At 31.4% G+C, this 144,179-nt stretch overlaps 15 protein-coding genes and 1 long non-coding RNA gene across 17 annotated transcripts; 7 read left to right on the forward strand and 9 right to left on the reverse strand.

Annotated features, from left to right (window-relative positions):
• Nucleotides 1-12,984: 12,984 nt before the first annotated feature.
• LOC108457979 (squalene monooxygenase SE1-like) lies at nucleotides 12,985-17,717 on the forward strand. Its single transcript, XM_017757204.2, has 8 exons — nucleotides 12,985-13,434; nucleotides 14,720-14,831; nucleotides 14,935-15,109; nucleotides 15,784-15,952; nucleotides 16,275-16,493; nucleotides 16,580-16,858; nucleotides 16,945-17,223; nucleotides 17,334-17,717. Exons 1-8 carry the CDS (start codon nucleotides 13,189-13,191, stop codon nucleotides 17,460-17,462), a joined length of 1,608 nt encoding a protein of 535 aa, XP_017612693.1. The 5' UTR covers nucleotides 12,985-13,188; the 3' UTR covers nucleotides 17,463-17,717.
• A 546-nt stretch (nucleotides 17,718-18,263) lies between these two features.
• LOC108458057 (protein trichome birefringence-like 13) lies at nucleotides 18,264-21,803 on the forward strand. Its single transcript, XM_017757296.2, has 6 exons — nucleotides 18,264-19,023; nucleotides 19,101-19,278; nucleotides 19,392-19,532; nucleotides 21,092-21,212; nucleotides 21,299-21,433; nucleotides 21,524-21,803. The coding sequence occupies exons 1-6, from the start codon at nucleotides 18,609-18,611 to the stop codon at nucleotides 21,779-21,781; spliced, it is 1,248 nt and encodes a 415-aa protein (XP_017612785.1). The 5' UTR covers nucleotides 18,264-18,608; the 3' UTR covers nucleotides 21,782-21,803.
• A 2,118-nt stretch (nucleotides 21,804-23,921) lies between these two features.
• LOC108458671 (agamous-like MADS-box protein AGL61) lies at nucleotides 23,922-24,626 on the reverse strand. The gene has a single exon (XM_017758077.1). The coding sequence runs from the start codon at nucleotides 24,624-24,626 to the stop codon at nucleotides 23,922-23,924; it is 705 nt and encodes a 234-aa protein (XP_017613566.1).
• Nucleotides 24,627-28,828: 4,202 nt separating this feature from the next.
• LOC128291665 (uncharacterized) lies at nucleotides 28,829-29,563 on the reverse strand. Its single transcript, XR_008281482.1, has 2 exons — nucleotides 29,429-29,563; nucleotides 28,829-29,134 (listed from the first exon to the last, which is right to left on the reverse strand). It is a non-coding gene; the product is annotated as an uncharacterized LOC128291665 (long non-coding RNA).
• Nucleotides 29,564-42,256: 12,693 nt separating this feature from the next.
• LOC108460879 (probable E3 ubiquitin-protein ligase ARI2) lies at nucleotides 42,257-45,965 on the forward strand. The gene is made up of 7 exons (XM_017760570.2): nucleotides 42,257-42,746; nucleotides 43,327-43,359; nucleotides 43,464-43,746; nucleotides 43,935-44,415; nucleotides 44,615-45,163; nucleotides 45,243-45,412; nucleotides 45,501-45,965. Exons 1-7 carry the CDS (start codon nucleotides 42,624-42,626, stop codon nucleotides 45,635-45,637), a joined length of 1,776 nt encoding a protein of 591 aa, XP_017616059.1. The 5' UTR covers nucleotides 42,257-42,623; the 3' UTR covers nucleotides 45,638-45,965.
• A 1,403-nt stretch (nucleotides 45,966-47,368) lies between these two features.
• LOC108460882 (uncharacterized) lies at nucleotides 47,369-50,748 on the forward strand. The gene is made up of 8 exons (XM_017760571.2): nucleotides 47,369-47,623; nucleotides 47,717-47,807; nucleotides 47,871-48,556; nucleotides 48,634-48,733; nucleotides 48,818-48,877; nucleotides 48,961-49,047; nucleotides 49,138-49,266; nucleotides 50,166-50,748. The coding sequence occupies exons 1-8, from the start codon at nucleotides 47,559-47,561 to the stop codon at nucleotides 50,466-50,468; spliced, it is 1,521 nt and encodes a 506-aa protein (XP_017616060.2). The 5' UTR covers nucleotides 47,369-47,558; the 3' UTR covers nucleotides 50,469-50,748.
• Nucleotides 50,749-51,675: 927 nt separating this feature from the next.
• Nucleotides 51,676-53,081, forward strand: LOC108459623 (non-symbiotic hemoglobin 1). Its single transcript, XM_017759025.2, has 4 exons — nucleotides 51,676-51,915; nucleotides 52,270-52,384; nucleotides 52,480-52,596; nucleotides 52,698-53,081. Exons 1-4 carry the CDS (start codon nucleotides 51,803-51,805, stop codon nucleotides 52,842-52,844), a joined length of 492 nt encoding a protein of 163 aa, XP_017614514.1. The 5' UTR covers nucleotides 51,676-51,802; the 3' UTR covers nucleotides 52,845-53,081.
• A 2,741-nt stretch (nucleotides 53,082-55,822) lies between these two features.
• LOC108458351 (mitochondrial import receptor subunit TOM6 homolog) lies at nucleotides 55,823-57,577 on the reverse strand. Its single transcript, XM_017757706.2, has 2 exons — nucleotides 57,240-57,577; nucleotides 55,823-56,091 (listed from the first exon to the last, which is right to left on the reverse strand). Exon 1 carries the CDS (start codon nucleotides 57,426-57,428, stop codon nucleotides 57,264-57,266), a length of 165 nt encoding a protein of 54 aa, XP_017613195.1. The 5' UTR covers nucleotides 57,429-57,577; the 3' UTR covers nucleotides 55,823-56,091; nucleotides 57,240-57,263.
• A 1,307-nt stretch (nucleotides 57,578-58,884) lies between these two features.
• LOC108459390 (mitochondrial import receptor subunit TOM6 homolog) lies at nucleotides 58,885-60,835 on the reverse strand. Of its 2 annotated transcripts, none has more exons than XM_017758751.2 (2): nucleotides 60,506-60,835; nucleotides 58,885-59,202 (listed from the first exon to the last, which is right to left on the reverse strand). In XM_017758751.2, the coding sequence occupies exon 1, from the start codon at nucleotides 60,691-60,693 to the stop codon at nucleotides 60,529-60,531; it is 165 nt and encodes a 54-aa protein (XP_017614240.1). In that variant the 5' UTR covers nucleotides 60,694-60,835; the 3' UTR covers nucleotides 58,885-59,202; nucleotides 60,506-60,528. The 2 variants fall into 2 exon arrangements, with proteins under 2 accessions (XP_017614240.1, XP_017614239.1); XM_017758750.2 differs by having other exon boundaries at nucleotides 58,885-59,205; nucleotides 60,506-60,826.
• Nucleotides 60,836-61,535: 700 nt separating this feature from the next.
• On the reverse strand, nucleotides 61,536-64,393 carry LOC108459527 (cold-regulated 413 plasma membrane protein 2-like). The gene is made up of 4 exons (XM_053026614.1): nucleotides 64,110-64,393; nucleotides 62,981-63,088; nucleotides 62,829-62,899; nucleotides 61,536-61,943 (listed from the first exon to the last, which is right to left on the reverse strand). Exons 1-4 carry the CDS (start codon nucleotides 64,274-64,276, stop codon nucleotides 61,690-61,692), a joined length of 600 nt encoding a protein of 199 aa, XP_052882574.1. The 5' UTR covers nucleotides 64,277-64,393; the 3' UTR covers nucleotides 61,536-61,689.
• A 16,463-nt stretch (nucleotides 64,394-80,856) lies between these two features.
• On the forward strand, nucleotides 80,857-82,691 carry LOC108459470 (protein JINGUBANG-like). Its single transcript, XM_017758843.2, has one exon. It carries the CDS (start codon nucleotides 80,968-80,970, stop codon nucleotides 82,315-82,317), a length of 1,350 nt encoding a protein of 449 aa, XP_017614332.1. The 5' UTR covers nucleotides 80,857-80,967; the 3' UTR covers nucleotides 82,318-82,691.
• Nucleotides 82,692-86,230: 3,539 nt separating this feature from the next.
• On the forward strand, nucleotides 86,231-90,208 carry LOC108457819 (extra-large guanine nucleotide-binding protein 1-like). The gene is made up of 8 exons (XM_017756974.2): nucleotides 86,231-87,701; nucleotides 87,790-87,927; nucleotides 88,026-88,130; nucleotides 88,212-88,376; nucleotides 88,499-88,676; nucleotides 88,871-89,112; nucleotides 89,228-89,388; nucleotides 89,485-90,208. The coding sequence occupies exons 1-8, from the start codon at nucleotides 86,733-86,735 to the stop codon at nucleotides 90,071-90,073; spliced, it is 2,547 nt and encodes an 848-aa protein (XP_017612463.1). The 5' UTR covers nucleotides 86,231-86,732; the 3' UTR covers nucleotides 90,074-90,208.
• LOC108457820 (xanthotoxin 5-hydroxylase CYP82C4-like) lies at nucleotides 90,137-92,159 on the reverse strand. The gene is made up of 2 exons (XM_017756976.2): nucleotides 90,974-92,159; nucleotides 90,137-90,900 (listed from the first exon to the last, which is right to left on the reverse strand). The coding sequence occupies exons 1-2, from the start codon at nucleotides 91,997-91,999 to the stop codon at nucleotides 90,277-90,279; spliced, it is 1,650 nt and encodes a 549-aa protein (XP_017612465.1). The 5' UTR covers nucleotides 92,000-92,159; the 3' UTR covers nucleotides 90,137-90,276.
• Nucleotides 92,160-93,291: 1,132 nt separating this feature from the next.
• LOC108458670 (xanthotoxin 5-hydroxylase CYP82C4-like) lies at nucleotides 93,292-96,655 on the reverse strand. The gene is made up of 3 exons (XM_053026616.1): nucleotides 96,463-96,655; nucleotides 94,264-95,212; nucleotides 93,292-94,188 (listed from the first exon to the last, which is right to left on the reverse strand). The coding sequence occupies exons 2-3, from the start codon at nucleotides 94,333-94,335 to the stop codon at nucleotides 93,568-93,570; spliced, it is 693 nt and encodes a 230-aa protein (XP_052882576.1). The 5' UTR covers nucleotides 94,336-95,212; nucleotides 96,463-96,655; the 3' UTR covers nucleotides 93,292-93,567.
• On the reverse strand, nucleotides 94,420-95,181 carry LOC128279241 (cytochrome P450 CYP82H23-like). The gene has a single exon (XM_053026820.1). It carries the CDS (start codon nucleotides 95,179-95,181, stop codon nucleotides 94,420-94,422), a length of 762 nt encoding a protein of 253 aa, XP_052882780.1.
• A 14,097-nt stretch (nucleotides 96,656-110,752) lies between the features above and the next one.
• LOC108459819 (uncharacterized) lies at nucleotides 110,753-114,787 on the reverse strand. The gene is made up of 2 exons (XM_017759220.2): nucleotides 114,523-114,787; nucleotides 110,753-112,062 (listed from the first exon to the last, which is right to left on the reverse strand). Exon 2 carries the CDS (start codon nucleotides 112,059-112,061, stop codon nucleotides 111,060-111,062), a length of 1,002 nt encoding a protein of 333 aa, XP_017614709.1. The 5' UTR covers nucleotide 112,062; nucleotides 114,523-114,787; the 3' UTR covers nucleotides 110,753-111,059.
• Between the last annotated feature and the right edge of the window lie 29,392 nt (nucleotides 114,788-144,179).

Here is a 144,179-nt window from a genome sequence, read left to right on the forward strand (position 1 = left end):
TGAAAGTATTTTCCAAAATTAATCACTTTTCCTAAAAATCGGTTTCCTAGAAATATCCATGACGTTAAGGTGTGGCAATGGCGGTATGCATGTCTAGGATTGGATCCGAATGGAGCTTGGTACTTAGCGATCCGATGGACTCACCACCTCTTTTCCGGTTTCCTACCTGGTGCACAGCTTCCATTCACTTTAACCCATAATGAAATTATCTTTTGAACATCAAGTACGATTTTCTAGACTTAGAATGAAAATTTTTTTTTTTACGTTTTTGATGTGGCATGCCAGATCCGGCCATAACTTCTCGGCCGGGTTTGGGGTGCTACATGTGCATTATCCCTAAATGGGAGATTTGCTAGATTACTCATTCTCCTTTGCAACTCTATTCGACCAGGCCCCATTTTTTGTTTTCTTTTGTTTTTTTTTTAATTTAGCTCTTAGATTTCGTTTGGGTTACATCTGGGTCCTTCGAAACACTGCGCATAAAAGGCTAGGAATATTTTCCAGCTAGTCCCTCGTTGTTTTAGCGTGATTCATTTCGATCCTTGATGGCCTTCTTTTCATTATTTACAATATGAATCCTCTTCCTTACATGTATCTCATTTTAGCTCAAATTCTAACTTTTTAATTTATCCCTTAAAGTTCATTTCTTTTTTTTTTATTTTCGGTTCCTTGACCATTTAATCTTGTTTATTTTTCATTTTTTATTATTTTCAATATTCTGGTTTTATTTTTATTTTCTTTAGTATTTTATTTACTTGCTCTTTTAAATTCAACCCTTATATTTTATTTTATTTTTATATTTATTAATTTACCTATATTTTACGCCTTAGACTTCATTTTTTATGTTAATTCAAATTCTTTTAGTTTCCATTTTGTTTTTTTTTATTTTTATTTCACCATTGTTTTGTACTATTCTTTTGCCTTTATTTTTACATTCATGGCTTATTACAACTGCTCATTGTATTATTACTATTAATATCCTTATCACGTTGTCATTTTTGCTCCATCAATATTATTTTTATTTTGTCTTATTTGTTCTATTTATTTTATTTTCTGTTTATAATTTCAAACTAAATTGTTTTATTTATTATCTTGTTCATCTACTTATTTCTTTATTCCTTTAACTTTTATACTAAAAAGTTCATTTATTTATGTTTTTAGATGCTCTTTGATTTTACTATTATTATTATTATTATTATTATTATTATTATTATTATTATTATTATTATTATTATTTCATGTATACACATTTAAATATTATATCATACCCCATATTATGCATACATATTAACATTATACATATATGTATTTTTTATAAATATTATATTTATATATTTTTATATATTATATATTGTGTACATGCTTTGAGTATTATCATGTGTTCATTTTGATATATGTATATATCTATGTAATATCATTAATATCTTTTTATTTTTTTTAGCATGTATATACTATGTAAATATTTCAAAGATTGCATTTTTATTATGTATATATTTTTTAATGCGGTACATTTTTATATTACGTGTATATATCTTTTAATATTGCATTTTATTGTTATGCATATACCTTAATACTGCATCATTTATACATTATTATTTCTCATACTATCTTATGTTCATGTTTTTTTTAAACTATGCCATGTATATACAAGTACTATATATCTATTTATATAGTTATTAATAGTTGTTTTTTATGATTATTTCTAATATGTATGTATTGTGTATTTACCTCTAATACTATATATATTGTATATTCTTACCATTATCTTTGCTATATTTATTATTATTATTAATCTTTATTATTTGACATATTATTGTTATCACTTTTTCTTTCTTACTATCATTGCATTATTACTATTATTAATTATTATTATTATTATTATTATTATTATTATTGTTGTTGTTGTTGTTGTTGTTGTTGTTGTTGTTATTATTATTATTTTTATCATTGTTTGTGTTATTTATTTATTTACATATATATCATTTACTTAAGTTTTATTTTACTTTTCGTTATATTTGATCTGTGATTATTTCGCGTGTTAGCTAATTTTTGTTATTCTTGTCTCTTATTTTATTTTATATTAATGCATTTATTATGCTCATGTATATTATCCCGTTTTTTATTTTATTTCGATTTACAAATATCACTTTATGATTTCTAATTCTCTAAATCTAATTCAAGTTAAATTAGTGTATTCCAAGCTGGTTTATAATTATTCGTTTAAAAATTCTTTAAAACGGAGACGATGTTCGATGTTTAGCAATTCGGGGAATCGTGCCCTATCATGCTGGGTTGTAATTTCTTGTTTGCCCAAAATAATCGGATGTCTCTTTAGAATTTCGTTCATGTTTTCTAAAAAATTTTTAAAACGAAGGAAATGTTTGACGTTCGGCAATTCGGGGAAACGTGCCCTATCGTGCTGGGTTGCAATTTCTCGTTTATGCAAAATAATCGAATATCCCTTTAAATTTCATTCACGTTTTCCAAAGCGAGACAATGTTCAATGTTTGGAAATTCGAAGAATCGTGCCCTACCGTGTTGGGTTTCGATTCTCTCGTTGGACTAAATAATTGGGCATCCTTTTGCGGTTTTCAACATATAAATTTTTGAAGTCAAAATTCATCATGTTTTCGAGGGCTTAAAGGATCATGTCCTATCGTGTTGGATGTGATGCTATATTCCTCTTAGGCAATAGAATTTTGATGACTAACTTGAGTTACTCAAATGTTATCAAAAAGGAATCACATTTCAAAAGCATTTTTTAAAACTTAGACATAAGGACAGTACTTAATCGATTTGGTATCAATTTTGGACGTAATGAGGGTGCTAATCCTTCCTCACACGTAACCGAATCCCGAACCTTTTTTCTCAAAATTTCGTAGACCAAAATCATTGTTTTAGTAAACCAAAATGTTTTATTAAAACAACCCAAATTTCTAGGTGATCCGATCACACTTAAACAAGAAAAGATTGATGGTGACTCCATTTTCACTTTTTGAAAAGTCGATCCATCATTTTTAAATAAAAAAAATGAAAAAATGGTTTCGATAGTGAGCATAAGAAGTGAAAGGAGCGAAATAAGGGCCAAATTTGGACAAAAAAAGTTGTTTTTTGGATCCAGACAGCCTGAGCATTTTTCACACGAGCTGGGCACATGCCCATGTGCCAGCCCGTGTCGATATCGCTCCCTGTTTCCCAAACACACAGAAAAACCCAATTTTTAGGCTTTCTGAGCATTCTAAAGTCTATAAATACCTACTAGAAGAGGACCTAATGGGGCGCGCAGAGAAGAACGAAGAAAAGACTCGAAGAACGCCACTAGATTCATTTCAGAAGCGGATCTTCTTCAAGATTAAAGATCTTCATTTAATTTCTTTAGAAGTTTTATTGGGTTTCTTTATGTCTTGTTGTTTTCCTAACTTTGAGATGATGTTATTCCAGATTATGAACAAAATTCCCTAGATACCAAAGGAAGATGAAACCTATATGAATCTCATTATTTGATTTCTAAATTACATGATAAATACTTGATTCTTGGTCTCAATTATGTATGTTTATTTCATGTTTTAATATTTTCAGAATATTAATTCATGCTTAATGTGCTTATTTCAGTGGAGCAAAAGTCCCTATTTAAGAGTAGATCTGGTATAATTAAGTGGAGTTGCATGCAATCCTAGAAATAGGACGACATAAATCTACTGGATTAGAGCCAAATCTAATAGTAGATTCCATAGATCGAGCTAATGCGACAATAGGGGTTTTAAATTAGAAAGAGATTTCAATTAATCAACCTAGAGTTAGTTGTTTTTACTCTCAAAAGAGATATTAACATAATTTAGGAATTTCTACGGATCAAGGCGCAAGTGAATAAATCGTTTAATTCAGATTCAGAATAATAAGTGAAGTCTAGGTGGATTTTTTCCTGGGTATTGCCTATCTCATTGGTTTTATTTGATTATTTTTCCTAATTCATTCTCTGTTGCGTTCTTAATAATTAGTTTAGTTAATTTTAGATTAAAAACAATTCCTTCAATTTATCGACTAGATAATAGAAAAATAATAAGTACTAGTACTTTTAGTCCTCGTGGATACGATATTCCTGACTCACCATAGCTATACTATTATTCGATAGGTGCGCTTATCTTTGTTGTAATTTTAGTTAGTTTAGTGACCATCATTAATTCGTGCTATGGATTCTCCTATTATATTTGACTATAACCCGATAGATTTATGTTGAGAATAAGGTATTGATGAAAATAGGAATCTAAATCAGGCAAAATAGGAAGAGCTTGATGAAAAGGCTTTGTCAGCTGTAGCGACGTAAAAAAAATTATTGGTTTGGGGTCGCTAATTGTGACGATTTAGTTAAAGTTTGAAAAACTGAAGTTTGATTTTGAAGTAAACAGGGAGTCGCCACCGATCCTTTTTCCTAGGTGTGATCAAACACCTATTAGATCTCTTATTAAAACAAATAAAGGCTGAGTTTAGGTCTACGTTAAAATCCAGAGAAAAATTTGGGTTCGGGAGTCGGTTACGCGCGAGGAAGGTATTAGCACCCTCGCGACGCCCAAAATTGGTATCTTATAAACAAGTGTTGTCTTAATTTTCAAAATACGAGTTCAATGTAAGATTTAATCGTGATCCGATTGAAAAGATGAGAAATTTTAGTTTTTCGATTTTTTAGAAAGGAAGTTCCATCTTTAACACGAGCCGACAAATTTCATCCAACATAGCGATGAAATCTATGGCTTAATGTTAAATCGGTACATTGCCTCATTTATTAAAATTAATTAGAAAACAAGAACATGATTTTCGAAGTAATGCAAAGCAATATTGATAAAAATAAATAAATGAAAGAATATATTGAAGCAAATAATAAATGTGATAATAATTTTAAAAATGATAAAAAAAATGCGATATTAAACGTAATAATAGTATCAAACACGAAATAAAAACAATGAATATATATAAACATATAATAATAAATGAAGTAACGTAAACATAATATTAAAAATACTAATGGTGCTATATATATATATATATATATATATATTAAAGTATGTGTAATGATAAGAGTGAAAAGTGTATACATAGTAATACTAAAATACATACGTAATATATACCTACATAATATATAAAATGAACATATGCAAGATACATTATAAATACTAATAACATAAAATTATATACATTAACAATACTACACAAATATATACATATATTTTAAAACAAATACTTAGTAATATTAGAATAAAATAATAAGTAGAAGGATATATGAAAATAATACTATTTATAAAATATATATATATATATATATGCATAATAAAATACGTATACTAATATTAATAATAAATATACTAGGAATAAAAATAAATAAAATAATAGTATATATATGATGTGGTATTAAAAGAGATATATATATGTAATATTATTCAAGAAGATATGAAAATAAAATATACAAATAATATGGCATTAGATGTATATATATAACATATATAAAAATGCAATATTTAAAGATACATACACACAATATATATAAAATGTTAAAATATTTATATAGTATATACATATTAAAAATAATGCTAAAAGACAACTCTTAATATTAATACATGACTACATACATATATATTAAAGATATACACACAAAATAGAACACATACTAACATTGATAAGAACATATACAAGAACTAGTATAAAAGCGTATAAGTAATAATACTAAAGATATATACATATAAAAAGTATTCACTATATTAACAATGATAATAATAATAATGGTTTTAAAATACAAAAAATAATAAAATATAATAAAAATAATGAAGTAATTAAAAACCATACTATATATATATATAATAAAATAAAGTAATAAAAGATAATACTATATATATACATGTACGTAATATATGTATATTAGAAATAATAATAGGAGTTATAATAATAATATAAATATCATATACGTAAAAATAATAATAATAACAATAGATAACGTAATAATAAAAATGAATGACAAAATTAATTATTAAAATGTCAAAATGATAGAAAGGATTGAATCGATAACAAAATAGAAAGTTCGGGATAGATTTTAAAATATAAAACAAAAGAGGAGTGCTTATTTGAACACGCACAGAACCATGGGGGATCAAAAGCACAATATTTCAGATTATTAAAACGCTGCGCAATAGGGGGGCTAATTTGAAAAACACAAAAAATTATGGGGTCAAATTAAAAACAAATAAAAATCTGATTGTCGAAGTTTGGAAAAGTGGAAGGGCTAAAAGTACAATTAGACCCTTCTGCAAAAACACGGGGATCCTTGGAGCGGGTCGGGTCAATGCGCGGGTCGGCGCCTAAATGACGCCGTTTTGGGGTATTTTACACTTGAATTAAACGATGTCGTTTTGTAATGTTATAAAAGCAAAATTTTTTACAAAAATTCCATTTTTTTGTGTTTCTAAAAAAAAACAGTTTGAGAGCTCTCCCCCCCCTCAGCCTTTGCGATTTCAAGTGAGGTTCCGGCGTCCTCCTTCGCCGCTAAAAAAATCTATTTTTTTTTGTTTGTTTCTATTTTATATATATATATTTATGGTAGATTTAAAAATGTATGCTATGTATCCCAAAAAAACAGATTTAAAATAATAAAATCACCTTTATTCACGAATCTGATTCTGTTTCGATGTTCAAATGCCTTGATTTGCTGCTTTCGTATTTGTGAAATTATTGTTTCTAATTTTGGTAGTCGAAATCTAATGTTTTCATTCCCCTTAAACTGCTTTACATTCGGCTCTTTATAGCCCATATTTTTATAAGCTTTTTTTTTCTCTGCCATTTCTGTCTCTTCTCTTTACTGTCTTGCAGGTGTAGAGGGTGGTGGATGTGATGGGGCGGTGCTGCAGTGGGCAGGTGGCTGGTGGCTGGTGGCCAGTGGAGTGGTTGGGTGGGGAGGCTAATTCGGCGCCGAATGCTAGGGTTAGGTGTTTTCTGTTTTGGGTTTGAGGTTTCAAGTGGGTTTGGGTAATTGGGCTTTGTAAGTTGGGTTAGTGGGTTAGTTTGTTTGTAATGGGTATTGGGCTTGATGGGTTAAGGTTGTAAACGGGCCTTTTGTAATGGTAGGCTAAAATTGGCCTACAACATCTGCAATTCAGTTGTGCCTCGCAAATAGGGTATTGCAGAACGTATTGATGAAAGAAAACCTCATCCGCCTTGTGGAAAAGGTTAGAAACTCTTTATGCGACTAAGTCTCTGACTAACCGTTTAGTGTTAAAACAACGTTTATTTATGTTTCTCATGAATGAAGGTAAGTTTCTTAGAGATTACATTAGTCAATTTATTACTTTTTTGATTGATTTAAAAAATGTTGAGGTTAAGATTGACGATGAAGATCAAGCTATACTATTATTGTGTTTTTTACCCTCTTTATACAAGTCTTTCAAGGGGACCTTGATTTATGGCAAAGACAAACTTTCGTTTGAAAATGTGAAGGGTCCTTTGTTGAGTAAAGACAAACTTGATAATAAGTTTGGTTCGGATAATAAGGCAGACAGGCAAGCTTCATTTTTGGTAGCATCAAAAAAGTGAGACAAAAGTTGTCACTACTATAAGAAGTTAGGTCACATCAAAGTAGATTGTTATAAAGCAAAATAAAATAGTTGTTGAGAGTAATAAGGAAGATGTAGCTGGTGCTAATTTGGCCAATGAAAGTGGTGATGATTTCTTGTCAGTGTCAACAAGCGATAGCTTCGTGCTTACGTCCAAGTGGATCCTAGATTTGGGATGTTCTTTCCACATGTGTCCCAATAGAGAATAGTTCTTCATATACAATTTAGTTGAAGGTGGAGTTGTGCACATGGGAAACAATTCATCCAGTAAGGTAATTGGTATTGATACTGTTAAAATTAAGATGCACGATAAGATGATTAGGACACTCTTAGATGTCAGGTTAGTACCTATTTTACGAAAGAATCTCATCTCATTGAGTATTTTAGACTCGAAAGGTTGCAAAATCAACATCGAGTCAAGCGGCATTAAGGTGTCTCGTATGCTCTCGTTTTGTTAAAAAGTAAAAGGACCGGCAGTCTTTATATTCTGGAAGGTTCTACAGTGATCGATGAAACCGGACATCTCTCATTCATTACGGAGTCAAAGTCAACTCATTTGGGGCGAAGACAACTTGGTCATAGGAGGGAAAATTATATGACCATTTCGTTGAAGAGAGATTCTCTTTTGGATGAAAGTTCTGAAAAATTAGGGCTTTTGAAAAATTAGGGCAGTGTGTTTATGAAAATCAGACCCGAGTTAGTTTTGATTTGGCAGTGCACAAGTCGAAGGCTAAAAGTCTTTCAGCTTCTAAGCACATATTTGACTCAGTTAATTCCCTGCATAGTTTAAGATAGGCCTGTGGCGGACTTTGGCAAAGATGGCATTGTGGAAATACAAGTCAATATGGAGATTTGTTAAGTATGCCTCATATTTCAGTCAAATTTGAGAAATAATCTTTATTTGTTTCAGTCGAACTTTGATTAGTCTAGATTATTTTTTTTTTATTTGACCTACGAATTTAGCCTATAAATAGCCTCTCTTACAACTTTAGAAAATACACTCATAAAAGATTAGAACTCATAACACTTTTGGAGAATTTTGTGCTTATGTGGGTTCTTTGTTTTCGAGATTCGAGGTTTAATTTTTATCTCCATCTTTTGTACTCTTTTTTATTTTGTCATTATAGTAAAATTATTTTTACCCATGGTTTTTTATCATCTTTGGGGGTTTCCATGTTAAATTTCAGTGTTCAATTTCTTAATTTCCTCCGCTATTTTTTACTTGTTCATTACTTAATCGGGTTGATCCTCAACAAAAGCTTATACAAATAAAACTTTGTTGAAGATTAGATAAAAAATCCAAGACAATTACCTTTCTTGTTAAACCACTAGCATTTCTTCTAATCACTGCACAAATATGGGGAAGCAACCACTCTAGTTGTAGTGGTTGTTGTTGCAACATGAAAGTTGGGATGATTTGCACGTCGTTTAAAAATGGTGTATAAAAGACTAATGCATTTTGGCACAACTTTAGCGTATATCCTAAAGCCCCATTTCTCTTGTGATGGAGAGGGCTTTTCTAGATGAGGGGGTGCTTTTATATGGGTGACTTGAGCAGAAGCCTCCATCTAGATTTCACACAAACTTACAATTGAGTAAACAAAGTTGAATCCGTGACACATTACGAGCTTAAGTTTATTCTTCGATAGAAATTTTTTAGCTAACTAAATAGTAAAAGCAGCAGTAAGTATTTCTAAAAGGATTTTTTATCTTTGATTAATCATCACCAAAGATTACTGTAAATGCCCAAATTTGCCAGGCCCACTAAATAAAAAAAAACCAAAAATAAAAATAATAAATAATAAATAATAAATCCATTAAAGTCCAAAGTCCATTTACAAGGCCTAAAAGCCCAAAATTTACAAACCCAAATAATACAAAACCCTAAAGCCCAAATGGCCCACAACCTAAACTATTTCCAGTAAAACAAAAAAACCTAGCTGCCGCTGCTCTTGTGTCGCTCGAGGAACCTCATCCCGAGGCCTGACGCCCCTGCCGTCATTGCACCAAAACAGCAAAGGTAGCCCTTCTATCCTCTCAATTGATAGCGCGACGGTACCTACAAAAAGAACAAAAAATGACAACAACAACAAAGGAATAGCGCAGCAGAAACAGTAGAAACATTAGAAAAATTAAAATCTAATGTATTATTCGGCTATAAAAGCCAAATCCACCATGTATTCTAAAAAAAAGAACACGAAATTGAATACAAAAAAAGAGAGAAAATTGAATACAAAGGATACAGATTCAAAAAGATGATTTTTTTTTTGTTTTTAATCTTTTATTTTTTATAAAAAATAAGAAATAAGATAAAAATTTACCTAGGATATTTCGTCTCCCTCCGTCATTGGAGGCCCTTTCCAGTGTCGAGAACCTAGAACCTATTAAGGTTCAGCGCAACGGTTTTGAGGGATATCGGAAGTTTTTAGTGTTTTTTACTTTTTTTGAAATAGAGGGGTCAAAAAGGGGTCTAAAACTATTTTTTGGGGGTTCTCCGACCATCGTGTATGACGGCACCATCGCCGATGACCAGTGACTGCCACAGTGGCCGATGTCCGGAGCCATAGCCGAATTCTGGGCTTTGCCCAGAGAGAAATAGAAAGAATAAACTTTTATTTTCTAAAGCATGGAACAAATGATTTTTTTCTCAAAATTTTTGCTTAAATAGCCTAATGAAACAACGCCGTTTCACTCAGCCCCCCAAACGCCCAAAACGGCGTTGTTTGGGGGGCTGACCTGATTACCCGACCCAATAACCTCAGGATCCACATGTTTTTGTGACTAGAGTATAATTGAAACCCTAGTCCTTCAACTTTTTAGGCGGTTTCCAATCCTGTCCTATTTTTTTCTTTTTTTAAATTTTACCATTTAATTTTGTCTTTTTCCATTTTGGTCCATTTTGAAACAGGATAATTTCCCATTTAATCCCTATTTCTTTTCACGCATTTTATTTTGATCCTTATTTCTGTTTTATTAGTTTTTATTTACAATTTATACTCCCTAATTTTATTCTAATTTCAATTTAATCCTTAGTTTACTTAACTTCAATCCCTTTTACAAGCTGTTTTATTTTATTATTTACTTATTTATTTATTTAATTTTGAGTCTTTCATAAATTTTTTATTTTTTATTATTCATTTATTTATTTATTATTGCAATTTTAGCTTTTCATGAGATTTATTTATTTTATTTTATTATTATTTGTTCATTTATTATTGAAATTTTAGCCTTTCATGAATCTTTTTATTTTTACTTATTTACTTATTTTTATAATTTATACCCTTAATTTCATTTTAATTCCAATTGACTCCTTTATTTATTTAATTTCAACTTTTCATTTTTATTATTTTATTATTTATTTGACCTTTATTTTATTTTCATAATGTTTGATTCCATCTTATTACACATTATTATTATTATTATTATTATTTATGTTAATATTATAATTATTGTTATTATTATTAAATTGTTATTTTTATTTAGTTATTCTATCATCATTATAGTCCATTATCATTATAGTCCATTATCATTATTTACTAGCATAATATTTTCGTTTTAATGATTTATCCATTTGTTATGTCATCTTTTTTATTCGTTATTTTATATTGTGCTAATACTTGTGCTAAGTGTTACATTCAAACATATTTGTCCGTTTTTACACCATACCCGAATAAACTAAAATATTAATTTAAGTGTCACGTTAACTTTTGCACGATGCATAAAAGAAATTTTAAAAATTAAGGCTATGTTTCGTATTTCGGGATTTGAGAAGTCGTACCCTGACTTACAGGGTTTCGATTTTCTTGTTGAACCTAGATGATCGAATATCCTTTTAAAATTAAGATACGTGAGATTTAATATAAAAAAATAAAAGGCAAGCTTATTTTTGAGAATTCGAGACGTCGCGTCCTAACTTACGGGATGTAATCTTTTGTTATCTCGAGATAAGAAAACCTTTTACATATGTTTTGATCTATTTAAGGGATTTTACTAAAAATATATATACATTAATACAGAGAGGGATTATATTTTAAATTCTTCAAATTTTCAATTTTCGACACTAAGACATCAAGTAATCAACTAGGTACCAATTTTGGGCGTTATGAGTGTGCTAATCCTTCCTCTTACGTAACTGACTCCCAAACTCGTTTTCTGAATTTTTGTAGACTGAAAAACATTGTTTTAATAAATTAAACATTTTATTAAAAAGATCAAGTTTTGAGGTAATCCGACCACACTTCGTATAAAAAGGATTGGTGACGACTCTCATTTTTATTTTCAAAATAAAAAAGTCGATTTCAAAAAATAGTTTCGACAATGATGATCACCTTTAAAACCGATATGGAAAATTTTCTCATGTGCTCCAAGCTTACACTCTCCATGTGCGAATTGCAGAACGCCCCACATTTAGTACTGGTTGCTTCTTAAGTTTAGGGCCTTGCCCCTTTTTACTCCCACAAAATAAATAATTTAATTTGTCTTTTTTCCCTCTTTTTTTTTCTTTTTGCAATAATAATGCATCCTTTTTTTCCATAACGTGTGGTGGATGTACTTCAGTCATCAATCATAGTTTTTTTTAAAAGGAATGTTTTCTTCATTTCATTAACCATTTAGAGCATAAGCAATTAGAACTTCAAGGAAAAAAAAAAAAAGGGTATTCTTCCATCCACATAACATCATCACTGTATTGCAAAAATTCCTTAGATTTCATACTTGCCAATGCTTCTGTATTTTTCCGAAATTAAATTGTAATGCACCAAAAGAAATCGTCTATCACTACTTTTAGTTAAATTTAAATGACATACGAAAGGACACAAAAATTAATTGCCTATATAAATATATTACTTTTGTAGAGGTTATTTTTATTATCTATATTTATGGTATATATAGTATAATGTTGGCGTAAACTCGAGTTAAGCAACGAATAAAAATAAATAGAGAAAAATCACATACAAATTTTTATGTGAAAAAAATTCCTTTTAAGAGGATAAAAAATTACAGATAAAAAAAACTTCACTAAAATGATAAATAACCGAATAGGAGTACAAGATAGAGAAAAAAAGACAAACTTGAACCCAAAAATACAAAGTTATTCTAAAATTCCCACAAAACTCTTTCTTAATTATGTTTTTAAATTGATCTCTCTAGTGTTGTTAAAAGTCATATTTATATGTTGAAACTCGTGTGAAAATATAACTAAAATATCCTCAAAATAATTAGAGCTAAACTAGAAAAAGATAGCGGAGTTTAACTAGAAGATGAAACTCGGTTTAGTAGAGAACACGTCGCCACATCGTGACCCTCATCAAAATGTTGTCTCTTCCTCATCCTGACATTAATCCTATTTCATCTAAAATGCGAGACACAGTCCACATATAATAATACAAATATCATATTTAAGATTTTATGAGGTATAGATGAGAGGGCTCACAATAATTTAAAATGTTTGATATGTATTGTCAACATGATTAAATATTATGCACATATTGAAATATCTTATTTGTCAATTGTGGTGATTATTAGATGCCATTGCACGCTTTTCTTCTATAAATGATGTTCTTCTTGATTTTTCCTTCCATACATTGTTCTTAAATCAATGGCTGAGCAGTACATGGTTGGAGTAATTGGAGGTGTTATAGCCTCTCTTTTGGGGTTTGTTTTCTTGTACTGCAATTCCCTAATCAGATTTGGGGGACAGAGGAAGCTAAACAGAGTAGCTTCAATGGAGTTTCCAAAGAAAAACAGTGTAAACAAAACTGGAAGTGAGGGTGTTGGCACTGCGGATATTATCATAGTCGGCGCCGGTGTTGCCGGTGCTGCTCTTGCCTATTCTCTTGGAAAGGTCTCATAATTTCTCCTTTTTTCTTTATTTTGTTCTACCATAGTTTAATCATCTTATTTTCCTCTTCTAGCATATAACAATTACTATTCTTTTAGTAAAATTATCATGGAGGTTCTTAGTAAATTTCTTGTACTAGGATCAGATTACATTTTATTTCTTTTACTCAAAAAATGGGTAAATTAGTTCTTGTATGTTAGATTAAATAGAAAATTGGTATTAACTGTTAAAAATTTCATTCATTTCTACTGTTAAAAATTAGTGCAGCTGATGGTATAACCAGACAATTACACATAGTGTATCATGTGTACCTCATGCTAACTTGTAGGGATCGATTTTAAATTGTAGAGATGGATAGAATTTTTAACTGAGAACCAGTTTGCTTTTTAATATAATGGGACTAATTTACTATTTTTTAAGTAGAGTAACAAAATGCAATCCAATTCTTAGTACAATGGCCTCTATGATACTTTTATCAAATTTTTTTAAAAAGAACAATTGCTAATTAAGTTCGTATTTTATTATTATTGGTTGAAGTGTTATATGGTAAGATAATATTTCGACAACTTAATTTAAATTCACATGGATTTGTGTTGATTTTTATAATAAATTCAAATTTTAATTTGATGGTAAAATGAAATAATCAATGTTGTTTGAAATTTGATTTAGAGTATTGGCTTGAACCAAATTTTATAATTTTGATATTTTTATTTTAATAATTTATTTGATTTAAATAAAATGAGCGAATTAAATCAAAATTAATGATTTAATCAGTTTAATTGCCGATCCGATTCAAAAATAATAACTAAAATATATATTTGACTCTTTTTAATTGATAACTGTGTAAAACCAATTAATAGTTAAAAAATATAAAATCTATTTTAACAGTCCAATTTGATTTTATTTAATATAAATGCATATAAATATCTGAATTATTGTCATGTATACTGCCAGTGAAATTAAAAAAAATCATAAGCAAGTTAAAAAGATTTTGTATGTCCTTTATTCAAATATATGCTCAAAGTAGTTATAGTGTAGAATCAAGCTTGTAAAAAGACTGGGAAAATACACAATAAGAAAGAATCTGAATAAAAAACATATATGGTATACGCTCATGATAGAATTAGAAATTTATATGTCGCAATTACACAAGATAAAACTCAAACTTAGGTGCTCAAGAACACAAAGTTTTTGCGCTAAGCAATAATGCCAAGATTTCATTGGCTTTCAAATTTGGATTTCAATATGATACCATATGTAACAATTCTTAACAACTTACATGTTACAGGATGGACGTCGAGTACGAGTGATAGAAAGGGACTTAAATGCGCCTAATAGAATGGCTGGTGAAAGTCTAATACCAGGGGGCTACTTAAAGTTAATTGAATTAGGCCTCGTGGGTAAACAAGAAAAGTCATGGATTTAAATAGTAGATGTAATATAATGTTATAATGTTATTTCTTTATAAAATTACTTATTTTACTTTGAGTGTTGGTTCTATAGATTGTGTAGATGATATTGATGCGCAACGACTTTTGGGTTATACTCTATACAAGGATGGAAAGGAGGCTCACGTATCTTTTCCTTTAGAAAAGTTTCAATCTCATGTTGCAGGAAGAACATTTCATAATGGTCGTTTCGTTCAAAGCTTGCGGAAAAAAGTTGCATCTCTTCACAAGTACTTTCTCTCCCTCATCTCAATCATTCTTCAATATCAACATAAGATGCCAGAACATTTTATCTTAAAGGATTTAAGTGATTTCTAGTTTGTTTTAACTCATTGCTTCTGTTTAGACCTGTCAATTGAGCTAGTCGAGTCGATTTTGGATCAAGTCAATCTAGATCGAGTCATTCGAGTTCTACAATTTTTTGCGTAAATTCGATTTTAGAGAACTTAGATTCAAGTCATTTCAGGTTTGAGTTAAATTCTGGCTTGGATTAGACCGTTTCAAGTTTGGATTTGATTCCTTTCGAGTTTAGGTCAATAGGGCTTGAAGCTCGAGTTTTTAAGGTCAGCTCATGATAGGTTCATGTCATTTTAGATTATAGTCACCTCGATTTTTTATATTTTCAACTTACTTGTTTGGATCATTTTGGGTTTGAATGGTCAATTTATGTTAGAGTAAAATGAGGTTGGGTTTAGAGGGATTCATGTTGTTGACCATTTATAGTCAAATCAAGCCAAGTTTAGGCTTGAATTGATCAAGTTATATTTTAGGCTTAAGTTAACATTGACAAGTTTACTTCTATTTGTATTAACTTGTTACAACAATTTATTAGAAAGAGTACATTTGAAATTATACTTTTTCTTTAGAAGATCCAATTTGATGCTTTGATGTTATGATAATGTAGCGTAAGTTTAGAACAAGGGACAGTTACATCTCTGATTGAAGAAAATGGTATTGTCAAAGGAGTGCAGTACAAAAGTGAGAGTGGTCAAGTGTTGACAGCTTACGCTTCTCTCACAATTATATGCGATGGTTGTTTCTCAAATTTGAGACGCTCTCTTTGCTCTCCTAAGGTGAAACTGCTTAGGAATTCTTGTTAAATTTGTTCAATTATGGTTTTCGTCTCTCTGTTATGCTAAAATTTTATATTTAATCATTCTACTTTATTTTATTTAATTTAAATCCATTTATTTTTATAATGTTATTGTATGTCCAAAATTGATAATATTATTAGTTGCTTTTTATTACAAATGATACCTACAAATAACATTGATAGATCATTTTTTTTCCAAATTAAAGCAAAGAGATTAAATTTTAATTTTAGGATAATAGAGGGACTAAATCCTAAATTCTATGCTTTGAGAAAATATATAAAGGTCTTCATTATTTTTGCAGGTTGATATACCCTCTTATTTTGTTGGTTTTATACTGACGAACTGTAACCTACCAATTAAAAATTATGGAGCTATTATAGTAGCACACCCTTCACCAATCGTATTCTCTCCCATTAGCAGCACTGAAATTCGTTGCATGGTGAATGTTCCTAGTGAACAGGTACCTTCAGTTTCCAATGGTGAAATGGCATGTTACTTGAAAACTCAGGTGGCTCCCAAGGTATATTTAGATCTTTCTTTTATTCATTCATTAGGGGAATTTGGCTTAATTTATGGACTAACTGTATGGCTTATAATACGCTTCAGGTTCTTCCTGAATTGTACGATTCCTTTATATCTGCAATAAAGAAGAAGGGTAACATAAGAATATCGCCGAATAAAATCATGGCTGCTGCTCCACACCTGACTCCTGGTGCGCTTTTGTTTGGAGATGCACTCAACATGCGGCACGCTATAACCGGAGGGGGAATGACTGTTGCTCTGTCTGATGTTGTAATACTTAGGGATCTTATAAGACCCTTGCATGATCTATCCGACGCATTCACCGTTTCCAAATATCTCGAATCTTTTTATACTCTGAGGAAGGTATTGTGGTTTGATGTTTTATATGCATTTTGAAAGTGAATGGCAATGATGAAAAAGGTATAATTTTGCCCTTTAACTACATGCAGCCAATGTCATCTACAATAAATATACTGGCTAATGTCCTACAGAAGGTATTCAGTGCCTCGTCCAATCCTGCAATGGAGAATCTGCAGCACACCTTTTTGGGGTATTTGAGACTTGGAGGGATGTTTTCATATGGAGCATCCGCTATGCTCTGTGGTTTATGCCCTCGTCCATTAAGCTTAGCCTTTCATTTCTTATTCATTGCAATGTATGGCGTTGGCCGGTTGTTACTTCCATTTCCTTCTCCCAAACGCTTGTGGGATGGGGCTAAATTGCTTTGGGTCAGCATCTTTACCAAACATTTTTATATTAACATGATATAAATATATAAGATCTTAAATATAATTATGATATAGAATCATATTAATAAAAATATTTTCATGTTTTTCAGGTGGCATCAAGTATTCTTCTCCCCTACATATACTCTGAAGGAATCAGACAAATGTTTTTCCCTCTAACTGTGCCAGCATATTATAGAACTCCCCCTAAAAAAAGTCCCGAAAAAAGCTTCATGCATTAATTAGCATTTGTTGGAACAATTCTATGTTCTTAACAAAATCTCATATGTGTTACTATCATTCTTAAGTATGCTGGATAATCTTTCGTATGTGTGATGTTTAAAATGGTAAATAAATGAGTTAGCTTTTGCATGACTGAAACTCTAGCTATAATGTGTTTAGGTGCTTTGTTGGTGCAGTCCATGTTGAAGGTGAATTTGTAGCACTTTTATAAGAGATTTATTTTCAATAAATTTATATTGCCCAGCAAACAAAAATGAGTTACCTTTCTAAAGTCTTTTTTATCTTCCTAAATAGGAAAAAAATCATAATTAATATTTGTTGAAAAGTATGAAACTGGTAATTTGATGTCAGAACAAGTAGACACAAAATCAGCGAAAAACAGTTTTTATATTTAATGTGTTGATAATTTATTGAATATTTATTTGAGTTATTCTGATTATAAAGATCATATTATTTGGGAAATATTATTTTGATAATTGAATTGAGTCGAAATTTACCTAGATAATCCAAAATATTTTATCTTCAAAGTATAAAGCTGAAGAAAATTATTTTAGGTCTTTTCGAATTATTTATTTGAATTATTTTCTGTTTGATCATTTTAAAGTTAATTGAGGTTAAAGTTAACAGGGGTTCATGTCAATGCCTTTTTATAGTCAAATCAAGTTGAGTTTAAGTTCTAATTGATAAGTTAGATTTTAAGTATAGGGACTAAAGTTGATAAATGAAAGTGTTGAAGATAAATCCATAACTTTTTTACAAAGTGCAGGGACATTGATGCTTCTTACTGGAACCGAAACACTCTGGCTTCTGCACCCATTAAACCCAAATTCAGAAAAGTAAAATATAAGGACTTGTTGAATTGAAATGATAAAAGAAAGAGAATTGGTTTTTTTTTTTTCTCAGCAACCAAACAAGCTGAGGAATTTGAAAGGAAAGTGAAAAAGATATAAGCTTGAATTGAAACTAGTATTTGGCTTTTGAGTCAAAGCAGTCAAATGAAATTACTCAAATTCACCCTGTGGCACGTCATATAACACCCATTACTCTGTTTTTTACCTTCAAGTTAGATCTCGCATATGTTTTTTTCCCTTGGGGTTATCCGCTTAGCTCATTTAAGCAGTGTTTAATGGTTAACAAAGACCTCCATGGCAGCAACAAAGAAGCTTTCATCTCTTTTCCCTTTGTTGTCTCTCATTTGCTTCATCTCTTTCTTTCTTCTTCTCTCTATTTCCAGAAAAGCCTCCATTTCCTCTTCCACAACTCATCCCCAATTCCTCCGTTTTAAACCCATCGACGCCAATCCCACCATCCGATCAGCCCCATCTGCAACCGGCGATTCTTCATGCGATTACTCCGATGGGTCATGGGTTTACGACCCAAATGCGGGATTTGATCGATACGACAGTAGCTGCAAGGAGATATTCAAAGGATGGAATTGCATTTTGAACAACAAATCCAACGGTAGAGACATCATTAATTGGCGATGGAAGCCTCGTAACTGTGATCTCCCACCGTTCGATCCCCTCCAGTTTCTTCACACTTACAGAGATACCAACATTGGTACTTCCCCCATCTCTCTGTCTCAAAGTTAGTTAATTTAAAGCAAATTAGGCCTTAATCAATATTCAACAGTGCAGGGTTTATTGGTGATTCCTTAAACAGAAACATGTTTGTATCTTTGTTTTGTACTTTGAAACGTGTGTCCAATGATGTGAAGAAATGGCGTCCTGCTGGAGCTGATCGTGGCTTTACTTTCCTTCACTATAATCTCACCATTGCTTATCATAGAACTAATCTTTTGGCACGCTATGGTAGGTAAGCTGCTTTGAATCATTTAGATAAACTCCAATTTATAAACTCCAATTTAGTTTCTTTTTGTTTGTATTTCATGGTAGGAACTGTATTGTTGTTGATTGTGTTTAATGCAGATGGTCAGCTAATGGAAATGGTGGTAAGGTAGAAGCTCTTGGATATAAAGAAGGTTATAGAGTTGATGTTGATGTTCCAGAAAGCACATGGGAAAAGGCTCCAAGCTTCCATGATATACTAATCTTTAACACAGGACACTGGTTAGCCTTTTTCCCACTTCCATTAAAATGTTGTAGATCTTTTGGTGCCAATAATATTATGGTAGCATTCCTTTTTGTACTATTTTGTTGTTTTTAGCATTTGGATCCGGTTTTCATGGTAGATGAAAATGACCAGAAGTGGATTTTAATGACACGAAAACAAACTGTCAAAGTTGGACGCAGTTTTCAAATTATGTGCAAATATCAAAGCTTTTTGGCTCAAGCTGTGTAACTTGTGGTTATGTTATAATATTATGTTGGTTGATTCTTTTGTTGCCAATAGTATGGTAGAATTCCTTTACGTTCTTGTTTGTTGTTCCTAAGCTGTTTTCTAGCATTTATATCCTATTTTCATGTTGAATGAAAATGACCAAAAGTTGATTTTAATGCTGGTTTTTGAGTTATATGCAATCATCAAAGCTTTTTGACTGAAGCTATGTAAGTTGAGGTTGTTTTATAATATTATGTTGATTGCTTGTTGAGGTCTTTTGGTGCCAATAGTTATATGCGATCATCAAAGCTTTTTGGCTCAAGCTGTGGGACTTGTGGTTGTTTGTTGAGAGATTCTTGGTGCCAATAGTATGGTAGTACACCTTTATGTTCTTGTTTGTTGTTCCCAAGTTGGTTTTTTGCATTTCAATCCTATTTTCATGTTGAATGAAAACAACCAAAAGTGTATCTCAACGACATGACAAATTGCCATGGTTAGATGTGGTTTTCAAGTTTTATGCAATCATCAAAGCTTTTTTGGCTCAAGCTGTGTAACTTGAGGTTGTCTTATAATATTATGTTTGTTGTTTGCTGAGATCCTTTGGTGCCAATAGCATGGTAGCGCATACATGCCTTTATGTTCTTGTTTGTTGTTCCTAAGTTGTTTTTTACAATTTTGATCCTATTTTATGTTCAATGAAAACGACCAAAAGTTTGTTTTAATGTGGTTTTTAAGTTATAAGCAATCCTCAAAGCTTTTTGGCTTGATCTGTGTAATTTGTGGTTGTTTTTTAATATTATGTTGATTGCTAGTTGAGGTATTTTGGTGCCAATAGTATGTTTTTTAGCATTTCGATCCTATTTTCATGTTGAATGAAAACGACCAGAAGTGTTTCTCAACAACATAACAAATTGCCATGGTTGGATGTGTTTTTCAAGTTATATGCACTTATCAAAGCTTTGTGGCTCAAGCTGTGTAATTTGTGGTTGTTTTGTAATATTTTGTTGGTTGTTTGTTGAGATCTTTTGGTGCCAATAGCCTGGTAGCATGCATGCCTTTATGTTCTTATTTTTTGTTCCTAAGTTGTTTTCTAGCATTTCGATCCTATTTCCATGTTGAATGAAATGACCAAAAGTGGATTTTAATGACATGACAAATTGCCGTTGTTGGATGTGGTTTTCGAGTTATATGCAACTATCAAAGCTTTTTGTCTCAAGCTATCTAACTTGTGCTATATATTTATGTTGGTCCCTGGCCACAATTTCTTGTTATTCTAGTCCATATATTTCCGTTGTTGTAATTATAGATTTCCTGACATAGATTAACCATTTTGATTGTTCTTTAATAGGTGGTGGGCTCCTTCGAAATTTGACCCAGTTAAGTCACCCATGCTTTTCTTTGAAAAGGGTCTACCTGTAATCCCTCCCATACCTCCTGATCTTGGCTTGGATAAGGTTTTAAATCACATGGTATGTTATTGCAAATGGTGTTTGCTACTATTGTTTTTACAACACTCAGCTTACCTTCTTAGTTCTTACTGATCATCAATCGGCAGATACGGTTTGTGGAGAAAACCATGCGAGCGGATGCTATTAAATTGTTTCGCACGCAATCACCAAGGCATTTTGAAGGTGGTGATTGGGACCAAGGTGGTTCTTGTAAGCGGTTACAGCCTTTGTTACCCGAACAAGTTAGTATCTTTCATTTGGCCAAAAAATTGTTCATCTGTTGGTTTGTGTCCACTCCGGACCAAGGCTGAATTGATTATGTCCGTTTTCAGGTGGAAGATCTCTTCTCGTTGAAAAACAATGGGACGAATGTGGAGACAAGGCTTGTAAATCAGCACATATACAACGCCCTCAAGGGGTCTAACGTCCACATCTTAGATATTACCCGCTTGAGTGAGTTCAGAGCTGATGCTCACCCTTCCACAGCCGGAGGAAAGAAACATGATGACTGCATGCATTGGTGCTTGCCGGGAGTTACAGATACATGGAATGACCTGTTTGTAACACATTTAAACAGTCTTAAAATTTGAAACTGATTATATTATTACTAAACATATTTTTGTTCGGTACATTTTGGGTTAGGATCAGTTTGGAATTCAAGTTTGAGTCATCTCGGATTCAGGTTTGAGTCATTAGGACTGTACAAATGCCAAAGAACTTATGTTTATCTACCAAATAGTCCCAATCCAAAAAACATGTGTACCCAACTCATCTGATTCGTTGTTATTACAACAAACAACCTAAATCGACAGCACCCCCAACCAAATCCATATTAGACAACAAATTTTAGAGTTGGCTGCGTCAGCTCTTTCCTTGGCTTTTTTATAGAAAAGCCGACAAGCATCCATGATTAGAATCCGTAGCCGTAGCCAATGCCACAAAAGCAGCTGCATCCTCCCTGCATGTCACGTGGTGCAACCCTACTTATTTCCGGTTTGGGCTGTTGCTGGTTTTTTGTGATTGAATAAAAGGAATTGTTGGCATTTGGTGAGGGAAGTTTCTTGAGCTTGATCTTACAATAACATGGACAAGTAGAAGAAAGTGAGGACCTTGAAATTTCAGGGCCGAATGGACCCATTGTTTTTTCCTTTTCTTTTTCCTAGTTTTGGTGGGAGAGTTTAGCTTCCAATATCAACTTGTGAGTTATAACTGTTCATTGTCCAGGTTACTGTCTAAGTTCATCCGAAATTTGAAAGTATTTAAATAAAAATATTAAATTCAAAAAATGGACTTTGTGCAAAGACAATAATGGATTGGGCAATGGGAGTTGATTGTTAAGCCATCATCATACACGTAAAACAATGAAGATGACAAGATGTTTCTATGCTACACCTTTGTCGTTTACAGAGCACTTTCGTCTCTTTCTTCTTTCAGATTCGGTTTTTGTGACAGTCTTCATGTGAGGATTCATTATTTTTTTTGCTCTAAGACCATGTCATAGAGCTCTCAGCACACCACACGTATTGTTTGATATATTTGATTGTTACAATATCAATGTGCCTTGGAATAGTGGGTTGTCGACCAACCCCACAACTCATCTGGTTTATAACTCTGACCACACAAGGTATCGGTTCGAGCCGAAACTCAACTCTTAATCTAGTGGTATTGGATGAATTTTTCATAGGTTTGAATCATAATTGTGATGTGTAATTTAGAAAATCGAGTTAAAAGTGTGTAAATTAATTGTAAAATTACCTAAAATAATAATAATTTTATCATGAATCAAAATTTATAAAAAAAAACATAAAATAAAAATTGAAAACCAAGATGATAGTAATCTAATTGATTAAGTTTACTAAGAAAGCAAATAATATTTTCATTTGCCGATTCAGTCTTAGTTCTATTGGTATAGACATGATGTAGGAGGACGTATGTGCGCTAAAACACATTATCTTTCTATTTATAGGTTGAGGAAGGGCTATAGGTAGTTCTAGGCATTGTGTCAAAAAAAAACAGATATGATCGGAACCTGTAATGTGATTGTTCAAAACAAATATTTTCACTGATAAGTTATTTTTTTTCTTTTGTGTGATTTAGATAGTAAAACTTTAAATTGTTTCCAAATAAAATAATTTTATTATTATATTTGAAAAAGGAAAATACATCACTAAAAATAAGGACTGATTTTTGTATCAATATATTGACATTAAATCTTTTGTGCATCTAGAAATTTCTTAAGAAATATAAGAAAAAACAATACAAAGCGTATAAAATTTCTTTTATTTAATGCAAAATCACTTTTAAGATTCTCTTAAATATATTATTGAGCAATATTAATACCGAAATTATCAACTTTATGATAAAAATATGAATAAATAAATAAAATTATATAAAACTATGCGTGGGTTTGGATGAACGATTGGATGCGTGCATTAGGTACTGTACATTTAGTTTACTTTTTGACTCATGCTATAATATCTAGCCTTACAATAACCGTTACTTTTACATTAATCGCAGGTAAACCCGCCACCAATCTAAACCCACCCTATATAAACAAAGATGTAAAGCTACAATAATGCAGTTAAAGGTATAAAAAAAACTAGTTTTCATTTATATATGATCATATATATAGATCTATATTGTTCATAAAATAATTAAAAACTAAGCAGATTAATTTTATAACGTAAAATAATAGCCATAGACATACCTTCAATGATGAATAGAGAATATTTAATAATCTAAGTCATGACCATGACCAAAATTAAAACCTTCAACACCTAGATTGAAATCCCCGTACCCTCCGGTGTCTCCGACGGCAAAGCCACTGTTTTGGACGGCAAAATTGTTGCCCATACCATCAGGATTAGCCACCGTCATGGCAGTCGACATGGCAAAAACATCTTCCATCAATACACTAGCCCTATTAGCCACATTATTCCTTAACTCCTCCAAGGCTTTAGCATAAGCTTCAAGTTCCTCAATTCCCATATTATTATCAATAGGGTCATCCCACCAAAACAGTCCCTTCATTTTTCTCTCTTCGTTTTCCTTTTGGATCTCTTTGCTTCGCTTTTTTTCTTCCTCAAGTTTCTCCAATGTCTCCCGGATCTCCTCGTTGAACTCTTCGAGACATGGAGACATCATCAAACCATCATCATGGTTAGGGTTTTTGCTAAGGTAACGCTCCAATATCGTGTCGATATCGGGGTGACCAAAGCAAAACGGTTTTCCTTTGGGAGAGAACACGATGATGCCGATGTTGCAACCGCATAAAATGCAAAGCTCGATCGCTTTCTTGAACAAACCAGTGCGGCGCTTGGAGAAAGTCACTTGGCGACTGCTTTCATTTTCAAGTTTCTTTATCGGAATCTTCTGGCGACCCCTCGTTGCCTTAGTGGTGGTGTTGCTGCTTCTGGTTTGATTTAGAGATGCCATTGTTATATCCTATGTACGTCTTAGAAAAAAATGGTATTCTTCTAAAGGGAAGAAAATTTATAAGATTATATCCAAATTAAAGCAATTATATATATGGTAAGTTGAATTTTTAGGAGAATTGATCCAAATTTTCAACTTAGTATTAAATAATATCCTAAAATTATTATCTCAATATTCTCTTTTCAAACTATAATTAAGGTTAACAATATTAATTAGTATAATGATCATATTTTGTTCACTTTTTTCTTCTTTAAATGTTACTCAAAAATATCAAATTAATTTTTACTTAGGGTGGGTTTAGATGTGTGTGGTGCGTTTAGCTTAATTTTTGTCTCATGCTACGTACAGTATCTATTTTCACCGTCACCGTTATTTTTGCACTAAGCACATATAAATACACTGCACATCCAAACTCACCATTAATGTATAATTTTGAAATTTAACTCTTTCTTACACATAGCACTAGTTAATGAAGATAAATAATTACACAATCCCAATTTTTTTCCTATAAAAAGAATAATTCATTGCCTAGCTATTGGTAATTAAAATCAATGCTTAATTAAGCCTTGATTTAATTAAATCAATTCTATATTAAGGCTTGATTTAATTATCTAATTATCATATTTATTCAAAAGATGCTTTGATAAAGCTAGTAAAGATTATCTATGATTGTCGTGTAATAGGAAATAATTAGAGTTTCCTTGTGTATCCTTTGAAACCATAAATTATAGAAGAAAATCTTGATATTCATTAAATTTTATTAAATTAAATAACCTATAAAAATTAAATTAAATTAAATATGATAATGTCCAAGCCCTACCTGGATTGTTTGAGAGTGCAGCCGCGCAGGGTGCAAGGCTGAAAGGAGCCCAAAAAAATAATTTTCAGCCTTTAATGTGGGAAAAAATTGCAGACTAAAATAAATTAATTAAATGCTTAGGATTTTCTATTTTTTACCATAAATGTTTCATCTCTTAAGGCCAAACAATTTTCAGCTTTTATTGTATTATTTATATATATTTTTAAAAGGGGTCCAATTTATTATTTCACCTAGGACCTCAAAAATATCAAAACGGACCGATAATATCTTTGTAAAATAAAAAAAATTTATTATCACCAAAAAGAAATATACTTCCTTCTACGCCAAAAATATACTTTCTTGCAATTACAAATAATTTTAATTTTTTAGATGTGTTTGACTAGTTAAGAATAATTATAATTTAATTTTTATATTATTTTTATAAATGTACAATGTAATTAGATAATTAGATAATTAAAATAAAAACTTGAAAGTCATCATGATTAATTACCCACTTAATTCTCTCGATCCTCAACCCCTTATAAAATGTAAGTAATTACGGTGTTTCAATTATACTCTGTAATACCCCATACCCGTACCTGAGACCGGGATAGGATACGAGGCATTACCAAGATTTTCAGAATAATTTCAATTAATTTATATTATTTAGTATTCATTTTCATGTTTCATGTAACATCCTTTTCAAATATTCAATTCAAACATCATATAAAATACGATACAATATTTAAATTGTCATATTTACATGCTCATTCAAGATATACGAACCTACCTGACTAAATTGCAGAAATACCAAGATTTAGGGGCATATTGGTAATTTACTATTTTTCCAAATTTCACCCAATCTTAAATTGATAATTTCATTCAATTTATTAATTTAGATAATAAAACAATTCATTCCCTTCAATTTAGTCATCTTTGACATTTTTACAAAATTGCCCCCTAAAGTTTTACTTTTATTCAATTTAGTCCATGAGCTTAAAACATGCAAATTAGCCATGCTAACTGAATATTCATATATATTTTCCTCCTCTTCCTCTCCATTCCACATCCTTAATGTACATATCATGCTTACAAGTAACGTTATCAATAATTTCACTATTGACTTATATGTATATTCAAAGCTATCCATCTGTGTCATAGTCACTAAATTATTTATATCTGGAGCTATGGAACTCCAAATTAAGATCTGCTAATTTTTCCTGAAACTAGACTCATATATATTCTTACCATAAAATTTTAAGAATTTTTGGTTTAGCCAATAAGTACAGTTTATTCTTTAAATTTTCCCCTGATCTGCTATCTAACAGTTCTGACCCTTCTTCACTAAAAATTAATTATCTCCTCGTATAGAATTCGAGTGATGTTTCCATTTATTTCTATTGAAAATAGACTCATTAAGGATTCTAAACATATAAATTTAAGCCCCTAATTATTTTTATCCAATTTTTAATTATTTTCCAAAGTTAGAATAGGGGAACCCAAAATCATTCTGACCTTGTCTCACAAAAGTTATTGTATCTCATGATTTACAATTTCATTGCTTACATAATTTCTTTTATAAGAAACTAGACTCAATAAGCTTTAATTTCATCTTTTATTCATCCTCTAATTAGATTTATACAATTTTTGGTGATTTTTCAAAGTTAAACTACTGCTGCTGCCCAAAACAGTTTTAGTGCAAAATGTTGACTTCCATTTTACCCCAAATTTCACAATTCATACAATTCAGTCCTTGCTCAATTAACCCCTCAATTAAGATAATTTTCTAAATTAATACTTTTTCTAGACATTATAAGTCATTTCATAACTATTGAAATTCAGAATTTCCACATGAAACTCTAACTTCAAACTATTTTACAATTAGGTCCCAAACATTCACTTTCTATTCAATTCTTTCAATAAAATCAGAATATAAACAATTTAAAGCTCTAATTCCATGCTAAATCATCATATAATTCCAGCACTCATCCATAATAACTTCAAAAATTAGACATGGAATCAAAAACTAATGAAATAGTAAGTTGGACGCAATTGTAAAAGTCCAAAAACATAAAAATTTCAAGGAGAAAGCAAGAATTAAACTTACATGAAGCTAGAGTATGAAAACCAGCTTGAACCCTCCTCCATGGCTGTTTTTCATCTGATTAATATGAAGATAAATGAAGAGAATTCTAGATATTCCAGTTTAGTCCCATTTTTATTTAGCCAATTTTGGCAATTTTCCAATTTTGCCCTTGTTTCACCCATTTCCTGATTTTTCTCAGCTATTGCCACCCAAAATATCTCCTTTGGGCTTATTTGCACTTTAGGTCCTTCCTCATTTGACAATTGAGCTATTTAATCCTTTTAGCAACTTTTACACCCTTTTCAATTTAGTCCTTTTTATTTAATTAACCACCCAAACGTCAAAATTTTCTGACTAAATTTTATTACTACCTCACCAACACTCCATAAATATTTCTAAAAATATTTATGGCTCGATTTATGAAGTCGAGGTCTCGATACCTCATTGCACCCAATTTACCTAATTAATTCTTTTAAATCACTAAATTCACTAATTCAAAAATGCTTTTATATTCACATTTGACTCATAGGTATTAATTTATTAAATTTTTAACTCACCCGTCAGATTTGGTGATCTCAAATCTCTATTCCCGATACCACTGAAAATTAGGCTGTTACATACCCAATACAATGAAACCCATTAATTATAATGGATACTGAATCATGCTACACATGCATAATTACAACCAATTATACCTATATTCAATTATTAATTATAATAAGTTTTTTTCCAAATGTAATATATTTACAAAGAGGATTAAGGGTCAAGAAATACCCCCACAAAGGACTAGAAGGAATAGAAGGAATCTGTCTCCCACAAAGGACTGCACTCTATATGGGGATATTTAAGAAACAGTCATTCATACCTGCGTGATTGCTCAAAAAGTAATACCCCCAATTTATTTTTCTTACTTCTTTAATTTAGATCTTTTGGATTGGGTAATTACCAACTTGAATGGCGGTTTTGGGGGAAATGATGCCCATGTAGGACTCTTTGCTGTTTTGTGTTGGCTATTGTGGAAGAATAGGAATAAATTTATTTTTCAACAAGTTTCAAACAAGCCTGATGAGATTGTAAGCAGGGCTAAATGCTTTGTCTCTAATATCCATGAATCACTAATAAGTTCAGGGTCATTGGGAGTTAATCAAGGTATCAGGGTGAAATGGCATCCGCCAAGTAGTGGATGGGTTAAGATTAATGTTGATGGATCTTCTAATATGAATGGACACTATCTAATGGTGGGTGGTGTGGTGTGAGATTCTACTGGCAAATGGTTGGAAGGATTCAAGAAATGCATTGGGAGAGGCTCTGCTCTAAAGTCTGAATTATGGGCTATTTTAATTGGTCTTAAAGTGGTTCAACTACAAAATTGTTACAGGCCAATTTTGGCCCAAACCAAATTAACCCAACAACCCAATACAATCCCACCCAATTACATCAACCCAACAATAACCCAAATCCCAAACCTAATTCCTAACAGCCCAAACACTAAAACCCAAAATCAGAAAAAAAAACCCTAAATCTAACCCTAACCCCCCTAGCCGCCAACGTCTCATTGCACCATCTTCTGACACCACCCACCGCCACCTGCTCCACCGCCTAAGTCCCTATCACCACTTGCATCTGCTAAAGGAAAGAGAAGATAGTAAATATAAAATATGAAACAAGTTGTAATGGCTATAAAAAAAGCCAAATCTAAAACCATTATAAAGAGATTTCAGCAATATATTGAAGAATACAAAAGCATTAGATTAAAAGAAAACAGTAATTCAAAAGCATCAATTAGAGAAATACAAAAGCAAGATCGGAAGAAAATAGGTGATTTTCATTTTTTTTTTTTCATATTTCGAATCTTTTTTTTTTCATCTTCTCATTTTTTTCATTCATATATAGATAAATAACAGAAAAAAAAATTACCTTTTTCGGCCACCGTGCACGGTGGTCGGCGGCGGCGGCGGGCGACGGTCCGGCGACCTGACGGTGACCGGCCCTGTGGCCGGAAATCGCCTCACCTCTCTCCCTCTCTCTCTTTTTTTTTTTCTTTCAAATGTTGCAAATGAATTTTTTTTGGAAAAATTTGGCCTTATATAGCCTCCCAAAACGACGTCGTTTTGGGGGCTGCCTTTTAACTCCAAAACGACGTCGTTTTGATGCGACCCAGTCCGACCCGACCCATACCCGCTTAGGATCCGCGTGTTTTTGACGGAAGGGCTAATTGCACTTTTAGCCCTTCTACTTTTTTATAGCTTTATAATTCAATTTTTTGTATTTTTAATTTTGCCCAGATATTTTGTTTTTGTTTCATTTTGGTCCCTCTACTGCTGTGAATTTTAGGCCGAATGGTTTATTGCCCGATCTAGTACCTCTTATTTGTTTGCACGTGCAATTTAGTCCTTTCCCCTTTATTTCCTTTTAAATTTGCCCCAAAACTTTGTTATTAGTTCAATTTTAGTCCTTTCTTATTTATTTTTGTTTCTTTATTAAGTATTGTTATTATTATTATTTCTAATATTATTAATATTATCAATACTATTATTTTTTATGCCAGTGTATGATTTCATTATATATGCATACGTATATATTTTTACATATGGTATTATTTTTAGTTATTTTAATTTCATATTGTTATTATTAGTATTATAATATTATATTCATTATTAATATTAGTATATATTTTATTATATATGTCTATATATACTTTTTATATAGTATTATCGTTTCTATTATTATATTTATTATTTTCACTATTATTATTTTTTATCATTGTTATACGTATATACATATAGATGTTTTAAGTACTTATTATAAATAGATTAATTTCTTACTATACTATTATGTATATTATTTTTACTCATTTTTATTTATTTGTCTATTATTTTAAATACTCTTATATTATGTATATTATTTTTTAAATAGTATATTTTTATATATTATGTTTATATTTTATATCCTATTATTCATATATTTTATTATATTATATATATATATTATTAATAACTACATTATGTATGTATTTTTAACTCTATATTACGTACATACTTTTGATATCATTATACGTATACATCTTTAATATATATAGGTATATATTTATATAATATTATTAATAGGTACTTTTAACATTATTATTTCCAATATGTAAATGTTATGAAGATATTTTAATATCATATTATGTATACATTTTTATATTGTACTTTTTATATATATCATGTATATATTCGAATACTATATTATTTTTTTATATTATCTCATGTATATATTTTTTAATAACTGTATTATATATATATATTTTTAATACCGTATTATGTACATGTTATTATTATATCTATTTTTACCTCTATTGTATTTATTATTAATATTAGTATATATTTTATTATACGTGTATATAATATACTTTTTATATATATCATTATATTTATACTTATTATTTACACTATTGTTGCTTATTATTTTATTTTAATATTATTATGTATACATATATCTTTTGTACATCCTTATACTTACTTTATTATTCCTTGATCATCACCATTACCATTATTATTAGTATAATTATTATTCTTTTCATCATTATCAACATATATATATATATATGTATATATATATTTTATGTATATATTGTTATTTTCTATTATTATAAATGCATTATTTTTCTTATTATATTAGTAGTACATTATTTTTATTTTCATGTAAATATTGTTATTGTTGTTTTAATATTCTTAGTTTTTAATATTTTTATTATCAATTGCATCATTGTTTACATTATTTATGAATTCTTATTATAATAATGTTTTACTCATACTTTTTAATTAATTTCAACAAATAAGGCAACGTATCGATTTAACATTAAGTCGTCTATTTCATTGCTATGTTGGGTGAATATTAATCGGCTCGTGTTAAAAACGGAACATCCTTATCAAAAGAAACTAAAAAACTTGAAATTTTTCGTGTTTTAATCGGATCAGATTAAATGTTGTATTGAACTCGCATTTTTGAAAATTAAGACAACACATGTTTAATAAAGATACCAATTCTGGGCGTCGCGAGGGTGCTAATACCTTCCTCATGCGTAACCGACTCTCGAACCCTATTTTTTCTCTGGCTTTTAATGTAGACCTAAACTCGGCCTTCTTTTTGTTTAAAAAATAAATTTATTAGGTGTCCGATCACATCTAGAAAAAAGATCGGTGGCGACTCCCTTTTTTAATAAAATCGAAAGTCGGTTTTCAAATTTTCAATAAATCGTCTCAATTAGCAACCGAAAACAAAAAAAAAATTTACGTCGCTAAAGTTCAACTACAAAACTATAGTAAGATTTTTGTTGAGAGTGACTGCTTGGATGCTATTGAGATGATATTGGGAAATTCTGTGAATACTCCTTTGATGACACTTATACGACAGATTATGGAAGCTAAGAGGCAGTTACAAGAAGTTAAATTCCAGTTTGTTCCAAGGGGGGGTAATAAGGTGACAGATTGACTACCTAAATCATGCTCAAATAATGATGTTGAACTCACACTTCTTGAATTCCCTAGCTTTCCTATTAGAAAAATTTTGTTAGAAGATAAATTTGATACATCACATGTAAGAAGTACTTGATTTAAAGGCAATCGATTAAAACTCGTTACCTAAAAAAAAAAAAAAGGTCAAGGGAGAGTTTAAGACTACATCTGCCACCTTTAGTAAAACTCGTTACCTACCCTGAAAGCCCTATCAATTAAAACGAATAAAAATTTAATCCAATTTAATTTAATCATAAAAGCCAACAATTTGACCCTATCCAATTCGAATTTGAACTAATCCAAATCTAAAATTACTAAAATTGGAAACCACTTGCACCCATTATCATCTAAACTTGAAGTAAACAAGTTCCAAATGATCTGGCAAAAAACCCATCACCTAAATAAAAACAAAAAATATATATTATATTATAAGCATAAACATATATTTATATTTGGGATGGTTATGACAAAAATCTTATATTATAAATCTTAAAAACTATATTATAAAAATAATTCGTGTATTTTATAATGTTATAAAAATATTATATTATTTAAATCCTAAAAGTTTCTAAAGTTACTGACGAAAAAGTTTACTACAAAAATAATTTACACGTTATAAAAGTGTTATAATATATTTATTTATAAAAATTTATTTTCAAGAATTATGAATAAAACTTATTCATATGTCCATGTTATATATTACGTAAATAATATACTTATTCATAAAAATGTTATATATTTTTATCATAACTTATTTAAAATATATATATCTTTATAAAGTCGTGGCAAAAATTATATTTATCATACCAAATATGCTATAGAACAATTGGATAAAATTGCATATGAAGTTTATTTTTTATTATTTTTATTAGTAATCGTATTATCAACTACTTTTTAGATCGACATAATACATATGTGTAATGACCTAATTTTTAAGTGGTGTCGGAAACAGTGATTCGAGATCACTACATCCGACGAGTAAGTTTGAAAATTTAGTAAATTAATATTTATGAGTCAAGTGTGACATTAGAAATATTCTTGAATTAGTGAATTTTGTGAATTAAAAGAATTTATTAGGTCAAATGGGTTGAAAATGAGGTATCGAGACCTCGAATTCATAAACCAAGCCATAAATATTTTTAAAAATTTTTATGGAGTGTTATTGATATAGTATTAAAGTTTTGTTAGAAAAATTTTAACATTTTGATAGTTAATTAATTAAAAAGGACTAAATTGTAAAAGGTGCAAAACTTACAAAAGTGATTAAATAGCTTAAGTGTCTAATAAGGAAGGAGTCAAAAGTAAATTAGACCCAAATCATTTGGGCTGGACGGTATGGGTATAGAAATGGACAAGAAAGCAATGTGAACTAAGGACAAAATGGTAATTTGGTTAAAATTAAATATAAAACAAAGACTAAATTGAACAATCTAGAGATCTCTTCATAATTCATCAGCCAAAACACCTTAGGAGGTCAGAAACAAGCTGGTTTTTCATATTTTTGCACCATGTGAGTTCAATTTTTTGCTTTTTCTTTGAAATTTTTATGTTTTTGTGACTTTTACAAGTAGGTCCAACTATTGATTTCATTAGTTTTTTATTCTATGGATGAAATTGAAAGTTTTCATGGATAATTTTTGTATGTTTAAGAGGAATTATCATGGATTTGAAGCTTTTAATTCATTATAAGATGATTTTATTAAGTGATTTTAATTGAAATTATTTTAGGATCTAATCGTGAAAAGTTATAAATTAGGGTTTAATATTTAAATTTATGAATATAAAAGGTTGTGTAATAGCTTAAAGTAACTATATAAAGTGTTGATTAATAAAATTTAACTCAATTGATGGGTTAATTAGCAGGGACTAAATTGAAAAAATTATACATTTTAGGGTAGAAGTGTAATTTTAAAAATTGAAGGGCATAGATTGTGAAGTGAACTAGAATTGAATTAAATGCTAATTAATGGAAAATTTTATATTATAGATCGAGAATCCGAAGATAAACGAGGAAAAGAGAAAATTTCCAATTAGTCCTAGAATTTCTACAACTTTCATAAATTAGCTTAAGTAAGTTCATATGGCTGAATTTTTATATTAATTTTATGATGTATACAATATTTATAATTTGTATTTTTACTTTTGAATTGTGATAATTGTAATGTTGTGAAAATCGAATTGAAAGTTCAAATTAAGTGAAACGCAGGATTGAGTACATTCATTCAGTGATCAGTGATGAATTGACGGTTAAGACCATGGTTAAACCATGGCAAAGTGTGACGTGTAAGACCGTAACAGAGCTATGGCATAGTCTGAAAGACCATAACTGGGTTATGGCACTGTGAAAGTGAACGTAAGACCATGATTAAATCATGGCAGTTATATATGTGTGTAAGTGTAAGACCTTAGCTAGGCTATGGCAATGTGATTAAGTGTGTGATCATGGCAAAGCCACAGTAAAATGTGTGCAAAACCAAAGTGGAATGTGGCATCAAGCTAATGAAGTACTCAATTCCGTAAAACGTTCCCTAATTTGACAAGTAATGGTAAGTGTCACTTGAAATCAAGTGTTGAGATTTAGTTAGTTATTGATATTGAGCTCAATCCAGTGAATTCATCATTTGAAATTGTATATGACAGGAAACTTTAGCGAAAAACTTGTTATTGAATTGTTAATGTAATTCGGTAAGATTTAAGTTTTAAATTTATGAGCTTACTAAGCTTTCATAAGCTTACTTCTATGTGTTAATGTTCTGTGTAAATTGACGCAAGTTTAGAGGATCGGATCAACATATCGGAATACACTATACAGATTTTACTGGTAGATTTTATAGTACAACTTTTGGTTTATATGGCATGTATAGGATTGAATGAAAAGAAAATGATATTGTAATATGGTCTTGAATGGCTCACACACATATGTGTTAGTATATATATATTTATATATATATATATATGTTAAATAGAATTTAAAAGTAAACAATGAATGAGATTATATGGTAAATTTATGCAAATGAATTGTGTTAAAAAATATAGGTCTAAAGCTTGTATTAAAACTTGTGTTAGCTGCTTGATTATTGTATTTTGGTATATGAAAGTATCATATGCAGGTTTATTGTGTAAATGGTGAGAAAAGTGGTCTTAAAATGGCCTATTTTCGTCCACACGGGCGTGTGTCTAGACACACGGCCTGGCATATGGGCATGTGATTTGGCCGTATGTCCCCTGCACCTTAAAAATAAGAAACAGAATGCTCAGAATTGAGCACACGAGCAGAGACACGGGTGTGTTACTTGGCCGTGTAAAAACTGCACCTAATTTATGAAAATTAAATTAACCACATGGCCTAATACACGGGCGTGTGACTTGGCGTATGACCTAAATTTCTTCATGCCTTATAAGTCAGAGAGTTACACGGGTTAAGAACACGGTCGTGTGAGCCACACGGCCTAATCACACGGGCGTGTGGGCATTGTATATAAGGAAAATTTTGTAAATTTGCAAAAAATTCTTAGTGTTTCCGTTTTAGTCCCAAATCATTTCTACTGTTCATATTGGGCTTCGAGGGTCCATTTAAGGGACTATATGATTATTATTGAATGTGAATTGTAACTTTGGCTCGACTTATCTGTAAACCCCGATAATACTCTATAACCCTGTTCCAGCGACGGATACGGGTTAAAGGTGCTACAATATGATGATTTGATTTTAATTTTTGTTACTTGTTTAGAAATATAAATTATGTACTATCAAACATAGAATTATAATCACTAGCTAAATACGTAGATAATTACAAGAGAATGTAATTACTACCTAATAATTGTACTTTAATTTAATTACTTTATATTGTCCAAACAAACCTTTTAAAAATGTTAAGCGACTCTTGTTTATTTAAATCAATGCTTAAGTAAATATTAATTAAATATAAATCTAATTTTCAAAATTATCTATACATTAACAAATAAGAATATTAAATGAAGAAAATCGATATAACGAAAAACATAGGTTTGAATCTAGGAGACAATATTGTTGGAAGGGACAACCTCAAACCCCAAATATAGATAGCAAAACAGATATGCATAATATAAAAAATATTGTAAAATAAATTTGCATTTTTAAAGGCTTATTTTCTCAAACTAATGAGAGCCTTGAATATGAAAAATTAAAAGCATAGTGTGAACAGAATAATATAACGGTTAGGGTTTTTGCTAAGGTAACGGTCGGGTGATCGAAGCAAAATGGTTTTCCTTTAGGGGAGAATAGGATGATGCCAATATTCACACCGCTTACAACGCAAACCGCGCTCACTTTCTTCAACAAGCAATTGCAATGCTTCAAGAAAGTTACTTGCAGACTATTTTTATTTTCGAATTTGTTTATTTGAATTTTGCCTCTCGATGATGATGGGTCGAGTCACCTGTAAAGTCATCCAAAATGGAAGAGTTTGGACAAAATTTGATACCTGAAAAAATATGTTTGGGTATAATTTAAGGCACATTCTTTATATAAATGGGGTCCTGGGCAAAACTTTTTTGCCTAAGCTTGGTCAAGCCTGACTCAAATATATTATGTTATAAAAAAATATTGTATTAATTTACTAACCAATAATAATTAAACACATTACCCAAAACCTAAAAAGAAAACTTACCTAACTAAATAATTCAACCCAAAATATAAAATTTTAAAATTATATTTAATATAATAAAATATTTATTATATTTATTTTTTAATAAAATAAAATATTTATTATATTTATCGTAGTGTTTTTAGTATAAATATTTTTAGTGAATTTTAATGTGTTGGAAAACTTTTAAATTAGTGTTTTTAGTGGATTTAGTGTACTATATATTTTTAAAATATATTTTAAATAAAATAATTTAAAAATCGAATATGGGGTGTCGATTAGACCTGGATATATCGTTATCAAATTGAACTGAGCTTAGGCAAAAAGTAAGTCCATTTTTCGATCCAAGCCAAATCTAGACTCAAAAAATTGATCTAAATACCTTACAGCCCAACCTAAATCCAACTCAATCCATTACCATCTCAATTTAGTGATAGTGTGGCTTCTTTTGATTTGATTTAGAGGTGTCATCATTATTTATAATAAGAAAATTTATATGATTATGCTTTGACTATTTTTTAAGTTGAATTTTTAATATTAAATAATATTCATAAAATTATTACATTAATATTCTCTTGTAAGGTTAATCAGATATTATTAACAATGTACTAAACAATCATTTAATATTTCATTTGTAAGAAAATCAAAATTTATATCACATTACACACTTTATAAATTTGAATATTTTTTTAAACATAGCACTGTTAAGAGAAAATTACATAATCGCAAAATTTTTCTATTATAAAAAATTAATTAATTTCCTACCTATTGCTTATTTAAACCCATGCTTAATTAAGTCCTTGTAAGGATTGTGTGTGTTAGGAAATAATTAAACTTACCTTGTTTGTTTATTTTAGTAGCTCATAATTATGTATTCTTTGAAATCAGATGAAAATTCCTTATATTTATTAAAATTTATTAGAATAACTTATAAAAATTAAAATAAAATAATGATAATATCTTAATTTGCTTGTAAAATGGTAAGAGTATCAAAGAGGCCTTTATATTAAGAGTTAAATTATATTTTGCTCTCTTTCTATTCAAAAAATGGGTAAATTAATCATATGCGTTAGAAGAAAGAGCAAATTATTAAAAATTGGTATGGCAAATAGAACAACCCGAAGGAACACATGACATGCCATGTGCCTCTCATAGTAACATATAGAAGCTAGTTTTTAACAATAGAAATGAATGAATTTTTGAATAGAATGACCAATTTGTTATTTGATCTAACGCACAATGACTAATTTACTCTCTTTTTTTGTAGAAAGGGCAAAATGCAATCCAACTAATAGTATAAGGGCCTTCATAATACTTTTACCCTTGTAAAGTAAAAATTTTTAACCACACACCATAGAGTAATTGTAAGAAAGTATAATTACAATGAATTTTATTTCTCTATGGTACTGTTTGGAAAACCATCTAGTAATTATTTGTAATTATACAGATGTGACATATTTGAATAATTATTATAAATAGTAAATTTCACTCAATTAAGTGTAATAAGAGCATTCCAATTTTACTTGAACTTGAAATAATTTAAACAAGTAATCTAACATTAGGTAATTGGATAATCATATGCGAATCACTTGAGCTTAGGTCCGTTTATCTATTCTATTAATAAAATCTCTAATTAAGTGGGTGTCAAGAGTCAACCAGACTCCAACTCAATTAAGAAAATTACAAAATTGTCATTTCATATTTAAAATAAGTTATATCATTCGAGAGTATTTTAGTCTTTTTTAAAAAAATAAAAATGTACATTCGATGAGATTTGAACCCATGTTAATTACATTTGGAAAACATTAAATTTACCATTCAATTAAGGTTTTATTTTGATTTATTTATACATTTTAATTTTATTATGTATACTTTATTAATTTCAAACCATACATTTCATTATTTATTGTGTGATATTTTTAAACACGAATCTATGTTTCAAATATGTAGTTTTCATATGCGTACATGTGTGATAAAGTTTTTAGTATGAATTATTTCTCTGTTATATAGTTTGTCGGCTTTGTATTATTTTTTTATATCTCATGTGATATTTTATTATCCAAAAGTGTAAATGAAATATTGTGTTCATAAGTTATTCGAATTATTTTTGAAAAATAATTTAGTTCAATTTGGTGATTGTCAAGTTTAAGACGGAGTAATTTGAGCCATTGAATCATTCAATTACAAGTATTTTATTGCTTGATTGAATAGGTCAAACCTTTTTATAATTAGAATTAAAAATTATTCAATTCGAACTCAAAGTCAAGCAAAAACAATCGAAACAATTTGATCTATTTGAATTTTTTCTCAAATCAAGCTTAACTTTTAAAAATAAAACTTGATTGAGTTCAAAATAAGTTTTAATCCTTAAATTTCAAATTAAGCATAAGCTCAATTTAATTTGATTACCTAATAATTACACGTTCATTTAATTATTCTATGTTGTTCGATTAAACTTTTTAAAAATTTTAGGCAACTCTTGTTTATTTAAATCCATGCTTAATTAAATATAAATCTAATTTCCGTAACTATCTATATCCTTACATAAAAGTTATCCCAAAACCATAAATCTAATTTTCAAAATTATCTATACATTAACAAATATTAATCTTAAATTAAGAAAATTCATATAAGGAAAAAACGTAGATTCGAATTTTTGAGATAATATTGTTGGAAGGGATAACCCCAAACATACATAATATAAAAAAGATTTTAAAACAAATTTGCATTTTTAAAGACTATTTTCTCAAACTAAAGAGAACCTTGAATAAAGAAAACTGAAAGCATAGTGTGAACAAAATAATGTAACGGTTAGGGTTTTTGCTAAGGTAACGGTCAGGTGATAGAAGCAAAACGATTTTCCTTTAGGGGAGATTTGGATGATGTCAATATTCACACCGCTTACAATTGAAACCTCGCTCACTTTCTTCAACAAACCATTGCAACGTTTCGAGAAAGTTACTTGCCGACTGTTTTCATTTTTGAATTTGTTTATTTGAATTTCACCCCATGATGTTGATGAACCGAGTAACCTGTTTAGGTTGGAAAGTCATCCGACAGTGGCGGAGCCAAGGGGGGCTGGTAGGGACCCTAGCCCTCCCTAAAATGGAAAATTTTCCATTTAAACCATTTATAATTTATTAAATTTTAAATTAGTAATGGTAAAATTGTAGTTTCCCTCCCAAAAGTAATAAAAATTTGATTGAATCTTTTAACAATTATAAAGATATAAATTATTAAAATGATGAAATTTATATTTTTACTAATGTATAAATATACAATTTAATTATGATCCCAAAAAAAATTTTTTTTGGCTCCACCACTGTCATCTGAAAATGGGAGGGTTTGGATAAAAGTTGGAGCCTAAAAAATAGAGTTGGATAAAATTTAGACTTGTTTTTATATGAATTGGGTCTTGGGCAAAACTTTTTTCTTGAGCTTAGTCCGGCCCGGCTTGAATATATTATGTTATAAAAAATATTATATATATATATATATATTAATTCACTAACCCAATAATAATTAAATACATTACCCAAAACTTAAAAAAAATTACCTAACTAAATAATCCAACTCAAAATATAAAATTTTAAAAATTTATTTAATAAAATATTTATTATATTTATTTGTGTTTTTAATACAATAAAACATTGATTATATATTATGGTAGTGTTTTTTAGTATAATATTTTAATAAAATTTTAATGTATTAGAAAACTTTTAATTTAGCATTTTTAGTGAATTTTAGTGTACTATATTTTTTTAAAATTATTTTTAAATAAAAATAATTTAAAAAATCAAATATGAGCAGTCAAGTTAGGCCTAGATTTATTTTTATTAAATTGGGTCGAGCTTAGGAAAAAAATAAATCTACTTTTCAATTCGAGTCAAACCTGAACTCAAAAAATTGATCTGAATAGTTTATAGCCTAACGCGAACCCAACTCAACTCATAAACACGTTACTTCTTTGGGTTTAATTTAAGGGTAAGAAAATTTATTTAAGATTATGCTTTGCCTCTTTTTTTTTTTTTTTAAGTTGAATTTTTAGTGTTAAATAATATTCATAAAATTATTACATTAATATTCTCTTGTAAGGTTAATAATATACATTAACAATGTACTAAATAATCCATTTAATATTTCATTTATAAAAAAATCAAAATCTATATCACATTACACATTTTATAAATTTGAAATTTAATTATTTTTAAACATGGCACTAATAATTTAAGAGAAAATTACATAATCCCCAAATTTTTTCCTTAGAAAAAAATTAATTAATTGCCTACCTATTGCTTATTTAAACCCATGCTTAATTAAGTCCTTGCAAGGATTTTGTGTATTAGGAAATAATTAAAGTTTCCTTCTTTGTTTATTTTAGTAGCTCATAATTATGTATCCTTTGAAACTAGATGGAAATTCTTGATATTTATTAAATTTTATTAGAATAACTTATAAAAATTAAAATAAAATAATGACAATATCTTAATTTACTTGTAAAATGGTAAAAATATTAGGACGCCTTTATATTAAGAGTTAAATTGTATTTTTTCTATTTCTAGTAAAAAATAGATAAATTAATCATATGCATTAGAACAAATAGCAATTTATTAAAATTGATGATTGTCGAGTTAATTTTGAAAAATAATTTAGTTTAGTTTGATGATTGTCGAGTTTAAGATGGAGTAATTTGAGTCATTGAATCATTCAATTACAAGTATTTAATTGTTTGATTGAATAGTTTAAACCCTTTTATAATTAGTATTAAAAAATTTCAATTCGAACTCAAATTCAAGCAAAAATAATCGAACTTGGTTGAGTTGAAACTAAGTTTTAATCCTCAAATTTCAAGTCAAGCATAAGCTCAATTTAATTTGATTACTTCGTTAATTTTAACTATTATTTTGTTCTTATTGTATTTATTATATTTATTAATTTTATTTTTAAAAAATAATTTTATTATAAATTTTGATCATATATGCTATTTTTGACATAATGTCTAGAACTATCGATAGCCCATTCTAACTCATAAATAAGAGAATAATACGTTTCAATACACTCGAACACATATCCTCCTGTATTGACAACAATACCCATGCCAATTGAGATAATATTCAAATCGACTTATCTTGGGATAAGTCGTGGACTTGCCTAAATTATTTTAATTTTTCATTAAAATATATTTTAATTATCAACCAATTAAATCTCAACTTAATTATAATTAGGATCGCAATTCAAATTAAAAAATGCCTAACAAACTTTTAAAAATTAAACCTTTCCTAATTTTCTTTTACCAAAATTTTTAATTATTTTAATTATTTTTAAGTGTCTAAAAAATTATATATTTTTATTTTTATATTCATTTTATTATCTATATTTGAGATTCACGATTGTCACTTCTAATATTATATTTTCTCTTGTACAAGAATTTTCCTTTTCTTTGTATTTTTATGATTCATTTTCGAAATTTATGTTTGTCCATTTTCAACAATGTGGTCTTTAAAATTTAAATTTACATTCTCTCTTTAATAGGATAATATGACTTAATATTGTACCCAACAAGCTCACTTCTCCATATTCTTTATTATATATTAAAAAAAATGGAAAAAAGCGAAACGACAGCGTTTTATACTTCCAAAGTGTGCATTTATGCCAAAGCATCTTCTTCACCACCTCAATTTTTTCTTCTCTCTAGAAAAAAAGTCATTAAATTGGTTGTTTTTATTATAAACTTCGTTTTCCAATCCTTTCGCCTCCTTCTCTTACACTCTTTTTTCGATTCAATAGTTAAATTTATAGCTGGAAAAGAGAATCGATTCAAATTTTTCAACAAATTCATGGTTTTTACATAAAATTTCCTTTAAAGTTCTCTCTTTTTCCCCTTTTTACCCCCTTTTCTTTTTCTGTGTTTTGAGATATTATAACAAGAACAATAATAATTTATCATAGTAGAGATAAAATTTGGGTTCGTGTTTGATTGATCGATCTGTCGATGGAGGATTGTGCGAGCAGCGATGAAGATTACTACGATTCTTCCGATCGAGATTCCCTCGACGGTCTCGAGAATGAGGATTCCGATTTACAGTGGGCCCCTTCAAGGGGTCCCACTACCAAGGTCAATTCTTTTTCTTCCATTTCCCCCTTTCTAGTATTTTTTTCGGAATTCAATTTCTTGTTTCAATTGTCATTGATTCATGGATTCTTGGTTTTGGGTCTTTTTTTGGTCTTTCGATTGCGTAAAAGGATGGGTTTTTGGGTGTATTGTGGATTACTTGGAAATGATGTTGAAAGAATCTTTGTTAATTGCTCAATTTATTGGGTTGTGGATTTTGAGAAGATAGGGCAATTTGAAGGAGCTTTTAGAATTTTGATTTTTTTGTGGGGATTCAGTTTTTGCATGCTCATTAGGGAGTTCTTTAATTTTACAGGCAGAGGAGCTGCTGATCGTCGAATTTGATCGATTCTTTTTCCCCCTATATGATGTGTATAACCTCTTGCTTATGTTGTGTGTTTTGTTATACTATATAGCATCATGTATATTGAAAATTAAGCTTTAATCTTGATGGGAAAAACCATAAAGAAGAAAAGGTTACATAATTTTCTATGAAGTCTTATATTCATCTTTGCTTTTGGCTCCTATTTGTGCATGATTCTTAGAATGGACTTGTGTTGTAACCCTTTCTGGTATTATGCAGGTTATTACTAAGGAATCACTTTTAGCTGCTCAGGTAAGAATTTATTCCTTTCCCTTTTCCGGGTTTTCCGTGCTCGTGCGTTTTATTTTATAGGATTTACGGTTACTGAATTGATTGTTTTGGTATTTTTTTGGCAGAGGGAGGATTTACGGAGAGTAATGGAGATGCTATCTCTTAGGGAGTACCATGCTCGGACTCTACTAATTCATTACCGGTGGGATGTTGAGAAATTGCTTGCCGTACTTGTGGAGAAGGGAAAAGCGGACTTGTTCTCTGAAGCAGGTGTTTCTGTTGTTGAGAGTGAGGATACAGTGACACCACTGTCATCTTCATCTACAGCAATGTGTGACATATGCATAGAGGAGTTACCTGGTGCTAAGATGACGAAAATGGACTGCGGCCATGCCTTTTGCAATGACTGTAAGCATCCTCCTCAATCTGCAGCTTCTTCTTGAAGCATGCATTTGTATCACGTCCCCACATAACATCAGCATGCGAACAATATTGAGAAACTAGACATCGATAATGTGTGCTTAAAGTAATTGAAGTTGTAACAGCTTGCACATTTGAGTCTATTGAGTTGATTTATTTCTCTTTTCTTTTTCCAGGTTGGACAGAACATTTTGTTGTGAAGATAAATGAGGGTCAAAGTAAGCGCATAAGGTGCATGGCACATAAGTGCAATGCTATTTGTGATGAAGCTGTTGTTAGAAATCTAGTTGGTAAAAGGCATCCTGATCTAGCGGAGAAATTTGATCGTTTTCTTCTCGAGTCATACATTGAAGATAATAGGATGGTTAAATGGTGCCCTAGTACTCCTCATTGTGGAAATGCAATACGTGTTGAGGATGATGAATTTTGTGAGGTAGAGTGTTCTTGTGGTGTACAGTTTTGTTTCAGTTGCTTATCAGAAGCACACTCGCCATGTTCATGCATGATGTGGGAACTTTGGATGAAGAAGTGCCGAGATGAATCAGAAACAGTCAATTGGATCACTGTTCATACAAAGCCTTGTCCGAAGTGCCACAAACCTGTGGAGAAGAATGGTGGGTGTAATCTGGTGAGCTGTATCTGCGGACAAGCATTTTGGTAAGGATTTCCTTCTATGTTAATTACAGTTTGCCAAGTTCATAATGTGGTGACAATTAGTTCTCTAGATTTAAGTGTTCCATTCTTTAACAAGAGCATAAGTGACTTTTTTCCTCTTCCCTGTGTTAATTGATTTATAATTATATTATTTGGCTTGTTTACATGATTTATACATTTCTCTCTTTTCCAAATAATGCAGTTGGCTGTGTGGTGGTGCTACTGGACGGGACCATACTTGGTCAAGAATTGCTGGTCACAGCTGTGGTCGCTACATAGAAGATCGTGAGAAAAAGACTGAACGAGCAAAACGAGATCTTTATCGGTATATGCACTATCATAACCGTTATAAAGCTCATACAGATTCCTTTAAGCTTGAGAGTAAACTCAAGGAGACTATACTGGAGAAGGTATCAATTTCGGAAGAAAGGGAATCCAGACTTAGAGATTTCAGCTGGGTAACTAATGGACTCTGTAGACTTTTCAGATCAAGGCGTGTTCTTTCATATTCATACCCATTTGCCTTCTACATGTTTGGAGAAGAACTATTCAAGGATGAGATGACAAATGAGGAAAGGGAAATAAAACAGCATCTATTTGAGGATCAGCAGCAGCAACTTGAGGCAAATGTTGAGAAACTTTCTAAGTTTTTGGAAGAGCCCTTTGATCAATATACTGATGATAAAGTTATGGAGATACGAATGCAAGTAATCAATCTTTCTGTGATCATTGATTCCCTTTGTAAGAAAATGTAAGTACAGTAATTAGTTATTACATATGAACAGTTTATGAGAGTGTTCTAAATTCACTTCCGAGGCTATTGCTTGCAGGTATGAGTGCATTGAGAATGATTTGCTGGGTTCTCTCCAACGAAATACCCATAATATCGCTCCATACAAATCCAAGGGCATTGAGAAAGCATCAGAGCTTGCTGTCTGTTGGAATGGTAAAGCCAGTACTACTACTGGTAAATGCCATCCCTCAGATTGTGGCACTAGCGGTAAGTGCACTTCACTCTTTGGAGATCAGCATATGCACAAACACACACTTGCATGCTTTAAAGATTTTACTAACACATTGAAATTTAGGCAAACGTGACCGATCTTTCAGCTTTGGGACTTCAGACGACAAAGGTTGCCCATCACCAAAGCAACCTAAGAAGGAAAGTTATGGAGGTGGTTTCTTTGATCTCAACTTGCCAGCAGAAGTTCTTGACAGGAATTGATCTCTAAGTAGGCTTTTTTTTCTAGATAAGTACATATGTACATATCTAACTAGAAAGACCCTCATTTTATCTAAAATGGGAGTTGATAATTTATGGATTGAGCAGAGAACCGCTTAAATGCTTTTACTTCCCCTGCTTAGCATCTTTTTGTCCCCCCATTTTGTACTTCCTTTCTATTTTAGATAGTCTGGAAGATGAATCATGGATGTCCATAGGTTCTTTTGTCTTTCAGAGGTTGTGTGAACTGAAAATCCATTTAATGTACAGAAGCCTTGGGCTTTTGAATATTTGAGTAATTTTCTCAACCCGAGATTTGAGATGTTCCAAAGTTTCCTCCTTTATTTACCATGCTTATGGAAAGATATTGATAATGTGCATCACCCATATATGATCATATAAAGTAAGTAGAGAAAAACTTGCCATATCTTTGACTATTATGTGAAAGGGATTGTGTCATAGGTAACTGGTTGAATGTCTGATATGCAAAATTTCTATAGCTTTTGAAAGTTCTTTAATGAGGAGGCCCATATAGAGTCAAACAACTTGCATGAAAAAGGTTAATGGTTAGGTTGGTTGAAAGAAATAGCATGGAAACATTACTGATTTAAAATTGTCATGGGTGAAATTCAGGTTTGAGGTTTGAGTTTTACTAGTTGAGTTATCGTGGGTTTTAATCATTTCATGTTCAAGTCATTTCGAATACTACTATTTCCAAGTGTGAATTTGGGTTAATTGAATTGAGTTTATGAATTCTCTTATTTCCAAGTGTGAATTTAGGTTAATTGAACTGAGTTTATGAATTCTCCTATTTCCAAGTGTGAATTTGGGTTAATTGAACTGAGTTTTTTCACATTATAATTAGACAAGATTTGATATAATTTTAATCCCTTTTAAGACATAGGACATCTTCTAATCCCTCATTTTCCTCCATTTTCAGACTTTTGATCTAAAATTTTGCAACTAAATCAAATATGTGGTAATAAACCATTAAAAGTTTTTAATTATCAATTACCCAAGAGTCAATTTTTCCTAATTTTTCTCCATTTGTAGCATTGTATCCGAAGAAAACAAAAGGCAACAAACTTTTCTGAAAGAATTGGAAAAAAAATAAAAAGCAATACCCTTTAATGGATTGAATTCTAATCCCCTCCCCCCCTTCCTCAAAGGGATTAAATTCCCACCAAAGCAGTCATTTCATATAAAAAAACATTGATATAATGTGTTTATTCTTTGACCTTCAACTTTCAGCCCTTTTGAGGTCTAGTTTCTTTTTCCTTTTAAGTGCTGACTCCCTTTTGGTTACTTTAAATGAAATGACAAATCACCCTAATTTCAGTTTTACGAGTAATTTTTATATATTTGGACATATAATCCAAACATATATCATACATTAGTGTCAAGAAATGATTTTGCATGCGTTCATGCACTAATTATTACTTTTTTTTTTCTGTCATGAATCCATTAAAAACTCGTATAATTTTTGCATGCACAAAGCATTTTTTGGTGGAGACAAATCAAAGTGGATCCCCCTTAGCTTGAATGGTGTGGCACAACACAACAACAAAACTGGTTCACTTCTTTTAATGCAAATATGAAATAAAGGTGTCACCATTCCAAAAAGCTATCTTCAAAGGTGGTAAAAATAGACACCCCTTTTTAGCCTTTTAGCCACACCTAATTAATGCATATAGCTCTTCTACCTATGTAAACTGCTACTAGTTAAATGTTATGTTTTCCATATATCTTCTTAGGTTAATTTGTTTCTATGAGTAGTCTCATTCCATTAGATTGTTTTCTTGTGTACCTTTCTATAAACAGGTTTATATATATATATATATATATGTACACACTATATTCTGTCAATATCTGATGGTGCATTTAATGCTGTTTCGGTGAATTTAAAATTACCATTAATGTTACCATGCTTCACTTGAATATGCAAATGGAGTTCATGGAAGAAGCAACAACACACAAGCGCTCTAGCAGGTATCTTCGATGTTCTTAAAGCCGGATAACTCCATTTTCAGCTTGTAATAATGATTGGTATATATATATATATATATATATTTGTTGGACCAGTTTCCCATTTCATAACACAATAAAGAGCCATGTTGATGCAAACAAGGATCAAATTTTCAACCCCAAAGTTCAACATTCATTAAAGCAAGAGGTAAAATCTGCCATATATATGTATGTATATATGCAAAGCTCAGTCACAATTTTTTTACTGCAGATTCTACAGCTTGAGGAACAATTGCAGGACCAATTTGTGGTTAGGCATGTATTAGAGAAGGCATTAAGTCCTAGGCCTTTTACCTATGATGTAGCAGTTGATGAGTTTCATTCATGTAAATTCCAGGCTGCTAAAGAACTAATCAAGGATATTGCAGTGTTAGAATTGGAAATAGCTTACTTAGAGAAGTATCTCCTTTCATTGTACCGTAAAATGTTCGATCGGCGATTCTCTTGTTTAAACATCATAGAGGAGAATCCAGAATCAACTTCGGTGGCACATGATATTAAGGAATGCAAAAATGATGTTTGGGGAATTGAGACATTGTTAGATTCCGGTATTTATCGGAGTCATTCTTCGCTCTCTCGGCAATCGGCGTATACCATTGCTTCACACAAAACCGGTGTTTCCCATCATATTCCCGAAGCACCAAACCGGCTTTCCGAGGAGATGATCAAGACTGTTTCAAACATATATTTCGAACTTGCAGACCCACCATTGAATAACCATGATTGCTTTTCTTCTCCTATTTCATATCCATCATCAGTTAATGATACATGGAGCAGCCCACAATGTTTCCATATTGATAACAACAGGGGACCTTACTGCAAAATGGTTAAGGTTCAAGGGGTTTATAGAGACAGCAACAAGTTACAGGACATTGAACATAAGTTGCAATATTACAGGTCACCCTTCTTAACAAATCATATCTTTTTTTGTTTGTTTTTAATTTAATTGAAACATATAATTCATTGTTTTACAGGTCACTTGTTTATCAGCTTGAAGAAATCGATGTTAGAACGATGAAACATGAAGAAAAGCTAGCTTTCTGGATTAATGTACACAATTCTCTGGTGATGCATGTAATGTTTCTCAATCTTCATTACATTTTAATGTTTCAAACAAGACCCTTGTTAAAAAATGGGTTCTGCTTTGTTCATTTACAGGCATATTTGGTGTATGGCATTCCCAAGAACAGTACCAAGAGGTTCTCCTTATTACTCAAGGTGAAAACCGAACTTTTTCTAATTACTTTTAACACAAAAAAGATCGTGTAATGGAATCATGGATGATGATGATGATGAACCAGGCAGCATATAATGTTGGGGGCTACACCATGAGCATAGAAACAATACAGGGTTCTATTCTGGGATGTAAGTTGCAGAGACCAGGACAGGTGAAATCAGTTTCCTTTGAATTTTATCAACCGATTCTTATTTTGATTGGAACTGATACAAGTTTTTTTGACATTTTGATCTGTTTGTAGTGGCTATGGTTTTTGTTTGCTTTGAAGACGAAATTTAAAGTTGGTGATCCTCGAAGAAACTATGCAATTGAATCCCCAGAACCTCTTCTTCATTTTGCACTTTGTTTGGGGAGTTCTTCGGATCCTGCGGTATACTCTTTGCTCTGAATTGTGATTTACATTATAATGCTTTCTATGCATGGCAGAAAATTAAGTTTTAGGCATTTTAATTCTGAACCAAAACCGAAAATTCTATCCAATTAACTCGATTAAAATGATGAAAATTCAAAATGATGACAAAAACTCAAGATGAGATGAATTTTAGTATTTAAGCCTAAATAACATTACTTGAAATAACTTAGAATTTGAAAATTCAACCAATAAACTTCAACATCCCCAACCTTGAAATAACCTAATAAAGACCCCCAGAATTTTAAAATCATAATTAACCCGACTTAGATTAACCTAATATAAAGCCAACTTGACTCATCTATAGACTTGGATATCCTAATATCTGCCTATGCTCGATGGTGCGTCCAAAATTAGAGAGAGATTAGATAGAAATATTAGGTTAGAAAAATGGACTTAAGATAAAAAATTAAACACGTTTAAAATATAGGTCGAGCTAGTGCTCAACCATTCAATGCTTGAGCGTAACCCGACACGTTTTTTAAGTTTGTAATATATTGTATTATATATATAATGTAATTTATAAAACAAAAATTAAATGTATAATAGTATATAGTATTATAATGAAAACATTAAAAATTATTAAGTTGAATATATATAAAATTTTTATAAATGTAAAACAAATATAAAATTATTGAGTATTAAATTAAAAACAATATAAATATTTTTGAAAAAATTAAAAAATAGATGTGTAAGTGGATAGATTTAACTAAATTTTAAATTCATATTTCAAGTTCGGTTAAACTTGAGGAAAGATAAAGTACATTAATATAATGGTAAGCTCAATTCAAACCCGGGCCATAAACAACTCTAGTTGTACAATTCTTTTAAATTAATTCTCAAATTTTATCACCATCTAGGTTCGAATATACACACCCAAGGAAGTGTTCCAGGAGCTAGAAGTTGCAAAAGAAGAGTACATACAGGCAAATTTTAGTGTCAACAAAGAAGAAAAAATCGAGTTACCAAAGATTATGGACTATTTTGCAAAAGATTCAGATGTTTGCTTAGCTGGTTTATTGCAGATGCTTCACCAATTTATGCCTCAGCCATTGAAGAAGAACCTTCAGCTATCTTGCAATAGGAAAAATGGGAAATGCATTGAGTGGATCCCTCATAACTTTGCATTTCAATACTTATTTTCAAAAGAATTATCATACTGATTCGGGTCAAGTAGTAAGAAATTCAATATAAATGTTATTTAGAATACAAATTAATCCGATATGAGAAATGAAAACTATAAGCCAATTTACTACTTTTATAAAACGTAATTCGATAGAGTAATTTTTTCTAATTCATTTAATATCAACAATATACAATTTATTAGAACGTGAGACGCTTTTTTTTATTTTGAACTTAAATAATTTTTATGTTTATATAGATACATAGAGTTATTTGTTTTACTCAATAATTTTACGATAAATTATATGGTATTTTTCTTAATTGGATGTGCATTTTGAAATTTGCTTGGTAACACGACTTGATGCTCCTTAAGCAAAGTCTCAAATTCGAGTCCTGTATATAAAAAAATAGTGTTGGGAGAGCTTCGGCTCTAACTCGACCCGTTCATAAGTTGGGTTATCCACTAAAACTCGAAAGCTAACCCAAAATATTAAAAAACTTGACAAGAAGTACAAAGCCTAAAAAATGAGCTTGGATAAAAAAAAAACGAGATCCTTTTAATATATGTCGAACTTGAGCTTCAACATTTAAAACCTAAGCCGAGCTTAGCCTGTTTTAACTTTTATAATATATGTTTGTTTTATTTTTATATATATTATGTAATTTATGGTATATTACATAATTTTAAATATATAACAATATAATACTATGTAAAAATTAAAAAATATGTTAAATTGTCTAAATTTAAAAATCATCTAAAATATTAAATATTAAATTAAAAATAATATATATACTTAAAAAAAGCTTAGATTAATTATTTACAATGCGCGAATCAGACTTAGATAAACATAATGTGTACTGATATCATACATAAACTCAATTAAAACCAGACCCAACCCATAAACACATTTGCCCATATCATATGATCCGTCAGTTGGATTTCAAGCTATAAAAAAAAGTCCTCCATGTCTTTAGAATGAGGTTTATTTTCGTACTTTCTGTCGGCTGGGACGTAAAGATGAGGAGAGGTCAACCCAACCTACGCCAGACCACATAATTTGTCAACATTTTTTATTAATTCCCATAGAAGAAAATTTCAAATTCACAACTCTTATCTAATTGGTCAAAGCCATCAATGTCAGGGCATTCAAAAAAGCTACCAAAAACAATGTTCTGTAAGCCAAGGCAAGCCCCTGGTTTTGAAACGTGGTGACTGATCGTATAATATAATCGATCAACAAAAAACATGGCTCCCCAATGCTTTGAAGAGTTAAGTTTATCACCACAGCATCTACTATATAAACATGGTGCAACTTTACAACTCTACAAATCAATCACCTACTGCAATTAAAATCCCAGAATTACTTAAACAACAATGGCTACCTATGAAGGTAAAGTTTTCACTGAAGAACAAGAAGCTTTGGTGGTGAAGTCATGGACTGTAATGAAGAAGAACGCAGCTGAATTGGGTCTTAAATTCTTCTTGAAGTAAGCTATTTTTGTTTCCTGTTTATCTGGTAAAAGTAGGAGGAAAGTTTGTGATTATCAGATTGCATTTTGTATCTTTTACTTAAAAACTAGATAAATTAGTCTCTTTTGTTAAATATATCATCTATTAAATTGACGTGATTGACGGAATAATTAGTTTCTAATAGAAAATGTATGGAATTTTTAACATAAGAACTATCGTACAATGACTAATTTATCTATTTTTTTAGTAGAAGGAAACAAAATGCAATTTGACTATTGTTACTATAGCCACCATGAACTTTTACCCTATATATATATACACGTATATGTATTGCCTTGTTTTTAATTAGGATTTTGATTGAATGGGGGCAGGATATTTGAGATTGCACCATCAGCCAAGAAACTATTCTCATTCTTGAGAGACTCCAATGTTCCATTGGAGCAAAACACAAAGCTGAAGCCCCATGCCATGTCTGTCTTTGTCATGGTAAGTAATAAAAACAGACACCATCTCTTTTACCATATTGAAATTTATCATTGGTATGTTCATGTTTATGAACAAGTTGAACATCCTTGTCGCAGACATGTGAATCTGCAGTTCAACTGCGTAAAGCAGGCAAAGTTACAGTGAGGGAATCAAATTTGAAGAAATTAGGAGCTACCCATTTTAAGTATGGGGTAGTTGATGAACATTTTGAGGTATGAATATATATATTTATATATATATATATATATATATATATATATCAGCAGCATCAATGTTCCAAGGGACAAGGACTAATAAATGTGTGTTTTTGCAGGTAACAAAATTTGCTCTTTTGGAGACCATAAAAGAAGCAGTACCAGATATGTGGTCAGATGAGATGAAGAATGCATGGGGTGAAGCCTATGATCGTTTGGTTGCAGCCATTAAAATAGAAATGAAGGCATGCTCACAAGCTGCATGATTTCACAAGTTCCCTACATTATTGCTTGTTAATTTTGGGTCCAATAAGATTGAAAGTTTTCAATCATTTAAACATGTAATGTAACATAGCTATTGCTCATCACTACTATTTTTTCCCCTAGTTTGTTTGCTCCTGTTCTTTTTGTCCCCTTGTATCTTCATAAATAATTGGTAACGTAACATACTTTGTACTCTTCAAATTTTTAAAATTTAGTCCTTTAACTTTTATTTTCAAGAATTTAGTTTTTCCACGTGTTCGTTAATTTGAGTATATGATGTTTTAATATTCGAAACTAGAAGCTAAATTCCTAAAATTAAAAGCAGAGGGACTAAATATAAAAAATCTGAAAAGTACAGAGCGTAGGGGCATAATTAGGCCTAATCAGAAAATGACAATATGAGCTCTCTTTCTTGGCTCCTACTTGAAGACACTTTCACATGAAATGCCCTGAAAGCTTCTAACACCACCCTCTTCTAATCATAATCAAATTCATATTATATGATATTTTATACATATATACATATCATAGTAGATTTTTATAATAAGGGTCCCCTTGAATCCACCCTGTACTTGCTCTCATGGCTTCTTTTGCGATAGAATCAAGTGGACTTAGGCACTCAAAGAAGAAGACTTCAAAGCCTTGTAATGATCCTATACTTTTTGAATCCTTTCTTTAATCATCCACATGTCACATGTAACATACTGGAATTAAGCTTTGTCCAAATATGATGTATCTGCAGCTGTTTCTGAATGTAGAGAAACAGTTTTAGCACCCAAAATGCTGCAAACAATATTCATCTAAAGTGGAGTTCATATAAACCAACTACCAATTTTATACTATATAATAGAACAGTTGAATCATAATTGAATAAAAGCATTGCACAAGTGAGCTTTTTAAAAATGCATAAAAAATGAAAATACAGAGGATATACAGCACATTTGCTTCTGCAAGATAAGGTTGCCATATAATAATAAATATGGAATGGAATAATTGCAGTAAACATCTCCAAATTATGAATTAGATTTAAACTCCCAAACATTCTAACTATTGATCAAATAGATCTTTCCCTTTTAGCTTGGGCATGGTTGTTCCACTGGATTGGACTAGGAATCAACCGGCATACACCGGAGCAAAGAAACGGTTGAATCAATTTTATAATTTTTATGAATTTTTAATATTTATTTAATTGAAACCGAATTGGCAGTCAAATCAAATATCAATGGCCTAACTAGTTCAATCACCGTTCCGATTCCAAAAATCATAAATCAAGGCATCAAATGCCATGTTGGATCTGACATGGAGGATTGCTAAAAAATGTAAATCAAATTCAATATCTATCTTGTATACAAAATGTTTAAAAAATAAAAATCCTCTTAAATTTTAATTGAAGTTTGGAACCAATTTAGAAGTTGAATTATAGTTTAAGGACTCCATGTAAAATTAACCCTCTATATAAAAAAAAATTTGACACCATGGTTTTATGCGCAACCATATAAATGAACTTCAATTTTGTGCAATTTTATACATACAATTTTAATTTGATCCAATTCTTGTAAATTATTAACATAATACATCATTTTATGTTTATATATGATGATAAATAATTATATTTAGCTAATATAAAAATAAATTGATGTACTAATTTCTTTAAATGTATATGATTAAATCAAAATTAAAATTTTAAATATATATTTGAATTACAATTCGAGTTTCGTGTGTATAATTGCACCGAATTAAAATTCATGTATCCAATTGCACGTTAAATCAAAATTCATGTGTAATTTTGAGATTTATCCCAATTTTTAATATAATCTTCTCTTCCATTTCCAAAGCTTTAAACAAAGACTCTAGCTAGCATGAAACAATGGCTTGTGAGAAAATTTAAAAAAATATTTCTAGGGTCTAGAACACAACATTTCGGTTGCCAGACCTCACAGGGTATTTGAACCCACTGCCAACTTTACAACTTCTTTTGTATGAGAATGGTGAAAATTTTTGTGAAGAGTAAGCTCTGTTCAAAAGAGAGATATATTCACTAGCCTTAATGGCAAGTGAACACAATTCTTGAAGAGAAAGTGTAGCTTCAGATTTAGACAGTGGCAGGAGGAAATAAATCTGATCCAGTTGGAGTAGTTCATCTCCGGGCACATGAGGCAATGGCGAGTTTATGTACATTAACTCTGAGTTGCAAAGGAAACAGCTCGGATTCTGAGAGAGAATAAGGCTGGCTTTAACAGGTTGCCTCAGTTCTTGAAGCTTTCCATCTGGATGTATGATTTTGGTCGTCGGGTGCGGCCACCTCAAGGTTCCGACCTTTTTCATCGAGTATTGAGAAGAAGCACAAATACCCATCCTTTTTCAAGAGAATAAAACAGAGCTTTGAAGATAAGAGAGTGGCTAAGACTGGAATGGAGGAAAAGGATGTGGCATTGAGCTTTATATAGAAAACAAAAAGCAATGGCAAAGATGCTCTAAGACCAATAGTATCTTACATTTTTTTTTAGCAACAAAAAGTTGAATTTGTTTTTATATTATAAAATTCTAGAAATGCATTAAATATGTGATTTGTGGCTGCTAAATAAAGCGAGGATAGATATGGTCAACGATAGCGTCAATAGGCAAAGGTTCTTTCAAGTCTTTTTATTAATTATTGTATTTGATACCATTGCTTTTCTAACTAGTTAACCGTCTTGTCCTAAAATAATGTAGTTTGAAGGTTAAAATAGCTTTATTGACTCCTTAATTAGTGGAAAATGATGTCATCGTCCCTCCTCCTTGAAGAAAACAAGACATCTCCCTTGTTAGGCATAACGGTAAAGCCTATTTTTAGAGGCTCTTTTTAAGCATATGAAAGAACTTAAATATACTTTTTGAATATATGAAAATAGTCATATAACTAACAAGTCTTAGGAAGGACAGTCACGAACTTTAAAAGGTTTAGTCTCATGGACTATAAAATGGACGGAGATTACCTACATTCCAACAAAAAAATAGCCTTGTATTCAGAGAATGTGTTCAATGAACCCGAAAGAACCAGTGATATAACTCTCCAAATCCAAATTCCAACATATAACCAGAAGAATGCATATTCAATTACATGACTAGTTTTATTCCAATAAAGGGACTAACAAGCAAGCACATAAACAACCTAATATGATTATGCATCGAGTTCATACTAAAGCAGAAAAGGAACCTGGAACTTGCAAACTCTTTTCGTTCCAATTCCTTTCTCTTCTTGTCGATCAACTGCAACATGTAAGGAGGCAAAATCAGCAACAACCAATACAAAACAAAATTGCTAGTAAAGTGAAAGGACACACGCTAAGGGATAAAATAATGACTTTATCAATGATCCATCATCTAAAAGATAACTCAACTGTGGCTATTAAATATAGACTGAACCACTGTGGAATGGCAAAAGACTTGTGTTTAAGTCTTCATTTGACCAGAGGTTTGATCCCTGGACAACCCTTACCCTTACTTAAAGAAAAAGTGTGCTACTAAATGATTCACATAGTTACCAGATGAAGCAGTATATCTACCCAACCACTAAATTAAAATTAAAGGCATATAAGCAGTCATTAATACTAGCATGGAATCACAAATAGAAAATAGCATGTTAAGTAATTCCTTGAGGAAAAGGCAACTGAAGACAAAGCAACTAATTTTGATAAAGGAATCATTTTGAACAAAAGAAACAAAGAAAAATCTAAAAACAAATTAGACATGATATGTGATTCGTTTACAGTTATGCAAGTTTAGCAAAATAACCAGCTATCATACTATTTGGCAAGGGGAAAGGCACTAAGGCACACTTAGGCAAATAAATGGATAGGAAGAATGGCTTTCATAGCTATTAAAACGCGACCTACAAATAACAAGACAGTAAAAGTAAAACTTAAGGAAATCAACCGGATTGGCGTACCCGCAAAATAATGCTGTAATAGAAGACATCACCCCAAACCAATGAATCTACTCAAAATAACATTCAGAAAATTAAAAGTGCCCTTTGGAAGGCAATCAGAGTCCAGCTGCCGAAAGACAAAGAATATGCCTTTATTCTATCACTTCTTTCTTTCTTTCTTTCTTTCTTACTTTAAGTCTTAATTTCTAATCCATCACCGAAAATCCCTTTCAATTACATTGCCTTCCTGAGTATAACTATTTGGAGAACTTTCAATTACATCAAATTAACTATATCCAAAACCTCTCCTTCCATTGCATCACTCAGATTGTCTCCCTAAACATGTCTTGCGCATACAAATATACTTATTCATATATGTAAAAAACCCACATAGCAAACAATACCCAGACCCCAAAATTGGCTCTTTTGACAGGAGAATAAGTCTTGATAAAGATATAGACTTAGATAAAGTCGAAGTCTTTTAACTTACCTGAAAAAGAATGAGAGATGACCTCTAGAACTCAATCTTGAGCTCTTCTTTTTCATCAGAGAGGTAATGAAGAATGTAAGGAGTGACACGAACAACAGCTACCCACACCCCAAACATGGCTACGTGTGCCTTCAACTGCTTCAAGGCTGCAGCCTTGTCTGGCTTGCGCATAAACATGCCTGGGAACATCGTTGCTTCTTTTTGATTTTTGTGTGCGCTGTAGATTGGAGTCTGCGTCAATGGAGAGAGAGGTTAAAACCCTAGATATTGTTGGGGTTTTAGTGCTACAGAGAGGAAGAAATGTGGCACCTCAGGTGTTCATGGGCTTGGGTTTTGTTTTTTAAACCTAGGGTCGGATTGGACTGACCCCATCTATTGTTCGAAAATTAAAAAATTATAAAAAATAATTTTATATTAATATTTATATATTTTTATTAATTTTTAATTGGGAAATAAATTGTTTTAGCAAGATGATTGAGCTGAAGCTCGGTTTATAATCTTATATTTGATTTAAATAACAAAATATTATTTAAATTATATATTTTTCTAAGTTGGTATATAATTTTTTTTTTGTCATAAGTGGTCCGTTACCTAAATTATTTCAAAAGACAATCCTTGTTAAAAAATTATTTTAATGAATTATTTTATGACACCTAAGACTTTTAAATTAAAATTAAATTTTAAAAAAATCAAATCAAATCAAATTAAATTAAATTAAAACTTTTCAAATATATATTTTCACTCTCCTCCCACCACGATTATTTTTCTCTTTTAATACACCTTTTAATTGTTAAATAATTTTGATCTATAAATATCTAAAATAAATAAAGAAAGTTATTTTTTAAAAATAATACAGAGTAAGAAATGAATCGAAATCAGCGTTATAGAAAAAAAAAAAAAGCTTACTGGAAATTAAGTTTTATAGTTGAAAACTGGATTTTGATAAAAAAGATTTGACAGATTCTTGAATTTTTCATTATTAAAGTTCTTGTCTGAGAACAGAAAAATGTAAGTGTTTTTTAGTTTTTTTACCTTTAGGATATGATTAAAAAAACAATGGTTAACTTTTGGGAAAATTTGGATAACCAACCCACTTATAATAATAAAAGTTTTAATTACCAATTTAAGAAAAAGATAAAATTTAAGTATCATTTTAAACCTTTATATCCTAAAATAATGTAATCCTTCTCATGATTATAGGCTATGTATAATATTACTACTTTTTATGCTTATTCAAGTCTAATTTCATTTAAAATATGAGCATCAAAATTTATCCAAATTCACTTATATTTGTATAAATAATTAATTCAAATTCATTTTAAGCTCACCCATAATTGTTAAAATTTGCAATGTAGTCTTATATATATTTATTTTATATGAATTACATAATATATATTGTAAAGTAGAAAACAAAACATCATAGGCATAATGGTAAGCCCATTTTTGGAAGCTCTTTTTAAGTACATGCAAGAACTTAATATACTTTTTTAAGTATCTGAAAATAAACTGTAAATGGTAAGACACAACACTCTAGGGAGAGAAGTCAAGTTTGAGTTCTCTCCTTAGAAATGACATTATTAGGAGAGGCAACCACAAATCCCGAAAAGTTTAGTGTTGTAGATCATAAAATACATATGAAGAATACTTTCATTCCAACAAAAAAGATAGCCATATATTCAGAAAAGTGTTAATCTTAGGCTGTTAGATCTCAGCATGTGAAAATCTGGAACATCACTGCAATATCCAGTGCTATCACTCTCAAAATCCAAATACCAACAGATAACCAGTAAAATGCACATTTAACTAGATATGACTAGTTTCATTTCAATGAAAAGACTAACAAGCATGACCAAAGCAAGTACATAAACAACCTAAAATGATTACACATCGGCTTCATACTAAAGCGAAAAAGGAACCTGGAACTTGCAAATTCTTTTCATTCTCCAGTTCTCTCCTTGTCAATCTACTGCACCATGTGAGGAGGTAAAATCAGCAACAAACAAACAATACAAAACAAAATTGCTAGTAAAGTGAATGCAGGACACACACTAAGAGCAAAAATAACGACTTTAACAATGATTCATTGTCTAAAAGATAACTCAATCGTGGCTACTAAATATCGACTGAACCACTAGTGGAGTGGCAGAAGACTTGTGTTTAAGTCTTCATTTGATTAAAAGGAAAAAATTTCAGCAATAAACAATATAAAACAAATTTGCAAGTAAAGGCAGGACACATGCTAATGGCTAAAATAACGACTTAAATAAATTATTCATCATCTAAAAGATAAATGTAGCTACTAAATATCAACTGAACTACTGGTGGAGTGGCAAAAGACGTGTGTTTAAGTCTTCATTTGACATCAGTCTTAGATTCAATCCCTGGACAACCCTTACCCTTATGTTTATAAAAAAGTGTGCTATTGAATGATTCACATAGTTACTGAATGGAGCAAAATGTCTTCCCAACCACTAAATTCAAATTAAAGGCATCAATTGACTGATTATCTTAAGCAAGGGTCACAGTAAAAAGCAAAAAACAATATTCCACTTTAATTGCCACCATAAAGTTGTCATTAAAACTAACATGACATCATAAACAAAGAATAGCACATTAGGTAATTCCTAGAGGAAAAGGCAACAAAAGACAAAGCAACTAATTTTGATAATGGGATCATTCAGAACAAAAGAAACCAAGAAAAATCTAAAAACCAGCCGTCATACTATTTGGCAAAGGGGAAGGAACTAGAGCACACTTAGGCAGATGTATAGGAAGAACGGCTTTCATAGCTATTATAACACAATCTACTAGTAACAAGACACTAATCGTAAAACTCAAGGAAATCAACTATTATAATAGAAGACATCATCCCAAGCCAATGAATCTTACTCAAAATGACATTCAGAAAATTAAAAGTGCCCTTTGGGAGACAATCAGAGTCCAGCTTCCTATGGACAAAGAAAATGCCATTATTCTAGTAGTCATTTTTTTCCCCCTTTCTTCCTTTCTTTCTTTAAGTCTTAATTTCTAATCCATTACCCAGAATTCCTTTCCAATTACATTGCCTTCTTGAGTACAACTATTTGGAGAACTTTCAATTACATCAAATTAACCATATCCAAAACCTCTCCTTCCATTGCATCACTCAGATTATCTCCCTAAACATGTCTTGAACATACAAATACTTGCAAAAATAATTCATATATGTAAAAACCCACATAGCAAACAATACCCAATCTCCAAAATTTGCCCTTTTCTTAAATTACCTGAAAAGAATGAGAGGTGGCCTCTAGAACTCAATCTTGAGCTCTTCTTTTTCATCAGAGAGGTAATGCAGAATGTAAGGAGTGACACGAACAACAGCTACCCACACTCCAAACATAGCTACGTGGACCTTCAACTGCTTCAAGGCCGCCGCCTTGTCTGGTTTGCGCATAAACATGCCTGGGAACATCGTTGCTTCTATTTGATTCTTGTGTGTACTGTAGATTAGAGTTTTGATCGATGGAGAGAGGGACTAAAACCCTAGATGAATTGGGGATTTTAGCGCTACGGAGAGGAAGAAATAAGCACGTGCCTCTTTTAAATTATCTAAATTTGTTAGTTTGTTATCTTAACCAACATTATCTAAACCTAACCACGAATAAATTATTAAAAATTATAATTATTAAAAAAGAATCATCTGTTAATATGTTAGTTAAATTGTTCATTCTATCAAGTTTAGCTTGAGTTTGAGTCGCATTAGTTATATTGCTGATAGGGCTTTATCTTATCTTATGATTTTTTATTCAACATATATTAGATATTAATAAATGAAAAAAATAATGGAGTGGAGCGAAACCCAACAAAGAAAAAACAAATTACTCAATGAGGAAGCATTGAGAGATAATTTCGTTTAGAACAAGACTAAATTGACACAATATATAAATGTTGAGGGTTAAAGTTGTTATCAAGGGTGAAGTCAGAAAATTTTTTTAGGGGGGCCAGATGAAATTTTAATTTTTTATAGTTTATATTTTTATAATTTGTAAAGAATTAAATTGAATTTTTATAATTTTAGGGGGGGCAAAGTGCAATTTTACCTTTACTAATTTAAAATTTTTAAAAAATTTCAAAGGCCTAAAATAAAAATTTTCAGCCCCCGGTTATGCCCCTGGCTGTTATTATATCAATTTTAAAAGCTATCACGACATCTTCCTGTCTCAACTATTTAACAATTAGTTACCAAAAAAAAAACGAATAGTTGAATAATCAATTTGTAAGTTTTTTATAATTGAGTGATAAAAAATTACTATATTGTTTACCCTAAAATACTTGAATAGTAAACATACCAATTTGACTAAATAGGGAAAAAACAATTATTCCTAAAATGTGTCAATACAAGAACCAATACATTAAACTATAATTGTAATAATATACAAGGAAAACAATGCAATAAAAAATACAGAACCTATAGGATTTCAATAAGCAAAGCCCAAGCAGGATAGACCAAAAGAAGAAGAATCCCAATTGTGTTTGATATTCCATGTGCCCTTGTGAATGAATTTCTGAACCCACCTGACGCTCTAATATGTTGTTGAAGTAAGTAACAAGCAATGGCAAGGCATATTATTACCCCAACCAAGCTGCTTCTTAATGTGCTTGAGAATAAGCTAGGAGCAACCACTATTAGAAGAACCAATGCTGCTGGTAATTCCAGCCAATCTGCACCAAAGTTGGGCAATTATCAAAACAAGACAATGTGGCCAACAAGTACCTCGATCAACCGAGGATGCAGAGCTAACAAACTAGTCACTAAGTAGATCAAGTAGACCCATGCCCTAGTTGGGCCAAATGCTAGGTATAAGTTCGGCTCTCATTGGGAACGAAGCTAAAATTTTGGTTTAAGAAGGGCTAGAGATGAATCATAAATTTTGAGATTAAAATGTAATTTTACCATCGTACTAATATATAATTTTATAAAAATTTAAGAGACTAAATGACAAATCCACCGCTACTTCTTTGCCCTTGCCCTTGGCTCTCAAATCTAACCATCTATACTTTTTGCTTGGTCTTGTATTGTAGTAAAATTCTCACTTTGGCCTTTTTACTATTGTCTACATATTCGTATTTGATTGGCTTAAATTGCCATATGGATTTTTTAAAGAAAATGATTAAGAAATTAACATGATGAACGGAATAAAAGCTAAAGAGGCAAAATGACTTTAAAGGGACCAAAATAGGTATTAAGTCTTTTTATTTCTTTATAGCCATAAACTATTTTATTTTCTTATTCCTATTTACTCACAGCTCGACCCATTTAGGAAATGGGCCTTATTTTTTATTCAAATTTACTTTTTATTCTATATTTTTCCCCAAAATCTCTCACTTTTCGAGTGAATTTTCAAGTTTAGACAGGTAACTCGACCCATAATCAAGTCTAACTTAAACATTGGAGTGTATCTAGAAGCACAAGCTCCAACTCTTTCGAAGTTCACAGGGATATTCGACCCTTTGAACTTAATCTTCCATATCCTCCCGAAAGTTATATTCAAGCCAGATCCGTCATCGAGAAAGACATCGATATAGTGAAACAAGCATTATAAGTACCCGGGAAACGTCTAGGGAAGAACAAGCGCAAAACAACTGCAACAAAAGCAATCCATTTTCCAATGTCTCCCCTGCAACGACCAAAATAGTTCATTAACACTTGAGGTACAAGAATGAATCGTGTTTTTGCTCAAAACATGGATTTGTTTTACCTGAAGGCGCTGAAGAGTATCCCAGGAAGACTCAAGAAAATATATGGGATTAATAGTGTTGTAAGGATATTTGTTTTCCAATGTGTTCGGTCCAAGATTAATAAGTAACTGCATTAAACCACAAGGAAAAGCATAGTAAACCATTAGAATTCCTTAACCAATTGAGGAAAGGATCAGAAGAAATTCAAACTTGACTTAACTCGATTTGATTATAAAATTCAATCTAAATATGAATTAATTCACACCCAAACTGACCAAACTTGAAACTATGCAAAGGCAAAATAATTGCAGCCTGAAATGACCAAATCTAAAACCCTAAACGACCTAAACATAAAATGATACGAACTTGTAACATTCGGCTTAAAAAACTTGAACCTCAAACCAGGGGCAGGAGATGGCAATGGCCCTGACTATCTTAAAATGTAAAATTTCATTTTTGAACCTTTAAATTTTACAAAATTTTAATTTAGTAAATAATAGAATTACACTTTACCCAAAAATGATAAATTTTAATTTAATCTTTTAAAATTATAAATATATAAATTACTAAAATCGTAAAATTATATTTTAGTTCTAATAAAAATATAAACTTAATTCTGGCTTCCACAAAAAAATTTCTAACCGAATAACTCTAATCTAAAACGGTGTGAACTCGAAACAGCCCTTTTCAGAAAATTGAAACTCAAGCTCGAACAAACTCAACTTGATCCTAACAAGTCAACCTAAATTGAATTAATTCAAACCCAAATTGACCAAATTTGAAACTATCCTGACCCAAAACAATCCAGCTAGAGTAACCGCAACTCAAATTGATCCAAAACTTGTAAAATTCGACTCGAAAAACTCAAACCTCAAATTCGAATAACCTAATAAAAAACAAATTGAATCCAAAACAAATTCAAAAAATTTTAAACTCAAATTCATCAGAGTAAAAAACAACAGAGTATTACAGAGTATCAAACTGTTAAATCTGTGTAATCCTTTAATTCATACCAAAACCCATGAACTATTATATTCAATCTAACAGCAGAAAACTACCAGATATATTAGGATTTAATTAAGCATACAGAAAAATTTGGGAATAAAGTTATGAACAAAAGAAAGAAATAAAAAGAGAAAGTGGGCATACATGGCAGCAAAAGAAGCGATCCATTCAAGAAATGAAACCCCAAATCCCAAAGAACCCAATTTGATGGCATGATTTGCAAGCTTTTTAGCAGCAAAGACTAGCTCTTTGTAATCAGAACTGAGCTGATAAGTTGCTTCTTGCTGAGTCCTCATTGCCAAGTAACTCATCTTTTTCCAATCACTATTGATTGACAAATAGTTTCAGTGATTTACAAAGAACGGAAATTGGATAATAAAAAACCGAAGAAGCGAAGCTTACAAGTTATAATGGGTATGGAGACGACAAAGAGTTGACAAATGGAAAGGCTGCAAAGTGGTGACCAATGCAAAGCAAACAAGTGTTATGAGGGAAAGTATTTAGGTAATTTTGGCAACATTAGGTGCCACGTGGAGAGAAATGGTGACTTTGGATTTTTTTTGGACGATTGTACTTTTTTTAAATATATATTTATTACACGTGGAAAGAGTATAAGCAAAGACTCAAAAAGGCTCAGGAAAAAAAAACAAGGAATAAAGAGCTTAAGCCACGCCCAAATCCCTATCCAATGAGAGGACAAATCGTAGCCTCCCTTATCCACCGGTCACCGTCGTGAGCGACGGAAGAAAGTGAGAGTGATTAGGGCCGTCCAAGAAAACAGAGGCTGTTGTACGCACCGTTGGTAAGTCTGCCACCAACAGGGAGTCGAAACCCTGGCAAAGTCCAAAAGAGGGCCAGCACCAAGGCTTTAAGAATTAGGGTGATCATCAGTTTTTAGGACGTCCATTTAATTGATTTTTTAAAAAAATAAAAATATATATAGAAAATCAGTTTAATCGATTAATTGATTCAATCTCTTATTTCGAACTAATACTTCGACTAGTTCTCGATTCAATCAACCGATTTGATTTTAAAAACAATAGCAAGCATCATCGTGGAGTCAATCGGAACTATCAATGGAGAGGTCACGACAATGAGAATAATAACAACAACTAGGCAATTTAAATATGAAGCATCTAGATTAGCGTTCATCAAAGCGTAAGCTATTGAAAGTTAAGCAAAGGTGGTGGCATCCTATTGAAAGCACGAGAGACCTTGCCTGAGAGGTGTGCCTTAAGTATAATATTATTGTACAAGTCAACTCGACCTGAAATATGAGTTTAAAATTTTACCTAAACTCATTTTAAGCATGTCTACATTTTTTATTTAAAAAGTATTTATATTATTTTTAATTGAATATATAATAATTTTATATATTTTATTTATTAAAATTTTATATAGTCATATTAACATTTTTAAAGTTTAGATTATAGTATTGCTATATATTACTATAGATTTAATTTTTATATGTTATAAACTCTATAATATATAAATTTTAAATAATATAAAATATTACAAACTGGCAATAACTTTTTGACCTAGTGACAAAAGCATTTGCGTTGTGACATGAAAGTTTGAGTTTAATCATTAGCAACCCCATTCCTACCCCATTTATTAAAAACTTAAAAATAGATCAGGTTTGGCTAGGCTTTAACCTTAAATGTTTAACCTCGAGCTCGACTCATATTTTAAATGGCCCTATTTTTTTTTTGTTCAAATCTATTTTTCGAGCCTAATATTTTTGTCCAAATTTTAAGGGAGTATTTAAACTTGGACGAGTAGTCCAACCTATAAACAGATATAGAAGAAAGTAGATAAAAACCTATAGAGATAAATAGTTATTTTTTTTATATGACCAATGTATCTTTCATGTCCATTTTATAATACATGAAGACTAATTTAAGATTAACCCTTTTAACAATGTGGTTTTCAAAGTTAAAATATAAGATGTACATGAAAATGGTACATTCCTAACCACCATACCCAAGTGTGCTTGACAACATAATCTTATGGCAAAAATTAAAAATTAATGTAAGGTGAATGTTAAAACTTCAAAGAGAAACTACTTGCATCAAGAGATACGGTTGCTTCACGTTGACTATATTATTGAACCCCATTTTAAAGAATGTGCAAGAACATGAAAAAAGGCAATATGTATCTGCAATGTGCTGTACATGAAAAGGGAGCTGGACGATGATGCCACAAATAAATATTCCTACAAACAATATTATATTCTATGTTGTTAACAACAGGGTACATGATCAAAGGTTGAAAGAAGGGTCGTAAACAACAAAAACAGTTCTGGCCTACTTCCTGTTGATCTTTGGCATAAGTCAAAAGCATATATAAAGGAAACTTACCATGAAAAGCACTGGGATTTAATCACAAAAATAGTTTAGATGCTACCTCAGCCAAATGGAAAGCATCATGCATATTGTCCGTGTTATACAAGGTTGAGATTATGGTGGTTCGTGACGGCTCATTCAGAAGGCAAAGAGTTATAGGTGGTTGTGGGTAGCCGAGGTTTTGATTCCTTAAAAAGTAAGAAGTAATTGAGTGTACGAGTGTAAAAAGAGAAGAGAGAGATTCAATTTCTTAATCTCTGAAACTCTTAAAAAAGGGTGTCGTCATTCATTCTTAAAACACTATATATCATTTTTGGAGCTTAATTGACCTATTTATCTACTTGCCTTGTAGATATAAATTTTCATATCAGAGCAATAAATAAATTGATGTATGATTGGCAAGTATTATGTTCATACCAAGAGTGTTGACACTATATATATACAAACTTCAAATGTTGTTGACTATGTATACAAACTTCAAGGTATAGGCCCATAAGCCTCGTTTCCATTGCAGGGGAAGCACAAATGGATGGTTCTCTATATATCCTAGTCTCTTTGCTTTCATTGATGACACACAAACAAACCCAATGCTATGTAGCTGCCCCCACGTTCATGAGGTTGTTTTAGTAGAGGCTTCGTTTCTTGGGCCACTTTGCTTTCCAAGTTTGGTGAAGAAGGCCGATTTCTAAGGTTGCAAACTTGGTCTTTTAATAGGGCATTAAAATTTGACTTATTTTGGGTTAATTCATCCGACATCCTTAAACTATATTTTATAGGTACAATAGAGTATATTTATACGTACAATACAGTATATTTATAGGTACAATACAAATATATATTTTTAACGAATTATAATATAAAATCAAATTAGTATAAAGTATAACAGACGAAGAATCAAATTGAATTGAAAAGAATAGGACAAAACCACACATAGCATACACACAATGTGATAATAGAGACCTATATATCATAGTTGCATATGGTGGGACTCAAACCTGAGTATTCAAGCAGAGATTGGCAAGGGCTTTGCCCCCTTACTAAATGGTAGAATTGCTATTTAAGGATTTCCAATATGTTAAATATTAAATTTAGGCATTTTAAATATTTAGTTAAATGAAAATTGTTAAAATTTTGGTCCCTCTAACTTATACTTAACTTTAGTTCAATATGCAATATCATACATAAACTTTGATTTGGTACAGTTATACAAATGAAGTTTAATTATGGTTCATAGGTATAAACGAAACTTTTATTTTAATTCACTTGTACACATTTAAAGAAACGAATACATATATATATATATATATATATATATATATATTCATATTAAATTAATACAATTGTTTGTGTATACAATTTATCAACATAAAATTATGTTAATTGATGATGTTACTAGTAGGGGTGATATCAGTTTGGTTTGGTCGGGTTTTTGGAATTTTTTTAATCATCCATCACAATTTGGTTGGGCCCAGTTCGATTCTCGATTTTTCCATATTAATTTTTGGTTTTGGATTTTTAAACTTATTTTGACAAAATGAGTTTTGTGTTATGACTTTTGAATATTATTCGATAAAATTTATGTCTTTTTCATAAATATTTCTACAAAAACAACATTCAAGAATTTTTAATTATTTTCACTATTATATATAATTATTTTTTTGTATCATAAAAATTAAAATTAATTATATATTAAATAAAAATTGAATTTGATTTGGTTTTGAGTAACCGTGATCCGTCCAAATACTTCGATTCGGGCCGGTTTTCGTTTTTTCTTGCTCAGCCCTAGTTATTAATGATTTTTAAAAATTGAATCAAATCAAATCAAAATTTCATGTATAAAATTATACAAAATCAAAATTCATATATAACATTATACATTAAATCAAATTTCATATATAGTTTTAATGTTTATACTTAACCAAAGTCACCATTACCATTAATAATGCATGAAAAAGATATATGAAACCCTAAATTAATCAAAGCGAATTATCTTCCTCTTATTTGTGATTGTGAGAATGAAGTGTTGATTAGTCCGTGATTCTAGAATTTTGTTTGTTTCTAAAGTTTGAGAAGAGAAGCAAGCCATGTGTAAAAGCACTAACAATGGCTCCAATTCCTTGAAGATCAAAGAGTATGGTCCAATAATTTAGCTGCAAAAGAGAGACAGTTGTAGAGCTAAAAGTGGATCTTCCACTGGTGCTAGGGTTATTAGGGATCTCTTCTTCTCCATCTGTGGATCAATAATAGATCAATGTTGGGACCCCATTTTTATTTTTTTTTTTCATTTGCTCAAGAGATATCGAAAGAGCTGTAAAATGGGTTTTTGGAGAAAAAACATTTGAAGCCAAATTGTTGGGGTGGGACCTAAGTTAGTGCACTAGTGAAGAGTGGCAAGAATTGTAGGGATAGTTTGTGTTGTTTAATGTTGATTTGTCTCTTTCATGTTTTCATTATTAATGTCTATTTCTAGAACAAGGAAAACATGATGGAACGGATAGTAATTATAATACTTTATTGGTCAAATTTTGTTTTTGTCCCTGTATTATGCTCAAATTTGATATTTAACCATCGTATTTACGTACTATTTTAATTAAAATTTTGACAATTTTTTTTGTATGATCAAAGTTTCCTTCAAGTTTGTTTCATGAACCATGAAAATTAATCTTTTTGTGGTTCATGATTGCCTCTATTTACAATGTTGTTTTCAAAGTTTGAACTCCTAAGAATGCAATGAGCCTTACCGCTACATCTAACACTGGTCTGATTATTAATATTGTTAATTATTTGAAAATAATCGAATTATATCAACAAGGATTAAACCAGGGGCGAATATGAGGGGCGTAGACTCCCCAAAATTTTTTTATTTAAGTCCCTTATAAAAATGATTAAATTAAAAATTAATGTATGATAAAATTGTATTTTGTCTCCTTTCAAAAATGATAAAATTATGTTTATTCCCTTCAAAAATGATGAAATAATAATTAGTACATTATAAAATTATGTTTTGACCCCTCAAAAATTTATTATTCAATTCTACCCCCCTAAATGAACTTTTAAATTTGCTCCTGGACTAAATCCCAAATTTGAGCATAGTAAAAGAGTCAAAAATCATAATTCGACCTACTTTAAATTTTTTTAATCAGGTCCCTACTTTATTTCTAAATATCTATCTATATATAATATGTTTTGGCCTATATATAATATCATACGATTAAAAATGATTTGTCTAGTTTGGAAAGCAAATTATAGTGATGGGCTGACCACCAAACAATTTTGCACCTCTTCTCTATGTTTCATCAAATGAGAGAAAAAAACTATGGCAGAAAAAAGTATATGTGAGTACGTAATGTCATGGAGTTGTTCAAAAGTGGAGTAATGTGACAATCATTGAAACTAAGCCATCACTCCAAAAGGATCTTGATTGCCAAATTATGGCTAGGATTGAATCATCCCAATAAACCCCATTATGGAGATCTCTTTTAAGGTTTGAAAATGATATCAACGAACCATTAAGGTTCATCCATCACTTACTTTAGTGACAAGCAAAAAAGAAAATCTCCCTCTATGATCATCAAACATGGGTTTTTTTCTTAGATTTTGACGTAGCAATATGCATTCTTTGGATTGTAATGGTTGATTCATTAGCTTATGGTATTATTATGAGAATTATTGAATGTTTGTAATATAAACATGATGTAAGATAAGTCTATCTATCCACTAATGACGGATGAAAAGGCTAGGAACCTTCGAGAGAAGTTTCAGCTACACAACTTTGTTAAAAGGTTGAAGGGTGAAGTATAAATGTTTATAGGTTGGGCCACTTAGCTCGTCCGGAAAGTGAGAGTATTTGAATAAAAATATATGTCCGAAAAATGGGTTTGGATAAAAAATAAGACCCGTTTAGAAAATGGGTCAGGTCTTGGGTAAGGTTTTTTGGCCCGGATTTGGCCCTAATATGCAAAAAAGAAAAACTGATGTTTTTTTTTTACTGTTTTGTTGCTATTTTCTTGTTTTTTTTTTCACTATTTTACTACCATTTCACTATTATATTGCTATTATTTTATTGTTATTATTTGGATAATGTATAACTCTTGTTTTATTGTTAATTTTGTTACTATTTTAGAGGCATTTGCTTGTTAATTATTTGGACCTATCTTAGTGTTATTTAAGTATACATTTTTAAAAAAAATTATTTTTAAAAAAAATATAAAACATCACTATAATTTTTAAAATTATTTTTTTAAAAATTTATATAAAAAATTAATATGTGTGAGCTGGATCGGGTTCAAGTTTTAGTATTTTTATCCAGGTCGGGCTTGAACAAAATTTTAAGCCCATTTTTCGAGCCAGGCCTAGCAAAAGGGCCTAAAATTTTGGTTGGGCCCAACCTGACCCATGGACACCTCTAGGGTGAAGTCATAAAATTGTTTTAGGGGGTTAGAAATGAATAAAAAATTTTGGAGGGCCAAAATACAATTTTACTATTATGTTAACTTGTGATTTTCTAAAAATTAAATGGACTATATGGGAAAAAAATTCATTTTGGGAGGCCAAGGCCCGTGCAATATTAGTCAACCATAGACCCCCAGTTAGTGGATCTAATCCTCCACGAAAAGTAAGAAATTTGGCATATTTTGACCAATTCAAGGTAAAAAAAGGGGTTACTCCCTCGGCAAAATTGGAATAAAGTTGAGCTAAAATATCACAATTCAAGATAAATTCATGGAGAAGTGGGTTCTCTTTAGGGTCTACTCTAATATTTAGAAATTGATTTATCGATAAAGATAAATATACTTAATGCCCCGCCCAAGAAAGGGACCCAAGCCCCAATAACCCAACTAAATGGTGATTCAATTGCCCCCTCCCCTTGCCCCTGAGATGTAGATGCTACATATAAAGGTGAAGATAAAAGATTTTAGTTTTATAAAGTTTTGGATATAATAACATTTGAAATTTATTTTAATAATATTTCTTATACCATTTATGTTGAAATACAAAAGAAGTATTTTATAAAAAATTTCAAAATCTAAGACAAAAGTAAACAACACTTGTTTAAATTAATTGCAATCTTACCATATGTCTTGAGTTAATTAAAAAGTATTGGAAATGTTTTAAAGTGTTCATAGAATAAAAATAAACATTTTAATGCTTAAGTATTGATACCTCATCAAATATATTAATATATGATTGTGTAGGTAGGGATGACAATGGAGCAAGGCGAGGACAGATGTTGTTAAATCCACCATCGCTCTATAGTTGGCATGCTTTAATCCACTATCTGTCCTGCTCCACTAAGGATGTATAATCTTAAAAACCACTACCACCTCCATTAGATGTCGAATGCATTTGTCCTTACCCCAACTCACTCCACTTTGATTCAATTTAATTTCTACTACTTATTTTTAATTTTTTTTAAAAATTCAACTAAATATTTAAACATAATTCTTTAAAAAAATTTAACATAATATATATAGATTTTTTCTATTATATGTTATTACATTTTTAACCTTTTAATGGTTATATATGTATAAGTATAAAATAGTAATTTCATATATTGGAATGGCTGTGGGTGAGGTAAGTAGTTACTATAATTGCTCCATACCCACTTTCCAAAAGAAAAAATCCCATCTCGTCCCTCCCCTGTACACACTTTTCAAAAAAAAAACCACTCCATTTGGAGCGAAACAATTCGAAATTCATTAGACAGTTCGAATTTTGCCATCCTTATGTGCAAGGCTATAATAACTCACACATTTAATGCTCCAAAATGAGTAAAATCTACCTTCAGCTAACCTAAACAACTAGAGTCTCATAACACTCCAATAAAGACAGAAGACAAGTTTCAAAGATCAAAGCGCATATATTTTATGATTTATTTATTTTTGTTCTTCTTGTATCCAAACTTTGTACATAAACACTTGTTGGGTAAAGTTTCTTTTCTTTTATTCAAGTGATTATTTGTATTTAAGAGAGCTTAAATTTGGCACAACTCGATATGATCTGAACTTGAATCCAAATTTATCTATACTAAAACTATCCAAACCTAAAATGATCCGAAACCAAAACAAACTGGATTGGAAGTGTAACACCCATCACCGGTATCCAACGCAGGGACAGGGTTCGAGGCGTTACCAGACTTAAACATTCACAAACATACAAAACCGGGTCACCAAATTCTACCCAAAATTAAAACTTTTCAAACACATGCATATCGTCCCTTATACAGGCCTTCGAGGCCTAAAGCATACATCGGGGTGGTTCGGGATGAAACCAAAAACATTCGATAAACTTTGGGCAACTTAATAAATTTTCTTACTTTGGAGAGTCACACGCCCGTGTGGGTGGGGCCGTGTGGTCCCACACGCCCGTATGGCTTAGAACACGCCCGTGTCCTCAGCCCGTGTAATTCTCTATTTATGACGTTAGCAAAATAATTTATACCACACTACCAGGCCACACGCCCGTGTACTAGGCCGTGTCCTCCACACAGTTGAGACACATGGCCGTGTCTCTGCCCGTATAGCTAACACTTAGGATATTTTCCAAGCCTTATGTTGACCTTATTTTTTCCCCCATACTTTTACACATCATAGATACAAATTATAACATCAATTTAATGTTTAATCAGCCTTTGGTGAAATTTAATTAAATAATTTGCATGTTGTCATACATGTGTTTATTACCCAACACTTAATTTCAACAATTGTCCATGTTCAATCATTATCATCTTACTACCATGCCATACATTCACTCCATGGCCACAACCATCTCGAATGGTCCTGCGGTATTCATCATGTACATGTGCCATATACTTCTCATGCATAGTGAACAAGCATAATCGCATAACCACATCACAAGACATTAACACAGATACCATGGACAAATAGGCTTACAAGCCAAAATCATTATAAGCCACATCTCATGGCTATATACAATGAATTAATATAAGCCAGCATCTTGGCCAAAACATAAGAACACATATCAATAATTAAGTCCCTATACATACCACTCACTTGAAGAAATTAAGTTTCAACAATACTTCAAGATGATAGCGTGATAGTGTGAGGTTGCCTCCGACGATCTCCAACCCCGAGTCGACCTGAGGACACTCAGTTTCGAGTACGACTATTTATTTCGAGTTTGTACTTAACCTTATTCAACCTCGTTCTAAGCCCAAATCTTGTTTTCCTTGATTATTGAGCTTGGGAGCTTGGCCAAACCCTAACCATGGCTGCTGTTGGTACATTCGGCTGAAGCAAGAAGAAAGGGACACATTTGGGTTTTAAAATTTGTCTTTTAATTCATTGTACCCTTAAATGACCAAAATGCCCTTTTTACTATTCTTTCAAATTTTACCCAACTAGGGTCATTTTTGTCCAAAAAGTTATAAAATGGTCTAATTACCATTTAAGGACCTCCCATTTAAAATTTCATAACAATTAGACACCTCTAACATGTGGAACTCAACTTTTTCACTTTTTACAATTTAGTCCTTTTGACCAAATTGAGTGGCCAAACGTCAAAATTTTCGAACGAAATTTTCACGAAATCATTCTTTGAAATCGTAGACCATAAAAATATAATAAAAATAAATTTTCTTATGTCGGATTTGTGGTCCCGAAACCATTGTTCCGACTAGGCCCTAATTCGGGATGTTACAGGAAGTGATTCGAATAAACAAGGGCTAAGTCTGAATTCTTTTTCTAAAAATTCGAATTTTAAATATAAATTTTTGAGAGAACTAAAATGTAATTTTATTATTATCTTGACATAAAATTTTACAATTTCTCAAGAGTTAAACTATAAATTTTTCAATTTTTTGGTGTCAAAATTGAATTTTGTATTTTAAGGGAGATAACGTCGAATTTAACCATTGGATTATTTTAAAATTTTTCTATTTCTAAAAAGACTAAAAGAACAAATTTTTATTTGAGGAGGGCCAAGGTCTCACTTAGAGATGTTGATGTGCCTGGCCAGGCTAAGTCCAAGCTTGATCTGTCCAAGCCCATCCAAATAGCTCATTTTATTATTCAAAAATAAAAATAAATATTTAAATTTAATTAAAATATATAATAATATAAAATTATTTTAAACAATAAAACGAGTCAAACTCAAGTTTAAAAATTGTGTACACTCGTACATTATATATAATAATTGTGATTTGTCTCACTAACAAGATATTTGTATACACTGCCATTAATTTCCTTAAAATCAGAATGATCATATATTCCGAAATTTTGCCTCACACGTTGCTGATATAATATATATATATATGAATGATTATGCAATCAAATCGTGTAAAAGATAAATAAGTATATATATAAATATGCAATTGGGTTGTGCAAATCTTGTTCAGGGTATGGGGACATGTTATTAGAAATTGATGACCATCGCACTTCTAATTATGTATATTATCCTTATTGATACTGTCTGTTTTTTGCTTACCATTTCTTCATCTTATAAACACTTCAAAATATAATATATTTATGCAAATGGAATGATATGAGGTGACTGAGTGCCACATGCCATCATCTTTCTCATATCCATTTCCTCATATTTCACTTATTTTCTTGCTTCATTTAGCAGATTTGTTGGATGCATGGCAGACAATTACGACCTAAGCTTTCTATATACTATAAACAGTAGCCAAGTGTCCAAGATATATTTATATATAAAGTTTTCAATATGACATCCGTTGAGAGCCAATGAACCTTGATAGGTTGGTATTGTTTTTTATTTTTGACTCTGTGGAGAGGCTGAATGTTTAAGTTTGTATAAAGAAATGATGGGTTCAATAAAGATGAAGCACCTCACCGGATCAAACCATACATGGTGCATGACTACCTATCAAGGAAATATGAGCATTTGTACTTGGTAGAATTTGAACTTATACCCTTATATGGTATTGTTAAGTATTCAGTACTAATTAATCTATCAAAACCATGTTCGAGCACAATATTAACCCGTTGAAAGATTCGTCAACTCCTGAAGAACAACAAAAAATGCCCCTTGTTATTGAGGAGAGGTTGAATCCTTCCAAAAATGTCTTCGAACTATCATCACACACGCAACCCGATCCAACAAGATTCTTCCGTCCATATTAAACCTTTTTCAAGCAATCAAACTCCCTACAAAGCCTAAAAACACCCAAACTAAAAATAATACCAACACGTTAAGAGATTTATCAAAGTTTCAGTTGAAGATATTTCAAAAGAAATTAAATCCCATTCAACAAACCTCTTGCTTTTTCATTTCATTTGATTAAAACTATACTTTTTATTTGCCCCCAATAAAAGACTGTATACTGGCCAAACAATAATTAATATGCTATACAAGGATAAGCCGACCATTTACTTTATATTCATGACTATAAACATGCACATAACTACTAGGTATCCTTTGCTTGTATCTTTTCCTTTCCTTGTAAATTCACACCTTAATATTGGCATATGTTATGTTGATTATTCAAAGTCGGTCACCAACAAATGTTACTACATTACTAATATATATTGCTTTTCTAAATAAAGTGTTAATATTTAAATATTGGATATAATGTTGTTATAGAAAAAATGCAAATTTCGAAAAGATTAATTTTTGTATATACTTCATTCCAAAAAAAAATCTAAGCATGATGTCAGATTGGTTCTCAACTTTTTAAAAAAATCATATTTGATTATCAATTTTTTAAAAAGAGTCGAATTGTTACCTTTTAACGTAAATATTAACTAAAATGTTAAAATTTCAAGCATGGCAACCCGCACGACAATTCACATGTACTTCATGCTTTTTTTTTTGAAATTTTATGAGCTTTTTACATTTTTTGAAATTTGATTTTTTTAAATAAATATTTTTATAATTTTTAAATTATTTGTCAGTGTGACATATAATATAAATAGTATTACGTCAACATGAAATAATACAAATGGATAACCATACAGGTTGCCATGCCAACGTTGTTAGAAACAATGTTTAGTCAAGATTTGATTAAAAAAAGCGAATTGACTCTTTTTAAAAGGTTGAGGTCAAATTTAGCTCAAAAAATAATAGTTAAATTAATAAAAATAAAGTGAATAATAAAAACTAAATTTGACATTATACCAAAAATCTCTAGTGAAATCATTTGAGAAAGAATAACTTTAAACATTAGTAACACGTGATTTATTTAGAATATAAAAATACAAAAGAAAACACCAAAATTTTATTTCTCAGTACTTTTCAAAAAATATTTTTGAGGTTAAAAGTGCTTTTAAATCCAAATGAGATACAATAAAATAATGTTTTTACCTCTTATTTATTATCCATATGTAATATTGATATTGGATTTACAATTATTTTTCTGTTGAAATTTTTTCAAATATATAACCTTATATATTTGGATTTGTATTATATTTTAATATTTAAAAATATTTTATAGATTCAAATTAAATTTTACAAATAATTAATATTAATGGTTAAAAATATTTTTAAAATTTATATTTCATGTACCAAAATATTAATAATGAGGTACAATTATTTTTTTATATATTTTTCATCATATGTAAAATGAATATTTTAATTTTCAAAAATATTTTTAACAACAATACAAAACAATTAAATATATCCGTAGTATCGGATTTCTAATTTTTATTTTTTGATATAATGTTTAAAACTACACAACCTTTAAAATAAGAGGATAATGTGCTTCTGCACACTCAAACCCATAACTTATTATACTAACAATAATATCAATACTAACTAAGCTAAAATTCAATCGGAATATTTAAATAATACTTAGATTTTCAATTAATTTATTAGAAATATAGTTGGTGCAATAATTGAAGTAAAAAACGGGTGGACCCCATTTGGCCGAATGTGGCTTCATTTCATTTGTTCCATTAAGAGCCCATGATAACTCCCTTACCCAAACTCCCATTTTAATTTCAGCACAACTGCCATTACGTGGTGCGACGTATGTCAAACACGCGTACAAAAAGACAATGGGCACAAAACACAAAGCATAACCAAAATTTTGAAAACTCGATAAATTGGAGGTTAAATTACACAATATGATGCAGGGCCTTTTACACGTGTCGCTCGTTTATTGGATTAATACCTCTTCTCTACCAATCATGATATTTGCAGAAGCAATGGATATTTTCGTCACAATGATGACAAAGAAAATACAAATATAATTTATCTTGAAACATATTTAAATTTAAATTAAATTGAATTTGGATAAGAACTAAAATGATGAAATTTAAATTTATAATAAATTTGTATAATATTTACATAAGGTGAGACTCGATATCAAAGCTTTTACTTTTCAGTATAATATATATTAAGTTATAATAGAAAAAAATATAAAAACCATATGAATATTTGAGGGTAATATTGTCTTTTTATATTTTATATAGAAAACATGTGTATTCCAGGATTTAAATTTGAGACTTCAGTGCATTTATAAACTCAGCTTTACTATTTTAACTAAATTTAGATTTGTTTTTATTTTAACTTTGGTTTTATAAATTTGTTACATATAATTTTTTTACCCACATCGTGGGTATACAATAATCTAGTAATAATAATTTATTTTGTTAAAATATAATTAGTTTATTCATTACTCAATTAAGTTGGTGCTTAGTTAACTTATAATACTACCTCAATCAAGGGTTTTGGTACATAGTATTGTTATAACAATTAAGTTATACAAAATGTTTCAATAGGCTATGGTGGTGGTTTCAAGGAAGTCAATTTCATAATGGTACCGTCCGTATCGACCGAAATATCTTGTTCCTCCAGTAAACAAGAACAATAAGTTCTAGTTTTCATTGGTATAAAATTTTGATCAATAATGACCATATTGGTCCGATCTATACTGATGGAAATCGACAAATATTGATTTGTTTAATATTTTAAACTATTTTTAATATTGTTTATCATAACCATTTTATTTTTATAATTATATTTAAAAATAAAATATGATCATTTAATTAAGTTATGGAATCAATAATTTTAAAATCAATATGCTAGTATAAACATATATTTATATGTGTGTAGTTAAGATATATTTAAATGTTATGTAATATATATGAAAAATATTTAAAATATCAATAGACATAAAACAATACACTAAATTATATTAATATTAATATATACTAGTAACAAAACAAAAATAATACATTCATCGGTACAATATTGACTACCTTGGGTGGTTTGCACTATATATGTTGCGGCAGAGCAATACAATTAGGCTATATAAGGTGGTTGGGAGAGAATTTTTACAGGGTAATTGAATAATTAGTGGTTGAGTTCTTCTTTGTCCCTACTTTAGTGTTGAAGGGAAACATTTACAGAGGGAGGTTGACTTGGTGTGAGTCCCAGTCACCAAACACTCTACTCCATAGGTATAAAGGATAGAATAATATGTTGTCAAATAGTTATAATGTCCCATATATCTTTTTGAGGATTGCATGAGCTCACTTTATGTGACATGGCACTCGATGAAGCTGGGCATTGCCAAATTCTCTTTTTAAGCATTAGGTGATACGGTAAATGTCTAACTTACTTATGTATAACAATTACCCTTAGATGAAAATTAGGTGAAATATATGATGTGAAACTAAGTAATATTAATAACATACAAAATATGTACGATGTTAAAATGAAAAATAGATTTAATTGTAAGTAAAATGCAATTTAAACACAAAAATACATTAGATTAAGAATACAAAATGAATATAAATATATAACAAGTATATTGGTTAAAGTTTCATATAAAAACTAAATATTGCTTTAGTTTAATCGGTAAAAGAAAAGGTTTTATGATGGCGTCCTTAGTTCAAATTTCATTATATATAATTTTTTATTGATTTATAAAAATATAAAAAGTCAAAAACACCCACATAATCATTTAATTTACTTTGCAAATAAAATGGTTTTTTGATAATTTTTTAACTGAGCTAGGACTCGATTGATGGGTGACAACAATTTAATAAAGGGCTTTATAATTAGCATCAGACATATTTGATTATGGATAAAGTTGAGAAATGCTTTTCAAAGAAGGTGGAATGGGTTCAAATGTTTAAAAAACAAACTCAAGTTTAACTCAAATGAAATATAGTTTTGTTGAAGGGAGGTCGGTCTCGAACCCTTAACGAAAAAGGTATTGTTTTTGAGATGTTTATGCTCAGTTTTAGCTTTTGAGAGCCTAATCCACTAAATGCTAAAAATATTTCCTTAGTGAACGCCAGACTCCATTAATATTTTTAGACTCTTTTTAGAGTCGAAAAACTAAAACTAAACATAAACACCTCAAGAATAATGCCTCCGTTCAAAGATCCATTCGAGTGGTCCACATTCTAAAAGTACCCCCAAAATATACATCTCATATAAACATTATTAGTTCACTTCCTCATTAACTGATCAAACATGTTATAAGTACAATAAGAACCATAATTAAATCAAAATGATGGTGATTAGTGATAGAAGATACTAGAGAGAGATCAATGTATACTTATATGGATGGTGATGGAAGCTAAGAGTGTCAACTTCCAAAGACACTAAAAAGCAAACCAATCGTCAAAACAGTTGCTTTCAGTTGTTTTCTTGTTTGCCACCATTATTGTAAAAATTGCACTATTGATATCCAACACAATTGCCTTTTACGATAATTGAGGTTAGGTTGGTTTTAAATAAGTAAATAAATTCAATTTCTTAATTTTTTTGAATTATTTGAGGTTTTAATTTCGTGTTATTTTACGATAATCTAAGTATAGTTTTAAAGTTCAATTTAATCATTAACTTTTTTTCAATTTAATACTTATATTTAGTTTCAATGTTCAATTTGGTACTCAAACTAAGAGACATTATGTGACTTAATGAATGTTTGATATGTGTGTTCTAACAAAAAAATAGGTATTTAATCGAGAAAAATAAACGTAGGTACTAAATTAAAATTAAAGCTAAATTTTTATCATTACAACATGGATAAATAAATTTTTTATAGACTAAGAGATATCCCTATCCATAATTATCTAAGAGAAGGCGATATCCTAGATGGTACGGGGAATTCTTTGCATAGAAAGTTTTTTTAATTAAACAATTCTTCATTTTTATCTTAGAAAAAAGGTCGATATTAAGTCCTGGATCTATACCAGTATCAAGAGTAATAAAAATATTTAGACTATGGTTAATAATTATCAAATAATTGATAAAATGGATGTTTTTATTTCTCAATTTATTAAGATCAAGAAAGCAATCCATCCAGTAAAAAAGATAAACTTAAGTATCAAATTAAAGAACGAAACTCAATTTGGTATAAAATAATACATTATCCTATAATTTATAATAATTTTTTATTTATTATAATATAAAATAAATATTCAAAAGTATTTTAGAAGAAAATTAAAAAATTGAGTTGGATTCGATTTCGAAAATCGAAATATCCCCAATTCCTAATGATGACATCACATCCTACCACGTGTCAAAAACCCAGAGCCTCACATTGCCTAACAGTATTTTAATCTCATCTATATATAGTCTTCCCAAATTCCTAGAAAATCTAAATCAAACACACTAAAAATTTCGATCATTTCACCGTTTAAATACAGAAAATTCTTATTAAAAAAAATTCAGTTTTCTTTCTCCCTTTCCATTGTTCAATTTTCCCGGAAATCAAAATGAGAAACGACGAAGGTGGAACCATGGTTATGGAGCAGCAAACCGGTCTCCATAGCCGACCAAATATGGGGACTCTGTTCCAACAATCAGAACCTCCGTCGTTTTCTGACGACGATGACTTCCATAATCGGAAAAGCAATGCTTCATTGTCTAGTCCAAGGTATTCCACCACAACAAGCGGCGACGGTGAAGTCTCTCCTTATATGATGTCACCATGGAACAGCCAACCTTCTTCATGGCATCTTCAACATCATCAGCCATATCCATCGGAGAACGATTTTGGTCAAGACGGACTCATTGGGTCTATCGTAAAAGAAGAAGGTCATATTTATTCATTGGCTGCTTCCGGTGATATGTTATATACCGGAACTGATAGTAAAAACATCCGTGTATGGAAGAATTTGAAGGAATTTTCGGGTTTTAAAGCTAAAAGTGGATTGGTTAAAGCTATTATTATACTGGGTGATCGAGTATTCACCGGTCATCAAGATGGTAAAATCCGTGCATGGAAGGCTTCACCGACGAACCCTACCGTTTATAAAAAATTCGGTAGTTTCCCAGCTATTGGCCATGTCATTAAAAGCTCTGTTAAACCTAAAAACTACGTTGAAGTTCGAAGGAAATGCAGTGTTCTTCGAATCAAACATTTTGATGCAGTTTCATGTTTGAGTTTGAATGAAGAACAAGGGCTGTTATATTCTGGGTCTTGGGATAAAACCCTGAAAGTTTGGCGGATATCGGATTTTAAATGCATGGAATCCATCGACGGTGCTCATGACGATGCGATAAACTCCGTGCTGGATGGGTTCAGTGGCTTGGTGTTTACCGGATCGGCCGACGGGACAGTCAAGTCTTGGTATCGAGAATTACAAGAGAAAGGAACGAAACATTCCATGGTACAACAGTTATTGAAGCAAGAAAACGCCGTCACCGCCTTAGCCGTCAGCCGTGAATCGGACACTTTATATTGTGGATCGTCTGATGGGTTGGTGAATTTCTGGGAACACACAAACCGTGGTTTAGCTCACGGCGGAGTATTAAGGGGACATAAAGTGGCGGTTCTCTGCATGGCTACGGCGGGGAAACTGGTGTTTAGTGGCTCCGCTGATAAGAGTATATGCGTGTGGAGGCGAGAAGAAGGTGGTATTCATGCTTGCTTGTCGGTTTTAACGGGTCATACCGGCCCATTAAAATGCTTAGCCGTTGAAGAAGATCATCAGATGTCGACTGAGACTAACCGGAAATGGATTGTTTATAGTGGTAGCTTGGATAAGTCCGTCAAGGTGTGGCGCGTGTCTGAACACGCGCCGACCATGAATGAGATTAAGGAAACTTACCATATCCACTAAGCTGTCCTTTCGTTCATGGACCACACTGATTCAATCTCGGCGGGTATGGACGGTGCCACGTGTTAAGAACTAAATGATTTTAACCAATGCCATGATGCCACGTCAGAAAAAGTGAAAGAAGGTATTTTTCGATTTTCCAATGTTTTCTGATTTGGTAAATGACTTTTTTTCTTAAATTTGTTTTTTTTATTTCAATTTTTAATGTGGGAGATTTCCATTAATGTAAAATCCAATGTTTTTGCATGAATAATGGAGCCTTAATGTGTGTGGTATGTTGCCTTAAGTTAAGGGTTCTATCTTTGTATTGTTGTTTTTCCTTCCTCTTGAATGTATTTAATTGATTATATTGAAAAAGTGTTTTTTTGTTTTGAAAATTTTACTATTTGCAAAGATCAACAATCAAAAATAATAGAATTTCGCGTGTTAACTTGATATTTAGGGTGTTCACCAATTTAGATGTGAATTGAGTTCGAATTACACTTTGTCACATTCTATTTTAATCATTAAACTATAAAAAAAAGACTTCAATTTAATTACCAAATTATTCGAAAAACATATATGGCGTGAAAACATGAATTTTACCATATTATCATCTTTCTTATTAACAGTAGGCCTTGATTAATTAAATGAAAATTTTCGAATAGTTTAGTGATGATTTTGTAATTTTTAAAGTTAAATGACTAAAACGTAAATGTACTAATAATTTAGTGACTATAGGTGAAGTTTACCCAATTAAGATGAGAAATTTAGATGGATTGAGTTATAGAAGTATCAACTATGAACCCATGCTGCCCAAAGGAATAATGGGCCTTAATTTTTGTATCTATCATGAAGGCAAGATATAAAGCCGCAATGTAGATCCAAACCAATTAAATAGCAGAATTAATGGGTTGGGTCGGATGGGTTTGGAATTGATTTCAAAGAAAATTTTAAATTTGAGATTGGATTTGGTTCACCTTAATGGCTAATTTTACTATTTAAAAATAATATTTTTATTTTAATTTAATTATAAAAATATATAAATATTTATATAAATTATTTTTATATATTTATTATTTTTAACAGTGATTCAGTCGTATTAGGCCACCTGGACTAGGCTTTGAATATTATAATTCAAATTTAACCTATATTTTAAATCAATCTAATTTTTATTCAAATTTATATTCAGATATAATATTTTATTTAAACCCTTTGAATTCAGTGTCAATTTTACACTTGATTTCAGCAATTAAACCCATAGCTTATTTGCAATTTAAAAATATAATTCAAATATCAAAATTTAACCTTTTAATGCAATTAAAATTAAAAAACAGAAAACAACTCTAATCATTAATGTAATTTTCTTAAAATAATCTCATTGTGGGTTCTGATCATATATGTTTTTTTGACACAATGTCAATAACTACCCATAGCCTTTCCCAACCTATAAATAGGAAAATAATACGTTTCAGTGCACTTGAACCTATGTCCTCCTGCATCGGTACAAATTGAGTTAAGACTCAATTGACACTATTAATGTCAATTTTATTTTTAAATTCTTGTTTGTCATTTTACTTGTATGTCATTTAATTGAAAATGAAAATTTTAGCATTTAATATTCAAATGCGTTTGATAGTTATTTTAATTTTTAATTTAAATATAATTTTTTGAATAATATAAGTAGGAAAGTAGCCATTATCACTAAAATGTAGAAAAAATTTAAGAGCTATTTTTTCTAAGACCGTAACATTGTCATTAAGCAAATGACTCATTGATAAATGGCTTATTTTTGTTATTTTAATACATAGTCATTGAACTACTGTTTTAAAGTCAACGATTTAATTTATAAGTGTCGAAACCAACAAAAATAAATTTCTACTAAACAATACAAATATGTATAGGTAACTTGTTTAGAATAAGATCTAATCGGGTTGTAGTTTGTAATTTAAACTCTTGATTAAGTGCCAAACTTGTACTATGATTTCAACCCAAAGTCATTTCGATGTTCAAATCAATGTAGTTTGTTTGCACAATTAAGCAACTCTCGAACCATATTGCTTTGTCGAGCCTAATATTTCAACTATAATTTCATAATCATTATAGACCCTTATTATTATTTCAGTTAAAAAAGACTCGACCAATAAAAACCTGTCATGTGTATTTTTTAATCTACATCATCATTTACATGAAAGTAAAAAATATATTTAAAATAAAATAAAATAAATTGTTTTTATTTTTCTCTCTACTCCTCTTCTCCTTATTCTTCAAATCATTCATGTTTTTTTTCTTTCTCTTTTCTTCTTGCCTCATAATTTTTATTATTTTTATTTTACCCTCTTTTTCCATTTTTTTCTTGTTGTGAATTAAGGGAGAGAGAAAATACAATGTTAAATAATAATTTAATTATTTAATGTTAAATCTAAATTTTTATATATTAAAAATGCCAAATGTCTACTTTTAATTGGTTGAAAGAGTTTTAAACGAAGATAACAGTAACAATTCATAATGAGATATAATCTGTGGATTGCCAATTGAATTAAACCAGTTTTAAAAATAAAAATTCAGATCAATCTTAATTTTAAAGTGTTGTACGTTAGTAAGGGTCCCTTTGGATGGCGGTGCGTTTACCTATTATTAGTGTAAAAACAGTGGTGATGGTGAGATTAGATATTGTATCGAAACTATAACATAAGACGAAAAGAAAACTAAACGCACCACGTCAAAAATAAACTCCCACAATATCACTATTTCTTTTTCTTCCAAGAGCAAACAAAACATATCAGTTGGAAGTCAAAAACATACAAATGACGTATTCAATCCTTCCATTTACAAGAATGTTAGAAACTTTTAGGGTAAAAAACATATAAAGTCCAATTCAATACTTTCCATTATAAAATATTAGACCCAAAGTTTTCCAACTTATTTTAATTAGCCATTCAAGTATTACCAAAATATTTTGGTTTAATTCTAAATTTTATCCTTTTTTTGTTAAAATTAAAACGTTAGTCCCTTTATTTTCAAATGTCGGAATTTAATTTTTATACTTTATGAAAATTGAAAATTTATTTCAATTATTTGTACATTAACCTGAATTGTTATTTTCATTTTTGAAATTATAACAACTCCCAATGCGTTGTTACATTCCATGTATATAAATTATTGAACTATTAATTTTGAAGTTGACGATTTAACTGTAGAGTTTACTAATACTACTTAATTAGATTAACTTCATAATTTATAAAACTAAATTTTAATAAATTAGAAGGACTAATTTTTGGATTTTCCGTAAAAATTAAGAATTCATGGCATTTGCATTATATAACGTGAATTTGGCAACTAAGTCTACTTTAGTATATATATTTAATATATTTTGGCATCTGAACTTGACAAATAGATTTATTTTGGCCCTTAAACATAAAATAAAAAATAAAAGTTTGATGACGTGATATTTGAAAATTAAAAAAATTATATAAATTTTCAAGTGATAACTTATTACAATCTTAGGTTACTACATACAATGTTACAATAAGTAAACCGGGATTAAATTGATCAGACTACTAGTTCTTGATTCAATCAATTTAATTAGATCAACTAGACAAATTATAATTAAATATTTAAAAAAATATTAAATTGCTTCAACCTATTTAACTACTTAGTTTTCAATTTTTACCAATTTCGAGATTTGATCTGTTTAACTCTTTTAATTGGACTAATATGCTGATTGGTTTTCAGTGCAATCAGTTTAACCGACTAATTCAGTTATATTTCAATAATACTAATCGCATTTTCAAATCTTTAATGACAAAAAATTATATTATCTCCTTTCAATTACTTCAATTTTCTCGTAATCCAAACATAAAATAGTCAAACTAATTCCGAATTTCATTTAGACCCAAAAACCATTAAAACCAATTAGCAGCCGGTAATGGTCGTTTATCCACGTTTAATTCTTAATTACTCTTTTTATTATTGACCAAAAGTTCAAAACATAACAGTAATGGTAGTTGGCTGACGCAGGCCATGGCCATGGCCATGTCTGACTTCTTCAACATTCGTTGTTTCCCGGCAGGTTCTTCATAAGCGTGTTGACGTGGAAAAAAAAAAGCAATAAACTTTAGATAAGTTAAGACCGATAATGTCTCACAGTCGCCTCTCCGGTCTCTATCGTTTACTGGTTAGAGAAGACTCACCATTTTTCATTCTTCTTTATTGTTTGCTTAGTTTTTTCCCAGAAAAAAAGGAAATAAATTTGCTTTCTTTTGATTGTTCGAAAGTGTTATTAGCAAATTGTTGATTTGGGGATTAATGGGTTTTGTTTTTGTGTTTTAAAGTTTGATTCTTTTGGTTTTTGATGGATTGTTGAGATATATTTAGAGGGTTTATGTGAGTGTTTTGAAGTTTAATTTTTTTGGAATTTGGGGATTTTGATAGAAACTATGGCTGCCCTTTTACGAAAAATCCTTCCTGTTGAGAAATCAACTCCAATAGATGATGATATAAATGTTGAATACTCTTTTGCTATTGAGTATCATGGTCCTCCGATCACTTTTGATATTCCTAAATTAGTTCCTGTCGACGTCGACGGCCTTCCGACTGCTGCCGAAGTTTCATCTTCCTTTTCTTTGAATGATATTTCATTGCCTGTTATCCAGCCTATTGTAAAGACCAATCTAGTGAACCAAAAAGGTAAAAAAATTGGTTCTGAACCTAGCTTGGCTCGAAAATCCATTGTTCGTGCCGGTTTATCAAAGGAATTGTCGATTAAAGTTGATAGTTTGGATTCATTAAGTAAGAGAATTGATGATGGAATTAGTGGAAGAGGAAGTTGTGAAATTCAGGAAGTTTCTGACGTTAACAATGAGACTCCTTGTCATGTGAGAAAACCATCTGTTGTAACTTTTGTTGAACCTGAATCATGTTCTACCGAAGAGTCCGAGTATTCGGAGATTGAAAGCGTCATCCATGATGTACAACCTCTTGTAAGGAATGGCAAAAAAGGGACATGTTATAGGTGTTTAAAGGGAAACCGGTTTACCAAAAAGGAGGTCTGCATTGTTTGTAATGCTAAGTATTGTTATAAGTGTGTATTAAGAATGATGGGGTCGATGCCAGAGGGACGGAAATGTGTTACATGCATAGGTGGGAAGATAGATGAGTCGAAACGAGGAAGTCTTGGAAGAACTTCTCGCTTACTCAAGCAGTTACTCAGTGAGTTCGAAGTTAAAAGGGTAATGAGGACTGAGAAAACTTGTGAAGCTAACCAGTTACCACCTGAGCTTGTTATTGTGAATGGGGAGCCTTTGTGTCAAGATGAGTTGCAGGTACTGCAGACGTGCCTAAACCCACCGGAGAATCTAAAACCGGGATACTATTGGTACGATAAATTATCTGGATTTTGGGGAAAGGTAATAACCGAACTTTGCTCTTCTTTTACATGATATAACTACCATTCTCTTCCATTAGTAATTGAACTATTGCTCTGTTGAAAATCAGGAAGCGCATGGACCGTGCCAGATTATTACTGCACAGCTGAATGTTGGGGGTCACATCAAGGCTAATGCTAGCAATGGAGATACAAACATAATCGTAAATAATCGAATTATTACTAAAAAAGAGCTATGGTTGCTGCAGGTTGTTGTGCTCTTCATGATATTGAGTTCTTTTAAATTAATGTTTTTATAGACATGAAATGTAAGTTCAATCAATGACATTCCATTAAATATTTGCAGTTAGCTGGAGTTCATTGTGAAGGAAATCCTAGCTTTTGGTTAAGTGCCGACGGATCCTACCAGGAAGAGGGTCAGAATAATATAAAGGGGCCGATATGGAACAAGGTATATTTGCAAATTACGTAGGCATAACTACTTTTTGTTATATCCTGTACCAGTATTAACACGGATGTAACTTATTTTCAGATGGGAATCAAGATCTTTTGCGCTCTCTTGTCTTTGCCGGTTCCTCCTAATACCATGAATCCTGCCGGAGAGGATGTCAACCAGCCAACTCTAGAGCAGCAACTACTTCCCAAAATTCTTCTAGTTGGCTATCAAAAATCTGGCACAAGTACAATATATAAGCAGGTAATATACCACTTGAGGCAATGTATTTCAATCAATCTTTTCCCTGCGTTCGGTTTTATGAAACTGGAAATGCGGAATAGGTTGTCTTACGGATTGCTGAATTTGTTACTTCCTTATTCCAGGCCAAGATTCTGTATAATATTCCTTTCACCGAAAATGAATGCCAAAGTATCAAATTGATTATCCAAAGAAATTTGTATGGTTATCTTGCTATATTGCTCGAGGGGCGGGAACGATTTGAAGAAGAAATATTACTTGAGAATAGAAAAAAGCAGACTGCTGATGGATCTGGTTCTTCAGGTACAATAATAGTGATTTATTCTTTATAATGACACTTTTGCAGGTCTTTAACCGATTGAGTTTGCCATTCTGATGAGTTTACGTCTTTAATGGATTATGTTTAGCTTTCCTGTAATATAATTGTCTAGATGAAATTGTCATAGAATAATTTATTTTATTCTGGAGTAGGTTTTGAGCTTTGTTGTTGACAACAGGCAGTACGAGCCAGGTTGACCAAAAAACAAAATATTCCCTTTCCCCAAGACTGAAAGCTTTTTCAGATTGGCTTGTTCAAGTGATGGTGTCCGGCAATTTGGAAGTCATCTTCCCTGCTGCTACTCGTGAATATGCACCATTCATAGGGGAGCTGTGGAATGATGTGGCTTTTCAGGCCACGTATAACCGGAGACATGAACTAGAAATGCTGCCTCGAATTGCTACTTATTTCCTAGAACGGGTAAGCCTGCTTGTTCAATAGTAATATCCAATGTTCCAACCTCCAGTTTCCCTTTCGACTTTTTGCATTAAGGTTTCTTTGTAACTCTAATAGTTTAAAATAACCTTCTTCGCAGGCTGTTGAGATCTCAAGGATGGACTATGAGCCATCCGACATGGATATATTGTATGCTGAGGGAATTACATCATCGAATGGACTCTCTTGCACAGAATTCTCTTTTCCCTCCATAGAACGAGAAGCTTCTATCGATGGTTATCAGCATGATCCATCATCAAGGTTAGTTTTATTCAACCCCGAGGAACTGATCGGTGCATTATTACAATTTCAACATCATATTTATCTTGTTTAGCATTTCTTGCTTTGAATCAGCAGCTACCAGCTTATTAGATTGCATCCCAGTAGCCTTGGGGAGAACTGTAAGTGGGTGGAAATGTTTGAAGATGTTGACATTGTCCTATTTTGTGTCTCATTGACCGACTATGATGAGTTTTCACTAGACAGTAATGGGGTTCTCACAAACAAAATGATGGCAAGCAAGCAACTTTTTGAAACCGTAATAACCCATCCAACCTTCGAGAAAAAGAATTTCCTTCTAATACTCAACAAAGCTGACCTGCTCGAGGAAAAGATTGAGCAGGTTCCTCTAACTCGATGTGAATGGTTCAATGACTTCAATCCAGTTATCAGTCATAATTACTATAACAACTGCAGCAATAATAGAAATAATCACACTTCACTCTCGTTAAGTGCCTTCCATTACATCGCGGTGAAGTTCAAGAGATTGTTCAACTCTCTTACTGACTGTAAGTTGTTCGTTTCAATGGTTACCGGCTTGGAGCCTGATTCTGTTGATGAAGCTTTAAGATACTGCAGGCACATTCTTAAATGGAATGAAACCGAGAATAGCTTAGTTAACAATGAGTTGTCGTCTACGGATATTGAGGCAAGCTCAACCTCATGAACCATTCTATTCTTTTTTTCTTTTTTGGTCTTTAAACTGTAAAATTGTAGAACCCCATTGAAATTAGATGTAGAAAAAAAACTGATTCTTTGCATAGAACTCAATTGTGAAGCAATATATGATTTGTTCTTCTAATGAATCTTATACATATATGTATTCAACTAAAATAAATTGTGAGCAAAGCTATATGCAGCTTGCACCAGTTACCTATAGAGCATGGAAGGTAATTTTGGTGTAATAGTAACCTCTAATGGTGTAGCTTTAGGAACAGTTATTCCAGGGCTTTCACACATATCAACGGCTTTATCTGAGACTGTTCCCCATTTGAATCCGTGAAGCAGTCGAGCCAAAGTTAAGTGCTGGAAATGAAGCGCGAAAGTGATACCGGGACAAATCCTTCTACCAGAACCAAATGGTATAAGCTCAAAATTTTGACCCCTTACATCTATGTTAGCATGGTCACTGAGGAATCTCTCAGGGAGAAAATCTAACGGTTTATGCCAAATTCTGGGGTCACGCTGCAGCTTCCACAGGTTAACCAACAGTCGAGTGCCTGCTGGAATGTGGAAACCAGCTACTGTGCAGTCCTCCATAGCTTCTCTCGGTACCAATATGGGCGTTGCTGGGTATAACCGCAATGTTTCCCTGATAATGGCTTGTAGGTATACCAAGTTAGCTATGTCTGATTCTTCCACTTGCCGTTGATTTCCGACATGGATATCGAGTTCTTCTTGAGCCTTCTTTAGCACATGTCGGTTATTCAATAGCAGGGAGATCGCCCACGTAAGTGTGACCACGTTTGTATCGATGCCACCGAGGACAAGACTCTGCAGTCACCATTTCAATCAAAGATGATGCTATAAGTTACATTACATGATTCTACTTAACAGTAAAACATACCAGGCAAGTAGCTTTAATGGTAACATCAGCCTCTTGTGTTGGAACATTGTTTTCATCCATGATAGATAACATGACATCAACAAAATCTTGGTCCCCTTCGATGCCTTTATTGAGCCTCCTTTCGCGATGCTCCTTTACCCAATTTTCGAGTACAAAATCCAACTCCTTTGCTGTCCTCTTTATTTTGCCTATGTTACCCATCACAACATCAAGACAACCAAGAAAAGGAATCAAATCCGAGACCAAGAACAACCCTGTAAGATAAAAGAAATCACCCAAGGCCTTTTGCCATCGCCTTGATTCCTCGCTACAACTTTCTTTGATACCGCAATATCTTTTCCCAGCAATCATCCGAACTATAATATTGGTTGCTAAGTCACCAATTCTCTCCTTCATTTCCAAAACAGCACTGCCTCCGTTTTTCATCGATTCTTCATACAATTCCTTTATAAAACTACTGATTTCGGTGTCGTGAACATGCTTGAGTAACTCGAGCCGACGACTAGAGAGGAGCTCAACCGTTGCTAGTTTCCTCATACGACGCCAATATGGTCCGTAAGGAGCAAAGCCTAACAGCTTATGGTCATACCCCATATACTTTACGGCTAACGATTTTGGACGTGTAGGGAAGACCTTATCGTTGGTCGTAAAACATTCTTTTGCAACTTCCCAATTACTTACCACAAGTGCTCGATGAACCCCAAGACGGATCACGAAGGCTGGTCCATACTCATCAGCCATGTCTGCAAATTTTCTATGTAGCAACTGGCTTTTTCCAAGAAGATGAAGATGACCAATAAAAGGTAACGCCCCAACAGGCTCAGGGGGTCTCCTCTGCTGTTGCTTGTTGCCATTAACAAGGATGACGGTCACTAGTATGGTGATAATTATTGTGAAAGGAAGTGCCAAAAGGAGCTGTTCCTGAAATTGTTCGGACAATTCCATAGTGTAATGAACAAATTTGCAAGAACCACAGTAATTGCTTCTAAATAATGGCAAGCCTTGTTTGCAAGAAATGCCAAGCATAAACTAAAATAAAACATCTAGAATAAAATCAAAATTGGAAGTATCTGTTCAAGCCTTACTGGACCAAGTAATCTATTTTTAAGAAAACAAGTGGTCCGATTGCCACCATACCATTTACTTCCAATAGCCTTATCCAATCATAGTGGTCTTCCCTAACCAAAAAAAAATCCAAAAGTCGATCTGTATACAACAATCTAAGAAAATAAGTGGTCCTCTAGCTAACTGAGTACTGCTTTAGATGTCGTGCATGTTGAAAACATGGGGGTTTTGTTTTTGGGTTATAATTTAGTTGGAAATTGAAAAGAAATTTGTAAATATTGAGATTTTAATCCATTCTATTATTTAATATAAATTATTTTTAAATATATATGTGTTTTAAATATGTAATTTTCACACATATATACTTGTGATAGAATTATTAGTATTGATAATGTCGATTTAGTTAGTGTCATAAGTCAATTCGATACTAACTTAAGAAGGATGACATACCATGATAAGCAATTGATTTGACGTATTTACCCATTAATTTTTTACTCACAATTATATATACTATAGTAATATGAGATTACAAAAAGAAATAAATAATTATGTTCACATTACAATTGTTTTTTTTACACGTGACACTCATTATTTGAAGCATTTATTTATAATTTTGATAAACTAGTCTTTTAATATTTTTAAGTTATTTCATGCCTTTTGTTTAAAATTTTCTTTATAACTTTTTATGTGTTAAATATAAAGTTAATTTAAAATAAATTATCTCTTTATTTTAATATTTTATTTAATTGAATTATCTTTTAATGTTATAATATTAAATTAATGAATATCAAATTGTTAATTTTAAAATATAATTTAAAAAAACACATTAATAACATTTATCAAATTAAATTTATATTTTTAAATATAATAAGAGTTAATTAAATTCATTGATTAAAGTAGGATAATAATAAATAAAAAATATATAAAAAATTAAATTTTAACAATTTTAACATTAGAACAAATTAATTTATCAATATATATAATATATAACCTAAATTATTAATAATTTTATTTAAATTATGATATATTAATATTACTATTCAATAATATATGATGAATTTTTGTATTATTTTAATATTAAATGTTTTAAAATTAAGTAACTGATTTTAAATTAGTTAAATATTTTATAATAATTTTATAATTACATTAATTTTTCAATTTATTAATGATTTTTGAAATATTTATTAAATTTAAAAGGAAAACTATTGTTATAAAATATTATGAATTGAATATACACAATGGACACATGTATCTTATGAGAATATAAACTAGTTTAAACATTTTTATTTTTTTATTTTGGTGAGTTACAAGAATAAGATAAAGTTCTAATAACAACAATATTAACGTAACTCGAACCCACACTATACCTAGGGCGATGAACATTCTAACTATAAGACCAACACAAGTTAAACTAATTTTTTATTTTAATTACATACATAAGTGGTGTTATTATAAGTTATTTTAAATACACACTTACCTTCTAAATTCGTAATTTTATTCATGAGATCACATTATTGGACGCAAGCTTACTAATAACATACAGAAGGCAACTTTGGTGTAAGAGTAACCTTTAATGGTGTAGCTTTAGGAACAATTATTCCGGGCCTTTCACTCATGTCGACGCCTTTATCCGAGACCGTTCCCCATTCGCATCCATGAAGCAGTCGAGCCAAAGCTAAGTGTTGGAAATGAAGGGCCAAAGTGATACCAGGACAAATCCTTCTACCAGCGCCAAATGGTATAAGCTCAAAATCTTGACCCCTCACATCAATGTTAGCATGGTCACTGAGGAATCTCTCAGGGAGGAAGTCTAATGGCTTATGCCAAATTCCGGGGTCACGGTGTAGCTTCCACAGGTTAAGCAACAGTTGAGTGCCTGCCGGAATGTGGAAACCGGCTACGGTGCAGTCATCCGTAGCTTCTCTTGCTACCGATACTGGCGTCGCTGGGTATAACCGCATTGTTTCCTTGATAATGGCTTGTAGGTATACCAAGTTAGCTATGTCTGATTCTTCCACTTGTCGTTGCTTCCCGACATGGATGTCAAGTTCTTCTTGAGCCTTCTTTAGAACATGGCGGTTATTCAATAGCAAGGAGATCGCCCATGAAAGTGTGGCCACGTTTGTATCGATGCCACCCAAGGCAAGAGTCTACAATCACCATACCCCAATCAAAGATAATGCTATAGCCTATAAACTACATGATTCTACTTAACAATAACATACCAGGCAATTAGCTTTAATGGTAACATCAGCCTCTTGAGTTGGTACATTGTTTTCATCCATGATAGACAACATGACATCAATGAAATCTTGGTTCCCTTCGATGCCTCTGTCGAGCCTCCATTCGCGATGCTCGTTTACCCAGCTTTCTATTGCAACCTACTCCTTTGCTGTCCTCTTTATTTTGCCTATGTTCCCCATCACAACATCAAGCCAACCGAGAGAAGGAATCGTATCCGAGACCAAAAACAACCCTGCAAGATAAAAGAAATCACTCAAGGCCTTTTGGAATCGTCTCGATTCCTCGCTAGTACCATGATATCTTTTGCCAGCAACCATCCGGACTATAATGTTGGTTGCTAAGTCACCAATTCTCTCCTTCATTTCCAAAAGAGCAACGCCTCCGTTTTTCACCGATTGCTCATACAATTCCTTTATAAAGCTACCGATTTCATTGTCGCGAACATGCTTGAGTAACTCGAGCCGACGACTAGAGAGGAGCTCAACCATTGCTAGTTTCCTCATATTACGCCAATAAGGTCCGTAAGGAGCGAAGCCTAACATCTTATAGTCATAGCCCATATACTTTACGGCTATGGACTTTGGACGTGTGGAGAAGACCTTATCGTTGGTCGTGAAACATTCTTTTGCAACTTCCCAGTTATTCACCACAAGTGCTCGATGAACCCCGAGACGGATCAAGAAGGCCGGTCCATGCTTGTCAGCCATGTCTGCAAATATCATATGTAGCAGCTGGTTTTTTCCAAAAAGATGAAGATGACCAATAAAAGGTAATGCCCCATCTGGTTCTGGGGGTCTCCTCTTTTGTCTCTTGTTGCCTTTAACGAGGATGGTGACCACTGATATGGCAATGGTTATGGTGAAAGCAAGTGCAAAATGGAGCTGTTCTTGAAATTCCATAGCGTGTGTTTCAATGAAATGAACCAATTTGCTGCATGAAGGGCCAATCATAATGGTTTAGTTTATCTTTTCCTTGTTTTAGCTCACTCAAAATATGAGTAAATTAATTTATAAATATTAAATCAAACGTAAACTGATCTTTTTGTTAAAAATTTTATCTATTTCAACAGTTAAAAATTGATCCATATATGCGTTGACATGAGGTATATATATAGTATGGTACGCATCATTATTTGGTTATTCTATCAACCACGCTAGTTTTTAACCGTATAAATACATGAAATTTTTAACAAAAAAGATCAATTTATTTTAAATTTAATGTACAATGACTAATTTATCCATTTTTAATAAAAGGTCAAAATATAATTTAATTCCTAGTACATGTTTTCAATGATACTTTTACCAGCATTTAATTTTTATCGAGAATCGATACATATGAATCAACCATATTTTTACTTATGCACATAATAATAAAATTTTAATTCAAAAGTAAACCAATAAATTTATCATACTTTTCTTTATTACAAAGTTTTATTCTAAATAAAAGTTAATTGATCTCTTTCACAACTCTTTTTCGGATGAAATGAAAATCAACTTGAAAAGTATTTGAGAAAAATATGATAATTTTGAGGACTAAAAACAACAAGCAAAAACGTTTAAGGATCTAGCATAAAATATTCACTTTTCTGTTATTCCCATTTTTTCGTGAAATTAATGTCTCTTTTTAATTTTTTAATCCTTTTAATATTATTCAATCTAACATTTTTTTTATATTTTCTGTTATTTATATTTTTTATATAAAATTACAGAAATCATCCAATATTAAAACATACAAAACTAAAATATCTAAATCATCAAATATCCATAATAATGAATAAATATTTATATATATACGAACAAGAAAAACCGAAATCACATAATCAAACTTAAATCATTGATAAAAGTATTATAGAGGTTTTTGTACTAAAAATTGGATTGCATTTTGTCTCATCTATTTAAAAAGTGAGTAAATTAGTCCATGTACATTAGATCAAAGCGCAAACTAATCCTCTTGTTAAAAATTTCATCCATTTCTACTATTAAAAACTGATCATTATATATCAAAGTGAGATACACGGGGCACGCTATATGTAACTGTTTAGTTATTATGTTAGTCACACCTATTTTAATAAAAATGGATGAAATCTTTACCTGAAATATTTTTTTGTAATTACGAAAACCTTAAAATGATATACAAATAAAACTGAAATTAAAATAACTTATAAGTTAAAAATATAATACCATCAAGAGCTTCTCTTTCTTTCTCCTCTCTTTCCTTTTTTTTCTCCCCTTGCCAAGTGCTTCCCAACTTTGCTCGAGCTCTCTCTATTATCATGTAGCCATGAGGCTATTTAAAGCCAAAAATTGACTTGTCATCTGAATTATTTAAATGTTAAAATGACTTTTGACGGAGCTAGGTGGTTGGTAGAATCTCCTTATCAAGTATTGTAAAATGTAGTAAAAAAACTTTAAAAATTAATTCTATAAATTACCCATAATATAATAAAATTTAAAATTATAATATTTATTATACTCTTAATTCACTTTTAATGTATCAAATAATCACCCATAATATAATAAACTTAAAATTGTGGGTGCATGAAATAAATTTACAGCCTCAATCATAAAGATGTAGAATGAACACAAAATTGATCAATCATGATGCTCTTAACTAAAAAATATCTAGAATAAAAACAAATTGGTATGGACTGTCAAAATTGGCAGTACAAAATTTTTAAATTTATTTTTTCAAAATGATAAATTTAAGGTTTTAAACAATTAAATTATTAAATCAAATTTGTCCTAATAAAATATCTTTTTTTTTTTTGAAAGAGGTATCTCACGTACGAGACTTTAATTTAGTTGGCGACGGCTTTGAATCTTGAGTACCTATATTCAGGACCCACCGTGTGTAATTATTGGGCAAGTCTTTGAGCCGCCTTATGTGCTGTTATCATGTGGTGGGTTTTTGTCCAATTTGTTAGCTTTAGTCTAAATTCTATTAGTTTTTATTTTGATTATGTTGTAATGATTTGATTCTACTTTGTGATTTTTAAACAGTTCATGTTGTAATAATTTGATATTTGTGGTTTCTCGTACATGTATTTGTGTGTGTTTAACTTAGAATTACTCATATTGTCAACAATATTTTTAATTGACGTATTTTAAATTAAATTAAAATAATAAATAGAACTTATCAATTTAATTAATTCGATCTTTTTCTCGATTCAACTCGATTTAATCATCCATGTCAATGGTTGTTGGGGTTGAAAATGAGAAATATGGGACAGCAAGTTTAGTGATAGTCCAAACTACAAAATGTTGAGACAACTTCACTTGCTCTAACAGTGAATGCACTCATTACTTTATAAGCCCAGTGTAATGGGCCAAATTTGCCCGGCCCATAATAACCTAAAAACCAATAAATAATAACCAAAATAATGTACAAATAGTCCAAGTCCAAATTTAAGCCCAAAAAATACAAAGCACGACAAGCCCAAAATGTTTAAGATTTTCAGAAACCCTAGGGTTTCTATCCCCCTTTACGCCGTGCCACTTCCCACGTAGTGTCAGCGCGTTCAACGCCTGACCACCCCCGGCGCCTCTGTTGCATCAGCACAGCAACCTTTACCCCGTCCCATCGCCTTTACTAGCACCTACAAAAGAAGAGACAGACAAGGAGCAGAGAACCAAAAACAGAAGGCAAACAGTAGCAGAGACAAATGAAAACAATATTTTTATTGTAATCGGCTATAAAGCCGAAAAGAAATCAATTGTAAAGGGGGTTTTTTGTTTAATACAAAAAACGTTGTATTACACGAGATATCAAAGAATCGAAAGCAAAAAGTTTCAAAAGGTGTTCTTTTCAGTATTTTCATTCTGTTTAAAGAAATAGTTTTAAAATAAAAAAGGGGTAAAAGTTTACCTGAGGTTTCAACACCGCGAAATAGGGGAAGTCATCGTTCCCAATGATGAACGGTCATTCTCGGTAAAGCGGACGAAAATCTGAAAGGTTTCCTTGTCTTTTCTTCTTTTTGGTTGAGTTTTCGTGGAAAATAGCCTCGGATCGGGACTTTGCGCGTTGCAGCGCTCAAGTCAGTGGTCTTTGATGAACTCCGGCCACCGTGTACAGCGGCGACGTCACCGGCGACCAGTGACCGTCACGGTGGTCCGACGCCGGAGCTATAGTCGGCCCAAAGGATTGAGAGAGAGAGGGGAGAGCCCTTTTGAGAGTTTTAAAGTTTTTTAAATGAGAGGGGGAAATGAAATTTTTAGCAAAAATTTTAGTTTATATACCACCCCCTATACGGCGTCGTTTTGGAACAAGCCTCAGACGCCCAAAACGGCGCTGTTTCAGTCCATGCCCGTGCAACCCAACCCGCGAGCATCAGGATCCGCGTGTTTCTGCTAAGAGGGATAATTGCGCGCGTGGTCCTTCTGTGTTTTATTGTGTTTTAATCCAGTCTTTTTTTAACTTGTCTTTTAATTTTAACTTTGTTTCAATTCGATCCTTACATGAACGACGCCGTTTTGTAGGAAAAGGAAAAATTTACCTTTTAGTCCCTCTATGTTATTCGCGTGTTCTAATAGGTCCTCCCCTTTCTTTTATTTTTTTCGAATTTGCCCCAAACTTTCGTTTTGAGTTCAATTTAGTCCTTTTTCATTATTTTGCTATTTTATTTTCAAATTAATTATTTTTATTATTATATTTATTATTATTATTATTATTATTATTATTATTATTATTATTTTATTATTATTACTATTGCTACTACTACTTTCTATCTATTATTATTATCTTATTTAAAATATTAGTATTATTATCATTTTCCATGATTATTATTACTAATATATTATTATTCTTATTAATACATTATTATATTGTCATCTTATTTTCATTATATTGTATTTTTATTTATTATAAATCTTTAATAGTATTTATTTTGAACAGTTTTATTATTATTTATTTTAAGTCTTTTTCCACATAGCATTTGTTTTAAATTGTTATATCATATTATTTATTTCAATTTGTTTTATATTATTGTTTTAAATTATTTTATATATTGTTTACTTTAAATTGCTTTATAAACTATTTATTTCAAATTGATTTATACTTTATTTTAAAATTTATATATTGTTTATTCGAACTGTTTCATATATTATTATTTTAAACTTTTTTATATATTATTTATTTTAAACTTTTTATTTAGTACTTTAATTGGTTTCATTTATCATTTATTTTAAACCTTGTTATATTATTTATTTTTATATTATTTTAATTCATTGGTCTTTGGTTATTTATGTTGATATTTAAATGATGTATGTTATATGTGTTTTTTTTCTTTTTATTTTCATATTATTTCATATATTATTATTTCATATTGTCCATTAGTCTTTTGTGTCGCTACCTTAATTTTATTTATCCAGATTTGAAAACTTGTTAAGGTTTTTATTTTGATTTGTTTCTTTAGTTATATTTTTTAGTTTTCACTATTTTGATCGTTAATGTTTGGATGTGAGCTTGATGTTATTTTGTGCGATTTTTTTTGTTTATTTATTTCTATACTATTCTCATTCATCAATTGAGTTCGCTATCCATATATATTGTCTCATATTTATGATTTTGTCCTTCATTCGCAATTGTTGCATTGTAATCCTCTACATATTAATCTAAAATCAATGAATCCACTTTATCTCAAGTTAAATTAATGTATTTTGAGTTGACTTTATAAAATAAATGCGATGTTTGATGTTTAGAAATTCGAGGGATCGTGCCCTAATGTATTGGGTTTTGATCTTTCGTTTATTTAAATAATCAAATTTCCCTTTAAAATCCTGTCCGCGTTTCCTAAACTTTAAAACGAAAGCGATGATTGATGTTTGGGAATTCGGGAAATCGTGCCCTAATGTGCTGGGTTTCGATTTTCTGTTTATCCAAAGAATCAAACATCCCTTTAAAATTTCGTCCACATTTTTCTTCAAAAAAAAATAATAAGGCAATATTTTGTGTTTGGAAATTTCGAGAAAACATGCCCTACGTGCTGGGTTTCGATTTACTGTTTGACCAAACAACCAAATATCCTTTTTAAAAATTTCAATGCATGAGTTTTGGAAATCATGAGATGATTTTGGTATCGAAGGTTTGAAATGTCGTGTCCTACGTGTTGGATGTGATATTTTATTTCTTCGAAACAAAATGATCTTAATATCCACTTCAAGTTATTCAAACATTCATAAAAAGGGATCGTATTTCAAAATTTATTTTAAATCTTTTCAATTTTCGACATTAAGACATTAATTAATCAATTAGGTACCAATTTTGGGCGTTATGAGGGTGCTAATTTCGTAGACCAAAATCGTTGTTTTAGTAAACCAAAATGTTTTATTAAAATGACCAAACTTCTTGGTGATCCGATCGCACCTAAACAAAAAAGATTGGTGGTGACTCCCAATTTTCGTTTTTTCTTTCAAAATATAAAGTCGATCCCCGTTTTCAAAAAATAGTTTCGACACTCAGATTTAAGGCTGAATTTACAAAAGTAAATCTATATAATACATAAAACAAACTCCCCTTTAGCCATTAGAAAATTTTAAGGTTTAGAAATTAGAAATAGAGGCAATTTAGGTATTAAAATAAAGAGAATTTAAATATTTTGAAGAAAATAATTGAAAAATATTGAATTTAAGTTATATATTTTCAATATTGAATGAAATTATTATGGTGTATTGATTTATTTCTTAATAAATTATTATTAGATAAATGTTTTGAACATTTATCTCATTATAGATTATTATCATATCGATATTTTTTATAAAATGCCTAGAATTACCCACAATCTCTTCCCAACCCTTAAATAGGTTATCATCATGTCTTCATGCACTGACAACAATGTCAATACCAATCAAGTTAGGCCGTGGACAAATTTTTTTGCTTCAACTCGACATGAATATATTATGTTATAAAATATTGTATTAATTAATTATATAAGTTAAATAATAATTATATATATTTATATTAAATTACTAACTCAATAATAATTAAACTCATTACTCAAAACATAAAAAACTTACCCAACTAAATAACCCAACCAAAAATATAAAATTTTAAAATTATATTTAATATAATAAAATATTTATTATATTTATTTATTTTTTAATATTAACACTCTTTAATGTATTTTTAATGGGTTAGAAAAATTTTATTTTAACATTTTAGTGCATTTAATGTATTATATTTTAAATAAAACTAATATTAAAAAATAAATATAAGCAGATCAGGTCGGGTCTAAGTTTATTTTTTAATAGAGTCGAATTTGAGAAAAAAAAAACCTATTTTTCCAATTCAAGTTAGACTCAAACTTAAAAAATTGGTCTAACTTTATATGGCCCAACCTGACCCGACCCGACCCTACCCGTTAAAACCTCTACATATTGTCAATAAGCAACAATTTTGCGTGCGTTTTCAAACCCAAAAATCAAGTATTTTGCGGCTAATGGTCGAAGAGCGAGCAAAGCATTGGTTGTAAATGTAAACCATCACTGTCGCAATTTTACGACTATCTTTTTGTTGGTTGAAAATAAATGGTAAAATATCTCTTCAGTCCTTCTCGATTTTGGAATTAAATAAATTGATACATTAAAATAAAATAAAAATAATTTAATTTTATCAATTTTAAAATGAATAATTAGGGACAATTAACAACATAATTGTTTTCCATAAAATTTACATGATTTTGATTGTTATATTCTTCTATTATTATTTAAAGAAATTTAATATTTTACAATCCAATCCATGCATCTCGCAGAACTATTCCTAGTAAAAATATAAAATCGAGGGTATATGTATTAAAATTTCATATATTATCTTGTTTGCGGTTTTATTTTTATTTTTTTACAATTATGATTTAAACTTAGACTATCGAATTAGGTACGTGTAGTACAGACAGAGATATTTCGGGAACCAAAAGTCAAGAGTGATACATTAATGTTTTGACCCCTAACATCTATGTTAGCATGGCCACTGAGGAACGTGAAATATAATGTCTTATGCCAAATTCCAAGGTTATACCGCAATTCTCAACAAGTCAACCTGCATTACACTTAGACAACATGCAATGCAGGTTGACTTTTTTAGTATAATTAAAGAATAGAGCGGCAAAGCTTTGGGAAACTGATGGTGGAACATAAACATGCTTGCTACTCTGCTTCCCATATTGAATTAAAGGACATATACATCTTTGAACTTGTGGAATTAAACTACATCAATTCCATTATATTTTTGTATTTTTCGCTTACATAAAAATATAAGATAAAATAGTGATACATTAGAAATTAAAAGTTGAGGGCCAATTTGTTGAAAATAAAATAGTAGGGGGCTAAATTCAATAAAAGTGTAAAGGTTGAGGGTTAATTTTGTTATTATGCCACACATGTAACACACAAAAAAAGCATTTTAATGGCATAATTTTAACATAATACCATTTTGCTCATTCATCTAATGTGCAGGGACCAATTTGTCTATTTTTTTAATAATATGACCAAAATTTAATATGGAATATAGCACATGGACTTGTACAATAAATTAAAGGGGTAAATTCTACAGCCGGTCACCCAACGTTCACAAGTTTTCGTTTAGGCACGAAAAAAAATTGCACTTTAAGCACTACCATTTAAAAGTGTTTCATTCTTATCCGTTACTATTAATTTAATGTTATTGTACACTCATTTTAGTCATTTGTTTTTTTAGAATTAGATAATCTTTTTAGCAAACAAAACTTAAGTTTTTATATGAAGTCAAATTATTTAGGTACGGATATGAAATCGAAGTTTTTCCATGTAAAAACTCGGGTTTTAAATGGTAGTGCCTAAATAAAAACTTTTTTTGGTGCGCAAAATAAAAATATATATAAGTTGGGTGACCCAATTATACAGTTTACCCTAAATTAAAAAAAAAAAAAAAAACCACAAAGTCGCACTCCTGCGCCTAAATCCAACCAAACCTCAGCTTTATAAATTCGTCATCTCCTCTGTTTTCTCTGTCGGGCGAAATAGTTGCGCGATATATATGAAAACAGAGTTTGAAAACATGAATCTCGAACCCCTGTTTTATTTTTTTGAAGGCTACAGCAGACCTCATCTTTAAAATAATAATAATAATAATAAGAAATGGCTCTGGGGATTTTTAAGCATCTCACTACCAAGATAGCGATCTCGCGTTATTACAGATTACGATATGCAGACATGCAAGAAAACTTTTAAGGATGAGTATCGAGATTTTAGTTCTCCCAATCACCAAAACAGAACCTTCTGGATTATAACCTCACTCACTGCCGCCGCAATATCTTTGAATTAAACAAATTGATGATAATAAAGAAAACCTATTCAATCGTACGTCAGCCCTTTTTCTGTCCTTTAGTAGAAATTAAGGTTGTGTCTTATCTGTGGACTATACATACATAATTAAAAAAGAACCTGGCACTCACTCGTGTGTTTTGGGCGAATCTCTTCATCTTTAAAATAAAAAAGTAGAAGGCTTTAGAGATTTCTCAAGCAAGCTATGGAGCGGTCTCGTGAGGCTTTCACTGTTGGGTAAAAAAGCTGCGCAATACTTGAAAGCCAAATCACGCTATAAAATGATATGATACGCATGAAAATTTTAAGGTTGTCGACATTTTAGTTCTTGCAATCACTAAAACAAAACAGTGGAGTAGAAAGAATGTAGTGAGCATTTAATCGCGATAAATGTACATTGTTTAACATGCATTTTTCATTGTAGCCTCGACTAAGTAGAGCCGGTTGGTTCAGCTATAAAAAACACACTCAAGGGTTGCCAGTGCAATCACATTACATTATTCTTCTGAGTTTTGAGAAAAGAGTTGTATTAGTGGAGTTGAAAAAATGGAGGTGATCATGGACGAAGTTAATCTTGAAGCACGCCATGTACTAAGGTGGAAGTTTCGTGATCATAGCCGTACACTTTCTGGTCGCCGGATTGATTTAACGGTTACAGACGGGAATGAAAGGTGGCAGTTTGAATGCTGCCGGAGTGAAGAAGGAGACAACACCTACTACATCCGCTGTCCTGCATGGAGCGACTTTGTTAGACCAAGGATCCATGCGAGGCTCACTCTTTATGCTAAACAAGCCAATGAGAACTTCCACAGAGTGAGGGTGATACCGAGGGACTAGTCTGTCTATGAGATGAAGGATCATGGTTGGTTTCTGCTTTTAATTCATAAAATAAAAAGACAAGGTGTAACTTTACTCGAGCCAGGCACCATTGCTCTATTCTGTTGCAAGGTTAAAGAAAATGTCATTTTCTTTTGTAATCCTTAAGCTTATGAATGAAATCTAAATAGAAAAATGTGTCATTATTGGTGATGTTTAATTAATGATTGTGTTGAATTTCTGTTTTAAGTTGTATTAAATTTCAGTATTAGACAGGTTAACTAGAAATGCTATGTACTTCCCTGGATGGATAAGCTTGGGTAGCAATTTTCATTCTTCTATTTGGTAACTAAAGTTAATAGTTAAAACTTCGGGATAGCACTTAAATTGTATGGATATTGGTTCAAATCGAATTTATCACCTTTTACAAAGGGTGCAAAGAATGAAATTGACATAGCTCATGAGAGAATTAAAAAAAAAAATAGAATTAGAATTAAAATCAAAAGGCTTTTTGCTTTTTTTTTAAATATGCTTAAAGTGGTCGATTTAGCTCATTTTCACCAATTAAATGATTTATCAATTTCTATATTTTTTGAATTTTGAAATTTTAATATTGATGCAAACTACTACCTATAAATTTATGATTAACTTTTTCGTAAGTAATATGTAGGACTAGTAAACTAACATGACATAATATATGTAATATTATGTTCCCCACATTAAATTTTGATAACAACGAAACTTAATTACTTAATGAAATTAATAGTTACTGTTTGATGAGGATTGAAAGTTTAAAATGCATAAAGTACGGAGACTAAAGATGACCAAAGAGAACTAGTGGCAAAGGTTAACCATAAGGGATTTTCAATGTAGATTTAAAAATTATTGGTCAAATTCAATATTCATTCCTTCAAGTTAAAAGAGCGTGCAAAGCAGATGATTATAACTGTAAACCGTCACTCACTGCTGCAATATCTTTCGATTAAACAAGCTAAGTATGTTGATTGACAAATTTTATAAACATTGAAGTTTAATTGGTTGAATTTTGTAGATATAGGATCAAATTGATAGAATATGTAAATTTTAGAGAGCTAAATTTGTTATTAGTCCAATAAATATTGGAGAGTTAAATTCGTCATCTCCCCTGTTATTGCAGAGGTTTTAAATGGGATTTTCTTTTTTTTTTCTCTTACCTTGGCACCTTAGGACTTCATTACTCTTCTTTTTTGTACATATGGTCATCCTGTTAATCTTAAAAAACTCAAATGGTAGCTTAGGTATAAAATTTTCGTTAATTCTAATTAATTAAAATAATAATTTAATCTAATTATTGAGTTATATACTTATGCTAATAATTTAAATCAAAGTAATAAGCAATCGGATCGTCTAGTAATAAGCAGGGCAGCATTCTTCTTCTTCTTCTTCTTCTTCTTCTGTTACATTGTTAAAAATGTCGTCTTCTTTTGTGATCCATCAACTAAATCTAAATAGAGAATGCTATATATTATGTTCAAACAGCAGCAAAGAATTAAGATGAAGAATGGCTAAATCAATTCATCATTCAATAATGTTACAACTTTACATTATATACAATATCCTTCTAACTCTATTATAAGTAACTGCTTATTAACAATTTTCTACAATCCCCTCAATTTGGAGGACCCCTTCACGGATATCAGATACTCAGCTATTTTTGCCTCCACATGTTCAAGTAATCTTTGATCAAACATGGAGCTCAAGCTAACAGTACTAAGAGTAGTTCTAACTAGTCTTATATCAGCTCCTGGTTCTCCTTCACTAGTTGACTATTCTATTTCAACTTGAGACTTAAGATCCGTTGCTGCATGTTTTCCTTCATGCCATTTATTATACTATTTCAACTCAAGACTTAGTTTTCTTTGTAACTCTAATAGTTTAAAATAACCTTCTTCGCAAGCTGTTGAGATCTCAAGGACGGACTATGAGCCATCCGACATGGATATATTGTATGCTGAGGGAATTACATGATCGAATGGACTCTCTTGTACATAATTCTCTTTTCCATCCATAAAATGAGAAGTTTCTATCGATCGTTATTAACATGATCCATCATCAATGTTGGTTTTATTCAATCCCGAGGAACTGATCGGTGCATTATTACAATTTCAATATCATATCATAGGTGAATAAATAGACGAATGAAATTCATTTTAGGCAAAAAGATTAAGTATAGACTGAGATAATTGAGTTTTAAGTTTACCATGTTGAAGGTTTCAGTTACAAGGGAATCTAGCTTAGACTTGTATTTTTGCTTGATTTAAGAGAGTGTTTGACTGTGTGCTGTGCATATAGGCGAAAGCGTGAATGCTGAGTGTTTGGAATCACTGCTTGTAGACATGATTCATTGCATTAATTGGGAATTTAGAAATAGTCTAAACCCCTACTCTAAATTTCAAGTGTAAATGTTCTCATACTCTTAATTTAATATGTGATTGTGTGTTGTGAAATTGTGGATTAAAATGTGATACTATGACATGTGAAATAAGCTTATGATGACTATTATGAAAGAGTTGATTGTAGGCATGTTATACGTGCCAAACGACAGTGATTATGTTGTGCTTATAATGTGAATTTGCAGAGAAAAAGTGCAGAAAATGGCAAGTAATATGAATGTTTAATAACGAATATTTTGGCCTTGTGACCTTTGAGACCGTTGGATATAGTTGGCATGTCCTAGGATAGTAAGTACTCACCTTTATGTTGTAATTTTTGGGCGTTAAGACTCAAGACAGTTTTAGAGAGATAAGGGAATGTGAACTATTCACTGGGATATGTTTGACATGTCAGAGAGTGCTAACTACATGCTACACTTTTGGGACATGTTCGACTTTACGAATCATTTGGTGTGTTGGAAATTTGTGTATCTGATGTGTGGTGGTAGAGCCCACTTTTATGTTTCATTGCTCAAGTGCCAAATTATCATTAAATGTGTTTATGTGTAATGTGATATATGCCTAAATGAGTATGTGATTAATATGTAAATAAACCAATGAATGTTGCATGAACAAATATAATATGAATCTAAAGGTGGAACATAGTAATTGTGCTATATGATTGTTTCGAAATGCGTGATGACATGTTTGTGTGGTAGTTATTCTGATCATTCACTGAGCTTGTAAAGTTTACCCACTCCTTTTTAAATATTTGCAGATTGTTAAGCGTTGCGGTGTGAGTTGTACAAAATATTTTCCATGGAATTGATCCAAGTAGTTAGCATTTGAGTATGGGTTAGTAGTTGTTATTTTGAGATTTGTGGGATAAGACAATGTGGTAGAATTGTTGTATAAATATTTCTATGATGTTTTCGATGTTTTCTTAGTTTATTTATTTTTTGGATTTAAGTATTTGGTCTTTGGTATGTTGATTCTTGCTCGGGCATATTTTAGATGTTTAGAACTATTATTATAGTCGTTTTGACGTTTGTTTGATGTGATAAAAATTGCATGATGGACTTAAGTTAGATTGAACTAATTACTTAAATATGTTGTATTTTTGTTGTTTAGAGTAGAGGTATCGATATTCAGGTTTTAAAATCGATACCTCCACGATTTTCTAAAGTGTAAGAAGTTAGAATGGTAATTTGGTATCGATACAATATCACGAGTATCGATACTCGGGGTAATAAAATCGATACTTTTTAAAATGTACCGATATTTTCTTGTGACTTGATTTTAGACGAGAAACATAATACGATTTTGGTGTCGATTTTTCAAGCGATATCGATACCATATAAGGAAATTATTAATACCTCAGTTTCAGTATCGATACCTACGTGAATTGTATTGAAATTTTGCTGAGTGGTTCATATGCATGTTGCAATTGTGTAATAAGCTCAATTTTTGTTTGTATGGCTTAATTAATGCTACTTTTTGTATTCGTGACTCAGGAATTCTATATATGTGTAAGATTAATAATGTGACATTAATCGCATGTTTGATGAGACATTTGAATAAGTTTGTTGATGAGACGGTGGTGTGACATCCTAATATTTAGGCTCGACGATCGGGTCGGGTATAGGGTGTTACATTAGACCTGCTTATGGGCCAGACCACCCGTTTAGGTACGAAGGCTCGCCCAAAAAATAGGATGGTTTGAAAAAAATATAGAGCTCGAAAAATGGGCTTAGGTAAAATTTAAGTCTTGTTTTTCTATATGGGTTAGGCCTTGGGCAAATTTTTTTTGCTCGAGTCTGTCCTGAATATATTATGTTATAAAAATATATGTTAAATAATAATTACATATTTATATTAAATCACTAACTCAATAAAAATTAAATCCATTATCTAAAACCTAAAAAAAAAAATCCAACTCAATAAGCCAACCCATAATATAAAATTTCAAATTATATTTGATACAAAAATCATTTATTATACTTATTTGTGTTTTTTAATGTAATACTTTTCAATGCGTTAGAAAACTTTTATTTTAACATTTTAACATTTTTAGTGTATTTAATATATTTTATTTTTAAATAAAATTAAATTTAAAAAATTAAATATGAATAAGTCAAGTCGGGTCCGATTTATTTTTCTTAAATTGGATTGGTATTGTGACAAAAAGTAAGCCCATTTCCCCAAAAAAGTGAAGAAGCGATTATGCTATGTATTTAAACTTTTGTGTGCGTTTTCAACCCCCCCACCCCGCCAAAAAAAAAGTTTTTTGACTAATTGTCGAAGAGTGAGCAAAGCATCGGTTCTAACTGTAAAATCATCATTGTCGCAATTTTACATCTAATTATTTTTGGTTGAAAATAAATGGTAAAAAATCTCTTTAGCCCCTCTCAGTTTCAAAATTAAAAAAATTAGTTCCTTTAAAAAAATCAAAGCAATTTAATCTCTATCAATTTCAAACGTAAGAAACTAAAGAAAATTAATCACAATGTTAATGTTTTCCATCAATTTAACATGATTTTGATCGGTATATAAAAAAAAATTAGCCCTCAAAGTTTACACATTATGTCAATTTGATATTAATTTAACAAATTTATCCAGAACATTTGAGTAAATATGTAAACATTAAGGTTGAATTTGTAGAATTTTTAGATTTAAGGCCAAAATGATAATACATATATATATATATATAGATGGCTAAATTTATTATTATACTAATCAAATTATGTATAATTGATGAAAGATATTATTGTCATGATTAAATGCCTAAATATATCTTTCGATTAAGCAAACTAATTATGTTGATTGACAATTTTTTATAAACATTGAGTCCAACTTTTTTGAATTTTTGTAGATTTAGGATGAAATTAATAGAATGTATAAATATTAGAGGGTTAAATTTATTATTAAGCTAATAAAAAAAACTTGTGTTAGTTTTCTGTTGTGCGATATATATATAGGAAATAATTGTATGAAACAATGACGTCACATCATCTATATCCCTTCCCAATCATTTAATGACATGTCAGTTAATTTTTATATGTCATTCATACCTCATTTAATTAATGTTTTAACCATTAGTCCTTAAAATCTCAATTAAAAATTACTCAACCCTAATTAAAATTTTCTCTTCATGTCTCTGCAACCGCTCCTTGGTGCTATTATTTTTAGTTTTTCCGGCTGCTATTCAATTGCTGGCTATTCTAACTCAGCTCTTCTAACTCGAGCCAATAAAAAAAAATGCATGTTAAAAAATGTACATTGATCGCGATTACAAACTTTGTTTTTTTAGAAGGTTTGTTTTGATGATTGGGAGAACTAAAATCTCGATGCCCATCCTTAAAGTTTTCTTGCATGTCTGCTGGTCTGGCTATCTTGCTATGCCTAGTGAGATGCTTAAAAATCCCCAAACCCATTGCTTATTATTATTTTAAAGATGAGGTTTGTTATACCCTCAAAAAAGAAAATCAGGGGTTCAAGATTCATGTTTTCAAACTCTGTTTTGATTCGTATATATATATATATATCGCACGACAAAGAAAACCTCTACAATAACAAGGGAAATGACGAATTTACAAAGCTGAGGTTTGATTTGTTGGCTTTGATATAAGAAGATGAGGGGTCCAGAGAATGATCAGTGCTTATAGTGCTTTTGTTTTTCCAGACGGATTTATACTGTAAGAAAAGAGCATACACACCGTAAATTGTGCCTAAGACAACTGGATCTTGGCAGTTAGGGATAGAGAGTTATACTTGATAAGTTTATGACTTAGTTCTCTAAGTCGTCCTTTAGATATGAGAGTCTCAATCTTGCGAGAGCCTGCTCCCTCTGCTTCACCGGTGTGCCCTCTCTTGGCTATGGTTACTAGATAGAGGCTTACGCTTCTCTCTCTATGTCTCAAACCCAGTAAGTTTTTGAAGAACAAAGGAAAGGATTTTCTGAACAAATGCTAAGTTTTTATAACTTTGAATGAAATTACAAAGCAATAAATAAGTATCTTTCCCCCTTTCTAACTGCTGCCTAATGAGAGACATCTGCATTCATTATATAAAGGCTCGGGTATTTCATTGGGCCCTATCGACAACCTGGATATAAGTTACGAGAGTCTTCTTTCACAACAATCGGTAAATATGGGTAGCGCGTGCTTCCTAAAGGCGCTTTTCTCAGAAATAAAAATTTAAAATAAATACAGATAATATGCTTTTAGCTGAGCTTCTGCAACTTTTATCTCGTGACTCTCTTTACATTTTTATAGAGGCCACATATTGTTCTAGGGCTCCATCTCGGTATTCTTCGTCTTGGGCTTTTGAAGTTTTTGGGCTTTCTGGAATCTTTTCTATTATGTTAGCCCGACATGCCATCTCGAGCCACCATTGATCCCATCCTTCAGAGGGCCTCTCATCAAATTGGTTTAGCCCACTTATGACGGTTGATAAGTCTTGTTGAATTTCTGAGAGTCTTTCTATTATCTTGTCTTCTTTTGTTATAGGTTGTCCGGCGGTGGCCCCGGCGTATGAGATCATTTCTTCTTTATGCTTGGCTTCCTTTTGGAGATCTTCCATCCTTTTTATGAGCTCTATGTTCCTTACTCGCTCGGTCTGGAGTTGTTTTTCCAGGAGGAGCTGCTGTTCTTTGTGTTTTGTAATTTGATCTTGGAGTGTTGCATTTTTTGCCGAAGTTTCCATTTCTAGTTGAGGATTTTCATATATTTCTACCCATTTCGTCTTGAGTTTCTCTGATACATTATATTTGTGTCCAAGGTATATCTGGGCATCTTTGTATGCAGCTGATAAAGAGCTGTATTTTTTATATTTTGGGTTTTTCTGGGATTTTGTATAATGGATAATTTCAGTCCATTCTTTGTATATCCCTTTATTGTCTCCTGTGAATAAGATATAACATATCTCATTATTATGGATGTTATGAAAATATAAGGAGAGCCCATTAAGGCAGGCTATTTGGTGTTTGATATCTCCCCTTTTATGAGCTATGAATATATTATCTATGAGTATTCTTTCTGCAGATGTTATAATCGTATTGTCTGCCAAGTTAAATTCTTGACCAGAGCCTTTATAATCTGTGAAGGAAAGTTTCTCTGAAAGTATAAGCGGCTTTCCCGTAGGTTTCCAGAGGTTTCTTGCTCCTTCTGGAAATTCTTCTGAAGATGTATAGGGGATTATAGCTTTTGTTGTTGATTCTGATCGAGAAGATTCCAGGAATCTTCCTTGTCTTTGAGTGGTCATTCTGCAATCAATATCCATTAGTAACTTTTCTTCGAATTGTAATAATCTAGATAATATATCTGCTATTTTATTATTTTCTCTTGTAATATGTTCTATATGAAGTTTTAATCCTCTTTCTATTATATAACTAGTTAGATTATGCCATCTATTAAGAGAAGATCTTTTCTTTTCTATTTTCATTTTGTTATAATATTTTACAATTGCAATACAATCAGTTCTTATGGTAAATTCTTCTTTTCCTAGTATAAAGAGTTCGAATGATTCTAATGCATATCTTATGGCTAGTAATTCGACATCTATGCTAGCTATATTCCTAGTAATATAAGTTATTTGTTGTTTATACCATTCTAGTTCTTGGTTTGATGCAAGTATAGCGTTAGCTCTTATTTCTCTTCCTAAGGGTTGAGGTAATTTATTTATTAACTTGTTTTGCAAATAGGGCGAAACTAGAGCAAATTTTTAGGGGAGGCCGGATAAAATTTTAATTTTCTACAGTTTATATTTTTATAATTTATAAAGGATTAAATCAAATTTTTATAATTTTAGGGGGGCCAAAATGTAATTTTACCTTTATTAATTTAAAAAATTTTAAAAATTTTAAGGGCCAAAAGAGCAAATTTACATTTTAGGGGGCAGGGGCCCATGCCAGCCTCCCTGGCTTCTCCCCTGTTTGCAAATCTTCATTATATATGTTCTGAGATGTAGCAGTATAATGTGTGTAGTCATTTAAGAAATATATTACATGTGACCAATCATCTACAGATAATTGCTTTAATTTTCTTCCAGCTTCTGATTGTTGTTACCAGGATCCCATTGATGGGTCTGATGCAGTTATTATGTTGCTTACCGCATATACAAAATTATTAGAATTTGCTCCAAATTGTATAAGTTTACTATGTTCATTTTCATGACTACTTTTAAAAATATCCCTATTTCCTAAAGTAGTTTCCAAGTATTTATACATCTCCTCTGAAGTATGCTTAAAATTATGTTCTAAGTATTTTTTATCATCATATTTTTCCATTGTTGTATTACTTCTGGCCATAGCTGTGGGCTATATTTTCCAAGGTTTAGTAGCTGATCTTCAAAAAAACATCTAAAGGTTATCTTTGGCCTTTATTTTTGTATGGATATTTAGGCTCTTCATAGTTTGAATAAGGCCTTGGTGGTATACTACCGTAGTTATACGTATTTGAATAAGATCTACTTCTACTAACTCGTTGTCTATTTCAAAGTCTGATTTATACTTTTAGCTGAAGTTGGGCATTCTGACGATATTGAATGTCTATGGTTATAGTCTGTGAATCTTATATTTATATTTCCTAGTAAGTCTTGAAATATTTCTCCTTCTTGGGGGGTTAATTTGGGTCTTTGTTCTTCAAATAATTTATTTAAGTTCCATATTTTTCCTGCTAGAAGCTCTGCTGAAAATTTTGGAGGTTTTATGAACCTTACTCCTTTTGAGGCTATAGCTTCTATGACATCTTTTATTCCGCATTTATAATTAATATTAGTATTTTGAGTAGCTTTTCCAATAAATCCAAGAGTTATTACTAGGTTGTCTCTATTAATTAACCCATATCCTGAAGATATTACTCCTAACTTTATGTTATGAATATCTTTTGTTCTGAGGAAGAATTCTGGGGCGCAATAAAAGAGTCCTCTGTTGTTATTCATGTCTACATCCATAAAGCTTATTATCTTTTTCTGTTTGTCTTCTATTGAGTCATCAAATAGGGTCATTATTACATGGGCTCCTAAATCTAGTCGTGTCATTCCTTTTATCCCGACTACTATTAATCCTAAATGAGTATAATTCATTTTATTTTCTTGAAGCATTTTACATGATTCTTTTCGTAATAATGGTATTATAACTGTGTCATTATCTCCACATTTTATAGGAGTTTCTGCCATTTTTTGTATGAGTTGGGTTTTTTCCCAGAATTTTCCCTTTTCATATAGGTTATGTGGGTTAAAATGTTTATGATTTGCTTGTTTAAAGTTTTCTAGATCCTTTTCTATATCTATTGTTTCCGCTAGTTCTATTTCTTCGTTTTTCTTTTTGGTGCTAAATACTCGCTTGAATATGTTATTCTTTTTTACTTTATTGGTTCCAGAACTACTAGAACCTTCGTATATAGTCTTTGACTGTCCTGTAAAAGGTTTCAACATCTTAATCGTCTTTTATGATTTCGTTTTTATCGTTTATTATGAAGCTGTGTGGTGGATCGTATATGTTAAAGTTCCTACTGATCGTGCTTTGGTTGTTTTGTACTAGTTCCGTAACAGTAGTTTATTTTTCTAAAGCTTTTCTAAACCAATCCTGGATATTGTTTATTAGATTGTTACTATTACTTATGAACATTAGGTATAGCAAGATCTAAATAATAGAACATACACATCGTAAATCGTGCCTCAAGATAGCTAGGTTTACCTGACAGTTAGGGAAAGAGAGTTATACCTGATAAATTTATGATTTAGTTCTCCAAGTCGTTGTCTAGATATGAGTGTCTCAATCTCGAGGGAGCCTACTCCTTCTGCTTCACCAGTGCGCCTTCTCTTGGCTATGATTACTAGATAGAGGCCTTACACTTCTCTCTTTCTATCTCAAACTTAGAAAGTTTTTGAAGAACAAATGCAAAGATTTTCTGAACAAAGGCTAAGTTTTTATAACTTTGAATGAAATTACAAAGCAATAACTAAGTCTCTCTCCCCCTTCCTAATTGCTGTCTAATAAGAGATATATGAGTTTCTTATATAGAGGTTCAGGTGCTTCATTGGGCCCCATCGACAATTTGGATGTATGTCACAAGAGTTTGCTTCCTAAAAACGTTTTTCTCAAAAATTAAAAATTAAAAATTAAAATAAATATAGATAAATTATATTTGTCCTCCTGTTATTCCAAAATGTTCAAATTTTATCTTCTTAAATACCAACTTGGGCGGATTTGTGTTATATATGAATCAGGTTTCGACGTAAAGAACCCACAACGTCGCACTCCTGGGCCAAAATCCAACCAAACCTCAGCTTTGTAAATTCGTTATCTCCCCTGTTATTGCAGAGGTTTTCTCCGTCGTGCGATATATATATACAAATCAAAACAGAGTTTGAAAACATGAATCTCGAACCCCTGTTTTATTCTTTTGGAGGGTATAGCAGACCCGTCCTTAAAATAATAATAATAAGCAAAGGCTTTTTGGGGATTTTTAAGCATCTCACTAGCAAGTTTTCGGTCTCGCGTTATTACAGATTACGATACGCTGGTAAGTTTATAAAAGCCAGACCAGCAGACATGCAAGAAAACTTTACGGATGAGCATCGAGATTTTAGTTCTCCCAATCACCAAAACAAAACCTTCCGGATTATAACCTTACTCACTGCCGCCGCAATGTCTTTGGATTAAACAAATTGATAATAAAGAAAACCAATTCAATCGTACGTCAGCCCTTTTTCTGTCCTTTTGTAGAAATTAAGGTTGTGTCTTATCTGTGGACCATACATACATAATTAAAAAAGAACCTGGCACTCACTCGTGTGTTTTGGGCGAATCTCTTTATCTTTAAAATAAAAAAGTAGAAGGCTTTAGAGATTTCTCAAGCAACCTGTGGAGCGGTCTCGTGAGGCTTTCACTGTTGGGTGACAAAGCTGCGCAATACTTGAAAGCCAAATCACGCTATAAAGTGATATGATATGCATGAAAACTTTAAGGTTGTCGACATTTTAGTTCTTGCAATCACTAAAACAAAACAGTGGAGTAGAAAGAATGTAGTGAGCATTTAATCGCGATAAATGTACATTGTTTAATGTGCATTTTTCATTGTCGCCTCGACTAAGTAGAGCTGGTTGGTTCAGCTATAAATAACACACTCAGGTTGCCAATGCAATCACATTACATTATTCTTCTGAGTTTTGAGAAACGAGTTGTATTAGTGGAGTTGAAGAAATGGAGGTGATCATGGACGAAGTTAACCTTGAAGCACGCCATGTACTAAGGTGGAAGTTTCGTGATCATAGCCGTACACTTTCTGGTCGCCGGATTGATTTAACGGTTACAGACGGGAATGAAAGGTGGCAGTTTGAATGCTGCCGGAGTGAAGAAGGAGACAACACCTACTACATCCGCTGTCCTGCATGGAGCGACTTTGTTAGACCAAGGATCCATGCGAGGCTCACTCTTTATGCTAAACAAGCCAATGAGAACTTCCACAGAGTGAGGGTGATACCCAGGGACTAGTCTGTCTATGAGATGTAGGATCATGGTTGGTTTCTGCTTTTAATTCATAAAATAAAAAGACAAGGTGCAACTTTGCTCGAGCCAGGCACCATTGCTCTATTCTGTTGCAAAGTTAAATCAAATGTCATTTTCTTTTGTAATCCTTAAGCTTATGAATGAAATCTAAATAGAAAAATGTGTCATTATTGGTGATGTTTAATTAATGATTGTGTTGTATTTCTGTTTTAAGTTGTATTAAATTTCATATTAGACAGGAGAACTAGAAATGATATGTACTTCCTTGGACGGGTAAGCTTGGATAGCAATTTTCAATGTTCCCACCTCCTATTTCTCTTTCAAACTTTCAACATTGTGCTATTTGGTCATTAAAATTCACTTATCTATCCTACATTTATTAGTTAAAGCTTTTGTCTAGCACTTAAATTTTATGGATATTGGTCCAAATGGAATTTATCACCTTTTATAATGGGTGCAAAGAACGAAATTGGCTGGCTCATGAGAGAGTTGATAAAGAGATAAAAATGATTTTTTAAAAAACATAGAATTAAAAGTAAATTGAAAAAATTTGTGAACGTCAAGCCCTAAATTTATTAATTTTTTTAGAATTAGAAATAAAATATTTTGCTTTAAAAAAAAAAAGCCTAAAGTGATAGATTTAGTCCATGTTGTTGGGGATTGACTTGTATAAACAACGAGATAGTAAAAGTAGAGAAGAACGAATACAAATATTTTACGTGAAAAACCCTCAAAGAGGAAAAAATCCATGGGCAAAGGAGGCTTCGACTTTTCACTAAATAAGTAAACAAACGAGAGTACAATATAGAGAAAATGAACCTAGATGTACAACCTACACATTATTCAAAATCCCAAATACAAAGCTTAAAATCCCAAAGAGCAAACTAGTAAACAAAACCTTAAATCTCATAGGGCACACAAAAAAGTTATAAAATACTCTCTATAATTACCACGAAACTCTCATCAAAACTCATATATGATTAAATCTTGTCTCTCTTAAGAAAAGAAACTCTTACTGATTGGTATGTTGAAACAAAGATGGGGAAAAATAGCAGAGTTTAGCTGGAAGAAGAATACGAGGCACACCCCACACATGTTCACCAATTAGATTATTTATTAGTCTACATTTTTCGAATTTTAAAATTTCAATATTGATTAAAATTACAGCCTTTAAATCAACAATTAACTTTTTCGTGAGTAATATATAGAAATAGCAAGCTGACATGACATTATATATATAATATTATGTTCGCCACGTCAAATTTTAAAAAACAACATAATTTAATCACTTAGTAGGATTGAATGTTTAAAATACATAAATTACTGAGGCTACAGATGACGAAATAAAATCATAGGGACTAAACCTTATGTGTAGTACAAGTACTAGTGGCAGAGTTTAACCATAAGGGTTTATCAATGTAGTTTTAAAAATTATTGGTCAAATTCAATATTCATTCCTTCAAGTTAAAAAGCGAGCAAAGCACATGAGTATAACTGTAAACCATCACTCGCTGCCGCAATATCTTTCAATTAAGCAAACTAATTATGTTGATTGACAAATTTTATAAACATTAAATTAAATTTGTTGAATTTTGTAAATATAGGATTAAATTGATAAAATGTAAAAATATTGAAGAGTTAAATTTGTTATTAGGCCAATAAATATTGGAGAGTTAAATTCGTCATCTCCCCCGTTATTGCAGAGGTTTTCTCTGTCGTGCGATATATATATATATATACAAATCAAAACAGATTTTAAAACATGAATCTCGATCCTCTGTTTTTTTTTTGAGGGTATAGCAGACCACATCTTTAAAATAATATTAATAAGCAATGGGTTCGGGGGATTTTGAGCATCTCACTAGCAAAATACCGATCTCGTGTTATTTACAGATGTTTTCTCTGTGGGATGCGCAATCTTTTGGGCAAACAAGCTAGAAATCACGCTTCCATATGATCACTATATCCTGTGTAAGTTTATGAAAGCCAGGCCAGCAGATATGCATTAAAACTTATCCAGTTTTCAGTTCTCGCAATCATCAAAAAAAAAAAAAAAACCTTCTGGAAAAAAAAAAACAGAGCTTGTAATCGCGATCAATGTGCATTGTTTAACATGCATTTTTCTTTGTTGGCTCGAGTTAGAAGAGCTGAGTTGGGCTATAAATACGCATTCAAGGATTGCTTGAGGACTCCAAATCACATTACACTCTTGTTCTGAGTTTTGGGGAAACAAAAACTTGTTTAGTTTTAGCAGAGCTGAAGAAATGGAGGAGATCGACACAGTTAATCTACAAGCAAATCATGTGCAAAGGTGGAGGTTTCGTGATCGTAGCGGTACACTTCCTGCTGGTCGGATTGTTTTAAGGGTTACGGAAGACGAGAACCAATGGTGGCGGTTTGAATGCTGCCGGATTGAAGGAGGCATGCACTGCATCAGTGGCAATGCATGGAGCGACTTTGTTGGACCAAGGGTCCATGCTAGGCTCACTCTTTATGCTAAACAAGACGGTGAGAACTTCAACAGAGTGTGGGTGAGAGCAGGGTAGAGAGAGAGCTTATTTCCTTAAGGGATGAAGTATATCATGGTTTCTGGTTTTCTTTCAAAAAATATATAAGTATTAACTGTCGGCTCAATTTACAACTTTGTTCAGAGCAGGCAGCTTTCTTCTTCTTCTTCTTTTCCTGTTGCATTGTTAAAAAGGTCGTCTTCTTTTGTAATCCATCAATTAAATCTAAATAGAGAATGCTATATGTCTTTAATGTAGCTCAAACTATAAGATTATTTAGACGTATATTATTGATATAAACAGAGTTCACCCATGACACAGCCCATTCACCTCCCTGAAAACGTTTTCCCATTTTATTAGAGTATGAAGATGGTACTAATGAGTTGAAAGAGTTAGGCGTTGTTTTCGGTAGCTTTGTTTGTTACATATGCTTAGCTACCATGCTAAAACAGCGGCAAAGAATCAAGATGAAGAAAACTGAAGAATGATTGAATCAGTTCATCATTCAATAATGTTACAGCTCTACATCATATACAATATTATGGTAACTGCCTGCCTGCTTAACGAGACATTTGCCGTTACCTCATCATCATGATCCATGTGTACCCTCTCATCATACACTGAGGATGTCAAGTTTTGATTTTGTTCTAAAGGAGTGACAACTATCTTTCCTCCCCCTAGCCCTGTGTTTGAACTTAAACTCAAGAGCATACTTGCGTTGGTTTAATATAATACCAGGCTGTGATCTTGCTATTTCAATGCCAAGGAAATACTTGAGATCCCCTAAACCTTTAATCTTGAAATTGTGATGTAAAATACTTTTAAGCTCATTTAAGATTTTCAGAAATCAATAAATCATCATGACAACCAACTTATCACCTTTCTTCTTGGTAAAATATCAGAGTACCGCATCAGTCATATGGACCAAAATTGACATAAGTTGCCAAGTTCTTGAACTAATATGAGAAAACGTATGAAATTCGAATACCAATATGGACCAACAAACATTGAGGGACTTAATTGAGAAAAATTGTTAAGTTGAATGATTAAATTTTACTTTATTCCAAAAACTGAAAAATCGATAGTTAAAGACGAGCAAAGCACGTGGTTGTAACTGTAGCTCGTCACTCTCTGCTCTGCAGCCGCAAGATCTTTCCATTAAGCATATAATATTTTGTTCATTTAGCGGGTATTAAGGTTGTCTGTCGATTGCACATAAACAAATACATATAATTTGTATCCAAAAAGCACACTACCGTATGGAATGAAGTACATTTCAAAAGCTAAATGGTATATTAACGTGTAATTTTTATGAGCTAGAAATATCAAGGTGGAAGGGGGGTTGAGGGTTGATCTCTTACTATCTATTTCTTTAGAAGAAAGAAACTTATTTAATAGGGGACACTTAGCTCTCCGAATATAATTGACGACCCGTAATATTATATTCTAGAATGAGGTTATAGTGTTTGAATTTCAATATTCTAACCATTTCATAACCTCACATTATGAATATCCTGTAATATAAGGTATAACCTCATTCCTTATATATCATTAGATTACGGGCATAATATTAAATTTTGAATCAATTTTCCCTTTGTTTTTATTATTCTAATCAATTTAAGTTTTTCTTAAATAAAAACAAAATATTTTTCTTAATAGTGAATTATGGTTGGTGATACAATCCTCCTTATGAATTATTATAATTATGATTTATAAATTTATTTCAACACAATATTTATTTATTAATATATAAATTGTAATAAAAATAAGAATTGTAATAATTTATCATAATTTTATGAAAATTGAGCCTAAAAATACTAAAATAACTAGACTTGTTTAAAAAATCTTTAACAACGGAAAATGAGTAAAATGTGTTTTTGAGTAATCTTACATTTTATAAACCAAACACTTGAATATTACATTTTAACAAAATGAACTAATATCACGTTTCACCCGTAATCTTACATTTACTCCCCGGTTTCAAAGAAAAAATATATAAAATTAAATTTTAATCATAAAATTGAATCAAACTATTCTATCGTACGATAACGTCTGCCAATTTTTCTTCTTTTTTTTCATTTAGGAGATATTTAAGTTGTCTATTGATTGCACATTCATAATTTTGGGTATAGTAGCGACCAGTGTATATATTTACGAGGTTTTAGCTGTTACGTAAAAAAGCTGCGCAATATTTGACGGCCAAAAGCTAAAAATCACGCTATCATATGATTATGGTATGCTCGGTATTTGACTAAGTTTATGAAACCAAACCAGCAGATATGCATGAATGCTAAGGTCGATTATGGAGATTTTAGTTCTCGCAATCACCAAAACAAAACATTCGACTAGAAAGAATGTGGTGAGCAGTTAATCGCGATGAATGTTACATTGTTTGACATGCATTTGTCTTTGCTGTCTCGAGTTAGCAGAGCTGGGTTCAACTAGAAATAACACAATCAAACGTTGCTTGAGGAGTGCAATCACATTACATTCTTCTTCTGAGTTTTTTGAAAGGAGTTCTTTTATTGGAGCTAAAGAAATGGAGGTGATCATAAAAAATGTTGTTCTTGAAGCACACCATGTACGAAGCAGGGGCGAAGCCATGGGGCGCTGGCATGGCCCCAGCCCCTCCTAAAATGTAAAATTATATTTTAGGCTGTTGAAATTTTTTAAAAATTTTAAATTAGTAAAGGTAAATTTGTACTTTGACTCGCTCAAAATTATAAAAATTCGATTTAATCTTTTACAAATTATAAAAATTTCATCCAGCCCCTCTAAAAAATTTGTCTAGCTTCGCCCCTGGTACGAAGTTGGAAGTTTTGTGATCATAGCTGTACACTTCCTGGTGATGCGGTTGTTTTAATGGTTACAGAAGACGGGAATGAAAGGTGGCATTTTGAATGCAGCCTGATTGAAGGAGGCATGCACTGCATCCGCTGCCGTGCATGGAGCGACTTTGTTGATCCGAGAATCAATGCTAGGCTCACTCTTTATGCTGAACAAGACGGTGAGAACTTCCACAGAATGAGGGTGATAGTGAGGAGGAACTAGATAGCTTATTTGTGTAAAGGTGATGGGATGAAGTATATCATAGTATCATGGTTGCTTTTTGCTTTTATTTCAATCAAATAAAAAAACAGAGTGCAACTTTGTTCAAGCCAGACACCATTGCTCTATTCTGTTGCATGGTTAAAAAGAATTTAACTTCTGCAATATCTTTCAATTAAACAAACTAATTATGTCGATTGACAAATTTTATAAAAATTGAATTTAAATTTGTTGAATTTTGTAGTTTTAGGATCAAATTGATAGAATATGTAAATATTGGAGGGCTAAATTTGGTATTAAACTAATAAATGAAAGGCTCGTGTAAATTTTCTGTCGGGCGAAAGAGTCGAGCGATTTATATACACAAATCAAAACAGAGTTCGAAAACATGAATCGCGAACTCCTGGGCCTAAATCCAACCAAACCACAGCTTTGTAAATTCGTCATCTCCCCTGTGTCGTGCGATATATATATACATACAAATGAAAACAGAGTTTGAAAACATGAATCTCGAACCCCTGTTTTTTAGGACTTTGGGGATTTTTAAGAATCTCACTAGCAAGATAGCGATCTCGCGTTATTACAGATTATGATATGTTGGTAAGTTTATGAAAGCCAGACCAGCAGACATGCGACAAAGCTTTTAAGGATGAGGATCGAGATTTTAGTACTCACAATCACCAAAACAAAACCTTCTGGAAAAGAAGAAGAAGAAAAAACAGAGCTTGTAATCGCGATCAATGTGCATTGTTTAACATGCATTTGTCTTTGTTGGCTCGAGTTAGAAGATTTGAGTTTGGCTTTAAATATCCATTGAGAGGACAAATCCTTCTACAAGAACTGCAAATCACATTACATTCTTGTTCTGAATTTTGGGGAAAAAAACTTGTTTTAGTTTTAGCAGAGCTGAAGAAATGGAGCAGATCGACGCAGTTAATCTAGTAGCTAACCATGTGCAAAGGTGGAGGCTTCGTGATCGTAGCGGTACACTTCCTGCTGGTCGGATTGTTTTAACGGTTACGGAAGACGAGAAACAATGGTGGCGGTTTGAATGCCGGAGTGAAGGAGACAGGCACTACATCACCGGCACCGAGTGCAGCCGCTTTGTTCAACCAAGGATCAATGCTAGGCTCACTCTTTATGCCCAACGAGACGGTGAGAACTTCCACAGAATGAAGGTGATAATGACGAGGAACTAGAGAGCAGTGGTCACTCTTTATGCCGGAGAAGGGGAAAACGCCACCCACAGACTCGACGTGAGGCCGTGAGCTTCATAATATATATGAATTTAATATTTGTTCTGTGCATTGTTTGTCTCTTTTCAATTTCAGAGAAAACGCAAAACGGTTTTGTTTTTCATTTTCTCAGGATTAGTAATGTTTAATGATTGTGTTGTAGTTCTATTTTAAATGGGATTTTCTTTTTTCTCTTACCTTGCCACCTTAGGACTTCATGGCTCTTCTTTTTTGTGCATACGGTCATCCTGTTTATCTTAATAAACTCCAATGGTAGCTTAGGTATAAAATTTTCGTTAATTCTAATTAATTAAAATACAAATTTAATCTAATTATTGAGTTATATACTTATGCTAATAATTTAAATCAAAGTCATAAGCAATGGGGTTGTCTGATAATAAGCAAGGCAGCATTCTTCTTCTTCTTCTTTTTCTGTTGCATTGTTAAAAGGTCGTCTTCTTTTGTAATCCATCAACTAACTCTAAACAGAGAATGATATATATATAAGAATGTCTTTAATGTATCTCAAGCTAAAAGAAATTTAGACATATATTCTTGATAAAAACAGAGTTCACCCAAAACAGATCACATTCACCTCTCTGAAAATATTGGAAAAAGTAAATCATTGTATACACATGTTGCAAAATTCCAAATGATCCTTTCATGCTTTCTCCCTTTGAAAACTTAGATCAGCTGCGATAGGCTTCAAAAGGATCAATGCTATCTTCCTTTCTTACTTTGTGCTATTTCGTTATTAAAATCCACTCATCTAGCTAAGATTTATTTGAAGAGTTAGAGTTCCTGTTCAGCTATAAACAACACATTCAAGGGTTGCCAATGCAATCACATTACATTATTCTTTTGAGTTTTCAGAAAACAACACACTCATTTTGCCAAAAGAGGAGAAGCGATCGTGCAATATGTATCATATGTATTATTACATTGATGTGCATCCCAAGAACCAAATTTCAATTGCGGCGGACTTAAAGAGCAAGCAAATTAAGCACGTGGTTGTCACTGTCGCAAGATCCTTCCATTAAACAATTAGTTTTGTTGGTTGAAAATGAAAAGTATTCAACCCTTTTTTTCCTTTAGTAGAAATTGTTGAGGTTGTCTTGTCTGTCGATACTATATATATATATACTTGACCTTTAATTAATGGCTTTGGAAACTCATCATCTCTCGAGCAAGCTGGTGAGCCATCTCGTTATCTCAGGGATTTTATCTGTCGATTGAGAAAAAGCTCAGCGCAACACATGCACTACCAAAATGAGGCTACCAAGTGAAAATGTATTTTGAGGTTGAACATCTAGCTGTCCTTCTCGCGATGACCAAAACAAAGAAACTAGAAAGATTTGCAGTATATGCAAGAATGCCGCAAGATATTTAGCCTTTTTCTCGCTATGCAAGAATGCTGCATCAAGCAAGTAGAGGCGGTTCATTCACCTATATAAGCCCCCCCATCCCATGGAGGGTGATAAATTAACACCAATCCTTATTCAATCACACAATTTTTTTAGAGTTGATTTGAGAAGTGCAATCAGAGACACATCCTCTTTGGGGAGCTGAAGAAATGGCGGAGATAGGGATTGATACTCTTGCACCACAGCATGCAGCAGGGTGGGATGTTGACACTCCACTTCCACATGTTTTCACGGTTGCCGTCGGGTCTCGACGGTTCAGAGTTCATTGCAGACGTTATGGAGGCAGGTATCGCATCTATGGCGATAACTGGAGCTCTTTTGTTGAATCAAATGTGGGAGCAGTGGTTTCTCTTTATGCCAGAGAAGAGGATCAGGACTTCCACAACCTACAAGTGACCGGGGGAGGAGGGAGGAGCTTGATAAGCGTCTACAAAGCTTCATATTAATATATATTAACTAAGTTATTTTTGCTTTATTTTCTTTTTATTTCTGAGAAAATGTAAAATGCATTTTTTTTTGCATTTTTTCAGTATTAGTAATATTTAATGATTGTATTTGTATTTCTTAATTTATATTTTAAATGGGACATTATGATTGTAATGGGCCAAATTTGCCCGACCCAAGCAAACACAAGAAAACCAAAACAAAATATAAAATAAAACAAACAAATAAAAAACCACAGTCCATTACAGTCCAATTACAAAAAAACCAAGCCCAAATTAATATTAAACCTAGACCCAACCCCAAAAGTACACCGGCCCAAATGGCCCAAAATTTTTAGAACGAACAGAACCCTAGGGTTCTCTCTCTCGCGCCACAGGCAAGCCCCGCCACAGCCTCCGTACCCTCCAAAGACCCACGCACGCACTCCAGCTTAGACCGTGCCGGCGCCGAGCGCCAACCCGTGCTCCGTACCTACAAAAGAAAACAAACAAAAGCAGCAACAAGCCAATACAAAAGCAGAGGACAAAAATTGTTGTTTTCTTTAGTTATTCAGCTATAAAGCCTTTGATTTTCAATTGTAAAAGGAGACTACGAACAGATTACACAAAAAAAAGAGGAATCAAATACAAAGAAGTTGAATATTCTGCAAAGGTTGTTCCCTGTTTTCATTTTTATGCCTTTATTTTCTTTTTATTTTGAAATCTATCTCAAAAACAAAAAAAGAAAGCGAAAGAGAGGTTTACCTTGTGAAACTAGCCGTCGTTCCCCCTTCACTTCGTCGAAATCGAAGTCTGAATGGGGGTTTCAAAGACGAAAACCCCTCCTTTAGGGCTCGAACGCGCAGACCGACGCTCATGGTGGCACATTAGTGCTGAGAGGAGCACTTGGAGGTCGATTAAGCAATGAAAGAGGGGAAGGGGCTAAGGTTTGGCCGAGTGACCCAGTTTTTAGCCTTTTTAAAGGGCCAAATGCGACGCCGTTTCAAGCACAGTTCAATGGCTCAAAAACGACGTCGTTTGGTAGAGCCCAGACCCGATCCGTTTAGCTGCCCCGATGACCCGCGCATTTTCGCGACGAGGGTCTATTTGCAGCACCGGTCCCTCCCTGCTGCACCATGTTTCATTTGGCTTTCATTTGTATTTCTTTTTTTTATTAATTTAGCTATGTAGTTTACACTTATTTGCAAATGGATCCGCGCCCAAACGCAGTATTTTGGGATTTGGTATATTACCAGTTTTAGTCCCTAACTGTCTTCGCACATTGATTATTGGTACTTTTATTGCTATTGTTTTATTTTCGAATGGTCCCCATTGTTTTAGTTTAATTTTAATTAAGTTTTTCTTTGTTTTATACCCATTTTTTATTCTTAATCAATTATTTTACTTTTTAAATCACTTTAATAATTGTTTCTTCATTATTTTAAATGTTTTTTTGTAATATTATTACCACATTTTGTACACTTTAAATATTTACTTCCTTTGTATTATTGTACACATAAGTATATATTATAATAAAGTTAATAGTATTTCATACACCTAATGATGTGTTGATTCTATCCATGCATTTTAACCTATATTTTGTTATTCTAATATGTTTTATATGTTTCGCGTAAAATTAAAATTGTTTTTCTACTTACTTATATTAACACACATATTTGATTTATGTACATTAATTTAAGTCTACATATTATCATTTCCACGTTATCTTATGTACATTTGCTTTTTAAATTTATATGTATCATCTTTATAATGCTTATACATGTTCTTTTTGTGCCTTCATTTTATCGCACCTATTTTAAAATTATTTATATCTTATTTTTTACTAATTACCTCGAATTCTAATAAGTGCGGTTTGCTCACCAATGCATCATTCTCTAGGAGTTCTATTCGGTATTAATTTTATGTCGTTTAGTCTCATGGGTTTTATTCTTTTTCATAATTATTTCATGTGTGTTATGTCAACTATTCTCCATGCATGCTTGAATATTGAGTCATGGATTTTAGATTGATCATAGTTAATTGCCTTGTTAGTTGATTAAATAAATTGTTTCGCCTCCATTCCTTCATTGTCGTGTTTTACGCGTACACATATCACCCCTTATCATCGTTTTTCACTTAATTTTTGAAATGTGGTTTTAAAACCCAATTTTTTTAATAATTAATTTCATCTTATTTCAAATCGAATTAATGTATTTTAAGCTAGCTTTACGATTATTTAAAATTCTTCAAAACGAAGACGAAATTTGATGTTCGGCAATTCGCGGAATCATGCCCTAACGTGTTGGGTTGCAATTTCGTATTTGCTCAAAATAATCAAATTTCCCTTCGAAATTCCATTCATTTCTTTTAAAATCCCTTAAACGAAGATGAGATTTGATGTTTAGCAATTCGCGGAATCGTGCCCTAACGTGTTGGGTTGCAATTTCGCATTTGCTCAAAATAATCAAATTTCCCTTCGAAATTCCATTCATAAAATCCCTTAAACGAAGATGAGATTTGATGTTTGGCAATTCGCGGAATCGTGCCCTAACGTGTTGGGTTGCAATTTCGCATTTGCTCAAAATAATCGAATATCACTTTGAAATTTCGCTCGTGTCTTTTAAAATCCCTAAAACAAAGGCGATATTCGGTATTTGGCAATTTGTGGGATCGTGCCCTAACGTGTTGGGTAGCAATTCCTCGATTGTTTAAAATAATCAAATATCCCTTCAAAATTTCACTCGGCTCTTCTAAAAATCCTTTAAAACGAGGGCAATGCTCAGTGTTCAACAATTCAGGAATCATGCCTTATCGTGCTGGGTTGTGATTTCTCGTTTGTTCAAAACGATCGAGTATTCCTTTAGGTCTTTATTCATAATTATTAAAAACCTTTCAAAACGAATGTGATGTTCGATGTTTGGCAATTTGAGAATCGAGCCCTATCGTACTGGGTTACGCTTTTTCATTTGCTCAAAACCATCAAAGATCCCTTCGAGATTTCACCCTTATTTTTTAAGGTAAGGCAATGGATAATGTTTGGAAATTCGAGGAATCGTGCCCTACTGTGCTGGGTTTCGATTTTTTGTTGGACCAAACAGTTGGGCATCCTTTTGTTAATTTCAAATTATAAACTTTTGGACGTCAAAACAAGAAGATTTTTGGCAACCAACTCGGGTTATTCAAATGTTATTAACAAGAACCACATTTCAAAAACTTTTTTAATTTTAGACATAAGGACAATATTTAATCGATTTGGTACCAATTTTGGGCGTAATGAGGGTGCTAATCCTTCCTCATACGTAACCGACTCCCGAGCCCATTTGTTCATATTTTCGTAGACCAGAATCGTTGTTTTAGTAAACCAAAAGTGTTTTATTAAAATAATCAAATTCTTAGGTGATCCGATCACACCAAAACAAAAGGATCGGTGGCGACTCTATGTATTTGTTTTTTCAAAAGTCGATTCCCCTATTTTTCACTAAATTTAAAATTGTAAAATCCGAAAAAGGGATGGTTTCGACAATGATGAATTAATTACCTTTAAAATTCGTAATTTAAAAATAAGTTCTTAATCTTTATTGGGTTAAAAATTGGCTATCAAAAATTCCAAAATTTTCTGTACCATTGATGAGATGTTTGCATTAAACTTGAATTTTGTTCATTGACAAATTTTTATAAATATTGAGGATGAATTTTTTGAATTTTGTACATTTAGTATTAAATTGATAGAATCTATAAATATTAGAGAGCTAAATTTGTTATTAAACAAATTTAAAAAAAAAAAGACTGTTTGGAAACATGAATATCGAACCCCTGTTTTCAATTTCCTGGGTTTAGCAGACCTCATCTTTAAAATAATACTAAGCAATGGCGATATATATATATATATATATACAAATCAAAAGAGTGTTTGAAAAAGTAAAAAGCAATGGGTTCGTCCGATAATAAGTAATGGGTTAAGTTGATAGAATGTGTAAATATTGGAGGGCTAAATTTATTATTAGACCAATAAATAAAAGGCTCGTGTTAGTTTTCTGTCAAGCGAAAAAGTCGGGCGATATATTTACATAAATCAAAACAGAGTTTGAAAACATAAATCGCGAGCTCCTGGGCCTAAATCCAACCAAACCTCAGCTTTGTAAATTCATCATCCCCCTGTTATTGCAGAGGTTTTCTCTGTCGTGCGACATATATATATACAAATCAAAACAGAGTTTGAAAACATGAATCTCGAACCCCTGTTTTTGAGGGCTTTGGGATTTTTAAGCATCTAGCGATCTCGCGTTATTACAAATTATGATATGTTGGTAAGTTTATGAAAGCCAGACCAGCAGACATGCAACAAAACTTTAAGGATGAGCATCGAGATTTTAGTTCTCGCAATCACCAAAACAAAACCTTCTGGAAAAGAGAAGAAGAAGAAAAAAACTGAGCTTGTAATCGCGATCAATGTACATTGTTTAACATGCATTTGTCTTTGTTCGCTCGAGTTAGAAGAACTGAGTTTTGCTTTAAATACCCATTCAGAGGACAAATCCTTCTACCAGAACTGCAAATCACATTACATTCTTGTTCTGAGTTTTGGGGAAAAAAAACTTGTTTTAGTTTTAGCAGAGGTGAAGAAATGGAGCAGATCGACGCAGTTAATCTAGTAGCTAACCATGTGCAAAGGTGGAGGCTTCGTGATCGTAGCGGTCTACTTCCTGCTGGTCGGTTTGTTTTAACAGTTACGGAAGACGAGAATCAATGGTGGCGGTCTGAATGCCGGGGTGAAGGAGACAGGCACTACATCACCGGCACCGAGTGGAGCCGCTTTGCTCAACCAAGGATCGATGCTAGGCCCACTCTTTATGCTCAACAAGACGGTGAGAACTTCCACAGAATGAAGGTGATAATGAGGAGGAACTAGAGAGCTTATTTGTGTAACGGTGTAGTAATGAAAGTATATGATAGTATCATGGTTGGTTCCCGCTTTTATTAGTGCAACTTTGTTCAAACCAGGCACCATTGCTTTCTGCTGTCGCATGGTTTAAAAAAAATGTCGTTTTCTTTTCTAAAGCTTAAGCTTAGTTATCTAATCAGAAATATGCTTCATTATTAGTGATGTTATATATTAGAATCTCTTTGATTTAGCTTAAACATATAAGACACTTGGATATATGTTATTGACAAAGACAAAGTTAACCCAAAACACAACACGACACAGCCCATTCACCTCCCTTAAAATATTGGAAAAAGTAAATGATTGTATACACATGATCCTTTCATGCTTTCTCCTTTGAATACTTAGTTCCCCTGCGGTAGGCCTCGACAGGATCAATGCTATCTTTTTTTTTTTACTTTGTGGTATTTCGTCACTAAAATCTACTCATCTAGCTAAGATTTATTTGAAAAGTTAGAGTTCCTCTGATCGGCTTGAAATTTTGTTATCACTTTTCTCCTTTATTTATTGATGTTTTTGCGTCTCTATTCTACTAGCTCGTCATATTATTTATGATAAATTAATTTAACTATCTTGGTAAGAGAACAATCGATTTTTACAACAACAAACTGAGTATTTATAACAACTATACATAAAAAGTGAACAACATAACACAAAAGCAATTGGTTACACAGTTCAGTTCTCAACCATGTCTAGGTGTCAAGGGCTGCAGTTCAAAGCCCGTGACCATAGCATACAATGCATCCCATAGAAATTTATCATTGACATGGGTATCATTTGACCCACGAGAGGTAGCCCAATTCAAAGAGCTATTGGTGAAACTTGTCCATTTGAAGCCTGGGTAGCCCAATGATGCAGATATGAAAACATAGGCTACCTTGGTAAATAGAGAAACTAATCTTAGAATATTGTGGGAAATCATATATTGTAATATTAGATATGTAAATTGATTATGTAATTTATAAATCCCTTTATTTTAGGGATAGACTAATCTTGTCCGTCGATGTAACTTGATCTAGATCGTCGATTTTGGGGGAGCTCAACTATAAATAGAGAGCCTCCCCTTAACTTGTAAACCATTCATTAGAACCCATTCATCCATTGTATTTAGTATTCTTTGAAAGAAGGTAATACAATTGAGAACTCGTGCATAGTTTTCTGTGGATTTCTATTTTTTGTGTCTTTTTTTGGCTAAAGTTACTTCGCTATATAAATTGATACCTTGGAGGAATTCTTTGTGAATTCTCACTTTGTGGTGGTTAGACTGACTTGGGCTTATTTAAAACGAAAGGATCGCCTAAGGCCACACAAATTGCAAGATGAAAGTTCTAGCCCCATGATATAGGAACATTGTTTAGAACAACAATCCACTATCTTTTATCTCGTGTACGCGCAAAATAATGATTTAAGTCTTAGTACTCACTAGTGTAGCAACCTCACGTTTACACTTAATATCTAAATCTCTCCTTACTAGACTTTTCTCTGAAAAACTTAGTTTATAAAATCAAATCACTCACTTATTTGTCTACAAAATGCAATCTCTAAAGTAACTCCCAAAGAACAGATTAAGTGTTAAACTCCCAATGCTCTATGCAAATCTTGAGTATGTAAGAATTTTTGGACTTGGTAACATATAGATCAATTCCAATCATAATCTTCAACAAAGTAATATTCTAATAAATAAAATTTAAGATAATTTAGAAATATCTAAGATAAGTCTTTAAGTCATTCGATCCATTCTTCTCAATTCAAGGAATCCATTTATTTAACCCCTCCAATAACTTGCTTCTCCAAATCATCAATCTTCAAATATGAGTCAATTAAATTAATCAATGTTATACAACTCAATTAAATTCATTCTAAACTTTAAACATAAAATCAATTTCCAATAAGTTTAGATTTTGTTAAATTATACTATTCTTCTCAGAGTTAGATGTTGTATTTTCTACTACTAATGCATTGAAATTTATCTTCTTCTTTTTTTCTATTTAATATTTAGTGGGAGGAGTTAAAGAGCAAGCAAATTAAGCACGTGGTTGTCACTGTCGCAAAATCCAGCCGTCAAACAACTAATTTTGTTGGTTGAAAATGAAAAGTATTCAACAATTTTTCCTTTAGTAGAAATTATTAAGATTGTCTTGTCTCTGGATACTATATTATATATATGAAGCGTTGAAAAATGAAACTCGCGCTCCATGTTTTTTGGCGTGTATTACTTGACCTTTAAGTAATGGCTTTGGAAACTCATCCTCTCTCGAGCAAGCTGGTGAGCCTCCCATATCTCCTTCTCTCTGAGATTTTATCTGTCGGCTCAGAAAAAAGCTTTGCGCAACACTACCAAATTGAGGCTAGCTGTTTGACCAAGTGAATTAAGGTTGAACATCTAGCTGTCCTTCTCGCGATGACCAAAACAAGGAGACTAAAAAGATTTGCAGTATATGCAAGAAAGCCGCAAGGTATTTAGCCTTTTTCTCGCTATGCAAGAATGCTTCATCGAGCAAGTAGAGGTGGTTCATTCACCTATATAACCCCCCCACAGTCACACACAATTAAGAGTTGATTAATTTGAGAAGTGCAATCATAGACATATCCTATTTGGGGAGCTGAAGAAATGGCAGAGATAGGAAACGATATTCTTGCAGCACAGCATGCAGCAGGGTGGGATGTTGACACTCCACTTCCAAATGTTTTCACGGTTGCAGTCGGGGCTCGACGGTTCAGAGTTCGTTGCAGACCTCACGGAGGCAGGTATCGCATCTATGGCGATGAGTGGCGCAGTTTTGTTAACTCAAATGTGGGAGCAGTGGTTACTCTTCACGCCAGAGAAGAGGGTGAGGACTTCCACAACCTAGGAAGTGAGGCGGTGAGCTTCATAAGCGTCTACAAATTAAAGAAATGCTACCCGTGGAGCTTCATATATATATTTGTTTTGTGCGTTGTTTGTCTGTTTATAATTTCTGAGAAAATGCAAAATGCTTTTGTTTTTCATTTTCTCAGTATTAGTAATGTTTAATGATTGTGTTGTATTTCTATTTTAAATGCGATTTTCTTTTTTCTCTTACCTTGCCACCTTAGGACTTCACGGCTCTTCTGTTTTTGTGCATAAGATCATCCTGTTTATCTTAAGAAACTCCAATGGTAGCTTAGGTATAAAATTTTTGTTAATTCTAATTAATTAAAATACGTATTTATTCTAATAATCTTAATACCCATGTTGCAAGTTTCAAATGATCCTTTCATGCTTTCTTCCTCTAAATGCTTAGATCTGCGATAAGTCTCGACAAGATCAATGTTGTCTTCCTTTCTTACTTTGTGTTATTTCGTCACTAAAATCCACTCATCTAGTTAAAATTTATTTGAAGAGTTAGAGCTACAAAATGCAATCTCTAACTCTCAAAAAAAAAAATCAAATGTTAAATTCCCAATACTCTATGCAAGTCTTGTATAAGGATTTTTGAATTTGTTAACATACACATCAATTACGATAATCAGAATAGCTTAAAAATTCCAATAATATCTAATATGAGTTTTCAAGTCATTCAATCCATTCTTCTCAATTCAAGGAATTCAATTTGCTTGATCCTAGTCGATCCAATTTACAATGATTTGCTTCTCCAAATGACCAATATTCAAATATGAGCCAACACTCACTAGATCAACAAGGTTATAGCCCAACTATTTTTTGTTTCAAAAGATTGCCGATTTCAAATAGCACAAGTTATGAAACCTAAACAATTTCAAGTACAATTGTAACTATTGGGTGGCGGTGATACTATGGAGGAACTATATAGCTTATTTGTGTAGAGGTGAAGTGATGAATATCATATTATCATGGTTGCTTAATTTCTGCTTTTATTTAAACCCAGCCTTTAAGTAGGAGACGGTTTTCTCATGCCTAGCTATTTCTGGCTCCACATGTTCAAGTAATCTTTGATCATACGTCCAGCTCGAGCTAGCAGTACCAAGAATAGTTCCAACTGGTCCCATATCAGCTCTTGGTTCGCCTTCACCAGTTGACTATTTTACTTCAAATTGAGACTTAGGATCCGCTGCTGCATGTTTTCCTTCATGTCACCTATTACAATATTTCAACTCAAGAGTTCTCTACTCGTGGGCTTCAGTGGGATACACAATTCTCATATTTTGGTTCAACAAAATTTGAAAAATAAATCAAGGAAAAGGCAAAGATAGTTTGGGATGCAAAATTTGAAAAAAATTATTTCTTTTATTAATTAAGAAAAGGATAAACTATCAAAATAGCCACTTTTGTTTAGCTTAGGTTACATTTTAGTCACTTATGTTTGAAATGTTACGTTTTAGTCACTTTCGTTATCACGTTGTAATATTTTAGTTAATGAGCTATTAACGGTGTAACGATAAACTGATGTGGCACATTAAATCATCATTTCAAACAAAAATTTTAGGTTAATTTATACAATTGGTCCCCATATTTTTTCGTTTTAAGCAATTTATTTTTTTCCTTTTATGTTTTTTTAACTTTCCTTTTTTTCCCCTTTATTTTCCATTCTCTTCTGCTTCTTTCTCTGTTTTCCAACAATTTAATTTTTTCAAGTGAGGCGAGCTTGTGGACTAGTTTTAACAAATGAAAAATATAGAAAAAAAAAACTACATTAAAAGAAATAAAGAAGTGAGAGAAATAGAGAGGGAAGCAGAAGAGAATGAAAAAAAAACAGAAAAGAAAAGTTAAAAGAACATAAAAGAAAAAAAATTAAATTGCTCAAAATGAAAATATATAGTGACCAATTGTAGAATTTAACCTAAAATTTTCGTTTAAAATGATGATTTAACATGCCATGTCAGCTTAATGTTACATTGTTAACTGCAATTAACTATTCAGTGACTAAAATGTAATAACAAAATAACGTAAATGACTAAAACGTAACATTTCAAACATAAGTGACTAAAATGTAATCCGATGCAAACAAAAGTAACTATTTTAGTAGTTTACCCTTAAGAAAATGTTTCATACTTTTTTTTAATTTATTTTTCAAATTGATATAAATTTTAATTATTTTTAGAGCGAGATAAAATTACTTAATGTATAAATGTTCAATGTTAATTTTTTTAAAATCAAGACCAAATTGATACTATGTGTAAATGTTAAATCCTAAATTTGTTATCATGCTTATTTTAATATTATCATATCATTCAATTGAAATGGATCAAAAATCCAATGAACTTTTTTCTTGGATCTCCAAAATTGGTTGTTAGATCGGCTTGGATTTAAAGTATATCCTTTTACTCATTGATGGGTATTAATCTACCATGCCAATCGTTAACTTGTCACTTAGAATTTATTAGCTGGACTTTTATTTTTATTTAAAAAAAAACTTAATAGCCCAATGTGTAACGCCCCCACACCCGAAACCATCACCGGAGTCAAGCTTGAGGTGTTACTAAACTTATCTTACCTTTTAAACAACTCTAAATCACTTATTTTAATTTTCAGAATAAACTGTTTTTCTGCGTCATAGTTACTTAAAAATTCATTTATCGAGTTTCAAAACACAAAATTAAGATCCGTAAATTTTTCATGAAACTATACTCATATATATATCTACTAATTTTTTTCTAGAATTTTTGACTTATCCAATTAGTATAGTTTATTAGTTAAAGTTTCCCCTGTTTCAAAACTCGACTGCACTGACCTCTTCTTACTACAAACCATTTTTCTTCCTGTACAAAATTCATATGACTAAGTCGTTTGTTTCTATCAAAACTAGATTCAACAAGAATTCTAACCATATAAATTATACCTTCTAATTAGTTTTGTACAATTTATGGTGAATTTCAAAAGTTGAAACAGGGGATCCAGAAATCACTCTGACCCTGTTTCACTAAAACTCAGATATATCATAAAATATAATACTTTTACCTGTTTTGCTTATTCCATAAGAAAATATACATAATAAGCTTTAATTTCATATATTATTCATCTTCAAAATATGTTTCTACAATTTTAGTGATTTTTCAAAGTTACATCATTTTTGTTACTTAAATCTGTTTTTAGGTTACTTTCACATTTTTCATAATTTTCATGTGATAATCATCATTCAATCATACATATTAATAAACATGTATATCATCAGCTATTTTCTTAGCTAATCACTAGCAAGTATTTACACATCATTCATTATTCATATTATACCAAAAGTAGCTAAGTTTCTATACATGCCATACCCAAAACAAAACGTCTAGTTATACCGAGTTATTTCTTTGATAGTGTGATCGGCCTCCGACATTTCCTTCGATCCCTCGAGTGACTAGATAAGTACTATAAGAAGAAGAAAATAAAGAGATTAAGCACTAGGCTTAGTAAGCTTACAAGCAAATAAATCACAACATTCAACATAATGGATAATTATGCATAATATCATCTAACATCATAAATTTCTTTACTTCTCAATTTCTATCTTCTTCTTTATTCCCTTACCTTCTTTCTTACCTGACCTTTCCTTTTTCATAACTATAATCTACTTTTCCTTTGCTGTTAATTCACTGTAATTTAACTCGTATCCTGACCCGTTGAACCACTCGGAATACTAAGGATACTAGGGTCGTTCCTGTCTATCAATATCTCGCCAATGCCATGTCTTTGACATGGACTTACATGAATTATTCTGTCTCCAATGCCATATATAATATGGACTTACATGGCTCAATCTGTCTCCAAAGCCATATTTCTAATATGGACTTACATGGCTCATTTCTGTTCTGTCCTGTAAACTCGATATTAAGATCCGTAATTTTTTCATGAAACTATACTCATATATATATCTACTAATTTTTTTCTAGAATTTTTTACTTATCCAATTAGTACAGTTTATTAGTTAAAGTTTTCCCTGTTTCAAAACTCGACTGCACTGACCTCTTCTTACTACAAACCATTTTTCTTCCTGTACAAAATTCATATGACTAAGTCGTTTGTTTCTATCAAAACTAGATTCAACAAGAATTCTAACCATATAAATTATACCTTCTAATTAGTTTTGTACAATTTATGGTGAATTTCAAAAGTTGAAACAGGGGATCCAGAAATCGCTCTGACCCTGTTTCACTAAAACTCAGATATATCATAAAATATAATACTTTTACCTATTTTGCTTATTCCATAAGAAAATATACATAATAAGCTTTAATTTCATATATTATTCATCTTCAAACTATGTTTCTACAATTTTTAGTGATTTTTCAAAGTTACATCATTTCATTACTTAAATCTGTTTTTAGGTTACTTTCACATTTTCATAATTTTCATGTGATAATCATCATTCAATCATACATATTAATAAACATGTATATCATCAGCTATTTTCTTAGCTAATCACTAGCAAGTATTTACACATCATTCATTATTCATATTATACCAAAAGTAGCTAAGTTTCTATACATGCCATACCCAAAACAAAACGTCTAGTTATCCGAGTTATTTCTTTGATAGTGTGATCGGCCTCCGACATTTCCTTCGATCCCGAGTGACTAGATAAGTACTATAAGAAGAAGAAAATAAAGAGATTAAGCACTAGGCTTAGTAAGCTTACAAGCAAATAAATCACAACATTCAACATAATGGATAATTATGCATAATATCATCTAACATCATAAATTTCTTTACTTCTCAATTTCTATCTTCTTCTTTATTCCTTACCTTCTTTCTTACGACCTTTCCTTTTCATAACTATAATCTACTTTTCCTTTGCTGTTAATTCACTGTAATTTAACTCGTATCCTGACCCGTTGAACCACTCGGAATACTAAGGATACTAGGGTCGTTCCTGTCTATCAATATCTCGCCAATGCCATGTCTTTGACATGGACTTACATGAATTATTCTGTCTCCAATGCCATATATAATATGGACTTACATGGCTCAATCTGTCTCCAAAGCCATATTTCTAATATGGACTTACATGGCTCATTTCATTACGTCTGTCAACCCTAATATCCTAACATTCCTAGGGTTCAACCGGGGCTTTCTAACACTTTTCCTCTGTCACTTCACCTTAAATTCGACTTTAAATATTTTCATAACATAATATATAAATGCTGTAAATTGACAATAATAATGTAAAATAAAAGAATATTGCATTTATTTACTGTAAACTTACCTCGATACAAAATGTGACTAAACTTTACAATTTAGTCCTTTACTTTTTCTTTTCCCCGATCTACTCTCGAATTTCGCTCTTCTTGATCTATAATAGCAAATTTAGCTTATTTAATATCAACATTTATCAAAACAACCCTTTACTCAAACTTTGGAAAAATTACATTTTTGCCCCTAAACTTTCACATATTTGCACTTTTGCCCCAAGGCTCGTAAATTAAACTTCATCCTATTTTCTTATGTTTTATGACATGCTGATCATTTTTCCTTTTATGGCAACATCAAATTCACACACTAACATGTACTTATGACTATTAGGTATTTTTACCGATTAAGCCTTTTACTCGTTTTCACTTAAAACCAAGTAGCACAAGTTGTCTAACATAATTTAAAACCTCATATTCCATCATAAAACATCAAAATACACAAATTTCACCTATGGGTATTTTTCCAAATTTGATTCCTAACTTAAATTATTGCTAGCATAAGCTTTATCGAGCTAGGGACTTCAAAACGTAAAGATCATTAAAAACGGGGCTTGGAATCACTTACTATGAAGCTTGAAAGTTGAAGAAACCCCAGCTATGGAGAGAGGTAAGGTTCTGCTGGTAACTTGAAGAAGATGATACAATTTTATCATCTTTTTTACCTTTTTATTAATGTTAATAACCAAATGACCAAAATGCCCCTCCTTACTAAACTTTCAAAAATTCCTTCCATGTCCTAATTTTGTCCATGAACTTAAAATTGGTCAAATTACCATTTAAGATCTCTAATTAATATTCCAAAATAATTTCATACTAAAACTTCTAGAATGCAAGTTTTGCAAATTATTCGATTTAGTCCCTAACCTCAATTTAAGCACTTTATGCATAGAATTTTATCACGAAATTTTCACACAATCATGTAATCATACCATGAACCTCAAAATAATAATAAAATATTTTTATTTTATTTTATTTTACCCCAATTTGTGGTTTCATAACCCTTTGTTAGTTTAGGCCCTATTTCGGAATGTTACACAATGACATAAATAAAAACTTTCAAATTATTTAGTAACTTAAATGAGCATTTAGTAAAATAATTACTAATAGTTTAATGAATTTTCACCTAGTATACCCTTAAAAAGATTATTAGGCCTATTGTTCGAATTAGGGCTTTATTTGTTTTACTGAAAATGGTTTCAAAAAATAAGTTATTTTTCGGAAAAGTTAATATTTTCTGGTGTTTGGATGAACTTGTGTAAAATATTTTATGTTATTTGGTAGATTTTCTAAAATATTTCATAAAAGTTATTTTCAATGAACAAACATACATTTGAGGTTTTCTTATCTTTTCATTGTTTAATTGAGTTTATTTTATATCCATAAATTTATATTTTACATTGTTTTTGCATATATTAAAAATATTTTGTTAAATTCAAGTTCATTACAATGTCATTTTTTAGTTAAAATGACTACTAAGTGAGTATTTTTATTTAAAAATGTGACATCAACAAAATTGACAAAAAATAATAATGTTAACAATTGAACTTGATTCTCAAATCGAAAAGTAGAGACTAAATTCTTGAAAATAAAATTACAAGGACTAAATTTCAAATTTGTGAAGAGTACATGGACTTATGGTATATTTTAATCTTATAATACTACAAAACATTTGTTATTAATATATTTATAATTGTAATAAATATTTATTATTAAAATATTAGGCCAACTTGGATGTCTTACGTATCAGTTCAAATTAAATTTATTTAATTAAAACCTATTTTCATCTTAGCAACTGGACATCCAAGTTGACATTTCAAACTCATTTGGACTGACGTTAGGGAGGTAACGAAGTTTAACGGTAAACTGACCACATCATAACAAAACAATAACATAAGTAACTAAAACGGAACATTTCAAATATAAGTGACTAAAATGTAATCTGAAATAAACAAAATGGCTATTTTGTAATTTTCCTATTTAAAATTATTGTTTTTAAAATTTATTATTAAAATAAAATTGAAATATTAAATAATTTATTAAAATAATAAATTATATCAATTATATTAATAATGTATTATGATTAAATATAAATAATTAATATTATTAAAAATATAATATTTTATATTAATAATTTAATAATCTTAAATATTTTTAAAAATAAAAATAAATTTCATTATCAATATAATAATACTTAACTTTTTAAAATGACAAGTCATTTTACAGGAAAAAAGAGTTTATTTTTCATTGACTTATAAGTCATTTTCCATTAATTTATTTTCAAAACAACACAAGAAAATACAAAAACATTTTCGGTAAATGATGTGAAACCAAGGATGAAGTGAAAAATAACTTTTTTTGAAAAAAGGACGGAATTAAATTATATACTTTTATGATAATAATTAAAAATATAATTTTATTATTTTTGTACAAGCCCAATTTTTGGGCCCAAAACCCTCTAACCCGTTTGACCCAGACCCAAAACCACTAAATCCCTAGCCCAATACATTAAAGAAAAAAAAAGGGGAAAACCTAAAACCCTAGCTGTTCAGCCACTTGCCCCTGTCTCATCCACTACCGCCGCTGCTCCACCACCGTTTGTCTGCAGCAACAACAGAAGAATAAACAGATATTAAAAAAAGGAAATGTAATGGCTATATATAAAGCCGAATCAAAAACCATTAGGGGGATCGGCGATTTTTTTTTTTTTTGAAAAATAAGAAATAAACATTAGATTTGAAAAATATACAAAGCAAAGAACAGATCCAGCAATATCGGAAGCAAAAAAAACGGTCCAAACAGAGAATCAACATCTAATAGCCCAAGGTGATTTCATTTAGTTATCATCGTTATTTTCTTTCTTTTTAACCTTTTTTACTCAAAAATACACATATATTATAAACATATAAAAAATACAAAAAAAAGAGGTAAAAAAAAATTACACGGTGGCCGGAACGGCGGCGCACGGAGGTCCGGGGACCCAACGGTGGCCGGCTCTTCGGCCGGGAATCTCCCTCTCCCCTCTCTCTCTCCTTTTTTTTCTTTAGCAGCTAAAATGAAAATTTTTTAGAAGCTTTTGGGCTTTTATAGCCTACCAAACGGCACTGCTTTTGGTGTCGTGCCAAGACCCAAAACGACGTCGTTTTGAGGCGACCCGACCCGATCCGACCCGCTCTACTCAGGATCCGCGTGTTTTTGCTCATAGGGGCTAATTGCGTGCGCGGTCCTTCCGCTTTTTCTATGATTTTCAATCGGTTTTTTTTGTATTTTAAACTGGCCCTATAATTTATTGCACTTTCCAATTTAGTCCCTGCCGATGCGCTGTGTTCTGATCAGAAGGAATAATTGCTTCCACGGTCCCTCCATGTTGTGCGCGCATTCAATTGGGTCCCTTTTTATATAAATCGCCCTAACTTCATTTTTAATTCAATTTTGTCCATTGTTTCACTTTTCTCATTATTTTATTTTAATATCATTCATACTATTATGTTTTATTCTTGTTATCATTATTATATTTTTATTTATTAGCATCACATTATTATTATTATTTTTACTTAATATTTATATATATATTATATAGTATTATTGATATTTTCTAATATTATTTTTGTTAATGTATTTGATGACCACATATGTATTCTTTTAATATATATATATATATATATATATATATATATATATATCTATAGATTATACTCCATATTACACATATCTATATTAACATTGTATTATGCCTATTCTTTAAGTATTATATACATATATTTTTCTTTTATATATTATGTATATATTTTATGTACATACTTTTAATATTATCATGTATTCATTTTTAAAATATACGTATATATTGACGTAATATTGTTCATAGTTTTTTGTCACATTATTATTATTTCTAATATGTATATACCATTAATATACCTATTTATTCTTAACAGTTATTTTTACTATTGTTATTATTCCTAACATATATATTATGTATATATTTTTTAATATCATGTTATATATATATTTAATACCATATTCTTGCTATATCTATTTTCACCCCATTATGTTTTATACATATATATATATATATATACTCTTTATATGTAGTATTATTTTTATATATATATCATTATATTTATTATTATATTTATTATTTTCACTATTGTTGCTCATTACTTTATTTTAATATTATTATTTATATCATTATTATTACTACATTTTCACCTATTACTTTTTAAATACACTTATTTTATTCTTTCCCCACTCACATCATATATTAATTATTTATATATACTGTACATATATACAATTTAGTGCACCATTTCTAAACTATACCATGTATATACTACTATTACATATCTACTTGTATAGTTGTTAATAGTTGTTTTCAACCTTATGATTATTTCCAATATCGTATTATGTATTTACCTTTAATCTGTATATTATATATTCCCATTATTATCATTACTATTATTATTATTGTTAATTTTTATTATTTGACGTATTATTGTTATCACTTTTTTTCTCACTATTGTTGCATTATTATTACCTTTTACTTATTTTCTTATTACTTAGTTATTTACGTTTCTTATTCACTCATAATTTCGTTATTATTACGTATAAGCATCATAATTTGCTTCCGTATTTTACTATAAATCACATCATGTTTTTTCGATGCCTTAAAATAATTCTTTTATAAAAATGATATTCCGTATTTGGTAATTCGAGATAATTGTGCCCTAACTTACTGGGTTTCGGTTTTTTTCTCGTTTAACCTAAATAACGGACTACTCTTCTAAATCGCAACACGAGTTTTTGAAAAATGCTTATTCTCGGAGATACGAGGTGTTGTGCCCCAACTCACCGGGTATGACATTTTGTTATCTCGAAATAAGATTTTTGCAAGAAAAGGCAATATTCGACGTTTGGAAATTCGAGGAGACGTGCCCTAACTTACTGGGTTTCGATTTTCCTCGTTCACCCTGACTAACCGAATATTCTTTCAAAATACACAAATTTTTAAATAAAGGCAAGCTCGTTCTCAAATTCGAGATGCCGTGCCCTAACTTACTGGACATGGTGTTTTATTACTTCGAGACAAGAAGGTCTTTAACATTTAAGCATTTTTTGGCAAAAAGGGATCGTATTTCAAAGTCTTTCAAGTTTTCAAGTTTTCGACAACAAAGACACTAATTAATCAATTAGGTACCAACATTGGGCGTTGCGAGGGTGCTAATCCTTCCTCGTGCGTAACCGACTCCCGAACTCATTTTCTGATTTTCGTAGACCAAAAATTATCGTTTTAGTAAATCTTAACTTTTATTAAAATGATTAATTTAAGGTGACCCGACCACACCTCATCAAAAAGGGTTGGTGGCGACTCCCGTTCTTTTATTTTTAAAATCCAAGTCGATTCCCGTTTTCCACAAAAAAAATGGTTACGACAGCTTGGCGACTCCACTGGGGAATAATAAGAGAGTCAAGCCACAAGTTGATTAGCTTTTGTCTTTTATCGAAAATTGAAAATTTGGTTTTGAAATACGATCCTTTCATTGCATTTCATCAGCTATTTTTGTGGTTTATATAATACCTGCTACGTTGGTCCGATTCTTTAAATAGTGTTGCATATTGCATTGCATGACCGCTGTGGTCACACCCTTTTAAGTAGGAGCGCGAAACTACTCCTTCGTGAGGTTTTCACCTCCGTGCAGGATAGTGGATCGCTTTCAGGATACATCCGTACCTATGTCTTCGTGAGATTTTCATCTCCATGTAGCCATAGGGAAATGTATTCCCCTGAACTGAACTCAGTCTGTATGAGCCTATAATGGGTGAAGATCGAGGAATCTGCTAGTTCAGGTACCCTTATTCTAGAATCAAAGCCCATGTAGCGAGCCTTAAGAACCCACCCTAGGTAGAGCCACTCCGAAACCCTAGTGAGTACCTGAGCAAATGCTATATTTATTATTCTTTGTTTGCTTTGAACTGCGTATAAATTACTGACTTGCTTTGTTTTACTTTTATTGTATTTGCATGGCATTTTCATCATAAAAGGTGTTGATTCGCATTCGGTTCCTAAATAGATAGCTTATCATGGAAAAGGGGTTTTTTGATAAAGTAGAAGACAACGCGGCTGTCCGGATATAGGCTGAGACAGCACAATAAGAGAAACGTGACAGTCTTACCAAGGGATATGT

This window comes from Gossypium arboreum, chromosome 4 (genome assembly GCF_025698485.1).
Source record: "Gossypium arboreum isolate Shixiya-1 chromosome 4, ASM2569848v2, whole genome shotgun sequence".
Classification (NCBI taxonomy): domain Eukaryota; kingdom Viridiplantae; phylum Streptophyta; class Magnoliopsida; order Malvales; family Malvaceae; genus Gossypium; species Gossypium arboreum.

What these genes read in the sequence shown, in the direction of transcription:
- LOC108458670 (XM_053026616.1), bottom strand. Translation starts at nt 94,335, where the DNA reads ATGTTGTCTATCATGGATGAAAACAATGTACCAACTCAAGAGGCTGAT. An exon ending in CCATTAAAGCTAATTGCCTG is followed by an intron (nt 94,189 to 94,263) that starts GTATGTTATTGT and finishes TGGTGATTGTAG; the next exon opens with ACTCTTGCCTTGGGTGGCAT.
- LOC108459527 (XM_053026614.1), bottom strand. Translation starts at nt 64,276, where the DNA reads ATGAGTTACTTGGCAATGAGGACTCAGCAAGAAGCAACTTATCAGCTC. An exon ending in ATCGCTTCTTTTGCTGCCAT is followed by an intron (nt 63,089 to 64,109) that starts GTATGCCCACTT and finishes GGTTTAATGCAG; the next exon opens with TTACTTATTAATCTTGGACC. An exon ending in CTTCCCTAGACGTTTCCCGG is followed by an intron (nt 61,944 to 62,828) that starts GTACTTATAATG and finishes ACTTTGGTGCAG; the next exon opens with ATTGGCTGGAATTACCAGCA.
- LOC108458351 (XM_017757706.2), bottom strand. Translation starts at nt 57,428, where the DNA reads ATGTTCCCAGGCATGTTTATGCGCAAGCCAGACAAGGCTGCAGCCTTG.
- LOC108458671 (XM_017758077.1), bottom strand. Translation starts at nt 24,626, where the DNA reads ATGGCATCTCTAAATCAAACCAGAAGCAGCAACACCACCACTAAGGCA.
- LOC108458057 (XM_017757296.2), top strand. Translation starts at nt 18,609, where the DNA reads ATGGCAGCAACAAAGAAGCTTTCATCTCTTTTCCCTTTGTTGTCTCTC. An exon ending in ATAAGGTTTTAAATCACATG is followed by an intron (nt 21,213 to 21,298) that starts GTATGTTATTGC and finishes ATCAATCGGCAG; the next exon opens with ATACGGTTTGTGGAGAAAAC. An exon ending in AGCCTTTGTTACCCGAACAA is followed by an intron (nt 21,434 to 21,523) that starts GTTAGTATCTTT and finishes GTCCGTTTTCAG; the next exon opens with GTGGAAGATCTCTTCTCGTT.
- LOC108459819 (XM_017759220.2), bottom strand. Translation starts at nt 112,061, where the DNA reads ATGACCACTCAAAGACAAGGAAGATTCCTGGAATCTTCTCGATCAGAA.
- LOC108460879 (XM_017760570.2), top strand. Translation starts at nt 42,624, where the DNA reads ATGGAGGATTGTGCGAGCAGCGATGAAGATTACTACGATTCTTCCGAT. An exon ending in CCATGCCTTTTGCAATGACT is followed by an intron (nt 43,747 to 43,934) that starts GTAAGCATCCTC and finishes TTCTTTTTCCAG; the next exon opens with GTTGGACAGAACATTTTGTT. An exon ending in ATCTGCGGACAAGCATTTTG is followed by an intron (nt 44,416 to 44,614) that starts GTAAGGATTTCC and finishes CAAATAATGCAG; the next exon opens with TTGGCTGTGTGGTGGTGCTA.
- LOC108459470 (XM_017758843.2), top strand. Translation starts at nt 80,968, where the DNA reads ATGAGAAACGACGAAGGTGGAACCATGGTTATGGAGCAGCAAACCGGT.
- LOC108457819 (XM_017756974.2), top strand. Translation starts at nt 86,733, where the DNA reads ATGGCTGCCCTTTTACGAAAAATCCTTCCTGTTGAGAAATCAACTCCA. An exon ending in AGGGGCCGATATGGAACAAG is followed by an intron (nt 88,131 to 88,211) that starts GTATATTTGCAA and finishes ACTTATTTTCAG; the next exon opens with ATGGGAATCAAGATCTTTTG. An exon ending in CAGCATGATCCATCATCAAG is followed by an intron (nt 89,389 to 89,484) that starts GTTAGTTTTATT and finishes TTGAATCAGCAG; the next exon opens with CTACCAGCTTATTAGATTGC.
- LOC108460882 (XM_017760571.2), top strand. Translation starts at nt 47,559, where the DNA reads ATGCTTCACTTGAATATGCAAATGGAGTTCATGGAAGAAGCAACAACA. An exon ending in AACATTCATTAAAGCAAGAG is followed by an intron (nt 47,808 to 47,870) that starts GTAAAATCTGCC and finishes TTTTTACTGCAG; the next exon opens with ATTCTACAGCTTGAGGAACA. An exon ending in CATAAGTTGCAATATTACAG is followed by an intron (nt 48,557 to 48,633) that starts GTCACCCTTCTT and finishes ATTGTTTTACAG; the next exon opens with GTCACTTGTTTATCAGCTTG.
- LOC108457979 (XM_017757204.2), top strand. Translation starts at nt 13,189, where the DNA reads ATGGCTGAGCAGTACATGGTTGGAGTAATTGGAGGTGTTATAGCCTCT. An exon ending in AAAGTTGCATCTCTTCACAA is followed by an intron (nt 15,110 to 15,783) that starts GTACTTTCTCTC and finishes ATGATAATGTAG; the next exon opens with CGTAAGTTTAGAACAAGGGA. An exon ending in ATGGGGCTAAATTGCTTTGG is followed by an intron (nt 17,224 to 17,333) that starts GTCAGCATCTTT and finishes CATGTTTTTCAG; the next exon opens with GTGGCATCAAGTATTCTTCT.
- LOC108457820 (XM_017756976.2), bottom strand. Translation starts at nt 91,999, where the DNA reads ATGCTTGGCATTTCTTGCAAACAAGGCTTGCCATTATTTAGAAGCAAT. An exon ending in CCATTAAAGCTACTTGCCTG is followed by an intron (nt 90,901 to 90,973) that starts GTATGTTTTACT and finishes TGGTGACTGCAG; the next exon opens with AGTCTTGTCCTCGGTGGCAT.
- LOC108459390 (XM_017758751.2), bottom strand. Translation starts at nt 60,693, where the DNA reads ATGTTCCCAGGCATGTTTATGCGCAAACCAGACAAGGCGGCGGCCTTG.
- LOC108459623 (XM_017759025.2), top strand. Translation starts at nt 51,803, where the DNA reads ATGGCTACCTATGAAGGTAAAGTTTTCACTGAAGAACAAGAAGCTTTG. An exon ending in CCATGTCTGTCTTTGTCATG is followed by an intron (nt 52,385 to 52,479) that starts GTAAGTAATAAA and finishes TCCTTGTCGCAG; the next exon opens with ACATGTGAATCTGCAGTTCA. An exon ending in TAGTTGATGAACATTTTGAG is followed by an intron (nt 52,597 to 52,697) that starts GTATGAATATAT and finishes GTGTTTTTGCAG; the next exon opens with GTAACAAAATTTGCTCTTTT.
- LOC128279241 (XM_053026820.1), bottom strand. Translation starts at nt 95,181, where the DNA reads ATGGAATTTCAAGAACAGCTCCATTTTGCACTTGCTTTCACCATAACC.